Raw genomic sequence first — 129,034 nt, 5'->3', positions numbered from 1 at the left:
TACACCATTAGTACCTCATTGTGCAACCAGGTCACTTTTTATCAATAGTTCTTCTCCAACATTCACTCTTATATCACTTGAGGATTTGTAATCACTCCATTGAAAACTCCTTTAGTTTTGCCCTATGACCTCTCTCTCCCTGAACCCTATGTGGGAGGTCACAGTGGAAAACCCCAGTATTCCCCATGGAACCTTTTCCATGTCCATAAATAGCTACACAGTGGAAACTTTGGTCCATCTCTAGCTTGGAACAACTGGGGGATGACAATGTGTTCAACACATCTGGTCTGAGAAGAGGTATGGGCTCCGATTTCTCCAAGGACTTATAGGAATGTTTAGTTCTCTTAATGTGCAATAATTTGCAATAATAAAAATAATAATAATGTCCAATACCTCTTCGCTACTTTATAATGGAGAGCATATTACCAAATGACAGATTACAAAAGCATAACCAAAGTTACCTTGCTGTTTTCATGACTTCTCCATGTTGTACTATGGTGTTGGATGGATCAATCACCTCAAAGATCTCAGTAGTAGTTCAGTAGCAAATCGTTAGCAAGAAAAAATTGAAATCCATCCTTTTTGTTGTCAAAGAATAACAAATAAAAACAAAAGTGACAAATATTACCGGCCCAGAAGATGCTGAACAGATTGATAGTTGTGAATGGATGTTGATATTGGTTGATGTTCATTGGATGACTGAAAGTTAAACCTGTTAAATCTGTTACTTTTTGACCAAAAGAGGAAAAGGCTTACGCATCTGTAGCCCATCCAGAAACTACCAGAACTTAAACAATTTTAGATATACTGTACATTAGGTTGGAGCAGCTTAACAAAGTGTATAGAATTGTCATGTTTCATGCTTCGGTAATGAAAGGAGGAATATTAGGGTGTTTGAGTTGAACTCCTCATGCACATAATTTGTTTTTTCCTCCTGGGTTTAATACAATAACGCTGATTAAACTCTCTCTGGAGCACCAAAAATATCTACAATTCCCACCCTGATAGCACATTACAGCTTACATTCACCTTTATTTAGCTCGGATCATTCAATTAGTAAATATCTCCATATCCATAGTCAAGTATTTACTTAAATCTGATAGGAATATGGCAATACCACAACAATAACAACAACAACAACAACAACAAAAAAAACAATATACTACCACTAAATAGCTTATTATGTGTGGACAAAATTAAGAGAGACACCGTTCATGGTCATAAATGTATTTTCAGCATCATAGCCAAAAGAACCCCAGCACAAAAACAGCTTCATTCTACAATTTTATAAGTGGTTTCACCAACTTGGGGGAAAAACACACAAAATGACGCATTAGGAGTAGAATGCCGATGCACGATCTGAGGCTGACATTGGCGAGACGTATGCGTGCTATCTGGGTACTGTACATCCAGAGTGACAAACATATACATTGAATCCTTATTTTCTGTTTTCAAGCTTTGCACAGTGAGATTCTCCCAAAAAAGACATGGGAAGTCTTCATACACATGTGTGTATGTCAAAGAGAAGTGAGGAAAAAAGGGTAAAGATGCTGGATTTAAAGGTGATGGATGGATCCTCAAACATCAGAGTAATGGCAGAACAGCAAAAAGGGAGATGGATGGAGAAAAGTGTCAAAGGTTGACAGGAAAGAGTGACCGTTGTGTCACTTGTGCCCTTTCATCCAGCTGTAGACAAATACATTTTAGCCCTGTTTCAGAATGGGCTGTGACAGTCTATTCTGAAGTGAAACAGATGACACGCTCTGAGCTAGTGCTCAGCTGGTGGGCTCTGCTGTAGGGCTTTGAGTCTTGTTTATGTGTGGTCCATTCCTTTTGGTCAGAGTTCACACCAACAGCCCAAACAAATAAGTTACAGACATGTTAGTCAGCGTTTTTCTGTCTTGGATTCAGTGATTTTCAATATGCTTTGTATTTTATTGTGTTATTTTTATAGTTGGAGAGATCTATTCTGCTTTTTTTTTTTTTTATTATTGTTGAAGGGTGACAGTAATTAACATCTGGAAACCCTAAGGGGTGAACATTACATATAAAACAAAGCATTCAGATGCTTGGACAATATGATCAGATTTCAGGCAAGTTACTATTATAGATGACTTCTGCAGAATCAATCAAATATTTGTCTTTGCTACATCATAAAAAGGGATTTTTGCTTCACTTACGCAGAGCTCACTGTACCGACATCACCTCAAAATACATCATCTCTGTTAAATATCCCAAAACATTAATAAAGGCTTTGCAGCCGATTTCAACTCAACATAAAAATAAAAAAATTAAAAATTAAAAAGTTATTAATTAATAATGATAATCTTTACAGTGCTCTCTGTTTATTATTATTATTTTTTAAGAAATCCTTCATTTACATCACAGTCATGCTGTCAGAGATAAACTACATCTGTGCTTTGCTCCATCCGACAGGAGAATGAGAGACTGTCTGTTTACGCCTCAACCAAATTGATTCATGCATGTAGATATACACAGTGAAATGTGGGTCAAGTGTGTTCCCCCAGATCTGTGTCTGCAACAGATGGTTTTAAAAAAAAAATTAGAAATAAAAATACTTAGTTTCACAGCTTTACCTTTCTTTCTTTATCAAAAATATATGCGATTATATAACGTTTCAAAGAATTTCTCTGCCTGCTTCTTTAAAGTTTAAGCTAAGATTGAGTTCTCTGCTGAATTATCATTGATAGACATACGTAGGTGCAGGCTGTTGCTGGTAATAAATCTGTTAGGAGTCTTGCATGCACAATATGAAAGAAGTTTGTAATGGTTACGTTTGATGGAATTCAGGGAGAGACAACCCTTAAAACTTTTAGGCATTTTTTTTTTAAATTTTTACAACTGACTGCTTCTTATCAACAGTAAATTAAAAAACATTTTGTATACTTTATACATCACCGTAGTGAAATTATTTTTCTGCATTTTACCCATTTCCCCCAAAGGGTAGCAGTGGGCAGCCATTACAGGCACTCTGCAGAGCAGCTGGATTGGGGTTAAGGGACTTGCTCAACATCCCACAGAATATTTTATTCACAGTATCAGTTTAACTTTTTTAGATATACAGTGCTGTCAATAATAGAAAGTAACTCTGACTAAGTACAGTATCAATAATATTAATGTTTACTTTTGGAATTGAGACCACAGCACTGCATTACACATAGAAGCTAAGACTTATTGAATGATCGATATAAAGATTTTATAAATCGATATCGGGCCGTAAAAAAAAAAAAATCAATTAAAATCAATCATCATCATTTTTTTTTTTAACCCAGCCCTATTAATATCATGTCATTTAGTAAGTAATTGTGTGTTAGCACAGTAGTGAGCATTGAAAAGTGTAGGGTAGGATTACATGATGGGATTTTTAAACGTTTAAACGTTAACTACTGGACAAGCTAAGCAATTTAATTCTACTACTAATATGTATTCATACAATCCTTGTATTTTGCATCAACAATGATGTGAGCTGAGGTACAAATCAGGCTATATTAAACAATGTAAGGTAGGGACTTAATGTGGCCTGCAGGCCACAGTTTTGCAACCCTCAATCTGATTCCTACACCCGTGAGAGACCAGGATTGACTCTTGAGCATGAAGTTTGTTATGACATGAATAAAACACTTTACCACCGGAGTCGAGGATGTTTTCATGCGGCTCTTCCAAAAAATCTGAAACACAGCTACACGCTCTGACATTTTCAGTCCAAATATTGTCGTTCTCTGGACTTTAAATATCCACTTTGTTGGTGTCTCAGTGCCAATAACACTGGAAACCACTAATATGGAAAGTGTGGCAAAAGGATATGTTTTGATTTTGTGTTAGTAGTAGCTGAGGAGCAGGTTAAAGCACCACAGATACAGGTTTGGATTTTATGAAGAGTTCATCCTGTGCTCTGGCCGAGGTCAGAAAGTTATCGTACATAATGTCAGAGGTGAAAGTAACAGATTACAAGTACATATGTTACTGTAATTGAGTTGCTTTTATGAGTACGTGTACTTTTTTGAGTATATTTCAAAATTAGTAATTTTACTTGTACTTAAAGGCACACTGTAACTTTTGGCCACTAGGGGCGCTAGACCAGTAACTTTCACGTCAAGCGCCCCTAGTGGCCACAAGTGCCTCAACACTGTCGCAAAAATCATCAATCAGTCAGTCGGGCCAGCCTCCCTTGTCTTTTGATTGTGTATGCAGACAGTAGTTGACCTGTAACTTAGGGATAAGGATTGGCTCTAAGGGCGGGGCTCGAGCCGCAGCTACAGTCTATGGGCTAGAGGAGCAGCCGCCACCGCCCACTCTTCTCCCTGCCGCCGCAGACCCAGTGCTCGGCCCGCGTCGGTGGCGCTCCCCCCTACTCCCTAGCCTCGCCGCAGTCGTCGGCTCCCTTCGCCCTTAGCGCCCCCGTGGCACATGCAGAGTAATGGGCCCCATTCATATATTGGTATGGGTCAATGATTCGGGCCCCTAATCGATATACGTAATCTACGTTGAATTACCTTTGAAACGATTTATCACACGACTATGTTCCCATAAATTTGGAAATGACCGGAAATTTAAAAAAAGGGCTCCGAGCATCTCATCATATTTATTCACACTAAATTGCATTCCGATCTAAGGAGAACTAACGGAGGAGAAATAATTTAAAACATGGCACGTACGGGGTAATGGGCCCCATTTATACAGTATATTGGTATGTGCCAATGATTCGGTACCACCAACCGTCGTAATATTTGACTTGCAAATAATTGAGAAATCAACTTTGTTTTCTTTACCTTCTTTTGGTGGCCCCTTGGGCACCCCCTGTGCCTCAAATCAAAAATCAGGCTCCAAGCTTTGGTGCGTACACATCCATAGATTATACCTACCAAGTTTTAGCCCTATCTGTTCAAGAATAACAGAAGACTAGTTTTAACTATTATATTCATATTTTTTTTTATTTTCTCAACACTATATTCACTATTTTGATTGTACATTATACAACTACGCTCTATGTTTTTGGTGGTAGTATACAGAGTTTGTTTTTGTCTTTTGTCGTCATTGTCTCATTTATGAAAAGAAGAGGACTGACTAAGTTTACGGGGGTGGGGTGGGAGAAAATTTTCTATATCTTTCCCTTTTTTTCATTGCAACTTTGTAATGCATCTTTTTTTTTCTGGAAATAAAAAGTTGAAACATACATTTAAAGCAGAGGCTATCCGTACGGTTGCCGTATCAATATACCGATATTCTGTCCATACACAGCTCCCCTCATTGGCCAGGTCACGTGATAGGTCCGTCATTGGCGAGTTTAGGTCACGTGACCTAGACTAAACCTAACCCAACCCTAACCCTAAAAATTGTTGAGATTTAGGGTTATAGCCTAAACCTGAACATAACCCTAACCCCTAACCCTAACCCTAACCCTAACCCTAAACCTATACCTAACCCTAACCCCTAACCCCTAACCCTAACCTTAAACCTAGCCTTAATCCCAAGACACTACGTATGTGTAAATGTACCAATAGCACCGTGGGTTGTCCGTACGGCAACCGTACAAATAGACACTTTCGTGGAGGGCGTGAAAGCAACTAGTAACTTTTCCTTTGAGAACTATCTAATGAAGCTACTTTTTGCTCGTACTTGAGTAATTTATGTATGACTTACTTGTACTTGTACTTGAGTACAATTTCAATCTAGTAACAGTACTTCTACTTGAGTAGGATATATCAGTACTCTTTACACCTCTGCGTAACGTAGCCTACAGTGACAAAAAAGATGGACGCAAGAAGAGAGTGAATAACATTCTTTGCTGTTCACGCTGAGGCTCTTTTTTCCTTGTACATCTGACATGCACATAAAACAGGATCTTAACCCGTTCATGCATTACCTTTATCATAATTCATATTTGGTTGCCAGGTTGCTGGCAAGTAGCAGGACTACCAGCTTGGGGGGTCACCGCAAATCTCTCGTTCAGGGTTTATTTGCTGAACGCCATCGTAGATGGGCTGAGTCGGAAGACCAGAGGCATCCGTCTCATACTGTGGGTGGTAGTGGGTGTGAAGAACCAGGAGCCTCCACTAATAAAACATGCAGCATGGAAAAAAACCTCAGGATGGATTTGATTTCAAAAGAGTTGGTGTTGTGTCGGCGTGCACAGAGACCTCATAACATCCTGTGTGGAAGGAGAGACATTACCAGGGAAGGTGTTAGAGCTGTGCTTGTCCAGCTGTGAAGTCTGTGGTACCATCAATAAATAATGGTGAACCTGTCATTAACCCTCATATCAGGGTGAGTCAAAGTTTAAGAAAAAACAACAAAACTATTTCATCATCAGAGATGAACAATCAGTTTGAGTTGTACCTGATTTGAAATTAGTTTAAATGTAAACAACAAAGGGCGCACGGTGGCTTAGTGGTTAGCACGTCCGCCTCACAGCAAGAAGGTCCTGGGTTCAAGCCCTGGGGTGGACACTTGGGTCCTTTCTGTGTGGAGTTTGCATGTTCTCCCCGTGCTGCGTGGGTTTCCTCCGGGTACTCCGGCTTCCTCCCACAATCCAAAAAACATGACTGTAAGGTTGATTGGAGTCTCTAAATTGCCCATAGGAGTGAATGAGAGAGTGAATGGTTGTCTGTGTCTCTGTTGCCCTGTGATGGACTGGCGCCCTGTCCAGGGTGTACCCCCGCCAAGCGCCCTATGAGAGCCGGAAATTGGCACCGGCAGACCCCCGCGACCCTGTTAAACGGGAATAAGCGGGTAAGAAAATGGATGGATGGATGGATGTAAACAACAAACAAGGACATATTCTTAGATTATCATAATAATAATATGACAAAGTAAACATGAGGAGGATTTTTTTTTTTTAAGCAATGTCCGTAAAAATGTCATTTAATTTCAACATTCAAGAAGTGTAATATACAACTGAGAGATTATGTCTAAAAACACAATCATATTCATATTATGACAATGTTTACCCTCATTAGGCTACGGCGTTTTCTTGAAGTTTCTCACAACTTGTAAATGTATATTTTCCCAACATTCCGGGGTGCACAGCAAATGGTAAAACTCAAAGTGATTGAAATAAAAATAAAATGAAGCAAAAGACCAGAAACACATTCACATTATTTACACAGATGTTCAATAAAGTGTGGCATTCAATGTATAAAACTGCCTTTGTGCAGGAAAATATGAGTTGGTAAACCTGTACATTTTTGGTTTTGACTTAATTACGCCTAAAAAACTTTATTTTACTCTTATATTGTACATTTATTTAATAGCCTGATGTCTTATGCTTAGTCTGCATTAAATTCATTTTTTACTTTTCAAACGTTTACAAAGCCTCATCATTGTAATAATAATAATAATAATAATAAAACCATTGCATTGAAAGATACTATAACACAGCAGTAAGTAACACTTAATATCTACCTTCATACTCACAATAATTACAGTTGTGTATGCATCTAATACTCTACGGTACCCTGGTTGACTGCGTTCGCTCCATGGCCATGTTCTTTTGAACTTTTTCTTGGATGAAAAGTGAACACATGGCTTCCACTTGCAGAGCTCTTACATAAAACAGACAGAAAGTGGTGAAATATAGCCCCGTTGACACAGCTAGAGTTCACAGCAGCACCCAGAGGACACCCAATGCAATATAGACCTGTCACCTGTGGCTGGACATCATTACTAAAGGATTTATGTTTTATAATGTGAACATTTACTTTATATGGATGTATAAGTAAAGTAAAATTTTAGAATGATATTAATCTGATCAAAATATGTCTCAACACTGGACACAAACAGGACAACGTGTATTATTATTATTATTATTATTATTATTATTATTATTATTATTATTATTATTATTATTATTATTATTATTATTATTATTATCATTATCTCCCTTTCTTCTTAAAGGGAGAAAAGCCACTAAAAGTGATAAACCTCTGGCCCCATGTAGATAAATGTTTGAATGAATCAATCAATGAATGAATGAGTGGCTGCATTTGTTGACCAGGAAACCTAAGATAGATTTTTTTTAGAACTATACATTTGCATATCTATGTTTAATAATGTGTATATATTTATATCCATCCATCGATGCAATTTCAGACCTGCTTGTTACTGTTTTTCAGAGTCACGGGGGGTCTGCTGGTGCCTATCTTTGACTCACACTGGGTGCTAGGCGGAGGTAATATGAATATATATATACAGTATGTATGGGACAGTGCAATTAAAGAACTTAAATTAAAGTCATCTTTTCTTTAAGTTTAATTCTTGTTTGAGTGCAGATTGTGTGTTTCATCATGTAGTGTTCTTGTTGCCCTGGACTTGTGTATGTTAGTGTTTTTTGTTGTTTGAAAATTGTATATATATTTATAATTATTATTTTGCATTGCTGCATTTGTTGGCCAGGAGATATAAGTAAGCTGTTTTACATTTGCATATTTATCAAATAAATACAAATTGAAAAATGAATGAATGAATATATAAATGAATGAAAGAATGAATAATTGAATGATCTAGAAAATCCCTTTTCCACCACCTTAATGTATTTTTTAAATTCTGAGTTTGATCATTTTAACATTGGTGTTATCTTCAGTTCTGTCTCAGCCTGACTATGTATGAGTCGCTCAAACCGGAGACAAAAACATCCGCTGCTGAAGACTGTTGGAAATGAGGAAAAAATGTTGGGTAAGTGCAATGCTTTAGTGAGATACAGTAGATGGAGTCATGATGTGTTACTGCTGCTTACTTTGCTAAAAGCAGTGGATGATGTGTTGGTTGTGTCAGGCCTACAATAGGCCTAATGTTGCAAAGTCAATGACACAAGTCAAGAGACGTATTAGAAAGCACCGTGACCACAAACTTTATATTATTTACACTGTTTCACTTCAGACCACAGACCCTGTGACATGTTGGAAAGCAATGTAAACATTCGAAGCATGCTTCATTATCTTGTTAAGTTCATGATCTGTGTGTCTGGAAGCAGAACTTTTTAATCTGTCTAAGAGTTTACATCAAAGCCTGGTTATTTTCTACTTGTCTTGAGGGATGATGACTGACATTGACAAACTTCAAAGTCCTTTTGCGACATGACGTATCGTTGACCTTTAGAGGAAAAGTCATCAAGGCATCCGACTTCTTCCATGGCAACCTGTGACCTGGAAGATCCATACAATGTGAACCGTGTCCAAAACTACGCCTATAGGTTTCCTCAGCCGCATTCAGCTCTGGCATTTTGGGAAAGGGAATGTTATGTTTCACCTAGGAGAGGGACAGACACGCAACACTAAAGACGTGCAGAGGGAGACTTTTAAGGGTTACAATTTACTGCACTTCTCCTATTTGTTGTTTACTCTGGAGGTAGAGAGGGAAAGACAAACAGGAGGAACAAGAGAGGAAATAAGAATTGAGGTCACATGTCTGTCCCTGTGAGCAGGACTGGTGCCAGAGGATTTAGCAGTTCAACAACCATTGTGCGCCGAGAAGCTGTAAAGCTAAATCAAACATGATTCATTATGCAGCAAGCACATCTTTAATAAAAATGGGATCGCTCAGATCACGTGAGTGATTTTTAAACGTTTTCTGTCTAAAGAATGGAACATTTAAAAAAGAAACATAATTTTAACAAACTGGGTTAATGTAACTTTCATTACAAAAAAGTAAAAAAATGATTTTTTTTTCTCTTCAAAAACTCATTTAAAAATGTGCAGTTACATATTTTAGGAAACAAATAGCAAAGTATTAATGAATAATACGAGTTAAAAAAAAAAAAAAAAGGTTGTTCTTGAGGCAGCCAATTGTGACGTCACGTCACGTGCCACACTGGATTATTAGGTAATGTTCACAGCCAGTCAACAAAACAGGAAATATCAATGATAGATTGCAAAATCATATTATCATTTATTCATTCATAAATTCATCCTTACCAGCAAGCATTTTTGTTTGGAGAATGTACGAATAATTTGACAGTTAGAGTGGAGTTATTATTTCATATAGCAAAACAGCGCCCTCATCTGGTTATAAATACACATTGTTGCTTTGTGTCTTTCCTCATGGAAATACTGTTAGAAAAATATTTTTCACTTATGTAATTAACAGAGGTTTGGGTAGAAATGGTGAATAACATGGGTTTAGATTTATTTATACTATTATTGGGTACATTTAGATGAAAAATATGTTTGAATAGATGCTTTGAGAGATGATGACAATACAATATATGGATATTTTTTCTAAAAAAGAAAAAAAAAACAAAACAACCTCAGACTGGGTTAAATCAGTCTGCAACCTTTATTCTCATTTTGCCTAATCTCACCTGGATTAAAATCCTTCCAGAGCCTTAAAAAAAAAAACCTTCTCAATGAAGACAATACAGTGTATTACATTCTATACAGTTGAAATAGTATTGAATAATTTTATGAGTTAATGGATTTGAACACATGGTCATGTGATGTCACATGCTAATTGCTAATTTCTTGCAACATATCAAGCATGCATATTAAGCCACATGTTGGCAATTAAATAATAATTTCCCCAATAATTTCTTCCAGAATAGTATTTTTGTTAGTTAAGTTATGTTACCAGGGATTTAAGACTTGATGGTCTGTAGACGTTGCAGGAGGTGAAGTTTTTGCACAATGTGATTTATTTTTAGGTTAATCGATTGTTTTATCATAATTTTATTTGAAGTTAATGTCATTAATCAAGAGCCACATGAGGCTCCAGAGCCGCAGGTTGCAAACCTCTGGAGTAGATGAAGATACTCTCATGTTCAAACCTGAGATTGCATTCAGAGAGACATAGAGGTTTGGCTTTGCTGCATCAATCAATCAATCAATCCATTTACTAATAGATCAACAGAGAATGAATCAACAACTCATATCAAATCAATAGGAAAACAGGCACTCGTCTATTACACAGCTGTGGGCCCCAGGGTCGACCCACTCCAGGCCCCGGACCTAGTTTTTCTCAGCTTTTTATTCAGTTATATTTGTCAGGGTTAAACATGAGCTCATCAAGAGATAAAAACATAAACATGCAGTTTCCATTTAACAGCATTCTTTTAATTAGAATATATTTACATTTTAGAAATCAAACAATCAGTTATTGTAAAGATGGCATTTACTGTTAATTTAAAGTAATATAAATTATGTACAACATTATTAATGTATTTATTATCTATCATTTAGGGGTCATTTTGCTCTAATCTGATTGTCCTGAGGTTGTTTAGATCTGATTTGTCTCATCGCTTACGTAAATGCTTTTGTTGTTTGATTCCGATTGAGTTGAAATGAGTTGTTCTTGTCCCTGAAAATAAGCCTCTAACAAGTTGGCCTGAATATATTTTATGAATAGGATTATCGAATATAAGGACATTTAATTATATGTTTTTAAAAAAAACAAAAAAAAAAAAACATGAATAATAATTCACATCAACTTAAGGTGTCTCAAATAAAGCACCAAGTTCTTTAAATGAACTGTTTTGTTACTGTTATTAGGTTTATGCTGTATCATATGTCAGAAAGAGAAAATACATAAACAATATAGCGGTGTGTGCACAAACACTGATTTTAAGGCGGAAGGGGTAAATTTTACAATGGAAATCGTAAAATTTTCATTTTACTATATTAAAACTGTATTTTTTCATTCTGACCGCTAGGTGGTAGTATCACACAATGTGAACACACGTTTTACGTTAAATAAAAATGTTTTCAACAGATGAGTTAAAGAAGTAAATTTGTAACAATTTTAGTAAATCATAAAGGCACAAAAGTTTGTCTCTAAGCACAGATTTACCATCACAAAACACAATTTGTGAAAGGTTCTAGTAAGGTTCCCTCTAGTTTCTATTTGAATGGTCATTTTCGCCTTTAGCTGTAAAGAGTGAACCATGACAGTGCATATTGTATACTTTATATTTGATAGGATTGCTAATGAGATTCACTTTGTGATTTAAAGGCAGAATTTGGTGTATTTACAATACACTGTTTGGCTGAAGCCAATTCACCGACTGTATCTCTATCTGCAGCTTGTTTAGTTTGTCTATCTCTAACAACTTTGACCAAACACAGTCATGCAGACTGGAACCAACAAACAGGTGTGAGAACCGACCAGTGAATTACCAGACAGAAGACAAGTATTAGCCTGCAAGTGTATTAATGTAGATGCTTTCTTTCACTTATCAGACGTGGTGAATGTTGTGAAGCTGTATTAATAATTATCACTTAAACAAGAACACCCAATCAACTCTAAGAAACAAAAAAAAACTATTTGTTTTTGTTCTAATATATATATGCACACCTTTCGGTTTCTGTATAGTTTCGGTATATACGTATAAAGTAAATTGTGCAAAATCTTACTTGTTTGGGTCCCACCACAGAAACTTGTTGCAACTGTGTTTGTTATATTCTAAGATCCAATTGCTACAAACTAATCGGTTCCCACAGTACACTTATGAAAATCAATGGGTTGTATTGATAAATTAAGGATAGACTGATATAGACAGTGGCTAAATTATTTCCTTTTTTTTGCTAAATTTTAAGAGATGAAAAGATAAGACCGAGAAGCAACAACAGTTTAGAAATAAAGGTCAGCATTAGGTGGAGGATGGAGAGAGCTCCATTTAACAGCTTTGGATTTCCATCTGTGGCTTTCTCTACCCTTTGGCTTTACCGCTAATAAATAACAAAACCTGTCAGGTTGTTATATTTTTTAGGGGGTGAACCATACGTTAGAAATGGTCATAAAACTCTTGACCTTTTGTTTATACGATTAAAACAGAAAACCATCCTTTAAAACTGGTGAAGCCGAACAAACAGGTTTGAACAAATAACAGGCCAAACATTAATACAGGATGAAAAGATACAGTATGTGCAAAAGACCACGTCAGTGACAGCAAATGCAAAAAATAAATAAATAAAAAACCTTTTTTTTTTTTTAAACCTTTAATCTCGATACCTGCACATATTTGACAACATTTAGTTTTCCATCTTTAAACTATGCACACAATAATTGACAACATGGACTTATCAGTATTTACTTGTATTTCCGTCATATTTGGCATTCAATAACCCTTATTATAGATTGACATTAAGTGACACACCATCAGCACATGTGGTAAACTACACATGACAACCACACATCTTAGCAAACCTCACTAAGCTTCAGGGCTTGATTCCGAGACACAGAGCGAGCTCGTTTCTTTGGATCTTTCCGTCCTTGTTGACGTCACAATGACGCAGCATGATGACTCGAAGCTTGTCCAGTTCAGGAGCGGTCATATCAGGCTAGAGATGTGAAATCGAAAAAGGATAGAAGTCAGAAAATGTAGTTTTTAAATCGTTAATGAACTCTTCCATGATGTAACTAATGCAGGTGAGGAGCCTGTATCAGTGTAAAGACAATTTACAGCAGTGTTTTAAGTAAACTAGCACCAATGGCTGTACCAACCTCCTTTTACATACTGTATATATATAGCCGTCAGTGCGCTGTACACTATAATGCTGTGCATAAAGATACTCACCCTTACCAACCCCATCATATCTTTGACAAAACCATCCACCTCAACACCCTCCAACGTTCCATTCTTACTCTAGAAGTAAAAGAAATAAAAAAAAAAAAATAGGGTGAAAAAAGTCATCTCAAAATTGCTTATTTTCTAATTGCTTATAGTTTGGTTGAATTCCAAAAACTGTGCATACGCCTTACAGTATATTCAATGTAGCAGCTAGTATTTTGTTTATTCTTTGCAAATGTAGGTCTTGTCTCAAAATTGACCAACATGTTCAATACCCCTGTTAACTTGTGTGAGGAAAAGATCAACTCTGAGCCACACAGGAGAACAAGTATTATTTAATTCATCCCCAACTTGAGTAAAAAGTGTATAAAGACATTATGACATGCTACAAACTAAACAGGAAGCTTTTTGTGGTCGTGTTCGGAGTCATTCAATGTGATCTATTTTTCTATATTCTTACATTTCCTCTGTGAAGACAGAAAATTGTTATGCAATCGAATGGCTTTAAAAGTGAGCGAAATGCATCTAAGATAGTGAGGATATACTGTTCAGCACAAGTACAAACGGTGATCATAAAACTCCCTGACAACAGTCATAGATTATTTAAAAACATGAGAATCAGAGCAGATAAATGATGCTATTAAGAGTGATATCACCAAACATCACTTAGTTCAATTAAGGAAAAACAGGCTAAATAGATTCACTGATGCACCGTGGCTTCTTAGGCAGGGCAAGGCAAATTGACTTGTATAGCACATTTCATACAGGCAATGTAATGTTCTTTACATGATTAAAAAGTGCAACAGAAAACATTCAGTTTAAAAATCAATAACAATAAAACATTTTATGGGGTTTAAAACGAGCAGTAAAAACATGAAACAGAACAAAAATCTCTCTCTCAGTCATACGCAGTAGAGAAAAAGAGAAGTTTTTAAGTTTTCATTCATTAAAAATGTTCACATGTGATGCTGACTTCAGCTCTGCTACAGTTTGTTCCACTTCTTTGCAGCATAACAACTAAAAGCAGCAACACCATGCTTACTGTGAGCTCTGGGCTCCACTATCTGACCTGTGTCCATAGATCTGAGAGACCTGCTGGGTTCAGACCTGACTAACATCTCACTGATGTATTCTGGACCAAACCCATTCACACATTTATACACCAGCAGCAGAACTTTAAAGTCTATTTTGAGGCTGACTGGGAGCCAGTGTAAAGATTTCAAAACTGGAGTAATGTGTTCTGACCTCTTTGTTCTGGTTAAGACCTGAGCTACCACGTTCTGAACCAGCTGTAGCTGTTTGATGAAGACCATTACAATAGTCTAGCTTCTCCTGATCTTGATGAGTCATTAAACCTTTCACTCTGGAGATGTTATTTATGTGGCAGAAGCTGTTTTTCTAGTTGATTTAATCTGACGGCTGAATGTCAAATCTGAGTCAATCAGAACATCAAGGTTTTTGACTTGGTCTTTAGCTTTTAAAGATTGAGACTCAAAGTACTCACAGACAACAGTCTTATTTTTCCTATTACAAAGACAATCACCTCCATCTTATCAGGATTTAGTTGAAGGATGTTTTACTTCATCCAGCACTTTACCTTTTCTAAGCAGTCACACAACACCTCTATGAGACCATAGTCATCTGGGTTCAGTGATAGAAATACAACCCCTTGCAAAAATTGATGCAAGAATGGTTGGAGAATGTTCAGTTTCATTTTGTAGAACAAAGTAGATCACAGAAATGCCACACAACTGAAGTCATTTAAAATGGCAACTTTCTGGCTTTAAGAAAATCTGAAATAAATCAATTAAAAATAATTGTTGTAGTCAATAATTGCTTTCTTAGATCAAGCAGAGTGAAAAAATTATAGAATCACTCAGTTCTTGATTTCTTTTAGTGTTTCTAAAAGCCAGAATGTTACAATTTTAAATTACTTTAGTTTTGTGGCATGTCTGTGATCTACTTATTTTCTACAAAATGAAACAACTGAATGAACATCCTCCAAGACTGATGATTCCATATTTTTTGCCAGGGGTTGTAGTTGTGCGTCATCTGATTGGCTCCGACAATTAACCTTACAGTTCTAGAGAATTTTTCCAAAATGAAGCATATAAAGGCTAAACAGAAGAGGTCCAAGAACAGAGCCCTGAGGAACCCCACAGGACATTGGTAATCTGTCAGATTCAAAGTTTCCGATGCTAACAAAATAACTTAAAGTATGACTTAAACCATTGCAGTACTTTTCTGTTTAGTCCAAACCACGTTTTCAATCTGTGCAACAAAATGTTTTGGTCCACAGTGTCAAACGCAGCACTTAGACCCAATAGAATGAGAACAGATACTTTTCCTGAATCAGTGTTCAACCTCATGTCATTGATCACTTTGAAAAGAGCAGCTTCTGTGCTGTGATGAGAATGAAAGCATGACTGAAATTTATCAAACATTTTGTTGAATGTTAATTGATTCAAATTCCCCACCTAGTGTTCTCTTACTTACAACATCATAGTGATTAAAGATCTTCTCAAAGTCTCTCTTTCGCTCCTCTTTGCTGGAGGCCTTGAATGAAAGTAAATGACAGTAGAATATGAGTAGAATGCAGACTTATTCATGAAATGTGTTGATTTACACTTACATCCATCTGGAACTGGATCAGGAAATTCTCTTCTAGGGCTAAAATCCTTAGGAGACAAAACAAAAATGTTTAACTTAAAAAAAAAAACAAAAAAAAAACAATGGAAGCAAAATCATGCTTTAAAAAAATGGGTAAAACAGGACGAAATTACTTTTAGTGCAGCAAATATTTTGTAAAAATGCTTTTAGAAAATACCTTGCCATATCATTGAGGTCCAGTCTACCATCCTTGTTTTTGTCGAAGATCTTCATCTGTAAAATAATAATGCATTGGATTTTATATGGAGCTTTTGTTTTGGCTTATTTTCCATCTGTATGTCTGGAATTCTAGTATCTGCTCATTCTATACTTCATACACAGCAATTTTATCTAAAATCCAATATTTTCAAATAGAATTGAAATACAAGAAATTATTCAACTTTTTCTAAAATGTTGTTGTGCAAAACACTGCATTCCAAAAGTTAAGGTCTACTTGTAAGTGAGGTGTCACCACGTTTAAAAAATATCAAATTATTATTAGAGAAATATCTTTATATGAAGGAGCTTCTGTAAGACATACAATAAGGTTTTAAAAAAAGAATCCTTGGAAACAATTAAATCCTAAATACACACAGCACTGAGCTTCACAAGTGAGAACACTTCAGCATCCGATAAACACGTTTTCAAAGGTTAAAAAAAAAAAAAGCCGTCAAAACTGACATGCTGCTTCTCTATTGGTGAGATTTACTGGACTGTGTGTGTGTGTGTGTGTGTGTGTGTGTAGTGTTTGCACTACCATGGTGTCGGTGTACTCCTCCAGCTTGGTAGGGGACACTTGCTTGTGGTGCATCTTGAACAAGTCTTCCAGAAAGGCCTGAGAGGGACACAGTTTATCACAATCACACAACGGCTAGCAGCTAGCAGTCACAAAAAAAATAATAATAATCTAGCAATGTGCAAGTACGCTCAGAGTTAGTATTAAAACGCATTCTTTTTTTCCCCATTACAAAAAAAAAAAAATAAAATAGTCCCATATTGTCCCGTTTAGATATCATCCCACATCTATTAAGAATATATTGTTTGTGTGAAAAATGTTGTTGTCAGAACAGGAACAGATAAAGATCAGTGTGTGTAGCAGACAAGGAAATGGCTAAGTTTGTGTAACGATGCTGTATTTTCTCTACGTGTGATTGCCTCACCTTCAGCTCCTGAGCCGATATGTAACCACTGCAGTCCACGTCGTACTTTCTCCATATCTACAGCGTTTAAAAGAGTAGATTAGCAAAAAAAAAAAAAATGCTTTTTTAAGAACTAGAGTTGGAAAACTAAATTATCATGCTCCTGAATTTAGTTTTTAATGATAAGAGTTTACAGGTGAAATAAAACAGTCGGCATAGGTCAATGCAGAAGGAATTACAGTAAATGGCCAAAAAAGAAGAATGCAATGTGTTTGAATACATCTGCTGGAGGCTCGACATGTTGCTGGTCATTCTGAATCTGTGTATCATTCGGTCAATCGTTTTTCATTATGTAACAAAAACACTCATTATTTGATATTTGTTTCCAAAACCAAATTGGAAAACCCCTTGTTTTTCAAATTCAAGTTCTTTTGCTTCAGTACAGAAAACAAAAAACGGAAAACTAACACCTTTATTTGTTTTCTCCATTACCGATTTGCCAAAGTACGTGACCCGGAAGTGAAGCGTTACACATTCTGAGATATCTTTAGCTCTGCCACACTTAGGAGTCTCTAAATCCTCTGAAATGTCCGTGAGGAGATTCTGTGCCCAACAACAGCTAAAGCGAAACGGACACGTTTCTGATGCACAGTTTGTTTTTCATGCCGCACTGCCGTTAGTAGGGATGTAACGATTAATCGTAAGGCAGTTAAAAATCGATTCATAGGTATCACGGTTGATATCAATTTTCTGAAAATTGAATCGCAGTACTTTTTTTAACCAGCAGCCTCCACAAGTGTAGGCGGCGGGCGGAGTCTGCTAATACTTTCTTTCTGGCCGCCTTCTACTCTTAAATATGTTAATAAATGATTCATTACCCCTTTAACACCGAAAGAATATCTGTAATATTACTTGAATATCTGTAAAAGTCACGTTTTTTTATTAGCTCTGTCTGCTAGCATAGCTTCTCTTCTTCACTGCAAGATATCTGCATGCCAGCCGACCACTGTGTTACCAGCGCCCTCTGCTGGTCCAAACAAATATGACGTAATTTTTTTTTTTAAAGTCCAATTGTTAAGGCACAAAATACATTTTCAGTTGCACTTTTAAAAAGAAAAAGAACTATTATGCAGTTTTGCATTGTTTATTATAGAACCAGAATTTAAATTAATAGGCTTCATTTTCATTTGTATTATTCCTTTGTTTATTTCATTCAAGGTTTATTTTTAGTTAAATTGCATTGTTTTGAATAACAATGAAAAATAAAAGGAAAATACAGTATTTTCTAGTTTTTTCTCCAAAAAAAAAAATTTGTCTACAGTCCCATTTTGCAAAATAAATCGTTAGAGAATCGTATCGTGAATCCAGTATCGTGAATCAAATCGTATCGGGAGTTGAGTGAATCGTTACATTCCTAGCCGTTAGCATAGCCGTTAGTGTCGGATGAGAGTACACTTCCGGGTCACGTACTTTGGCAAATCGGTAATGGAGAAAACGAATAAAGGTGTTCGTTTTCCGTTTTTCGTTTTCTGTACCGAAGCAAAAGAGCTTGAATTAGAAAAACAAGGCGTTTTCCGTTTTGGTTTTGGAAACAAATATCATATAATGAGTGTTTTTTTCCGTTTTTCATGTTTTTGTTACATAATAAAAAATGAACAAACAAATGATGCAAGGATTATTCTGGCTCTACACTGCAGCTTTTTCTCTGATGTGCAAACAGTTAGAAAATCCATCTGGGGGCTTGTGGTCAAACCTTAGACACATTCATTAATGTTCCTCAGCTCAACAGGCCTAATGTCTTGTAGAGTCAAATTCACCTCAGTCCATGATGATCTGTTGGCTTGAAACGGAGCCACATTGTTGCACATTAGCTCACATCCTGTATGAGTGTGGTCACTGTGGCGTCTTACCTTCATAAAGTCAACGCTGTTGTCTAGTGGAGCTTCTCTGCGAAACACCAACAAGAAATTCTCATCCTCAGGAAGGATCATGTTGGCCAACTGGAACACAAATCAGATTCTTTTTTTTTTTTTTCAAACTCAATACAATTGTTTGAATTCATTCAAATGTTTTTACCATGTGCAAACCTAAAAAAAAAAAAAAAATCACAATCTGAAAGCTCCTCCCACAACCAAACACCTGATTCAAAAGAGCCAATCAGCTCCGCAGATCACTGCTCGTTAATGAGTATCAGGTGTGTGAATCCTTTGATCCATTGATTTTCACAGTAAATGCTTTTGTTTGAATCAAGAGTCGTGTTGGAACAATTCCAGTATATTTCTATGGAATATTAAAAAATGTAAACTTTTCATTGGAAATATATATTAGAATTAAATTGGAAGTTATTTTAAATAACCGATACTAATTATTTTGGATTACACTAAAATACATTTTCCCATCTATATTTTAAATCTCTGTTAAGGGCCAACTTTTTAGATTTTTTTTAAAAATTCCTGGTATTTCCCACAGAATGTTTTTGACTTTGAAAATTCCTGGAATTTTGCAACCCTAGTCGAAATGTTATGTTTTTCTTATTTTAGATTGGATGCTAATATTCATGTTTGGATATGATGCAGTTAATTTCAAAAAGTCCATGTCCAAAAAATAATTCTAATGAAAAGTGTATATATTTATGAATATTCCCCAAATCCCTTTGCAACCCTAATCAAAAGGTCTTAAACCCAATCAAATAATACAATAAAAAAAAAAAAAAAAAAGAACTTGCATTATGCTGAAAGAGAAACAGTTTGTAAGATTTGTAATTACTTTGGAGTGTTTTTTAGATAGAACTCAAACAGCATGGTTGGTGAAATAAATCCTGCTGCATGCTGATCTATTTATATTGTAACAGTGTGTCTTTTCATGATTTAGATGATCCGGCTCTGCATTAAGGCTGTTCTTGGCTCCTTCCTCCTCCGTGAGCCTGTGTTGGCCCCTCCTTTAGCAGAAAAGGCCTTCCATTAGCAGATTAAAGCAGACTTCACCATCATTCTGATTAAAATACGAGACAATACTGCAGTCGGACTGATCATAAAACCAAGTGAGGTTCAGCTCAGCCGCATTGCACCAACTTACATAGTTCGAACAATTTATTACATACAGCTATTACACTATTAAAAACCAATAGCAGAAATTAAGTTTAATCCAACCTGGATAAAAGATCACCTGTCTACGGTCAAACTGTGCAGCAGTATTAAGACAATGCTTGTTCCAGACAGGGTGATCTGAGTGGATTTTCACACACAGTCATCACTTTGGTTTCCCCCCGAAAAATATGCAGTAATCTGCAAATTTCTGCATTGGAATCATAAGTCAAAACTCAACAAGCTCTATTTTAAACCTTGAAGTGGAAGTGCTAATGCAGCTTAGCACCACACCTACACTTCTTAGCCAAAAAAAACCAAAAACTAGGGCCACAGGTTACACCGGCTCATCAAACTTAGACGACTGATGGCTGACACAGCCTGACCTGGTTAGTCCTGATTTCTCTGATCCACTCAGATGGTATAGCACCTGAATCAAATCAAATAAATAAATCATTCTGCTTTGTTTTCATGGTTCATGGAGTTAAACAAAAGGAGGAAACATGACGATGCAGAGGCTGAAAGACAATGTTGTGAGAAAACATGCATTGATTTCTTCTCCAGCTTTAAGTATAAAAGCCAAAGCTAAAGAGGTCTGTGTCTTTATTCTATTAGGACTATTAGGGAAATGGCCTGAGAAATGCATAAAAAGTGATTTTCTTTGAAGGAAATAAATTCACTTAAATGGCCAGTGGCTGGAAATCAATGGCAGTCAAAAAAAAAAAAATAGTTTCTTTTGGGGGTATGTATTATTATTGTTTATTTTGAGGTGTTTCAGTTTAACACTGCAGTGCTGTTCACTATAAGATGTTGGGATCCAAGGCACTAGATATTAGTGCTTTACACAGGATGAATGTTACTCTGTTTGCAGACTACCTCTGTCTTTATCTTTGCTAGCAGAAATGAACTTTAACACTTGTTAAATGAGATACAGGCTGAATCATTGTTACGGATATACTGTAACAGATGGAAATATAAAAAATGTAGACCTCAGAAAAGAGGAGAGGCATGACAGGAAGTAAAAAGGTTTCAGAAGAAGATATTCCATGCATGAGAAGCCAAATAAAGTCTACAGAAAGAAGAAGTCTTCTATGGCTTTAACTGCAGTCAGCCATTAGAGTGCAAGAGGTGCAGTTACTGCAGATGATTCTAGATGTATAGAGTGTATGTACAGTAGCTCTACCTCCTGAATCTGTAGCTTCCCATCAGCTGTGACATCATAAGCAGACATGAACCTCTGCTTCAGTCTCTTCACCTTCTCCTCAGTGATCTTCTCCTGCACAGAGACAGAACGCTGCCATCATACATGGTGACAATGTTTAATGGCATATAATGCATGTGGAGCAACGAGTGTAACATATTACATTAATGAAACACACACACTGAGTTATGAACATCTTACAAAACGAGTTGAATAGGTGACAAATCTCTTCAAAGTGAGTCACATTTATTTGCAGCATTGTCACCATGGAGACACATTTGATCCAGCATTATTAAGACCTGCTGCCGAGGGCTGTGTTGTTCTTAAGCTTTCACACGATATACTTCTTTGTTATGTTTAAAACTCTCCACTTTGTATCCAGGACATGGATTTGACAGATAAAATAATAAATGAAGTATATGTCCTGTGGTTTTGAGTGTGAGTCATCTTTCTTAGAACAAAACTCAGAGAGAATAAAATAATAAAATAAAATTAAAACTGGAAAAAAAAGAATAATATATTTTCTTCCTTTTTAGGTTCAAATCAGGACGTTAACTCAATATTAAAGATACTTATAAAACTTTCATCATATAGGATACAAGTTAGGCACCATGTCTTCATTTATACAATGTCAAACAAACACAAAAATCTGTAAACATTTATTCCAATTACTGTTTTTTGTGCTTCTCCATAATTCTATGCCACAATTGTTCACTGTAACTGTAGAAACATGAGGTGATAATAATCCACCCTTATGTCAGACATTTAGCTTTGGAATAAAACCCATTTCATTAAAGTCAATGTGCTTTATTACTGGGCCATTACAAAGAATGGTAGTATGTCTTGTAAAAGATCAATAGAAAGTCTCACAATGATCCACTCTGTGGTTTGGGTCCCTTTAGGTTTCCACCAGAACAAAAGAGATGAGTGAAGAGCTCAGTAGCTCAGTTTAAATGTATCCACTTCTGGTTCTTTTCAGGCTAATATTGATGGAGAGTAAACAGTAGAGACACTAAGGTGACATGTGGTCAGTGGTCTGTTTGTTTCAGTAGAACCCAATTTGTATCCCAGTGAGTCGGCAAACACACAAAAGCACGCTGCGAGAGATGTTTCCTCATTTACAGTATGTGTCCATTGTGTTTGTGTCTGCTCACGGGAGGAGGAAAGCTCCATCTTTACAGGATAAGAGCATTTTACTGTGCTGGGTAAACACAATAGGCCATTAGCAAACAGACACACACACACACACACACACACACACACACACACACACACACACTCTCTAAATGCTCTTTTTTCTAGTCCATCTGTAGACTAAATAGATTTCTCCATTACAGTGTCCAGAGCTCTGTGATGCAGTTAATTGTAACATCCTTACTCATACCCCACCCATCCCCAGAGCACTGAAGAACACATCCAAACCTTCATTTTCTTTAAAATTGCATTAAAAATACATTACAACACTTCAACAAACTTCAATTCATACAGTTTTATCCATGGGGCCTGTATGCCTGTATACTGCATTGACCTTAATGCAAAAAAAGGTTTAAAACATGAAACATCCTGAATACAGCAAATGACATGTATTATTGCATATGCTTCATCAGTGGTCATCAGATGGAAAGGATCTAGATCTGCTGTTTTGTTGATGCTCAGCTGCCTCCAGTGATCCCTACAATGAAGCTCTGTCATCACAAGTTAATCATGGATGAATCCAAACCAAGCACACTTACCTTTGGGCTCAATTTTTTCATCATGTGACGGAAAAACTCATCAAGTTCTTTGCCCTCAATGTACCCATTATCTGCCCAGAAAAAAAATGAAACATATATGGAATTTGTTAGATAAAATATACATTAAAAAGTTATAAATATAAAGACAAAAACACACTTTATTTACTTTGTGAAGTTTGTCAAACTAAATATTAGCTATATGTATATATATATATATATATATATATATATATATATATATATATATATACGTAATTTAATCTGCTATTACACATTTCAGGTGTATTCATGAAAATAATAATGTGCACTTCATTTAATGGTCTTACCATCAGCATCAAAGTGCTGCCAGATTTGCAGGAAACCAGCAGCATCCAGGCGATCAAAGCCAGTGTCCATGGTTCCAGTCCACTAAGGTGTTCACTGCTACTAAAAGCCTGCAGAGGCACAATGGACTGGACCTTCTGTCTGTCTGACATATGTTGCTGTGAGTTGGTGAAACCACGCCCCTTCTGCATGAGTGATTAAAATGGTTCACACTCAACATTTGCCCTCTAGTGGTTACAGTGAGTTACAGTGTATTTATTTTTAGAGCTTTGCAAAAATATTGACATGATTTAAATGTATTTCATGTTATTTAATTACCAAATAAACAGACGCATAAAGAGTGCTGATATATCCTACTCAAGCAGAAGTACTGTTACTTGACTGAAATTATACTTAAGTACAAGTAAGTTATACATAAAATACTCAAGTACAAGTAAAAAGTAGCTCAATTAAATAGTACTCAAAGTAAAGGTTACTAGTTACTAGGAGTGTGTATTGCCGGCATCTGGCGATACGATTCGTATCCCGAAACATAGGTCACGATACGATTAAAGTACAAGGTGATTATTGTGATTATGTTTTTAATATATGACTTAAGAAACACCTAATCTGTAAATGTGTACACCTTCATTATATATGAAATATATTTTATTGGCATTTTCACACTCAAAACTTTGGCTTTAACATGTCATGTGCCAACAACTTAACATAAAAAAAGTTAACATACAATCTGCCTGTGGCTTTTTAATCAACTTTGACTTTAGTGCAACTTAACTGAGGTATATGCCTAGAACAACAATTAAACACAGAAAGTTAGTATTTTCTTTTTAGATTTTATTGAAAAAACACAAGCTGGTCAACATGTCCAGGTTTCAGTGAATTTATTTGTGCAGTTACAATGTCTCCTGCAGTGGAAAATACTTTCCTGGATAAATAATAATAAATAAAAAAAAAAAAAATCGATATGGATGCATTTTGAATCGATCCAAGAATTGCGTGAAAATATATAATATATTATATATATAAACTATATATTTGTTTTTTTCAACACCCCTACTTTCGTTTATTTTTAGTAATGAACCTTGCCACGGTTCCCTTGTATACAGTAAACATCACATAATGTATAAACTAAAAAGGAAAAGACCAAATCTTGCACAATTAATTTATTTTCCACAAAGGCATCTGTACAAAATAAAGGTGTGTCAAAATGTACAATTATTTTTCAAAATAAAATAACACAAATGAAAGCAATTCAAAATGAAATAAATGTTCAGGCTCTAAGTATAGATACATTTATGAACTCAAACTTAGAAAATAACGTCAATTTAATGCTGTTTTGGTGCCGTACATTACGTTTAATCTGGTCGCTCGACATGTGATGTGACGCATTTGATTGTGATCTAGTCATTCAATTTTTTGTAGTTTCACAATTTCCGTTGATCATTTTAAAACAAAAATAATAATTTGCTCAGTAATGGTTGGGTGTAGAAATTGAATAAATTACTTCTTTTGAAAAGTACTCGTAAAAGCAAGTCAATTACAGTAACGTGAGTACTTGTCTGTAATCTGTAACCGGTACTTTTATCTCTGCAAATAAAAAAAACAATGCAAGCAAAAAAAAAAAAACAAGCCATGAACACACTTCTCATTTTTATTTTTAATGCAATTTATCCAGCACACAAACCATTGCATATCTCATGTTATGAATTATATAACTTAAAAGCAAGTAACTGATTACAATTAAAAACGGATTACAACAAAAAATATTTTCTACATTTATGAACACAATGTACAAGTGAAAAACAAACAAACAAAAAGACATCATTAGCCTGGGTTGCCTTTTTAAATAGATTACAAACAAAGTGTGAGAGTGTACAAAAACAACAAGATTCCCCGTGCTCACGTGTGTTAAAACACCAATGTGTGTATGACATGCATTTTCAACACATCCATACACCTACATGTATGAAAACACACACACACACACACACACACACACACATGTATATATACATTAGCTACAGTACAGCGACTGCTGCTGTTTCACATGTTCCAGTGGAATCAGCTGAAGAACGCTGACTTTAATTCACAGTTTGGAGTTATCGATTCTCCTCAGTGAAATTAAACCACAGGCTCCTCCTGCCTGTGGTTTAGTTTCACTGAATAAAAGAAAAAGGGGCAGGCTACTGTGCATTGGCCAAGTGTCTGAAGAAGGAAGCACCGGAAAGTATTTAATAGTACCACACTTTTTTTTTTTTTTAAGTCTGAGTTCTAAGTTTTAAAGAATGCAATGAAAAATAATTAATAAATGGAGTTTGTATAAAAAAAGAGAGGAAAAACACAATGATTACTTTAGGAGATGTCTGTATTATTATTTATTAGGAGCACCAGTGAAATGTTTGATCAGAGCAGAGTTGAACTCATAAGTTAATAATATATAATAGAAAGCTGTGCCCTTTTTTCACACTTCATCACTTACACTTTTCTCAAGATGTTTCTTTTCTTTCCCTCACATCGCAAATACGCTCCATTTGATGACTGTTGTACAGCTGAATGATATATAACAATATGGCTTCATACTTTCATCTTCTTTACTCAGATTTTGACCTAACCATCTAAGTGTTTCCCAACCTTTGCTTGTCCAGTATTGTTTTGCCTGTTTGATATGAAGCCTCAGTTTAGTTTAATATAGCATCCTCATGAAAGGTTGTGTATTTAACGACATCAAGTGTAATAGGATGGTATAGCATAGTTAACTACACGCACCAGGCTTTATGGAGGATATTGCCTCCTTTATGCGTTTATTGGTGTTTGCAGACCTTTTAATGGTGACATTAAAGGTTCTGCGAACACTGGTTGGTTGAGATACTTGAATTTGGCTCAAACTGAATATATATGATCAGTCTAAAATGGATCTCTAGCGAATCTCTACAATAAATGGAAAAAAAACCTTTAACGCCTGTTTTGTATATATAAAAAACACATTTAATTATTGTTGAAAGCCAATACAGTTTTATGCAATTGTATTTTAATTTATTGGTCTTATTTTGACAAATAAGAAAGTGAACAGGGGCGCTTTAAGAGTAAACATTGTTTTATCTCCTCCTTAAAAAGTTGGCTTTTTATGCTAATTTTTTTTTTGCTAATGCTATGAAGCACAATACTTCTTTACGACTTGATAAAAAGCTTTAATAGGGTGAAAATGCTTTCATTTGAGCTGACCGCTTCCTGAACACTGCCCATTAGCAGAGAATGGATCCATCCAGCTGTGCTAATGCTATCTATGATCTATTGGATAATGACAATTTCTTCTTTCTTCATTTTTGCAGATTTCACAGGAAACGCATTGACTTTGTGATTCCTGCACTGAGCACTTCTGCAGCATGACATCAGGTTACATGTACGTGTCTTTGCCTTTGAATATCTACGTCAGGATTATTACGTACTTCACACGTCCGGTAACAACAATAGTCACGCTCGGTATTGCACTTTCAGGACACGCACACGCACACGCACACGCGCACACACACACACACACACACACCGTGTGCAGAATCATAGACAGTTTTTTTTTTTTTATCCACAGTGTCCTCAGAAAACAGTGTTAACAGTGCTAAAGCCGTATCAATGAACGATGAGGATAAAGTGTGTCACATTATGTGTTCACTACACTTATCTCTGGCTGTTTATTTGTTAGTCCTTTAGTGATGAGGTGAATCAGTCCTTTGTAGGAAAGTTCAGAGTTGCAGTGTTAGTACGCTACGGTACATAGAGTGATTTGTTGGTGCTGAAACCTGTATATTTCTGTAAAAAAATAATTGCATAATTGTTTTTTTTCTGTTCTAAAATCTGCAAAGTAAAGAGTTGAGAGACAAATGCACTGAAACACAGAAGAACCATGTTATTGAGTTTTAGTCTGATTATGTTTGACTTCAAGTATAAGATCATGAAGGTGGAGGTTTGTTCCCTGGGAGGTGAGGTTAGGAAACAAACCTCGACATGTGACACTAACAAAGGTCTTACATTTTTCACTGCAAACTCAGGTCTTACATTTACAGAAAGTTTTTGCTAAAACAAGTTAGTTTAAGCCACGACCTGAGGTTAGTTTTTAGTGACACAATATTTCCACCTCACAGCAAAGAGGAACGACAGGGTCACAAACAGGTTTAGAGAGAAGGAAGAAGGAAGTGCTTTTTCTCCCAGTTTTGGTTTAGATCAGATCTCCTGCAGTGTAACCAAAGTCTTCATCCCATTAAAAAACATCCTGATACCAGCTGATCTGAAAGGCATTTTAAATGCTCCAGCAGATCCAATCTGATTTGTACTGTGTATGTACAGTTACAAAAACTAATATAAATGACCTAACTAAAATATTCTCCTTTAGTTTATTATTTCCATATTAGAAAATGTAAGGCTTTATTTAACAAGCAAGGCGTTAGTCCTGCTCATATCAAAATAAAGTCTTTGTCTGCTTCCTCCCCAGAGTCTGATGACTTCTTGCCTGCTGCTTTGTCCTTGTTTAGGGTTGGACTTTGGTCCTTGGTCCTGGAGGAGCCGTGGTCCTCAGAGGGGTTGATAGAGCGGTGGAGGGAGTCTGACTGACGCACTGAAAGGAGAGAAAATACAGTGTTTGAGAGGGATGGGAAGTGTTGTGCTCAAGACCACATTATTTGAGACCAAAACTTTCCAGACCAAGACTTCTGGGAGTCCAGACCAAGTCAAGACCGAGGACATAAAATCAATTTAAGGTTGAACAGTTAAAGAACATTCTCTCTTTAGTTTTAGTTTCTGTTAAATACATTTGACAGACAAAAAAAGGTAATGCATGAATTGAAGATATTTATCATTTTACCAAGTTCTTCTCCTCATTATCACATTAATAAAGAAGAATAGCAGAAATCAGTGCTGGTCTGAAACTGAGACAAGTCAGAGTAAAATTGCTTTTGAGTCTGAGGCAGGACCAACACCTTTAGAATGCAAGACTGATCTCAAGTACAACATGGGTAGGGATGGGTACCACATTTTTAAAAACTTTTTAAAATGAGCTTCAGACCGAGCAGCAGCTGAACCCCCACTCCACGCAGAAACATGGCAGCTGTAAATGTAGCTTCACTCCTGAACAGCTGCTGTACGACGACAAGAGAGTTGGAGAACAAGCTGCTAAGGTCTTCAGGACTACGTCTAGAGCGGAGGGCAGATACATTTCCCGGTTATGTCGCGCACACACACACGCATGCACGCTCTTCGGTGTCCAACAACCCGTTGAAACAGACAAATGTTCAATATTAAAGGCTCCGCCCTTTAACAAGACTCTCCCATCACCTTGTGGCTGCATGTGTTGAATAAACAAAGCAGGCTCCTCGGCACACACTGTTATTAGGAGAAACAGGATTAGAACCAACTAATCTCTGGCACTAGCAATAGCACCGAACCAAACCGTTGTCCTTTTGGAAGAAAAAGGGTAACAGAGAGATGCTGGCTCCGCTTTCAGAGCCGTAGACTCAGATATCAAACCAGACATGGCTGCTCTGCTTCAGCCAAGCTATGAAAAAGTTCAGTTCTGCTCAAATGCAAGTGAAATGCTTGCAATATAGAGCCCTGTCACATAGAGCTGCTGAATTTGTGCATTATAGGCAGGTAGATGTAGGAAAGGGTTTTAGTGATGAAGAGATTTGTGAAACAAATGTTGCTACAATACAGTTAGATGTTGGTTTGATACATTTTGTCAAATTTGTCATTATCATCATTTTTTATTTATATGAGAAATAAATATGGCAAATGAGAACATTTTGAGATTTAGTTATTTATCATTTATTACCACACAAAAGTACTGAAAACTGGTACCGATATTGAGTCACGAGCATCATTTCAAATGTGAAAGGTTCCCATCCCTAGTGTTAGTTATTCTTATTCCAGTCTACATCATCAAACAGCTTTTGCAGGATGTGTAATATATTTTATAAATCACTTGTTGATTTGATGGACTCACGTTCCTGGGTGGTTTTGCTGGCAGAGTCTCCTGCTGGCACACCAGGCTGACCGTCCTTGTCTTTGTCAGAGAGCGCCCTCTTCAGGGTTTGAGGAAAGACTGCGACTTTAGGAGAAACACTGTCACTGCTGGATGTGTCTGAGCTCTCATCTGTAGAAAGAAGATATCAAAATGTTGCTCATAGGAGCTTCAGGAACAAACAAATGACCACAGAAGCCAATGAGTGCTAAGCTGGTCACTGTAACCCTGTTCATAGTCATTATGTTAGCTGCACACTCCGTACCGATGCTCCTACTAGTGTGCCTCGGCTTCTGTGGGATTGTGGGTCGAGCAGCCAGGGACGGCTTTGCTCCGTGCGGTACCGCCGGCTTTGGGCTCACTCGCCCACCATGGGAACCGGAAGATGATGTAGATCTGAGACGAGGTGCGGGTTCAGGCTTGGTTTCTCCACGCGGTGATGCTTTTTCTGGAGATGCAGGCTCTGGTTTGCTCATGGAACCAGAAGGAGCCCTGCTTTCTGGAGGACAGGGTAGCTGTTTGGCTACTGAAACACAGAAAAGGAATACACTTTAACGAATAGGAAGGCACAACATGTTCAAACACAAGCAGCTAATATCATGGCATTTACTGACTGAAGCAGTATCTGCTCAGTTTATTTTTGAACCTTAACAGGTTTACCTGCTGTACTGCACTCAGGCCTGTCGGGGCTGGAAGACTGTAGGAGACAATGAATAAATAGATCAGTATCAGAATCACAAAACACTTTATTAAACCCTGAGGGGTAATTAGAATGGCAAAGAGCAGCATATTAAAAAAACTCTAACACTAATATTAATAATTATACACACACAGGACTACAGAAAGAAAATGTGCAAATGAAAGATATGGTGCAAAAATATGAAAAATGAATACAAATAAATAAAAAAACTGATTTTTTTAGGTCCATGGCAGGCCAGCTATGGTGAAAAAAAGTGTGATTACAGTATAGTATAGTATAGTATAGTATAGTATAGTATAGTATAGTATAGTATAGTATAGTATAGTATAGCAGCCATACCATTGTTCTTACCGACAGATTAATTTATATTTTTATTGTATTTTGTATGCAATAATTGTTCAATAAATAATTGCTCACTAACACCAGAGGGCATTATCATCCTATTTATGTGCTGACAATATATGCCTTTAATTCTACAGATTCCTTGGCAGGAACATCTCTTGTGATGTTGATGGTGACGCTACCTACAGCACATGTTTAAAAAGTGAGCAGTGATCCCCTAAAGAACCATCTAGTTATATTACATGATATAGCTAACGCTAACAAAATGTGAACATGTCAGACAGTCATGCAATGAAAAGATACATACAGTAGATAATCTGCTGTAGCAACATTCTGATTGGATTGGTAGAAATTTAAAAGCTGGTGGATGGATGTGCAAAAATACAAAAATAACATATTTCAAAAACAATAATGTAATTTGTTATGATTGCAGATATAAAGATCTAAATTTTCATGCATCACTTCACCTTATGTGCTCTCCTCTCATGCTTGGCCTTCATCTCTGCCAGCAGGCCACTGCCCATCATCTGCACCCCAGGGTACCGTCTTCCACCCTGAGGACTTCCTCTTCCATCAGAACTCTCCCACGGTTCATCCATGGAGTCGGGTGTCCTCAGCTCCTCTGAACGGTCTGAACTGCTGCTGCAGTCTGTGGGCTGTGAGCGGCTCGACGCGTCTCTGAAACACAAAGAAAAGGATGTGAACTTGGAATCAAAGGTTGTCAATGAAGATGTTTAGAAGAGAAGGGGCTACCTTGACTTTGGCTCCATAATAGGGCTCTTTATGGTCAGTTTAGGTGAGGACGGTTCCTCTGGAATGATGGAACCTGGTGAAGATACTACAGACGCGACTGGTGCATTGGAAGATGTTGAGATCGCATTTTTCTCAGATTTATCCGACTTATCTGCTTTATCAGATTTAGAAGATCGTTTAATGAGGTTTAAAAACCCTCCTTTACTCTTCTTCTTCTCTCCATCCTGAGAATCTGAACTCTTTGAAGAACGCCTGGAAAAAGCAAACAAAGAGGGACACTAGAAATGTGTGTTCAAAAGTATAAAATAATAATAATAATATATGTATGTATGTGTATATAAAACCCTATGTATGTGTATATAAAAACCTAGTAAAAAATAAGACAAGATTCCTTACTTGGAGTTCAGTTTGGTGACTTTCTTTGAGAAGAACTCATCCACACCCTCATCCACTCGCCCCATTAAGCCGTTCTGTTCTCCATCCTGGGATGGAGTGCTATTGATTTGCTAGAAAAACGGTTATGAACACAAAGTTTTTTAGTCCTGAGCTCCACACCACTGTACACATGTACAGTTCACCTGCACTCTACTTTATCTATATCTATATTAGAGATGGACAACTTTTATCACAGTGGGGGCCACAACAATGTAATCATCTGATCTCAAGGCCACAATTTCAACATTCATGTCAACATTTAGAACAATGACTGATTTGAACATAAATTAAGAAAGTACAAAGGGTTGTGTATTGCCATTTTGTGTTTTTGTTATTTTCTGATATGGTTTTGTGCATTTTTGTTGTCGTTTTTGTTATGTGTGTTTTTGGAGAATTTTTTTGTAATGTTGTATAATTCTTTCATTTTGTGTTTTTGTTTTTAAAGTCATTCTTATTGTTGTGTATATTTTTCTGTTATTTTCGTGTATAATTATAGTCACCTTTGGGGTTTTTAGAGTAGTTTTCTGTATTTTGTTTTCCTTTTGTGTATTTTTCTGTCATTTTGTGTGTTTTCGGAAATATCTTGTGCTTTTACTTACAAACAAGAGCTGCATGTTGCTCATGGCTGATACACATACATATTTTATAATTATCAAGCAATACACTTAAATACTAGTGTAGTGAGTGTTTGACTTTTTTTAGATCAAATTTCTTTGAGAAAAAAAGTCTCATTATTTAGGATTAACGTCCTTTTCATTCACCCACATGCATTTCACTGATGTTTTCTGAATTACTGTTCTATAATCAATCAATGAAAAGGTGTAATTGGATAAAAAAACAAAGCCTGGCTCACAGGTATTTTGTTGGAATTGGTCTTTTTGTTCCTCCGTGGTCTCAGTTTGGTGAAGTGCTGCAGCTTTTTCTCCTCCTCAGAGGGCAGCTCCGATATCCCCCTTTGATCCAGTGTTGGTGTGACTAACGACGGTGTGGGCGGCGTTCGTAATGAAGTGTCCTCTATGTGCACAGGGACGTTCTCCAGAGCTTTGTCCAGGTCAAACTCCATCTCTACAGTGGGGCAATTTCAAACAGGACTACCAAATGAATGACTGATGCATTATGACTATTGTGTTGCTGCTGATTTAAGAAAATGCTGATTAATCAAGACTTTCCTCTTAAATCTTGTACCTAAAATGTAAAAAGTAATTCTTACCAAAGGCACGAGAAACAGGCCGCAGCATTCTGCTGTGAATGCTCTTCCTTTTAGATTTAGGCGTCATCTGGAAAGAGAAGCATTGTTATAAAAAAAAAAAAAAAAAAGAGGATAATCTTAACATTACATTTCATACAGAAGACTTAGATGACCATTGAAGTTGAAAACTGCACAGAAAAAAAATCTTAATATCTGTAATTTTCCTTAATTTGAAAAATCTGATATTCAGTGTTTATTAATTTTGCACAATGCCTGTAAAGATGTGGTTAGAGATACACCTGTTACATCCCAAAGTTCATATATACAACATGTAGATATCGATATTCAACAGAAACCTGTGCAACAAACTTCCTGTAGTTGCTGACATTGCTGTGGTTCAATGTATTGTAATGCATAATGACAAAATATAAAGTTGACTCATTTGTTAAAAGAAAAGTTTTCCTTTTTCCAGTCTTTCAATGTGGCCAAATACACAAACGTCACATGAAAAAGGTTAAGGAGTATGAATAACTCCCAATTTCCACTGCGTTACGTCTCCGCCGCACCACCAGAGCTGATAGGTTTCCACTTTAGTCTGTGTTCATTTCCACCGGGTCCGATGCGGCACGCGTCTGCTCCTTCCCAGCTGTGGCAGTCTGGTGGCCTCCGCCAGATATACGCAGGGCTTCTATTTCTGGAGCATGACGCATCAATCAGCACAGAGAAAATGAAGCTAAACAGGAAATTAGGCACGTAATCCGCAATAAAATATTGGGTTACTTTTCTAAATATAACACTTCAGATTATATTTCAAGTAACTACATCACCAAAATGTCAGTGTAAAAACAAAATCCCATTCACTATATTGTTTCCTCTCATACTGTAACTACACTGTAAACTGCAGCAACTTTGATTTAGTTCGTGTTTTACTGGTGCAGTTTTATCTCTTCTCTGTTGGCTGTTGCTAAAATAATGTGCCTATGACAAAACCAGCGTCCAACCTTCTTGTTCTTCTTCATTAGGAACAATGACCTGTTTATCTGTTTATTGTTGCATTTATAACACAAACTTTGAACTGCGTTCTCGTGCGATTATATAAATATCGTGAGAACTGCTCTGTCTCGTGACGTCACAGTCGTCCAACCGGAGAGCACCGCGGCGCACTCAAAATGCAATCGGTGGGGATTACTGGACAGTGGACAGCGGGGAAAAACCGGATCGGCGCCGTGGCACAGCGGAGACGTATCCAGTGGAAACCCCCGGTCAGATGGTGATCAGACAGATTATGACTACATTTTTGCAAAGTGGCGATGACAATGGCCGTGTTTGAAATGGCATACAAACGTACTACTCAATTCCTACTAAGATTGACGTAAAAATGAGTATGTAGTGGGTTCGCATTAGACAGTATAAAAAGACTGAGTACGTGAGAAATACCCGGATGTATACTATATAGGGACATTTTTTAAGTATGCACGGTGGGCACATTAGTCATACTCAACCACCCCATGATGCTTTGCGAATGGAACGTAAAATCGTCATGGGACCGGCCTTACGCTAGAAGTCAAACATCCCCTTTTCAAAACAAAAGTATCTCTTCTTATCTGCCATTAGTTTAACGTGTTTGTCAATAGGGCTCTTGTTTTGAAGTTAACCGCAAGTTTTGTCAGCAGTAAATGGCAAAAAATATGGAATCTCCAAATTGTCAGAATGAATGGGTTTACGCAAGTTTTATGGATCAAATGAGAACATGTTGATATTCTACTTGGTAGATTTCTCGCTTAAAATGCCTTCAGAATTTCAAAGGTGGAGAATTAACAGAGATATTTAACCTTGGTGTGCTTCTTGTTTTTGTGGTTTGAAATGCATCTTGGAAAACTTAGAAGTATACTTCAATGGGAACGGTCATCATCGGTCATCATCCTAATCATACTCATAGTATGTAGTAGACAGTATATATTTATTGAGTTTGTAGTGTACATAGTGTGCCATTTCAAACACAGCCAATGAGTGTATTTAATGAGCAGCAGCAGCGCAATGAGGTCATCAACACTCATTACCGTACAAACAACTAAAAACACAGATTAAATACCAATGCACATAAACTTAACTTATACTATTTAATACATTGTTTTATTAGTTGCTTTAAATGTAATCCTGTGGAGACATTAATGAGATAAATAGCAAGTAAGCTTGAAGCAAGGCATCAATGAGGGTTTCCAGAAAGAGAAAGAAGAGGTGAACAGAGACGAACACAGGCAAGTGAGTGTCCATAATTACTTACACTGGTGCAGCACAAAGTCTCCATTAGGCAAAGGAAGGTGAAGAGAGTAAAGCACAGAGGAAACAGTTGAAGAGGAAGAAAAATAGGAAATGAAAGGGACATCTTAGAAGGGAAAAAAGGATAGTGTGGAAGTACAAGGAGACCAGGGATACAAAAACATGCTTGGGAGCAATCCTTCGTAGAGTTTTTATTTATGGGAATAAATCTGATTTTCACTAAAATGCTGCAAGTTAGTAGTGATAATATAATATTTTCATTCTTATTTACCAACGTTAGCGTTATTTAGTGACTGATTTAGGTTGAATATTTTATTCAATCCTACCATGCATGTTTCCAGATCATCAAGTCTCTCAGCCTCCAGTATCTCAGTCGACGCTCGCTTTGGGATCTTCTCCTCTGGAATGTCCAGGTCTACGGACCCCTGCTGCACCAAGGGGCGACCTCGGCGTACCAGGTGATCTGCCTGTAAGGGTAGAGGAGGAGGAAAAATAAGTTAAACAAGGTAGAATCATGATAGAAGTTTAAATACACAAATATGGAATACGTATGATGGATGAAAAGGGAGAAGTGAGGTAAAATAAGAATATAAATAGTGACAAAACATGAAGCAGACATTGTTTGTAGGTTAGTTATTACACAGCTCTGATGAAAATCTTACCAGAGTGTGTTGTGATGTAGAAAGAGCCTCCAAAATCTCATCAACGATACGGTCGGACAGATAGGATGCTAGACTCAGTTTCACCTCACTGAAACAAACGGTGTGTGTTTACATAACTACAACACAACACAAAAGTACAAAAACACACAAAATGGTTTGCAAAGCAAACTTTAACAAACCTGATCTTGTTGATTATATCCACCCCCGACTGCTCCAGGAGAGTTTTAGAAACAAAACTTTTAGGTACAACCATCCTGCCTGAGGTTGCCTTCATCAGCTCTGGGCGAAACTCACTCCTCTTCATCACATGAGGACACAAAGACTCAGCTGCATCCATCATGGTCTCCAACAGAGTCTGGTTGAGAACACGTGATATGATATTTGAGACTAGGCTACATGTTAATCAACATCTATTTCTAATTCATTTTAATTTAACAGCTGCCCGTTTTAAAATCGATTCATTTTACTTTGCTTCTAAAAAGGTAATTAATCAATAACTGCAAAAACAAACAACAAAAAACAAAAGCAAAAATGATTTTTAGTTATTTTACTAATTTACATTTTTTTCTTCAAATTTAACACAAGTTTTTAACAATGTCAAACATTTTTAAAAAGTGCAAACACAATAACTAAATTTGGACTTCAAAGGTGTGAAAGCTACCTGCAGTTGTTGGTCCATGACAGTCGTCACTTCTCCTGCCATAGATTCCAGTTTCTCCTGAATGGGACCCACAGAAGAAGTGTTCACCCCCTGCCTGGATGCTGATCCAAGGTGATACAGATTAGGAAGCAACTGCAAGCATAGAGGAATGAGAAAACATTGAATCATTAGTCATTATTTTAATGCGTTTATAACAAGACGTGATGCATTACTCACGGTTTTAGAGTTTCTGGCATCTTTGATGAGGTTCTCTGCTGCCCTCACGTCCTCCAAAACAGCCTCTGTCCCAGAGTTTTTCAGTGAGTTGAGATGGTCCTGTACCTTTACGCAAATCCTGTCAATCATCTAGTATGCAAAAAAAATGTACATTAATTTACCTGTGTCTTGGTCACCAACAGCAACTTTCTAGTGAGTTTTATTCATTTCTATATGCTAAATATTAAATAGACATTTAATTTTTTTTTAATTCAAATTGCTAAATAAATAAATAAATAAATAAAAGCAACCAGTCTGTGAGAGTAAACTTTCATGAATTTACTGAAAAGCAAATACATGCATTATATGAAAAACAACAACTGGAGGATCTCCTTCATCACTTTTGAAAAACTGAAAAAACATGCAAACGTAGTGTGCTTTAAGAGCATACACACCTGCTGTGTTGTAGTAGTAACGATGCCTTGCTGGAGACGATAGGCCTGTTCCTGAAGGTATTTTCTAGTTTCGTGATTTCTGTACAAATAATTTTCAATCTGTGGAACGAACACAGAGATAACATAGTAGCAAAAAAAAGAAAGATTAGCATGCAGGAGGTTAAAACTTTTGTCAAATAAATGGTGGTGGTATGAAAATAAAGTATAACGCTTATTATACCTTGAGTAAAGCATCCTCCGTTTTCTCTGGGCTTGCCTTTAGTGCCTGGGAGGCATCAATGATTGGGATGGGCATGAAACGAATACTAAAGTTCCTACAGGACACAGAGGAGATTATTTGAGTCAATTTACTGACAATCTATCGAAAAAGAAAAAGTGAAATTGCTTCAACATGAACATCTTTGCAATATAGAAACCCTGGGATGCAACAGACCAATAAAGTACGGTAATGGAAACAAAAAAGTACAAAGTGTTAAAAACATATATAAAAAATAGAATATAAACAGAATGGGAAACAAGACAGTCAATTGCATTTACTGATGTACCCAAAAATGCTACTTAGTTACAAACACATGATACTTCACACGTGGAATATGCTATGGTAAGAAGATACAGACTTATACATTTGTCATTACTTTTATCTGTGACGCTGGCTGGAGTTTTCACCTTGTCAGCACGTTTGCCCCTTTTTTGCTGTATTCCTAGTGTTTGTTTCTCTCTCCATTCCTATCTATACCTAAAGGTTTCCACCAAACATTAATATTTCATACAACTCACTGTATACAGTTCCTTACAGTAGGTAGTAAAGTGCACAATAAAACAGGAAGCAGATGAACTCACACTCGATTTCACCATCACTTACTTTTCCAGAGCAGCTGCAACATCCTGTAGACCCTGAGGGCTTGTGTTGTTTTTATCCCAGATAATAGCCCTGCACAAAATGACAATGATCCCAGACAGATTCATTACATCAATTTCTGGAAATACAGAATTCCACATGAATGCAAACATCTGAGCATTATGACATAAAATCCTCAAGCATATGTTGTGATTTTTCTGGTTTACATTGTAGTACTTGAGGGTCGCATTAAATACAGTTTTACTACACCAAGGTCTCAGCTTCATTTGCTTAAATGTAATAATAATAATAATAATAATAATAATAATAATAAAGCTTCTCAAACTGTGGTTTCACAAACAATATTTTAAAAACAATGCTTAAAAGCATAATGAAGAGTGCAGGGAAAAAAATTCCCGTAGGACTTATTGGGTCCACCAGCTAAAGTTCACTTAAAAAATAGAATAAAATAAATAATAAATCCAGCCAAACATGTTTGACCTTTTGTGCGTGCGCTCACTTTAATTTGGAGTTGATCTGCAGAGCCTTGGCCAGCATCTTTGCACCCATGTCTCCCATGGCGTTTCCGCTTATGTCGAGCCTGGTGAGCGAAGAGTTGCTGCCGAGAGCGTTGAGAACGATTGTTAAATCACTTTTAAGTCTTGAGTCAGCTAAAGAGAGGGAGGTGAGGGGCTGGGGAGAAGGAAGGAAGGAAGGACAAAAATGATTTATTGAATTAATCAGTGCAATTCTTATTATTGCGAGCAAAAAAACAAATAATTAACGCATGAAATAATACAGATTCATCCTTGAAGGGTAATTACTCTGTAAATAGCCTCAAATCTAAAAACAATATTAGCCACATGGCAAAAGATTCAGATTGTGACAAAAAAAATTAAAGTTTTAATGTATTGCATTTCATCTTTTACCTGTTACATCTTAGATAATAATAATACATTTTATTTGTAATACACTTAACATTTGAGACCAAATCTCAAAGTTCTACATTGGAAGACAGAATTAAAACAATACAACACAACATATATTAAAAAAGGGAGGACTAAAAACAAGCATTAGCTGTTAAAATAAGCTTGTGTAAAAAGGTGGGTTTTAAGCCCTTTCCTAAATGCGTCCACAGTCTGCGGGGCCCTGAGGATACATGAAGATTCAGCTACAGCCCTCAAGAATGCATGAGCAAGTAAAACAAACCAGATTATCTTCACAACAACAACAAAAATATTTGACGTTTGTTTGTATTCTTAACAAAATCACATTCAAGTCTAAGCTGTAAGTAATATGACCTTGAATTTTTTATATTTACAAGTTGCTAATCATTAAAAACAGCAAAAATAAATGTATTTACAAGACTAGGAGACCAAAAAATAGGCATTCAACTTAGCATAAAAAATTATATTCCAATATCACTCAACAAATGAGACATCAGGTAGCCTTCTTTGTGATTGGAAAATTATTATTGCATCATTAGAAATGTTCAAATTTCCAGTAGCATAGGAAAGTGTCAGCCATGAATGTGTAACAAGTCTGAGAATATAGTTACAGGTCTGGCTAGTGAGTTCTATGGCTTTGCTAAACAACTGTGGTTTTCCTTGATAATCAGTTAGAATTCAAACACAGAGAGGTCAAAGGTCGTCTTTCAAGCAGCTGGAGGGGTTTCGGTGATTCTCATTCATTGGAAGCAGTTTTGCTAAATCTGGATTGGACACCCTGCCATCTGTTTGAAAGATGTCCTCTGTTACTGTGTGACCTCTGTCCCACACCGACGCCACAATGACAGAGAGTGAACTCACCGACTCCTCCTCCTGTATCATGTGAACCAGGCTGTCCAAGACTGGAGCAAGGTTTCTGAGCAAAGCAAAAGGAGAAACAATTAAGGAAATGAAAATAATATTGTTTCCTTTTTGCTTTGGGAAATGATTATCATACTTGGATTTGATGTTGTTGAAGTTTTTGCCCAGAGACAAGTGTCTGATGGATCGGTTCTTGGCTAACCAAACCAGCAGAGTGGACAGATCCGAATCCAGGCCTGAAAAAAAGCCAAGTACAACTAATATGTCCCTTTTTTCCTCCTTGATTTGGTAAATCCTGAGTAAAATAAGTCATGTCAGCTCACCATTGTCAGAGATATCCAGGCTGCAGATGTTTGGGATCTCTGCGATGCAACCTTCAAGGATCTGAGAGCCGCCCGACCGCAGCTAGGATGACAGAAAACCACAATTCAAACCAGCAGCTTCACTGAATTATAGGACATGGTAATTAGCCACAAAAAAAAAACTACTGTAGATGATTCAGCATTGCAGCAGAGAAAAAAAAACATAAAACGCAACAGATCTTCCATAATGGCCAAATCATTTGAAAAATTAGAGAATGTAAGAGATAAACATAAGGAGTGAGCGCAGTGTATTGTGTACTTACACAGTGTCCGAGCTTAGTGTAGCAATTCAGGAGGAAAGCAGTATGTCAAAGCCAAGCCAACAATTAGCAACAAAGCACACAGATGTGAAACATGCAGATTAATACATGCAACACACTCAACAGGGGATCAGGGCTTCATTGTGCACAGTGACAGAGAAACACCCGAGAAAACGCATAGATTTGCTTTGGAGGAAGTCTGCAGGAATTTGAATTGGATTTCCTGTGAAATTAGTATTCATGAGTTATCTTTAGCGATCACGTTGAAACCACAGCGAGCCCATTGGTCTGTATTCAGCTATAGTGAGGAAAGCTGGGGGTGGAGTGTGCATTTGTGCACATCTTCATCCAACAACTCTTCCCGCCCATCAGCCCTGCTTAGCATCTGCCAACTTTTCCATTAGGCAGTCCTCCAACACTTCATTGGCCTGTCAAACGCTTTAGGAGTGAATCCTAAAAAGCTGACTGCAGGGGATGAGCACGACTTCCAATCTAATAAAACACACTCTCATACCTCAGCTGACAAACGACTGGGAACAGCATTAGCTTTAAAAGCTACGATTAGCGCTGCGAGTTGTTTCAATGCATGGTTTTTGAACCTTTGTGTGCCTGAAATGTTTTGTAATTGACCAAAAATAATTAGTGATTAAAATTATATTACATTTTTTGGTAATTATTATTCTTTTTCAAATTAAAACAACACAATCTTAAATGACTGTATTGTATACTTTCACTCTCTAAAATGTAAATCTAGTTTAAATAAAATGCAGCATAAAGAGAAGAGAGAAAACATTTAAAATTAATAAATAAAATAATGTATAACTTTGTATTAATCCTAGCTTCTCTATATTTGTTACACAATATAAAAAAACATGATCAACAAGTAATTCTAGAAAAAGAAAGTATTTGGGGTTGCCACGATCAAAAAAGGTTGGGAACCACTGTTTTAATGAACTGTGTATTAATAATTCCTCTTACCTCACAACAGCTGAGGTCCAAAGATACATCTCGGAGACCGGGGTTGCTGGCCAAACCAAGAAGAAGAGCTCTATGCCAACAACATCATCATCATCATGAGTTATAACACAGACATTTAAAATAAGAATAAAGAAGTTTATTTTAGTTGTGCAGAGTGTATGTAGGGGGGGGCAGCAGTTGGGGGACACATTCACACAGGATGAGACTCACTTGAGGGCCTCTGGTGGTAGTTTGGTTCCTGACACGTTGATGGAGCTGAGAGACGTGGCACTGCTGAAGAAATGCTTAAATGAAGGAGGGACTTCTTTTCCTTTCCTATAGAAACACAGAACAAGAATGTATGCACAGCAGCAGTAAACAACTTTACATCCACTTTTGATCTTTAACCACCAAAAGCCCCACATCTAATTCCCTCTGCCCATCTGCTACCGACTCCTCGTCTTTTCCTGCTTATCTCTCCTCTGCCCCCCACCACCCCCTGCCCTCCCCCCTGCCCCCCCCCCTGCCCCGCCCTCCCAGCATCAAACAACCCTTGATGAGGTCCTCGACTCCCTCGAGATTCACCGGAAAGTGAGGTAACGAGAAGAGCATTTCCCCACCCCTTACCCATCTGTTGGACAAGGCTTTTTAAATATACTCAAAGCTCCTTAATGACCAGCAGGTGTCACAGCAACACACAGAAAGAAACTGACAGTATATGTCCTTCCAAATTATGATTCAGTATTACACTTTAGCAACTACCTTCTAACAAAAAACATATTTAGACCCTGTCTTAATTCAGTCATCTCAGTATCATAGTGTTTTAAGTTCACAAATGTTTTAGTCAAGTCTAAATCTTTTTTTTTTAATTTTTTTACATGTATTCACCTATTTTCCTGTCACCAGATGCATGAAGTCTTATGGCTTAACTTAACACACACTCTAAGTGGCTCATTTAACAATAAGCAATTTATTTCACTGTGAATGCAAAAAAAAAAACAAAAAAAAAACATAATCTTTATTTTAAAGCTGAACATTTTTTTTTTTAAATCAGATAAATCCATGGTGTAGGCCCCATAGATCAATAAATCAAAGATTGTTTGATCAATAAAAAAAGATGTAAAAGCTAGAAATTGATGCTCAAAAGTTTGTTTTGATCTCTACTGTAAACATTTGGCCTATTGGTAAGAATAAGGTAAAAACGCTTGTTTGCTACCATCTCTGGTACTTCATATCCCACAATTCAATACGCAAAACTTTCTCGACCATGTCAATAAACCGACAGTTTACAGTGTAGATCAAAACAAACTTATGATCTGCAATTTCTAAGTTCTACATTTTCTTTTTTTCCCCAGCAAATGATCTTTGATTTATTGATCTATGAGGCCTACACTTTCTTTATCTGACAAAGCAGCTTTAACATTTTATGGAAACCAAAAAATCAATATAAACAAATAGTCAGAAGACACCTTATCTTTTTACCTGTGAGGAAAGACACTCTTTGAAACATTGAGAACAGAAAGGTGTTGAGCTGAGCCTCGCAGAAGAGCTGAGCAAACCTGCAGATCAAATATAAACAGGAGTTACAGTGGCACAGCAACATTGTAAACCTTGACTAAAATCTAAAGCAGCCCTAACCTAATTTCCTTTTGCCTTTACAACCCTGCTGTGTATCTAGAAATGCGTGAATGTAGATAAATCAGTCAGGATGTAAGAAGTGGAAATGATTGAAAGCCAATTGATATGTGCAGTGCAGGCTGACAGCTGGCTGTATCTCACACTGATCAATAAGCTGTGTTTGGCACCAAGAGCAACATCAATACATCACACACAGCATTTGCATTATTTCACATGAACAAGACTGCTACATGGATTGAATTGGTGTTCACAATTACTTTACATTTAACTGCATCTGTCATTTTACAATGTGCTGCAAAGTGGTTGTGTAGTTTACTTCAAAAGCGTTTTCTATTCCTATACATGCATGAGTCACGTATTTAGGTCCTCAATCATTTGTTTAATTTAGGACACTTGATTTTATAATGTAGCACGTGTCATAGTGCACTCACCTGGTCCAATGAGCAGTCAGTGTTGGAGAGATCAAGGGTTACTAAGCAGTTTGGCTGACCAAGGAAGTGGTAGAAATGCTGAAAATACATTGTAAAATCACAGTTTAGGCTGTCAAATGAATAAATACATCATTGTACAAATGCAGACAAGTACATTATAACCAAACTACAGGAATATGGTTCTTCTGTATTTCCAGAAAACCTTAACTTAACTTTTATTAAAAACTTATTTCCATTTTAGATAGTAAAATCATAAGAAACAAGAGTACTCAGAGAGTGCAAACAAATATTTGCAGCTATCTGGATCAGTGATCTTGACCATAGTAACATGATCATTCACACTTTAAAGGCTTGGAAGAAATTTCTATCCCCATTAATACCAATACAAATGTATTTTTTTTTTTTTTTTAAATAGAAAAATCCCAATTTAATGCACAATCCAGATCCGATCTGAATGAAACTCAGTGGGATTATTGATGAACTAATTTGACATAAATTTCATCGAGTCAATTATGAACCGAGATATAATTTTTTTATATTTCGCCAATGAGATAGGAATTTTTGGATTTTTTTTTTTTTATCTGATCCAGAATCAGTATACAGATCTCCTCCAAATCTTCTATAGTTTAGTCTATCTTTGATTAAAATGTATTATAATAAAGTTGTTTTTGTCTGTAAAGATTAGAACTATATTGGGTTTTTTAGATTGAGAGCTGGTTCCAGTACACACAATTTAAATCTAGATCTTAATGTTTACAAAGACTATTTTCTACATGTTGCTTGTGGGTTTTTTAATTAATGCCTACATTTTTAAAACTTTAAGCAACAAAAATGCAAAATATCCCAAAATCATCCCTACTGGAGTAACAACATGTTTGCATTTATAATAAACTGCTGTTAAAATAAATAAATAATCCAACAAAATCCTCAGAAATTGGCCCAAAACATGAAAAAGCTTCACTAATGTAATCCTTGATGCATGAATTTATCAAAAGCTCATTTTCCTGCCCAGTGAATGGGTACAGATGAGATTATTTATGGCTTCACTCGGATGTGAAAAGTAAGGGTGAAGTTCAAAATAAAACACTCATAGTCCCACAAGACAGACTGATTGTTATTTTTTTATATTTACAATATCAAAAACTAAATATCTCCTATAATCATGATAGAAATGCACCTGCATGTCGTCTCCTCGGAGCATGTTCCCTGAGAGGTCCAGATGGACGAGGCTGCTGGCGATGGACGAGTTGGCACTCAGTGATTGGCAGAGGCTATTCACCCCTAAAACACACACAGAGAATCAGTCAACTTCATAACAAATCTTCACTTAATGCTTTACATGTAGAAGAACAGAGGAGGACATAAGAAGTGGAAATGAGAGCTCAATACTTAATACTTGTGGTGTGTGTTTTGGGCTGACACAGTGAACGGACACTTTTCTACTGTGAAGCCCTGACTAGCTTTGTCTGCCTGTAAATCAGGGCATGACTGTCAAGTGACTGATGTGATCGAGTGAGACGGAGGAGAAAACAGTGGGAAAAAAACGAGAAAATGAGCCACTAACAAAACTGGAGTTAAACACACACACACACACACACACATATATGATTGTCCTCAATCCTCTGCATCATATTGGTGGCAGAGATTATAGATTAGGCATTAGATGAAGGCTCAGTTTAAGCAGCAAAGGCATTCAATAACCCTATACTGTGCAATACGATAGTGCCTTATTGATTCTCTGTGTGCAGAGATATTTACAGTGAGTCCTTGCAGGCAATTCTTGCTGCTGGAGAGATGACTTTAGATAAAATAAAATGCTGGCAGACGTACATTATGAAAAACATGCTTACATTAATTGCATCTTCACATGATTGTTCTAATCAAACAATGACAACATAAATCTGTTTACATATGTACATATACTTTTATTTATTTGTATTCATTATTTTTATTTTTATAATTTTGTACATTTTTGCACCTTATCTTTCATTTGCACATTTTCTTTGTGTAATCTTGCTCCTTTTCTCTGCATGTGTGTATAAATATTATTATTAGTGTTTGGGGGTTTTTATATGCCACTTTTACTGTTTATGCCACTCTTTCCCATATATCCCACTGGTTTTTTCTAATTCTGATTGTATTAACATGAATGCAGAAAAGTGCATTCCATCTCCTGGGTGGTGCAGATGGAGCATCATTACAACAGAAGTTTGCATTGGATATATCAGAAGGAGCTTTAGCAGACACTTACCTTTGGTTGACAGTGAAGTTTTAGAAAAATTCAAATGCTTGAGCCCTATATGAAGTTTGGCAAACTGACCCCCCAGTGAGGAGACTCCTGCAGTTAGAGAAAAGGAAATTCAGCAAAGATAGTTTACCCTGTTTTAGTTAGTGACATCAATAAGTATTTTTCATTATTAGAATTATCTTTCTGTGTGAAGTTTTTATGTTGACAAGAAATCCCCCATAAGTCACAATGACGCACTATAAACACTAACAACAAACCTCATCCAACTGGGATAAATGCATCTTTGCAACATGGCAGCAAAGATAGGCCTTTTAAGTTTAGCTAACTTATCAATAATAGGTGTCTATACATTTGGTAGGTCAGTGTGTAAACAAAGGACTTCATACCTCTGTCCTCCAGTGGGTTGTTGGCAAGGTTAATAGTGGTGAGACCTGAGTTGGGGTTGTGGGCCAGGGCAGCAGCCAGCTTCTGGGCAAAATCACTGTGCAATGATACAGTACATTAATATCAGACTGTAGGTCTATGACCAAACAAATGCAATGTAAACCATTAAAACATCTATCCCAATTACTTTTTGCAATATAATAAGAGCAGGCATTAAAGAAAACCGTTTAGAAAAAAGAAACTGCAGGGGCTTGTGCTCATTGCAAGTGTTGGATTTGTTCCTCTCACAACCTGATGGTCGAAACTTGTGAGCGTAAAATCACACATCACATGATTTTACCCAATTAGATACACATCGGATTAACGTTTTCACAGATGTGGCAGGTAAAATGAAAACTACGCCCCTTTTCCTTATTAAACGCATTCAATGTCAGCTTTATTTATATAGCACACAAAACAGAGATAAACCATAAAATGTACAAAACTAAACTCTGCCAAAGGCCAGAGTAAAGAACTGAGTATTAAGTTGAGCTTCAAAAGTAGAAAGGCCATTTTTATGTAGCTACATTCGGGACTTCCTTATACATCACCAACTCCTTTGCTAATCTATTGATTGTTTATAGATTGTTTTATTGGTGGAGTTTGACATATGAAACAGTTTGGCATCATCTTACGTTTTGAGTCCTGCGTTGTCCAGGACTAACTCCTCTAAATGACTGGATCGAGACACCACGCGAAGGATCTGCTCACACACATCCGCAGACTGAAAACACGCAAGAATGAAAAATCACTGCAATATCAATGTAAGCAAGTTAGAAAAGAAAACATATGCAAACTGAAAGAAGTCACGCAAAGAAGGCTGACATTTCTTCGAAATGCTCCCTTTGATTTGCAAACATCTCAGGAGGGATTCTGGCCCAGTCTTCACAGATCCTCTATGAAACTTTCCCAGCTGTCACTTGGCAAATCCATGCTTCATCTATCCATTCATCCATTCCCGGAAGCTAAAGCCTCTCCAAGCTTTTTCACAGCAAGAGGCAGGGAACACCCTGGACACTCCCCAGACCATTGCAGAGAGGTCACACAAAGACAGCGTAACACACACTCACCCTCACAGTTCATGAGCTTCAATACATTTTAAGCAACTCAATTGGTGCCTTGGCCATGTGTTTTGTTAAGCTTTTTCAATAAGATCTGAAAGCACCTGATGAATCCGTTTCCCTCCAGTCACTCATCTGTGAAAGAATGCAATAATTCCTCCTGAATACTTGAATGTGATTTTAAGTTTGTTTTTACCATTTATATCCCATAATCCAACACAAGTGATACCAGCACTTTAAATTGGCCTTTAAATCATTGAGCAGAGGGAATTTCAGTTGCAGCTAAGAAATGAAAATCTGCAGATCACTAAAAAAGTTTTAACAAACTTTTACCATACACACATTAAATGGATACAAGAAGAGAAACGTGAACTTATTATAACCATCAATGTGTGTTTCCTTTTGTTTTCCTACCACATGGTCTGACTGATTATAGTAGAAAAAAGAAAAGTAAAAAATAAACAAGGGAAAAGCTACAATGGAAGCTTACGACTAGATAGGTTTTATTAACTTCATCATGTACCCTAATCAAAGGTATGATAATGTATGTTGTTACAGAGTTGTATTGTTATTTTTACCTGAGCACTTTGTACATTTTATTTATTAGTTTTTTCTCTAAACTTGTTCAAAAAAACAACCGGTAATCTGGAAATTGATTTAAAAAATAATTGTAAATGCACCTTAAATAACACAGGGCATGTAATAAAAACAATAACAAAAAGTGAAAGTTCGCTTTGTAGCTTAAGTTGATGATAATCTATGTCACCATATGCTAACAGGGGGGCCATTGAGGTGCTCTTGTGTTTTTTTATTAATTTTAAACCCCAAATGATAATAAAAATGAACTTTAGTTCAAATTATTATTTAATTACTTAATTTATATTTATTTCAATTTTCTTTTTAAGACAATTAAGCCACTGCTTTGCTATTTTAACTTTTCAAATTAAATCAAAATCCCTTCCTGAACTGATTTCTTTTATTATTTCTCTGCTAACTTAAAGATGCACATTCAAATTAATAGTTTGATTCGACATGTGAGGCTGTACAGAAAGTGGTTTCCCTTCTGAAGAAAACAGAGCCAAATGGAATAAAAGCAGTTTAGTTGGATAAAATTAAAAATTCAACTTTGGCGTGTCTGTGCCCCATCTAGACTTTCACTGACCTAGTTCATTGACACACACACGCACATTATTCTACTATTCTCTTATCTACTTTAACATCTCATACCAACAACAATAATGCAACCCTGCTGAATGGCAGTGTTGGTGTTCTTCATGGCACTACTTCATGTGAGGACCTGCTCCTGTTGTGCCTACAAACTCAGCACGGCCCAAACAGAGGCTACATTGTTCCACGGTGTTATCGACAGAAGGGGGAAGAGGAAAAGAAAAGAGGAGAAGAGAGGGGGATGGATAGTAAAGTTGGGAAAAAGGACAACAGAAATTAGAACAGAGAGACAGTTGTTCACATGTCTATTATTATAGCAATGGGACGAGAAGGATGCAGCACAGCAATGGTGACATATAATACAGATAAAGACATGAGTGACGGGAGGGAAACAGAAAAAAAGAGAAAACACTGGAGCCTAAAGTAAACACAAGAGCCTGAAGCTTTTACACTAACCCTGTCACTGACGGCACAATGACACCATCCACATGTTTTATACAACTCAATATAAAACAGCTCTGTCATGCTGTGTAGCTTTCACTCAAACATCCTCCTAATACACATCACATGGTGCAACACACACGAGTACAGCATGCACAGATTAGGATCATGAGGTGTTCAGAATTCCAGTTATCTCATCAGTGCCGTGGTGCCCTCCCCTCCTCTTCGTTTTTCTTATTTTTTTGGCTCAGCATCTTGATTAAACTAGAGACAGGCTGAACACGCTGAGGATGAGCTGCATAATCCTGATATCCTCTGATAGCCTGCAGTGCGAGCGTCTGTGTGTATTTTTATTATCCTGTCTGCAACTCTGTGAAGTTTTTCTCAGCCTGTTTGAGAAAAAGCTGGAGAGTTTGTCAGTGCTTCAGGCTGCTGATTCGCATTTTTCTTATCTTCTCACCACTTTTACTTTCTTTCTTTAAATTGTTCCCCTTAAAATTCTTTGTGCTTTATTATGAGTTCAAAAACATAATTGATATTTTAATGCGAATAGGCGGCTTTATTTTTAGCCCTGATGCTTCAAAAATCGGTCTTTTTCTCTTTTGGTCACTTTTTGCTAAATATTTGCAGCCCTCGATTATTTTCTAAACGTATTATGTTGAAGTGAAGATGTTGAATCAATGCACGGGGATGCAGCTGTGGTCCATAGTGCGTAAATTTACTGACATCCTATTATTGATGGGACTCCTGTAATGGTAGGCCCCATCGTACGTTGCATTTGTTCACTTTTTTTTTTTTATAAATAATGCAACAATGGGTGCTCGGCTGCTTGGGGCTTCCTCGGATGTGTGTGTGGGGGGCGGTGGCTACCTCTCAGCCTGGGATCTTGGGGGCAACTGGGGGGTTGCTCGGCCGTGGGGGGGTGGCCTGGGGCTCCCTGGCCCCCACTCTTTCCGCTGGCCTGGCTGCTTCTGCGGGCCCGGAGCAGTTCCTGGGTTTGCGGTAGCGGTTTTTTGCACATATACTGGTATACTATGCACTGGCACGCCTTGGGATGTGGGATAAAACTCATACTGGGCTTAACTTTAGACACGTTAATCCCAAATACCTGCTTTAGATATTACCACTTGCTCATTCCCCCTGTCCACAGCCACCACCATTATAGCTAACCTTCACACTTGTCACTATACTGGCTTGATTACACAACATAATAAGCACAATATATTCTACAACTTCACATCTCACCCTCACTGGAAAACAATATTTTCTTCCCCACCCTTTCTATTTCCTACCTTGAGTCTCTCCTCCCTGCTCCCTTTCCCCTCTCCCTCCCCCCTCCACTTAGGTGTAACACTGCTCTCCCTTTTATATCCTCCCTATAATAAAAGATTTCTTACCCTTCCTTAGGGAGGGCTGGTGATGGTCACAATTAAGCAATAAAATAAATCAATTTATTTTAAAGAAAAAATAAATAAATAAATAAATAAATAATGCAACAAATAAAAGCTAAGTAGGCTAAATTGTTTTGTGCAATGTTTTTTTCTTTTTTTTATTATGAAAAACATCCCACTTTGAAATTGTATTTGTTCAAGTTAACTCAATTACATTGTTTTCATGCGTCATGACCCTTGAGTTGCATTTTGAATAAAAATAGTTGTTTAGATTAGTTGACTAATTGAAAAAACATGTCTAAAGAAAAAGAATGAAAAGAATAACAAAAACACAATCAGGAAGACAAAAAAAAGAGACTTTAACTTTAAGACTGTCAAACAAAACTATTTTCAAAATAAGGAAGGAAACGAGATAACAATATCCATGCCAAACTAAGAGAACTATCCAAAATATCAAACCTCTAGCACCTAAATGTGACTGCCAGAGTAAACTTGTATTACAGTTGCATTAAGTAGGAAACACTTATCTGTGCTTATCTTTTATCCACTGTTTTTGTCCTCTGATTTAACTCTGTGGGCAGGTCCTTCCTTTGGACATCAGCATGTCAACATTTATCTAATGAAGACAAAATACCAAACAATACCACAAACAATAATAAAGGGAAGATAAAAACAATTCCACAATGCATCAAAATTCAATTTTATCAACTTATTGACCCGTCTCGTCCCTCCATCACTAAACTGACCTTGTATCATCAACATTAATGTATTGTCCTATTTATCATTATCTCTGAAATGAGATCACAGTCTTATCACAGTTTATGAGATGGTTTCACCAGCATTCCCATAAAGCAAATACCACAGATGCACACCTACATTAGTTTATTTACAGTCATCTAAAAGGTGTTGGATTCCGATCGATGCTGGCCCAAAATTTTCACACATCACAAATACAACCCAGTAGATACAATATAATAAATCACACAATTATAATTATAATACCATGTTTTGTGCCTGAGAGGATCTTTGAGCCTAAAATTAGAGACAGGAGCTTAGAATTTAGTACAGAACCAATAGTCTGTGAAAGAAGCGTGTGATAATTTTTTTCGACTGCAGGAGCAGCGTGGGGTAATTGATGAAACTGAGCAAAAACATGGAGACTACAGTTGGTAATAGAGTGCTGCAGGGGGCAAACAGCATGAGAGACTGAGGCCTTTTGTCTTCTTTGGATTAACAGTCTTATCACACAGGAACATTGGGCTGATCCTAAGTCAACAGGAGGGAGGAAAGAGAGACGGAACAAAGGAGGAATGCTCTGCACCGGCAGATACTGCACAGACAACCGTAAGCCAAGTTAATCAGAGGGAAGGAGGCTTGTACTGCCTGTACCACATCGCTTCACAAAAAAAGGAAACACGCAGCATAAACATCCATCAGAGCAAGATACACAATTAGGGAACCTAATAAGCATTTATGGAAATAATACAGGCACAGCAATCATAAAACTCCAACAGCATTTTCACAACTTTGAAATTATGATAATTAATTTTAAAAAGTCTCTTTTTCATGCAGCACTACTACTGCTACGAGGTTCATTGGAGCTGAAAACTTGCTTAATGAAGAAAGATAGTTCAGTCTAAGTGCTGTGAAAATCAATGCATTACAATTGTTTTTTTGTTGTAGCAAATGTTGCATGGCGCTCACCAGTTTGTAATCCTTGTTGGAGAGCTTTGTAAACCACTGGTTGAACTCCAGGACTGCTATTATAGCCACCATATCCCTTAAGAGGAGAGGGAAATTGAGGACACAATGATGTCATTACATCAATCTCAGACTAGAAGCTGGTTAAAGGTGCAGTTTGCAACTCTTATAAAAGTGACTTTTTGTCATATTTTCTAAAGCTGTCATTATGTAAAGACAGCTTTACATCAAACTAGTAGTTTGTGTGAATAAAACAGACTCATTGAGTCCCTCCTGCTGCTCCTGCAGCCTTTGGCAGATTGCCAGAATTCACCGTGACCGAGCAAAAACAACCAATCAGAGCCAGGATTGTGTTTGATAGGCTGTCTGACAGCTGTTGCTCACAGTCCCCGCCCTTTTCCTGTCTTTTTTTGCAGTGTATAGTCTGGAGGAGTACAAGATGGAATTAGCAACTTTTCTGCTTGAAAGGTAATTACTGCTGGTTGATTTACATTATGTTTGATTTGTAATTGTTACACTAGAACTCTGTGGTGCATGTGTTGTTCATGTGCGCGTAGCAGCCTCCGTGTGGTTGCTGTAAGTGACACTGTGTTGCTGCTGCTGAGGTGTGTGCACATTGAGAGAGAAGCGCTGTAGGAATATGCTTTTAACAGAGCATGTTAGTGTATATTACTGTGATGTTGCTGTCAAACTGACGTTAGCTTGTTAGCTCCTCTGAGGGAGGGACTTTAGAAAGTTTGGAGGCAGGGCAAGAGAGCGGCGGGGAGGGAGGGGGAGAGAGGGATCTGAGAGTTGCAAACTGCACCTTTAAGCATGTAAAAAATGATTTCTCTTTAAAAGTACCCATGCTTGGTTTTGTTAGAATAGTGTGCATAGTGCACCTTTTCCATTGCTCACCTGTTTTCCAGATGACTGAAGTCCTGCAGATTCAGTTCTCTGGTATCTTGTGTTAAATAGATGGTGTCCACATCCTGTTAAAAAAAATTCTGATTAGAACAAACAAAATTAGACTAATTCTTAAAGTGTATGACATCTTTATAGGAACAGAATTTTGAGTGTAGTTTGAACTTATTTTGCAAAATATGAACAAAACGTGTAGCACTCGTTGAGCACAAACGTAAGTGCCAAACGTCCTCTTTATCTGGTTATCTGGATCCGTTTGGGCACCCCCATTTTTTTGAAAATCACAATGACGTGCATGATCTGGTTCTGATGCAAATTAAACTCGGTGGGGTAATTAACTAATTGACTGCTAAAGACGTCAAAAGACATCAGTTGTGTTTTTCGGCTGGGGTTGCTAGGATAGAGTATGACGATGTTCTCCTGTGAATATTGAGCTTGTACGATCATGTAGTGACCAACTGGTGACATGTAGGTGGCAGCAGCGCACCTTCGGATGAGAGATCACCCTGATGGGCAGAGCTCAGAGGGAGAGGAAAAGAGTTTGCAAGACAGAAAATGGCGCTACGAGAGTTGATGCTGAAGTTGCCAGCAGCTCACACTCGACCTGAGCATGTGTGGTACTAAGTGGACTATTGAGAGTCGTGATGGTGAGGGAAAATTATCAAAAAACGGGGCAAGCAGTGACACTCGGCATGTCCAGGAGGAGGAGGAAGTTGCGTGTGTGGAAACCATTGAACTCCGACCTAGATAGCAAAATAATAATAATTTTGCCATCAAAAGCCTGGTCTCAGTGTTGTTTATGTAGTTTTATAGTAGGAAACTAATGTTGAGGTGTCACTAAAACAAAAAAAAAATTGATTCAAAGTCACTAATAGGTTTTTGTCAGAAACTGGCGATTCAACTGGCGATTCAACTGCGGATTACAGAAGAACGAAACAAGCTCAAAACAAAATTATTCTTTCTGATGAAACTAGAGTCTAATCTTTCAGAAATTGGTTTCAGTACAAAATATTGTGTGAGTCTTAAAAGATCATTGAAAATCATCTAAAATGCCTGTCAATATGGGGTTTGCTGCTCTGAAAAGGGCTGGCAGTGTATGACTTAAGGAACAAACCCGACATAACTAAGTCAAATTTCTTAAAGATTGGTCAATTACGAACCCAGATATAGATTTGTAAAGTCCACCAATAATGAAATCCAGAATTAGTATATTGAGCTGGATCCCCGTCAAAATTTAATGAAGGTCCATCTTTAGTTAAAAATTTGTCCCAATCTGTTAAATACTTGCAGCGTAATCCAGCTAATAGACAAACAAGCCAATGAAAATTATATTACCATTTTTCCAGAGGTAACAAAGATAATCATACAAAAATATACAATGTGAGATAAAATGTTAAGTTTAAGTGAAGGCCGCAACAATAAAAATGATTCATCTAAAATTAATACTTACCCACTGCACCTCCTCTCTATAAGGTAGCCCCAACCAGTCACAAACGCATCTGTACATCTGAGAAAAGCCTCCTATTTGCACAAAAGATAAAACAGTTAAACAAAGCTAGAGTAACACAAATAGAGAGCAATGACAGACAGATTGTAGAGATTGACATTAGAATGTTTAAATGCCATAAGTATGCTTAACAGCTCTGATTCAATACTGAACAGAAGAAGGTGGATGAGCCACAGAATCACAATGTCGTTCACTTATGGGATCTTACCACATGGTCCTGGTTCAGTTGGCTTGTTGTTTTCCCAAAGCGTCTGCAGAACCAGCAGCCGTTCTGGTGGTTCCATTGACAGCTTCTTCATCACTTTACTGATAAAACAAAGTTTTCCTGTTATTTTTAATCATTTGAAAACTATTTAATACATCGTCTTTAGACTTTTTGCAGACATTTAAAATGGTCTGCAAAATTTAAATTGACAGAGCATATGCTAAAACTGCAGGTAACCATCTAATATCAACAATGTGAGGAATCAGAAACAGGTTAATGCAGGTCTACCCTCTGTGCTCCTGATTTGCCCAACGAGGACAATAGTGTGTGCTTCACAAGACTAACACTTTAATTCTACACTCTATGCCTGGACGATTAATTGATTTTTTTAGATTATTTCAAGTTTTTTGTGGCGGACGATTTAAAAAAAAAAAATGAAAATTGTGACTTTTTTTCTCTTGCTATGGCGCACCTTTTTTCCTCATCTGTAGCTTTAGTTTTTTCTTCAGGTTAAGTATTGAGAGAATTCTTTATTGATGTGTTTCAAAATTGTGCAGCAATTAATGTGAATGTTAACAATTTAGTCTCCATTCAAACTATATATTACTATTTTTTAAACAAAAAAAAAAAAAAACAGCTGACACTTTAATTCCAGGAGGTAAATAGGGGGAAATGGGGAAAAATCCTAAATCACTTTTTTTTAATGAGAAAATCTGAGTTTTTATTTTTAGGCCATATCGCCCAGTCCTACTACACTCATATCTATTTGTTTCCAGCCTTTAAAATTTCAATCTAAATGTCGTTTAATAATATAGATCAAAACCTATAATAAGCATCACCAGGCGCAAGCATTTAATAAAAAACGAATAAAAATAAATACAGTGCATGATGAAAATTTACAACATTGACCTTTTTTCTTTTAAATACTGAGAATTCATCAGCAGTTACAGAATATCCTCTAATTTACAGGAAATAATTAATAATTCTGTCAGAACAATGAAGTGCATGTTCAGTTACAAAAGTAGTTTCAAATTAAAAAAAAAAAACTTAGAAAAAAATGTTTATTTCTGCTGCAAAGTGCCAAACTTTGTAATGACAGGCAACTAAAGTGCAAGTGTATCTGTTATTATCGTATGACATAGGCAGATATGAAGAGAAATTGTCTTAGAAACATGTTTAATACATGAATACCGGTACATGGATGTGCTACACAAGAGTCCATGAGGAGTACAGGCTCACCTCGGTGGTACACCAGGACATATCCTCTGTAGACAGGTTCCTATTTGAGTCACCACGTCATTCACTTCCTCTGTGGAGAGCAGCTTTAGGGAGAACGAGCCGCGCTCGTACTCGACCAATAGCTAAAGAAAACCCATAGATAGAGATAATTATTCTGCCTAAATGACTGATACACACATACTCAGTCAAAGGACATACATGCTTCGCTTCTCATCCAACAGAAATGATTTATTTCAAGTATATTTCATGTCCATTCTCCCTCCAGCCATTCACTCAACCCCATTTATTCCCACAAGTAAATATGGACTTCACGTAACTAACAAAGCCTGACAAACTTTTTCAGTGTTTCTGCTATTATGCAAATACTGATGCGAGAAAATACATTATTCTTTCCTAAATCAAAATTATTATAATCCTAATTAACACACAGGATACTATCAGTTAACAGGGTTCATACAGCTTCAATCAAATTAAATTCAAGACTTTTTAAAACTTTTTATTGCCATTTGAAATTAAATTTAGGACCAACTTCACAGTAAACACAATTGGGGGAAGAAAAAAAAAGCCATATCAATTACATAGGGTTAGGGTACATTTCTTTTCAGTGTCTAGTGCAGATGTGCAACTGGCAGCCCCCAAAGAGAACACACAAAATGACAAAAAATAAATTAAATAAAATTCAAAATCACTCCAATAACACACAAGATGACTACAAAAAAAGCCAGAAATCCATAAAATAACAAAAATATAAAAAATAAAAACCATTAAGAAAAATCTTTGATGGACAGGCAATTTTCCGTTCCATTTACATTTCCCCATGTTGTTGAAAGTGGCTACCAGTTGCATAGAGCCCAGCTGAAACCACTTCACTGTTTTCTAGTTGGTTCCACTGTTGTGATTGTGTGATGTTACGTTAATGTATCAATTTTTTTTAAAAACTAATGTCAGTTATTATGAAATGTGAGACTGATTGCAATCATAAAATCATACTTATGTGTTAAAATGTAAAACTTTTTAAACAATAATTTCAGACATTTTAATGACAATTGAGACCTTATTTTTAGATTAATTAATTTAATGCATTTTAAGAATTTTTAAGGATCCATGGGAACCCTGGTCAACATATAAAGAGGATTGTCATCCATCCAGGTGAGCAGACAGAGGTGTAGCTGCAGGAACACGGTGGTTAGTGACATTTTGGTGGTAGATCCATCTGACTGACAGCTTAATGACTGGATTCAAATGCCACAAAAGAGCTAAAAAAAAAAACGCATAAAGATGTGTTGTCAGGTAACCGTCAGTGTACCTGTGTTGGCTTGTTGCAGGTGATTCCCTGGATTTCCAGATAATTAAAACAGTGCTCCACCTGGAACACAAACACAGGAAAAGCTTTAAAAAAAAAACTTTAAAAAAAGTGGATTAAACAAGAGGATTTGAATGTACAATAACTGTGGAACAGTTTCAATTTTTCATTAACATTTTCAAATTTCATAATCATGAATTAACCAAAGAAAATAATTTACAGTTGAAAGATTTCAGTGGAATACACCTTTAGTAATGTGGCCTCTGTGATACAATTTAGTAGTGAAATTATAAGTCAGAAATAAAAATACACCAAAAAACATTAAAAAGTGTCCTATGTGTAAATTTGTCCACTTATTTGATCACATTTTTCAGACCGATAGAGACAGAAGTGGCTTTTTCCTAAAGTGGAGGAAGGAGACTTGACTTCTACCTGGATTCTGTAAAAAGCCAATCAGTAACCACCATCCACATTGTAAAATAATATTCAGATATTTTCATTAATTTATTAATTAATCTGCTATGCACTGAATAATATTATTAATCTTTTAAACACAATATGCCAAAGAGCAGCTGCCAGTTTGTACCATTTCTTTTCCTGAGTGCATTTGAGGACAAAGTGAACAAAGAAGAGCAACACACCGCTTTCCAAATTTTAAAAAGGAAAGCAGGCTTTCCAAACAAAGCAGGGAATCCTGTGTTTACTGATACAGTGAGAGAAGCCTTCCTCTGACGCTCACAAATACAAACATACAGCACAGAGCCTGAGGGCAGGCCAACCAGCGGGGCCAGACTATTCCAGGCAGGCCGTGTGTTCCTGAGGCTCAGAGACGAGCAAAGAAGAGGAGGAGGAGGAGCCGACTGTCTGCTGTCTACCCCTCTGTGTGTGTGTGTGTGTGTGTGTGTGTGTGTGTCTGTGTGTGTCTGTGTGTAAGCATCTCATTGCCTGTGGCTCACCAGTCTTCACTGATTCACACTTTTACAGACTGTTTTTTTTTAGAATTTCACTATGGGTTTGTGATCAAATATATTGTAACAATATTCATTTATTTTGAAGAAAAAACAAGATTTTAATGCCATATTCCCTGAAAAGCGGAGTATCTGAGCTAAGCAGAGGTGAAAGTACTGGAATACAAGTACTGTACTAAAATTACTGTAATTGAATAGCTTCTTGAACTTTTTTAAGTATCTTTCTCAATCAGTAATTCTACTTGAACTTAAGTACATTTTAAAAGAAGTACATTTTCTACACCCAAGCGTTAGAGTAAATTATTATTTTTTGTTTTAAAATGATCAACGGACATTGGTCATTTCATTTTATGTAGTTTCACAGACAACAATCAAATGCATCATAGCCAACCAATCAGATCTAATGTAATGCACAGCATTGAATACAGTTATTTTCTCAGAGCATCGTCAGAACACACTGTAGGAAAGGCAAATTAATAATAATGCAATGTAAACTTTGCCATCCATTTTAAGTTTATACATGAGATATTTACTGTATGCAAGGGAACCATGGCAAGGTTTATTACCAAAAATAAACCTGGGGAGTGAAAGTAATTAGTAACTTTTACTCTGAGTACTATTTAATTGATCTACTTTTATATTATACTTGAGTATTTTATGTATGACTTACTTGGACTTGTACTTGAGTACAATTTCAATCAAGTACTTTTCCTTGAGTAGGATATATCAGTGTACTCTTTACACCTATGGAACTAAGTTATACTTGTATTTGTTCAAAAACATATTCATTTCAAAGCATTTTGTAGTTGCAAAGAGGTATCATAGCCAGACCTGCTGGAACTGAGCTATTCAATTAATTGAGGCAGTTTATGGTGTGGAACGCCAGTATCATAGTGTGATCTTTTTACACCATAACAAGAGCAGGAGAGTGCAAAGACCAAGATAATAAAGGCATGTGAGCACTAGAATTCAAACAAGTATCAGCTATGGTAGAGACACTGAAGCCCTGTAGCTTCTCATTACCCTCAAAACCTCAACAGATCAATTCAGTCTGGATACCAACATCTCCTGGAGCTAGTTATTTTATCCAACTCTCTTTCCATTTACATAAAAAGTGCTTTTTCAAATTAAATGCATGAATGATACAATTAAATAAACAATCAGCATGGCTTGAGTTTTGAGCAAAGGATCAGATAAATGAAAGAAGGATTTACAGGATCAATTCCTTCCAACAAGGTACTGACTTAAATAGTGAAAGTAAAAGTGTGGTTTTACTATTGTCTATGTTTGTTGGCTAATTTGAGAACATGTAATATGTAAGTACTGGGCATTTTTAATAAGTATGATAATGTCTCATCAAACTCAGACAATATCACAATAGCTGACGATCTCTGGCAGAAATAGGAGGAATAGGAGTGTTGGTAAAATAAGGTGTTGATGACAGAGAGGTCAATATAAGGCAGATGCCTCAGCACTTTGAACTCAGAAGACTTCAAAGGCATTAATCAGAGGCAAAAGCACTTAAACAGATCCTAAAGCTGGGGCTTTCCATACTTTAAACAAATGAGGTCATGTGAATCAGGGTCAGTTCTGAACAATCTTTATGAGCTCTTATTTTTCATAAATGAGTTCCTGAGTAAATTATCAATATAACTCAAATGTCCATGGGATCATTTTAATGACTTGAAAGCTAGCTCTCATTAACTGTTAGGCTGTGCCTTGATAAAATGAGTATGTTGTTGAATAAAGATTGTTAAAAATGGAGGCATTATTATAATTAAATATGATGTGACAAAATATTAAATTGGATGAATAAAAATAAAAAAATCATTCCTTTTCTCAAAAAGTAAAAAAAAAAAAAAAAAAAAAAAAAAAAAGAATGGTCCGTGGATATTGTGAAAAGTATTGTTTGAACATGTGTGTTGTGTTAGTGCACTGCTGTATTCTATGTAGTCATGATGAGGGTGCTGGTAAACACCATGACATGTATTTTATTACTGGTGAGGTTGTTCCAAGTTGTCAGCTGTGCTGCATTTATGACATCACTCAACAACAAAAGGCTGGAGAGCAAGTTGTATCACATCATTGAAAGAGGACATCTTTTGTTTGATAAGCAAATTCATGGGCATGGGAACAAACCCACGGTGGAAACACAAGACTTGGTCGAGGGGGCGAAATATTCTTCAGAAAGAAAAATAAATATTTTTGTAACCCGGTATGCTTTGCTAAAATGTTTTTCTTTTTTTCTTTTTTAAATGTCCTGAAAAAAGCATTGCTTTCAGTTTTAAGTGTCATTTTATGCCATTTAATTTTAGACACTGCATTGTTGTTTTAGGTTATTTTGGACCAGTTGCTTTTTATTTGGGTAAATTTTGTAGACTAATTTGAAAAAATCTGAAGAATTTCAAAAGAAAATTGAGTGCTATTCTTACAACAATTGTCGGTAAGTAATTAATGACGTGGTTTTTTTCCTGCAGGCCGAATTGGAAGCTCTAAAGAGCCGGATTCAGGCCTTGAGTTTGCAACTTGAGCTTTAGATGAAAAACACAGTTTAATAATCAAACACAGAAAATGTCTTTATGGTTTTGTACTGACTGTACCTACATTTTGCCTTAAACTAAACAGAGCATAAGTAATCAAATAATTAAAGTGAGTTTGAATTTTTTTTTTTACCTCCAAGACACGTATTGAACTATAAAACTATGCCACGACACTATGTAACGTGCGGTGCAAAGTTAAAATCAATAGAATCTCTTTACATGTTCTGAAATTAGGTTTTGTACTTTTTTCATTTGATTTTACTTTCATTTATAGTCAAGAATTATATCAGCATATATGATAAAATTTGATAAAATAAACTGTATAGGTTGATAAAATAAACTGTATAGGTTGATAAAATGTACTGTATAGGTAATAATTATTCTGAATATGTCAAAAACTGCAGAAATTAACTTGAATTATTCCTGCATACTTGACTACCTGATTACATAATCTGTTTAATATCAAACCAATCTTTTTTGTTGTGCCATTGTGCATACAGACTTCAAAAAGTTAATCTTACCTTGGTGGGAATGCGCGCTGTCAGGAGATAAGCTCTGTGAGATGCAAGAGCCTGAGAGAGAAAAAAGAGATGAAGTGTGCAGCTGTAAATAAATACTCTGTACCACAAGAACAGGGAAATGACAAAGGGCACTATGAGCTGCCTTGCTGACTCATCAGGATGAAAAGACTTGTGACTCTGAAGCACGTCTGTGCGTGTGAGAGGAGACGGACAAAGCAAGGAATTACAACTTAGGGAAGATTACTCTGAACATGCAACACAAACACATGAGTCTCATTTCACACAGAACACTGAAGCACCATGTATCATCTGGTTTGTAGCTGCCCTGAATGGTCAAGACTCAAGACTACAAAGACGAAATAGAACATTTACTCATTTACTTACATTTACTTTTTTCACAATGATTTTTCACAACTTTTCCAAAATATTTCACGAAATTTCCATGACTTACTTCTGAAGCGCCAAGATATTTGTCTGCGTATGCAATTCCTGGTTTTTAGTGTACACCAGCTGAAATGATCTAACCTACGCACAGTTTTATAATTGAGGCAGAGAGTGAATTTGTGAGATCTTGTGATTTAATTTTAAGATGACGCTAAATATCTTTGGGGCTTAACTTATTTTAAACATTAAAATAAAAAAGCTATATTTCCAAAACATTTGACATATTCCATGACTTTTCAAGACAGGAAAATCATTTTTTCGAATTCCATAACTTTTCCAGTAATTTCATGACTGTTTACTTTTACCCACATGTGCAGCATTGATGATATTTCTTGTTGTTTTTTTGGGGGGGTAATTACAGATACTGTAGACAATTACTTCATACACAGATTTTCACCCACTTTAGGTAAGATAAAACATATTTTGAGGAACAGATCTTTGTTCTTTTCCATTCTGATATCAACATTTTGTGTAAATAAAATTACACAAAAAAAAAAAGAACCATAACAAATGGGAAAATGCCATCAATATTTTATTTTCTCTTTTTCTTCCTTTTCTTTTAAACATGAAATGAAAAACAGGGATGTCAATTTTTAGATCTTTTGAGATAAGCAAAAAACTATATAACAAAACAAGAACTAAAAAAAAAAAACCTCTGCCAAGTTTAGATCAGCTCACCAAATTTTATTTAAATCCGTCTATAACTTTTTGAAATATCCTTGATAGAAAACTTCTTCTAGATACTGTATCTACAGTCCCTTCTGGATCATCTTCCAAATCTAACTTGTTCTTTCTCTTCACATTAATTATCAGCTTACCAAATTTCATTTAAATTATTAGTTTATTGAGAACTTTATGAGCTATCCTGTTACAAACATCCACATTAACAGACAGACTGACGGTGTAAACAGTACCTCCTTGGTGGGGGTAAACATCAGTTTGACAGGTTAATTACGTATTAAATAATATATTTTAAATAAAAAAAAAAAATATCCATTTTAAGATACTCGAAAGAATGCTTTAGTTGTTTATTTTTGACCAAATCTGGTCTTAGGGTGTAAAACATATTACACTCATTTTGAATACGGTATATGAATGTCCTTTATGACGGCATGTTCAATGGTCTTCCACTAATCTTATGGATTACACCAACATTTTAATGCTCTATAAAGATTGTGCTGAACTGTAGTACGTTCTTAAGACAAGAGAGCATCAGAATACAAAGCTTAGCAATGATTTTTCCAGCTAACCTCCCCAGAATTATGAGTCATGAACCTAAAAAAGATTAGCCTTGGATTTAACCCTTCATGAGGTTTCCGAGGCAAAAGCACGTACCATGGCAGCGTTTTCATTCTGTTAGCAAGCATCAAAGCACATTAGGTGCTGACCTCTGAGGCACCGAAACGACATTTTCACCTTTTTCAAAGAATTCGTCCAAATTGGGCAGCAGAGGCACAAACCACATGAAGCTTCTACTATCAGTTTGAGGATAACATGAAAACATGGGCCACCCAAATGGCTGAGGGGGTCACAGTATATCCCACATGGCACTTGACAGCTGAGTCCTCAGGTCAAGTTCTTCTTTGGCCTCTTCGATGCGTAGTATTCCTTTCTAGCATTTCACATTTACCTAAACTTTCCAAAAGTCAAAAGGTTTGACATTTTGCAGAAAAACATCCCATCCCAAAGCATGCATTTTCTTTATACATATAATTCTTTTTGCATCACGGCTAAAACAACAACTTGAAAAAAATAACTTATATATTTATATCTAAATTAAATGGGACATATCATGCTAAATCCACTTGTTTAGAAGTACAGAAAAGCTCAAATTAGTCTCTCCAGGTGCTTCGTTGATATCTTTATATTCTGTTTTGGTCATATTTTTCAATCTGTTTAGATTTTTCTATTCTCTATTACGTTTTTTGAACAATAACGTCACAGTATTTGCAGCGGAACTGCCAAATTACGACATCGACTCCAGGCCCAACACTTTGAGCAATCCGCCATTTTCATTTCTCGCTTTTATTTTGTAGTCCAAGCTCAAGGATGCCGAAGTTACGAGAGGATAAGTCAAAATGTTGGGTTGTTGGATGTAGTAACCCACACGCTTCATTACACCGTCTCCCAGCATCAGAACCTTTTCAAAGTGCCTGGTTGAGTTTTATTTTTCACAGAAATGTACCCACATCTGTGGGTAAGGTTATTTTTGTGTGCGCAAAGCACTTCAAGGATGACTGCTTCACCAGTATAAAGAAGGATTTGCTGAAAGACTTTGTCTGATTGAGGGTTCAATTCCTTCTATCTTTGGAGACGACGAACAGAACACTTCGGTAAGCTGTAAATAACGCTAAAAAGTGTGATGATAAGACGTCCCTGTCATTGTTTTATTAGCATTAGCAGTTGCACCGTCTTCATATGTTAGCGCTGTGTGCTCGTTTTAGATCCTTGATGATATGGCCTACGTGATTTCATTTAAGTCTAAAGTTTTCATTAGTCATTTCATTTTGCCATTTTTGTCTCCGAAAAAACTGTATTAAAATGCATTTCGTGACGTTAGCTTGGCGCTAGCGTTAGCTCGGTGCTTGTGTTATCTCACTTGTTAGGGTTCTGCAGGTTCATCATCTTCATTTTCATCTCGCTCCGCCGGGTCCGACTCTGGCTTAAACATGTAAGGCTGGATGGACAAGTCTTCTGTTGTTGACATTTTGTAAATAACGTGTGAATAAAAAGTTTCTGCACCGCTAGACAATCGTATCTCTTCTATCAAACTACAAAAATGGCCGAACAGGGTGGAGTTCAACCGAGTGTCACCTCTACAACCTGGAGAGGGGGCGGGGTATGAAGTGTCTCATTTGCATTTAAAGAGATCGCACCAAAACAAGTTGCTCTTAGAAGCACATCAGAAAAGGGGTAGAAAAGGGGCCTGTGGAGCTATAATAATGAGGAATTCAGACCCAAGCATTGCAGTTCTGCTCTATATAGACCACAACTGTATGATTTATATGTAAAAAGGAAGGATTTAAAAGCATGATATGTCTCCTTTGAAGAAAAACAAATGGTGACAGTTAAAAAATTAAAGTAGAAAAATGCAGAGATGACAGATAATGATGTTCATGATTGAAAAACTGAAGATTATAAATAAATCATCAAAACTAAAATATTAAAGTTAAGCCAATAAAGTGTCAAGAAGATCCTTTGAAAAGCAAACAGAGGGTTGAGAGACGAGTACAAAAAGGATGACAGCTCCACAGGCAGCGTTGCTCTGCTTTGATGTGATGGAGAATGACAAGTAGGCCTGTGTGTAGCCAGACAGCCTCATCTAAAGAGCACCAGTCACTGCTCAACTCTCCCTGGCTCATTCTCTGCAACTAAATGCAACATGAGCTGAGGTTCTTGTGCACCTCTACAATTTGTTTCTTTTATAAACCTGAGGCATTTGATTAATGTATGCAGAAATAATGTGACATTTTTTCTAAATTAGAACAAAATTTCATCATGTGAAAATTTTACAATAACCTGTAGTAGACCTATGAAATGAATACATAGAAGGTAAATAGTAGGAATTCATTCATATGCCTGTATAATTCTACAATTCCAAATGAATAGCAGCTAAAAGAGGTTTGTAAGACCTCTTCAATGCAATGAAAATATCAATAAATACTAGTTTATCCTATTTTTTCATAACTGCTACAGATTAAATATTACTAGAAAAAACAATTCAAGAAAATATCATATAACTATATAGTATGTATAGTTTTCTTCAAACTTAGTATTTCATAAAATTGCAAATATTTTTTTAAAACTTATGTAGTGTGATAAAAGGTGTTGTGTGGAGGAGTTTTTATTTCTTTTTTCATTTTAGAAAAAGGCTGTGACATAACAAAATGTAGAAAAAGTGAAGTGCTGTGAATACTTTCCAGAGGCATTATAAATAGTTAATCTGTGTCTAAAAGTGTCAGAGCCATAGACAAACTGATACACACTGGATGGTATCACCGAGAAACAAACTACTGAGTCAGAGAGAGAGCGAGAGAGAGAGAGAGCGTATATTTGGGATGTAAATAAATAGCCAAACATTTAAAACAGACAACTTTACTTTTTTTTTACTCCCCACCAAAAGAGAACAGCAAAAATGTCTAATTTCAGTTCCCACAGGACTATCTACATACTGTCCCATCTCTTTTAGTCAATAGTTGACCGTCCCATTGAACTTTCTCAGTGCCACACTCTCCCCATCTGCCCTTTTGAGTGGACAAAGGATAATATCCTCCTTCCTCTGCAACTTCTTCCCTCCATCTTTGAAGCTGGTCTTGAGTGGAACTAAGCCTTGGGCTTCCCCATCAGATGGCAGCTTCACAGCAACCAGCACTGCGCCTTCAGCTTCTCTCAGCAAAGCAGATGGCAGCAGCACTGGAGCGTGTCAGTTAGACCAAGAGAGAGCATCTGCCATTGCTCTCACTCTCCCATGCATGCAGACTTTGACACTTTTTAAACGTGTGGGCCACAAGTTAAAGATTGCCTTTAGCCTTCTTGGCCTGCTACACGAGAAGAGATCCAAATGCAAAAAGTAGTTATTTCTTCAGTGACATCAAGATTTCAATCTAAATCACAACAAAGATACTGAGGCAAAACTTGTGATCCACATGTAGTAGTTTCAACGTCTGTTACATGCACCTTAGGTTAATAAACCATGTTGGAAGGAAAAACACAAACGGATATTAGATAGCTGAGGTATAAGGATATTGCAAACACACCCATTAATGTGTCCCAAGTGAGAGTGTGGTAGATCCACACTAATCCATATATCATTCCCAGATCTTGTTCCACCCATTCCTCCCTCCCACTTGTCCACATGTGCACACTGCCATGTCATTTATGTTGCTATAGTAACGGCTATATGTTTCCACACGTGTATTTGCAGGCCCAGGCACATACAGGAAGAACCTCCCTCACACATGAAAGCAGGGTTGTGATTAATTATAATAAAATAAATAAATATAAACAAAAAAAAAAAAAAAAAAAAATAATCAGGTAATTGATAATTAATTACAATTATCAAAATGAAGCCCGAATGAGACCCGGCCCTTTGGGGTCATGTTCAGGCAAATAGTTCAAGCTCTAACATGGAGCTTTGCCAGGCAAAGTTTGAGTTTGCTACACCTTGGATGAGCATTCACAATTTAAATGATCTCTGCACCATTTCATAGGGAATCCAGCAGCTGTGACAATATTTAACCAAAAAAAACCTACCCTCAATCAAAAAAAAAAAAAAGAAAACCTTTATCCACATTTCAGGTGTATTTCGTGCATTTTTATATCCATTCAAAATGCCTTTCAGTCAGACTAACGATCATATTTGACAGCCTTGCTATTTTTACATCAACATTGACAGTCTTAAAATGTGAAGATCCTGACTGCACAAAAAAGCGCAAAACATTATTTGCATTAAAAATCCAAACAACAGTAGAAAATAGAAACCCTTCATCCCTTGACTCCAGTCCTGACAATGGTTTTTTTGTTCTTTTTTTCTGCATTGCATGACAAATTCTGACATGCCGAGCATGTGCATGTGAATGGACTAATAATGAGTCATGGTACTCTGGCTGCACACTGTCAATGCAGCTCCAGAAAAAACAAGTATTTTTAGAGCTATGCAGAAATAGAGGAGGGGGGAGAGAGAGACCAGTCTGAAGTCAGCCAGTGAGTCAGCCACAGAGTGGACACCAGGGAGATGGTTCGTTAAGGAGAGATGAGCCCGGAGAGTAAGTGAAATCACTTGAGAGATTCCAAGTGTTGCTTTGCTGATAAGGATCCAAGAGTTGCATCTAATTGAAAATAAGAGATCTTTAATGAAACGAAGGGTTTAAAAGCTTTCACGCCTCTGCCAAAAGAGAAGTGCCGCAAATGACCCTTCCCTTCCTTTGAGAAACTAAAATCAGTCTGGAGTCTGGCAGTCTACGCACACACTGGGTTAGTTTGACCTCACTCCCTTTATTTCCTAACACTCTCAGCACCAACAAAAAACTTAACCTTTATAAACAATACACCCTTCATTACACATGGGAATGTATGACATGGATATGCTCTGTCCAAAGAGAAACAGAACAGCAGCAGTAACCAAGATGGCCTCTAATATAAATAGGTAATGGATGATAATTAGGCTTTATTCCAGACTCATAATCCATATTATCAACAAACGATATATACAAACCACAAAAAAGGAATACATTAAAAAGAGAAACCCCTATCCTTTCAGGTCAAGAGGTCATGATACCAGTGCTTCCAAAGGTCAGAGGAGTAACCCATAGCACGGAAGGGCTGCTCAATTAATGAAAATTCGATTACGATTTTGATTATTACACCCAACGATTACAAAAATAACAATAAAAAAACAACAATTATTATTTTTTTTTTTTACATATGTTTTATTCGCTAAATAAAACCAACCCACTATTTCGAACATTTACAAATAATAAAGCTTGGCACACACACGTTATTAATACTAACTGAGTTGTTTATTCCAAGCACATGCAAGCTCCTGCCCTTCGCCCCGCCCCTCTCAAAGCCAAAGCTAGCCTACAAGCCAACATGAGGAAAGTTGTTGCTAGTGGTCTTGAAACATTGCAGGAGAAACACAGGAAAAACACTTGGTAAACAAGTGGCAAGTCAAATTCTCTTCTATGGGAACACTTTGGGTTGATTTTAGTGTTTGAAGGATTTTATTTATGTTTAAAGAATAAATTTTACGTTTTTTTGTGCAAAAAATAAATAACTTTTTGGTTGACAAATAATTGTTTGAATAATCATGATTTCAATTATGACTAAAATAATCGTGATTATAATTTTTTCTATAATTGAGCAGCCCTATAGCACGGTATGCAATGTTGCTCAAAATAAGAATAACTCTGTCGTCTAACGAACACATTCACTCCTCCTACATCACTACATATCCTGTCTTTGTCATTGTCTCCTCTGTCTCCAACCCTCCTCCTTCCCAGCGGTTGGCCGTAGGACGCGCGCCGTAAGGGCAGCGCCACACTGTGGCTGACCTGCGAACTACCCATCCTAAAGACCCATCCCCTGTGCCAACGTGCTGTTGTATTGAATTGTATGTCGTGTTTGTTGGTTTCTGTCGCAATGTTGCTGAAGAGTTTTTTTTCATGATCCCAAACTCTGCCCCTCTCTACAAGGGCCTAGTTCGGTTTTTGCCTTTTTTTTTTTGAATCTCTTCTTGTTAACCATTGTTTTATCCCATTTCTCATCTAAATAAGGGGCGCCGCCCTTGTGGCGAACCGCAGTTCTCCCACTCCTGTGCTCCCATGTTATGTTCTAAATGGTATGTGACTGTCTTTTCATGTTTTCTTGGACGGGATGAAACTGAAATTTAATTACGTTGCTCTGTAACATGTGCAATGACAAATAAACTCTCAACTCAACTCTAATGTAGGCTACATTCACACTTCAGGCAAAAGTAGCTCAATTCAGATTTTTTTTTTGGGGGGGGGGGTCATGTGACCAGGTGAGATTTTTTAGAAGCAGTGTGAACACTGAAATCTGGCCCATATCTGATTTTTTAAAATCAGATTAACTACTTTCATGTGTGGTCCTGAATCAGATACAAATCTGATTTTGTTCAATGCAACCTCAGTGTGAATGGTCAAGGCAGATTTGATGCACATTTGATATGTTGACATCACTTTAATTTCTAGTGACACAAATCATCATTGTGCCCAGCGGGAGCCTTGCAAAAATGGATGATCACAATGATAGAGCAAGTCAATGGAGGAACAGCGAGGTCTTGGACCTAATACATTTATAACGTGACCTGCAAATCTTGAAGTTTTATACTATAACTTGTCTGTCTTTTTCTTTATCCTCATCCTCCTCTGCACCTGCTCATTCATTCTCCGGCTTCCACTGCACAAAAACTTTGAGACAAATGTGAAAATTTGCATGCTGGTCAGTTCAGAGCTGCAAACACTGGAATCTTTTATCATTATATCACATTATAAATGGTAATGTAAACTGCAGAACAAAAACTGGAAATGAGCAAAAAAAATCTGAATTGAGCATTAAGGGTCTGAGTGTAGCCATAGTCGGCAGATAAACCTATACATAATGTCTTAAGATGGCCTTCAATGTTGTTGACCCCAGCAGATACAGAGTTCACTGGCACTGGTCCATCTGGGCTTTTTAAAAACAAGTTCGGATGAACTACGGCCAAATTGCACGTACCATGTTCCCAAGATTTCAGTCAAATGACTCGGTTCCACCAAGTATAAAAAATGGGTCCCCCTGACGCCCCCGTGGCACATACGGAGTAATGGGCCCCATTCATACTGTATATTGGTATGTGTCAATGATTCGGTACCACCAACCGTCGTAATATTTGACTCACAAATAAAGGACAAATTGAAAATCGCGTACACATCCAACCCGATATGTTCACGAATAACAGAGGAGTAGCAATTTTAACTGATGTACACAACAAGAACAAGAAAAACAACAACAAAGTGAGTGGCGTTTTGAGTCCGGTAGCCCAGTCTAAAAAAAAAGTCTGAAAGAAAGAGTGTGAGTACATCAATATAAGCCACTTGCAGTCTCTGAAGGCTAGCTTTTTTGTAGTTCCACCATAAATGTGCAGTGCACAGAGAAGTACAGTGAGATCGAAACAAATTCATTTAAACCTCATCAAATTTGCAAGACAGCACATTAGCTTGTGTGTATAAGATATTGCACAAACATTACACCTCTTCATCATCTGACAGGCGGTCTGTTAGCACATAACCGAGTTATCTTACTTCCTTTGAAGCTTTCAATATGATGCCAGACAACTTAAAGTCAGGAAATGATATACACTTGTCCTATTTGGTACGACAAATCATGATAAAACATTTTATAAGGTTATATGCAACATTTTGTTCACCTTAAGAAGAACATACTGCACATACACATAATTATTACCTTTTATGTTAATCTAAAACTTCACAGCTTTAAAGTAAAACATGCCACAGAAACATCTGCATTTTGAGGCCAAATAGGAACACAACAAATTGAAATAATTAAAGTTAAAGCCTCATCATCATGGAATGGAGAATAGAGTTCTCTCCATTCACAGTTTTGGGATGCGACTGGACATTATAAATAAAATACTTTTGTAACTATAATAAATAATACATAACTTATGTAGAAATAATGAACAAACTGATATTAGTTTGGTAGGACATTTTCTGTATTGATCCAACTTTTTATTTTATTTAAGAAGTTGCATTAAATGCAGCTATACTAAACAATGAGACTTTAATTTTCTTTGCACCCTCATAATTAGGGCTGCTGAAAATATGAATTTCTAAGAAGCATCACCACGCAGCTGTGGTTGATTCTGTGATAAAACAATTGACTAAAAGTGTTGCCTTTTCATTTTCTATCCACAGCAGGACAATAAAGTTGCACCACCAATAAGTCCTGAACCTGGCCCACCCAGCGAGGAGACAGCGGTGTGTCTCAGTCCTTTATTCAGCAGAAGACAAACACTAGGAGCAGCAGCTACACAGCAGAAAAAAAATGTTTAATTTGAGGACAGAATAATTTCACACAAAAAAAGGCATGGTAGACCTATTCACTTTATCTATTTAATTATTTTAGTTTTACAATTCAATTCAGACATTTGTGTTTAGGACTTTTTTTTTGGTAAAAAAAATAAAGAATGAACTTCATACTGATCTAAATGCTGCTATTCACTGGTGAAACAGCAACCATGTGCAGTCATGTATAAAATAATGGATGAAACAGATGGTTATGCATCATTTTTGACATAATGTCGAATCGAATCCTGAGATTTGTGAAAACGCACAGCCCTTCTGTTATTAATGACAGCTTTTACTGCAGGAGAAATAGACATGGAGAGAAACAAAGGAGCCACGTGTAAAGCAGTTCCTGGTGCAAAGCAGATTTTTGAACTGGCTTCTGATAAAACAAAGTATACAGGAGGTTTCCCTTTCATTGGTGTAAAGCATATCCTCCTAGGCTGTGTCCATGTTTATGCAACTAAGATCTAAGAAAAAGTAAATAATCACAAGGCTTTCTTGTGAAAGAGAACACAAAAGGGTTTATTAATCAGTATGCCAGCCAGACACAATGGGGAGGAGCTGTATATGGTTACATGTTGGTGTGTGCATGCGTATGTGTGGGTTTGAGGATATATGATTGTCTGCCAAGGATTTGGGGTAAGTAGGATACTGACAAAAGAAGAAAATCATTAATTTTGGATCATTTTGACATAACCCAGAAATTTGCAGGCAGGAGAACCTCCTCAGTCTACTGTACAACAGTGCTTTGTTTAGAGAAGGGGGGGAAGAGGATGGCAGAGACAAAGGCAGAGCCCAGAGGGGGAATAGGGAGGGGGGGATTGGCATAACCCGAGGCTTCCCACTGAAACAGGTTTGATACCATCAGTCAGCACTAATAACACATGTAAAAGACACAGTAGGTTCTCAGTAATGACAACACACTGTGGCACTAATTTCAATACTCTAGTAAAAATAACAACTATTGCTCTCTACGCTATCAACACCTTTGTCAACATGGTAAGAACACGCCTTGCATGCAGGCACATTGTTGATTAGTCCCTATTATTTATCTAAAATAAATAACTTAACAGAGCTGATGTGGCAAAAACACTCATTAGTCCTCTCTAGAAAGCCACTTTATAACTCCTAAAACATTAAAGGAGGGCTACTCGTCATTACAGCAATGAAATACGGCAGTCACGTCTCCGGTCCCATACTCCCAACGCCTTTAGTCAATGCTAGCTGTGCCATCTCATTTGGGATAGTCTCCATGACATCAGGCCAAAAAACGTGCAATGTTCTGTGTATTTTTTGTGTGATATAAAAAATAAATAAAGAAATGGTTTTGGTTAATTCAACAACAGCCAGCATGTTATAGTTACAAGCAGGTTAAGTGTTTCCCATTCTGAAATAATTTCTATGCGTCTGAAAATGATGAATAATACAGGATGACTAGTTATATTTGCACTAGGGCTGGGCAATATGGACTAAAACTCATATCGAGTATTTTTTTCTCAAAATGGCGATGTAATTTTTCAATAATTTTTTTTTTTACCAGAAATACAATTCTGGGTTAAATTTGCTGATGAAAAATGCCACACAGGCCCATTTATTAACAAGCAGCTGCACAATATGTGCCACTTTTGGCTTTTTCCCCTCTAAGGGACAGCACGTGCGAGTGAGCTCTCTAGTGTGGCTTGTTGAGGGGTTTAGATCTGGGTTAGGACGCACTCAGTAATCCATCTAACCGTGCTTTTCATGCTGTTCTGAAAAGTAACAAAAGCAGCGACTCCTCAAATGAGTATTTTAATACAAAATAGGCACTAAAGTATCTCTGAAATACAGAAAAATTGTAAAGGACACTGTTTGACTGTACTTCAAAAGCCAACTTAAGACCCATTTATTTGTTCAAGATTTTAATTAGCTACTCTTGGGCTGCTATGATTTTAAGTTGTCTTAAACTGCATATATTATGTACTTTTTGATTTTAAACTGTGTTGTGAGGTACTTTGTGGCTTTTGTCTGTGAAAGGCGCTATATAAATAAATGTTACTTATTACTTACTCTATGAATAATAGTAAATACTTATATCTTGATATAGCCGATATTGTCATTTTTATATTGCCAAAACAGTTTTTTAAAGTTATTTTTTTGTTGTTTTTGCTTTAAGTCGCAATTTCTTACATATTATACCGTAAAATTATCACAAAACATCACTTTTCAAATAACAAAAAAGAGAATTAAAACATATGTTGCATACATCACACTCAGATGCATCAACAAAGCATGACAGAACAAAGAAGCATTAAAAGAAGATGCATTATCTGCTGAAAGCCATCATAAAAAAAGCAATGCAACATCAGCTCCAAGGACACCATAAAAACCAACCATGCAGCAAATTCATGACGTATCGTCACTGGCGAAGACGTAGTTCCATGTGTGCATATGTCTGTGACAGGGCCCATCATGCGGGAGATAAAATGTAATATATTATAAATGATTTACTATGTACCATAGATGACCTAAAACTCCCCTGACATTATGCAGCTTGTTTAAAACAAATGGGAAAATATCTAAAGCCTTGGTTTCACACATGGAGTTTTTTTCTGTAGTAGATTAGCTTTTTGTTGCTATTACCACCATTTTTTGCTAGGAAACATCATATCGATTGGTGGGAGGTTTTGTGGTCATTTTCTACAAAATGGTGAATGAATGTCATTATGATCCAATCACTGCCGACTCTGCGACCTACAAACCTTATTCATTATATCTGCTGGGAAACGACTGACGCTACTAACCAGGCCACAACATTGGCCTGGTTCTAAAGAGCAGCTCTTCTCAGTATGGTTAGGCTGGTTTCCTAAGGGACTATTAAAACACATAGTACTGGTAATATCATAAACACAAAATACCAATGCCAATGGAGAGCATTTGGTCAGACTAATTAAATAAATGTGGCTATTTTGGAACGTTAGAGGCTGAAGTTGAAAACCAACATATTGGGACTGAATAGTGTGAAATCATAACAACCAACCCCATCAATCCAAAGACCTGACGCTGTGCCATCATTTTCTGAATGACACTGACCTTGACCCAAGAAACAATGGAGATGAATGAATATCGGTGAAAATAGCATTACTTCAGAGTATGTGAATGGGTAGTAGAGAGAATGTTTGGGGCACTATGACTTAAACAGTTTGGTGCACGTAATGATACATCAGTGAGGCTAATTAATACACTACTAATGTGACTATGGGACAAAATTAGCCCAAACATTTGTGTAATTAATATTAATAATAATAAAAGGCAGCTATTATTTTTTCACTCTAGTACGAGCTGATGCTTATTTTACCCACAATAAATTGAAATAGTACCACCCCAGCTAAGTCAAAACAGGCAACAAAAAAAAGCCACTGGTCAAATACTGGTCAAAATATTCCACCCATGGAAAATTTACATATATATATTTAACTCCAAAATTACTGACAAAATGAAATACCAAAAGCTTATCATGCTTATTCCAAATTGATTATCTTAACCCACTTCAGAAACTGTTTAGAATTTCTGCGATCACAGAAAATGAAAGGAAGTCATGGAATTCACCTCCTGAAACAGAAATAGTTATACGGCACAGAATATTCCACTTCATGCACGGTTTGGGACAAATATACATTTTCACAATATTTTTCCCATTGAATGGGTAGTTGAATGCATAGCAAGCAGACATGTCAACTCTCACCAAAATCTTGTGCTACGAAACTTTGCAATCTTGCAGATTTTGGCCTGACTTGATTGTCTTGGTTGGGTCTACTACCTTTATTTTTAAAGGAGCCATTTTGTCTCATCTCACCTGGATTAAAATCCTTCCAGAGCCAAAAAATACCTTCACAACAAAAACAATACAGTTTATTAGCTTCTATACAGTTCAAATATTATCTAATAATTTCACGAGTTAATGGATTTGAAGGGCTACAAAAAAACAACTTAAGAGTTATTGAACAATGTGATCTATTTTTAGGTTAACAAATTATCTTATTTTATCATAATTGTATTTGAAGTTAATGTCATTAATCATCAATACCATCTGTAGGAAATAACAATTCATAATTTTAATTTCTTTTTTAAAGCTATAGTTAGCAATTGCAAAAGAGGCAAAGAGCCACACTAGGCTCCAGAGCCACAGGTTGCAGACCCCTGGTCTAGGTCTACTAAGCACTTCTAAAGCACAAAAAATGTATTATTAACAAAAGGCAACAGAATTAATGCCTATTAAGCATTTCTGGCACAATTTTGTGAAGTTTAGTTCACCAATAACAACATCAAATTAGGGAAAGCTGATGACACAGGAATTTAAGAAAAGATTGCATCCAACATATCACATTGAACTGTTCCACCAGGCAGTGCAGTTGTACATTTCATCATCCAGTCCATGCTTTTTCCTCTCTAGTATTGCACAATCAAATATCTGTATTTACAACTCAAAGCCAAACTGTAATCAAACTTCAAATAAGTCTTTGTAATTGAGGGGTACTGGATGAATGGCCTTCAGGATTGAATGTTTTGACTTAGTATAAGCAATACATGATGAAGCCTGTTTGGTCCCCTGAGAGAACACTGCAGGTGATCATTTCAGAACAGAGAACGGAGTCAATTTCATTTTCCCACCAACTAATGAGAGACCTCAAGGTTGAAAGAAAAAAAGGAAAGATTGTGGGAAAGTGGAGTCAGAAGGACTTTTTGTCTTTTTCCTATTTTATCAGCATGTGTTCTTTTCGCTCCCCACACTCCCTCATGCTCTCTGCACTGCCGACCAATTCTTTTTACCCATTTTAGTCTCACACTCGCTCCCCCTGGACCCTCTCCTCTTCCTTACAGAGTGTTTGATAGACTCATCTCATTTCCTCCTTCAGCCGCCTGTCTTTAGAGGAGGGACATGGCTGTATCCATCAAGCTATGGTCTGCTACAGCAAAGCCTCAATCTAAGTAAAGAAAGAAAGTCTGCATTTAGCAGACAAACAAACCGATGGTGGAAATAACCATTTAATCTTCATTAGTTGAGGACCTTTCTAAACAGATACATGCTAACAACTAAAAAACAGCAAATTAGTTGGATCATGTGTGTCCATTGCTTTCACAAAAATCATATAAATCAGGGCTGTCTTTTATGGCTCACTGACCATGCACAAATTTGTTTATTTAAAAAACTATATTAATAATAATAATAATAATAATAATAATAATAATAATAATAATTCTAACCCTCTGCCAGCAGTCTGGATGTATTGTTGTTGTACTGCCTCCCCTGACCACAAATTAACTGAGATTTACATTGAGTGAGCGCTGCTGAGCTCCCGTCAGCTCAGATCTGGAAGTATCTGACCAGAGAGTGTGAGGATGTTGGGGTCAGAGATAGTCATAAATAAAGTGTGAGAGGCAGTGGCACACTGATAAGAGAAAGTTTAAAAATAGTTGGGAACATGAGTACCGTACTTCTTTAATGAAAGTGATTTAATGGAAGTGTGCCTAATATGTAAGCACAGAATCTTGTTTTAAAAGATGTGTTGTCTTTGTCACCACTACCAAACGTGACATTCCCCTTAGTTCTCAAAATACACTAGAGATGATGGAAAGGTGAAGGCTGCAGACTTGCTATCAAAATTGACCACCCAACATTGTACAAGCAAATACCACTCGGCCTCAATAACATTCGCTCTCACATCATCAGTTCCAAGCTCTTCTGGATGAGATTAATGCACAGTGCAGAGACGTGCTGTACCACCAGGAGGACTGGTGGCTCAGCAGGGAGATGTTTCACAGTGTTTCATTGAACTAAGCGAGGAGATGAGAGCATTTAAAGCCACAAAGAAAAAAAAACACTCAAGTGCCTTGGGACAAACCCTGGATTTCTGACCTGGATTTTCTCATGAACATTAAAGAGCTGCTGAATATCATGAATCTGCAGCTTCAAGGAAGGACCAGATCATCAGTCAGCTGTATTAGTCACATTAGAGCCTTCAAACAAAAACTTCTTTCTCAACAGTTGAGGTCTGTTTTCAATATTGTAATAATCACAAAACCATTAATTAGGCTTTGTCAGAGGAAAAAAAGGCTGCTATATTGAATGGAGCATCACAAATGTCTTCATCTGAATTTGTTCTTTTTGTTTATGTGCATTTAAATTTGGGAAATTTGGCACATTCTCCGGGCCTCAAAGCAGTTGGTTTGAAGCAGGAAAACACACCAAAATACATGGAAATTCTTAGCAATCTTGTGGTGGAGTTTGATCATCACTTCCAAGATTTTCAAGAAAATGAAACAGCATTTAAGTTGTTTGTGCAGCCCTTTTTCTATACATGTAAATTAAGTCAGTGAGGGGCTTCAAATGGAACTGATGGGACTTCAGTGTGATTCAGACCTCTTACTGCACTTGTACAGATGTGTTCCTGCACACAGGTATTGCAAGATCCGCAAACATGCACAGGTGATGCTGTCCCTCTTTGGAAGTACATGCATCTGTGAGCAGATGTGAAAACTGAGAAATTCACTGTCTGTATCTCACCAGCACAACATTCTCACTTTGTCAATAGGTCAGTTGGAGACTTATACAAACCAAGAACAGACTCCATGACCATGTCTGCTACTAACAGGCCTTCTGCATGTAATATGCAATTAAGCCAAGTATTTTTTTAATGCTAATGTGTGATGAAGAACTCACAACCAAAGAGAATGAGCCCACACACATTTCTACCTATTGCCTTGAAAAGATTGTGTGGTACATTTTGAATTTCTGTTCACAGTATGAAGAGCAATACAGTTACTCTGATGGTGATGTCAAATCCGAGCCCAACCAGTCAGTGAAAACCTCATTTTTTTCTTAAAGAAATGACATATGTACGTCTGTTTTAGTGGCGAAGACCAATTTTATTAACAAACAACTGTAAATGTCAACATCAGATCAGCGCACTGGTAACAAGCGAACGTCAAACACAAACAGGGGAGCAGTGCTCACAAGAGACCCATCGGATCTATTTACATAATCCATATATTAAATATAAAGATAATCCATGTTATTGTGCAGTAAAATGAATGTTTAATGGTGCATTGTCCTCTGCTCCATTCTCCTTACCCCGCAAATCACAACTCTCCCTGTGCATTCTTCAGGGCTACAGCAGCTGTGGCTGTTACTGCACTCATTTCAGACTGCGCGCAAACAACACTATGTGACCAAACCACCAGTTCTAAATATCTGTCCGAACCCGACCCGTCCAGTGCCGTCGGGTCCAGTCAGGGTTCGGTGGGGTTCCCATCCTCTAGTATCAGCTGTGCTCCGGTGATCAACAAACATTAGATGCGCGTTCCCGCGGTGGCTTGACTGATGGCTGCAGTTACACTAACCAACGTCTGATTTCTAAAACCTGCCCCTTTAAGTTTTAACTGAAATTAATGTAATACAGATTTTTTTTTTTCATTTTAAATAATTATGAAGCTGGTGTCAAATGTTATTACTATTCTTGATTTTAAGAAGATTGTTCAAGGTAGTGGAAAATGTAGTAATTTAGTCTCATGGGCATGCTGTGTTCCATTTTGTTAAATTTTTATGGCACCAAATGTCTTTGAAGACAAAAGATAGTATTTTTGCCTTATGGGTGTTCAGTAATTTCATGCTGTGAAACAAAACAAAGAATAGTGTTGTTTGTTTTAAAAAAAAAATACTTTGTACAGGTGTTTATTTTGCACAGTTATGCTATAGGCATATTTAATATAGAATTTGGGCCCTCCTGGCCCTGATATAAATGGTCTGTGGCTTACGGCCTCATTAAACAGCCAGCTAAATTAAAATAAATAGTCAATAAATCACCTTTAAGTAGCGTACTTCACTTAAACCTTCTAGTCAATCCACTGCTGTTAAGGGGAAAAAAAAGTAAGGTCAAAAGGTTGAACCTAAAGCTCAGCCGACATGTTAAATCTGTGTACAACACACACAAAAAAGTCACAATTTCAATAATAAATCTGGATGAATTAACAAGATCGTTTTGGTTTTTTCCACTTTCCTAATTTCTAACTTTCTCACATCTAATCTCCAAACATGTCATTGTAGATACAACTACACTGACATGTTAACTTTCTGAAACACTTCCTCCTTAATCTCTCTCTCCATCCAACCCTCCTTTTCTACAGCAAAACAAACACTGGTTTATTTGTTCAGTCCAGTCGAGCGTAGCACTGACACAAACCCAAGCTTCACGTCTGGAAGAAATTCCAGAGCCATTCCACTGGAATTCCTCACTTCCCAGCACTGACTCCCACTGCTTTGCATTGTTTTCTGTGCAAGCGCGAGTTCACTATACTAGAGCGTCTATGTCCAACTCCTACATGGTGACGTTGTTGTAAAAGTCTTATCAAGATGGCCTCAAACTGAAGTGTAGAATAGGCTTTAATTCATGATAGCAATGAAATGCATTTATCAGATGTTCTGCTTTTTCGACTAATTATCCAAGTTACCTCGCAGCATCAGCACTTCAGCAAACAAACCAAAAAATGTTGTCAAAATTATTTTAACCTGCTTGTATTTTATCTGTTTTTATCTTGTTCTGTACAGTGTCCTTGGGTGACCTGAAAGGTGCTTTTAAATTGAATGTATTATTATGCATTTATTTTATTTCTTTAGACCTCTGAGTCATTTTTTCTATTTAGTGTGCAAAGGAAAAATTCTTTATTAAGAACATATTAAAACATATTTGGGGAAATAACTTCTAAAATATTATAATATAGTATAATACATTAGTTCACCCCTACAGTTCTGTTAGATCCTCAAAACCAGCAGTGAGGATGTCTCTCGTGTCTACAGTTTATTTTATATAATCCAACACAGCATGGTGCGCTCTCTCCAGCTGCTTCCCGCGTGGGAGCCGCCGCCTCATTCATTACGTACAAAAGTCAAACACTTTGTCTCACACTCTTCTCTCACAGCTGGTGTCTCACATGACTTGTGTAGCATCTAAGGGTCTGACACCTCCATTATAATTGTGTATGTTTCTTATTGCCTTCTCAAAATTCACACAGAGTTCTCACAAAAATAAATGATGACAGTTTCTAAAGCTTTCAACCATCACACTTTATGGATTCACCCGAGGCCAAATTTTGCACAGGGAACTTTTCTATTTTAACTACCATCAGCCTCTCATCTTTATCCATCCCCTAAAGAGTAACCATGCATTTTTAATCATCTACAAGATATTAATTATTAAGTAGTCGGATAATTTGCTGCTCTTTGCTCCAGAGATTATGGTCTGAACTGCTCCCTCCTGTTCACTGGAACACACACCACGGCCACGTACATGTGTCAACAGCAGGAGCTGCGGCTCATTGGGTGGTCAATTTTTTTTTTTTTGGGTGGTCAATTTTTAACCAAAGTTTCCAGTTTGAGGTGGTAATTACATTTACAATAAATATTGTCATTCAGCTTGATGATCAACAACCCAGGATTAATTGTTAATAGACATCATGAATTTGAAGCCCAAAAGTAAGTAACTGCAGTCAAAGCACAGTTATTCCTTTAATATATTTATCTATTATATTTATTTAAATAATCTTAAAATATCTTACAGCTGGATTGGAAACATTCTCTGTGGTTTGGAGTAGGGGTGGGAACCTCTGGGTACCTCACGATACGATACAAAGCTCACGATATGACGATACTGCGATTATCGATATATTAGTCAGAAATCAATCTACAATAATCTATGATATGACAAGAAACAAAAAAGATCCAGGGAAAAAATAGAATTTTTATTTTATATCGCTGAAAGACAATAAATTAAAAAAGTGTCCTATGAACAGTGACACTATTTTAGTGCAACATTTCTGTAAATAAGTGTCAACATACCAATGTAAACCAATAAGTATCTCCAATAGTGCTTTATGTAAACAAAAAATTGGGTCTTTCTTACCAGTGACACCATTATAGTGCAATATTCCAGTAAACAATATCTTGGTTCCTTCAACAAACAGTGATAATATTTCTGTGAAGATTTACCTGCACATTTTAGTGAAAAAGCAGAAAAGGTTTTGAATGAAATAAATCTTAAATCATAAATTTTTTTTTTAAAAAAAACAACTTTTTAAAAAAAAAAATCTATACTTAGCGCGAGCTATCTATATATCAAGATATTGTCACACTCCTAGTTTGGAGGATGACAACGCTGCCTCAAATCTAATATTAGATTTCTAGTTTTTCATGAAATGTTAATCATCAAAACAATGCATCATTAGGGCCTCACATACATGTCTTGGGACATTGTCACGCATTTACACTATTTTTCACCAGAAACAGGTGACTGAATGTCTAGAAAGTGTGAGAAATGGACAAATATATCTAATTCTGTCCATAATCCCATTTAAAATCTTGTTACGGTTCGACTAGTGATCATGTTATCCTGTGACTGAAAATATAAGCAGAGATTCATCTGAAGTGTGTTTTTAATTGTGTTGTAATGAATAAGCGGTTCAGATTATTATGTCTGCATATACTGTAAATCTGAAAAGACACTGGTGCAAAGCCGCTGGTGTATTAGTACAACTGGTGATGAGTTTACCTGGTGATACGTTGCGGTAGAAGCAACTGTACTGTAAACATTCATTTTGGTTAAAAAAATAAAAATAAAAAGCCTGGAATAGGGTACCACGATCCTAATAAATTCCATTATCCATTATCCATGGATAATGGATGACTTTTGACTTAAACCAGCTGGACAGAAAGCTATCAGGCTTTTTATAAATGTCGATATTATGATTGCACACAGCCAACAACACTAAACAGACAGGAAACAGATGTGACTAATATTCATAATATCTGCAACTTTACCTCAATGGGACAAGGTTAATTTTCAAATTGTTTTCTTAAGTTTCAGAGGTAACATTGATACAGGAGTGTGAAGGCTCTCATGAGTAAAAGTGAGGATCAAAGCTATGCCTTCAGAAGAGGTAGAAAATGGGACAAACCAATGTGTAAAGCAGGCTTAAATTAATGAAGAGGGTGATTAATAAAGGCAGTTAACTCACCAACACTCTGTTCTCCGTCTTGTCTCCTTTGATCTCCAGTTTCACTCTTTTCCTCAGTGACAACTTCACCTTCCTTCCCACCGCATCCCTTACACTCTCTACACAAAGAGAGGAGGAAAATGTAAGGAGCTATTCAGAGACTCACGTTGAAAACCCAACCCAAGAAGACGTGTTTCTCATTATGAGCTCTATGCCGCAATTTATACCCTCAAAAACTCTTTGGTAGAAGCTAAATTGTTGCTTTTTACATTTCAAATCTGAAGGAAAACATCTTGAATATTTGTTTTTCTCTAGCTGTCTCATTCCCTCAACCACCCTCTCCAAAAACACAGCATATCCGACCTCATTCAAAACATCATCACTGTTTAGATTTATTTAAAACTGAGACTTCATAGAATTTAACTGAAGACATTGTTACCTAAATATGAAATTCATTTTCACGTACTGCTTTTTGCTGTTTTGCAGTTTTTTTTGCAGTTTTGTTTTTACTAAAAACTGTTAACATTTCTCTCTTAGGTAAAAAAAAAAAAAGAAAAGAAAAAAGAATCTAGTTTTTGGACTTATATACTTTTGAGTTCAGGTTCACAAGTTTACTCCCATCACAATCATTTCTAATGTGCAATACGGATAAAGTTTCAATACATACATTTAGATTTTTCTCTGACATTCATTCATTGATTCATCTTCCAACCTGCTTGTTCCTGAACACCCTGGATAGGATACCAGTTCATTGGAGAGCAAACAAACAGACGGACAACCACTCACACTCCCATTCACTAATACGGTCAATCTAAAGACTTCTATTAACCAAATGTTGGATGACGGGTAGAAACTGGAGCATCAGGAGGAAACCCATGCAAGCGTGAGGAGAACATGCAAACTCCAACTCCACACAGAATGGGTTGAACCCACAATTTTTATTGCTCAACCAAAGAATGCATAACTTTTACAGATAGGGATGTAACGATTCACTCAACTCCCGATACGATTCGATTCACGATATTGGGTTCACGATACGATTCTCTCATGATTTATTTTACAAAATGAGACTGTAGACAAATGATGATTGAAAAATATTCCTTCATTTTTTTGGGGGGAAAAAATACTGTACTATTTTCCTTTTATTTTTCATTGTCAAAAGAATACCTTGCTAAACTGTTCAAAATAATGCAATTTAACTAAAAATATATCTTGAATTAAATAAATAAAGGAATAATACAAATGAAGAAGAAGCTTATTAATTTAAATTCTGGTTCTATAATAAACAATGTAAAACTGCATAATAGTTATTTTTCTTTTTAAAAGTGCAACTGAAAATGTATTTTGTGCCTTAACAACTGGACTTAAAAAAAAAAAAAAAAAAAAATGTCATTGCCCCGTATTTATGTCAGATATTTGTTTGGACCAGCAGAGGGCGCTGGTAACCCCGTGGTCGGTTGGCATGCAGCTAATCTAGCAGTGAAGAAGAGATGCTATGCTAGCAGACAGAGCTAATAGAATAGCATGACTTTTACAGATATTCATGTAATATTACAGATATTCTTTCGGTGCTAAAGGGGTAATGAATCATTTATTAACATATTTAAGAGTAGAAGGCGGCCAGAAATAAAGTATTAGCAGACTCCGCCCGCCGCCTACACTTCTGGTTAAAAAAAGTACTGCGATTCAATTTTCAGAAGATCGATATCAATCGTGATACCTATGAATCGATTTTTAACTGCCTTACGATTAATCGTTACATCCCTATTTACAGATATCACAAACTTTAATGATATAAAGGTATGGTCATCATTTCTACATGCAAAAAAAGCGATCTGGTAGGTCACTTCAAAGCACAAGTTAAACTCAATTGTTTCTACAACTGAAACACATCTGGATTTTGGGATGCAGAAGTTTAATGGTATTCTATACAATATAAATCAAACTGGGGACATGTAAGGAGTTGTAATGATGGCAAGAAAGACTTTTTGAAGTCATTTTCTAGGGATGTAACGATTAATCGTAAGGCAGTTAAAAATCGATTCATAGGTATCACGTTCGATATCGATTTTCTGAAAATTGAATCGCAGTACTTTTTTTAAACTTTTTTTTCACCAGCAGAGGGCGCTATCCACAAGTGTAGGCGGCGGGCGGAGTCTGCTAATAGATTCTTTCTGGCCGCCTTCTACTCTTAAATATGTTAGTAAATGATTCATTACCCCTTAAGCACCGAAAGAATCTCTGTAATATTACTTGAATATCTGTAAAAGTCACGTTTTTCTATTAGCTCTGTCTGCTAGCATAGCTTCTCTTCTTCACTGCAAGATATCTGCATGCCAACCGACCACTGGGTTACCAGCGCCCTCTGCTGGTCCAAACAAATATGACATAAATCAGTGCAATGACGGTTTTTGTGTTTTTTAAACAAAAATTACATTTTCAGTTGCACTTTTAAAAGAAAAAGAACTATTATGCAGTTTTGCATTGTTTATTATAGAACCAGAATTTAAATTAATAGGCTTCATTTTCATTTGTATTATTCCTTTATTTATTTCATTCAAGATTTATTTTTAGTTAAATTGCATTGTTTTGAATTGTTTATCAAGGAATTCTTTTGACAATGAAAAATAAAAGAAAAATAGTACAGTATATTCTAGTTTTTTTCCCAAAAAAACTACAGTCCCATTTTGTAAAATAAATCGAGAGAGAATCGTATCGTGAACCCAGTATCGTGAATCGAATCGTATTGGGAGTTGAGTGAATCGTTACATCCCTATCATTTTCACATCATAGTGGAACTAATAGCTGTAGTGTTTGAAACGATGCATCTGCCAGCTATGAAATAAATATTAAATATAGTTTGTTCATTATTTCTGCTATACAACAGCAGTACAGAGACCTAGGACTCCCTGGAGTATCTCATGTGGGTTTCTGCATCAAAATTAACCCTCGTAGGTTTTAATGAGTCTAGGCAGACGCAGGGCCTTATGGAACAAACCTCCTGACAGCCTTGCATGTGATTCTTCGGCTAATTTGTTTTAACCTTGTGCAAAAGGATCGCATTATAGCCTGAGCAGCAGGCTTTGCAATGCTTTTAGCAGTTTTCTTCATTTGGTTAGGCAGCAGCTTTAATTTCAGTGGGGACTTCTGGAAAGTGCAGGGAGATAGAGGACCTGTGGTGTTGTAAAAAAAAACCATGAACAAACAGTTCACCACCTCATTAAGGTCTATCTAGGATTTAGTGACCCATCACACACACAGACTTATCTTTCTGCTCCAGTGATGTTAGCTTTTTGCTAATGTTCAACTCGTTATAAATACAGATGGAAAGAAAGCTCCGCTATACGACCAGAAGATGCATCTGTTTCATTTTTTTGACATAAAATATGTATGATGAGTGCCTTTAAAGTTATCTGTGATCAACGACAGGCAAACAATCAGTTTAAGTTCTGCTTGTTATGTTGCGTTAGCAAAAGAAATCCATTCACCCATTACTATCCTAGAACAGCTAAAGTACAGTAGGTAAAGCAGGTAGATAGATAAGATAGATAGATAACTAAAGCTGTTGAGTCTCGAAACTTACTATTTTGCCTGAAAACAATCTAGTCAAGATCTAGACATTAGAAATACAATCATATATAATGTTTATGCTTTTTAAAACTGTTTTGAATGCATCTACTACATGAAGGCTCTAGAGTTACACAAAGTTTATAACTTTTATTTGTGAATCCTAGATTAATGGAAGGAGCCGATAGTACCATAAATGTCAGTCGTCCTGGTTTGCTAATTTCTTATACATCCACACAGGAAAAAAACAAGGTCAAGGTTTGTATAACTGAGCACAAATAAGGAAAGATCTGTCTTCAACTAATTACTTTGCAAGAACAGATGAACTAAAGGTCAAGACTCACACTCCATATGGCTGATTCACAGGCAACTGCCAATGTTTGAAACAATGACTGGCTTTTATTCTTAACCTAGAAACTCGTGGCCAGAATGTGTACTTGGGAAAAAAAATCAAACAAAAGAGGAAAATAAGACAGAAAAAACTGGTTGAGGAAGATGGATAGGACATAAGACAAAAATCTACTTGATCTAGATCTAGGTGACAGTCAGAAAGTCACTGAAAACAGACTAATTGTCTTTTAAATGATGTATATAAAATTGTCATGTCCTGCTTTTCAGAAAACAATTAACTGCACACTTTTCAAAGTTACACCAATATATTGTTCTTAACTAGTAAACCAGCTAGCATATTCCCATTACTGAAGAGTTGAAATTTGCACGCGATTACCTTTATTTTCTGCAGTGCTTTATGTATTTAGCAATGCTTGCATACAATTTTCAAATGCAGTCCCAAAAGTCATCCTATGTGAATATTTAAGGAAAACTTGACTTAACATCTGTTGTTCAGCAATTGTATGAAAGCAGTCAGCATTTTTTGAAAAGTAAAAAAAAATAAAATAAATTAAATAATTAAAATAAATTAAATAAATTAAATAAATTAAATAAATTAAATTTAAAAAAAAAACATTGTTGTGACAGTTCTCACAAACATATATCTATGGGAGTGGTTCAATGTTTCAGCCTTTCTTAGTTTGCAGATGTCAGGGTGGGGCAGGCATGCAGTTTCAATGACCAAAGAGCATTACAGAGAAAAAGCATTACTATTGACTCCTTTACTTGACACTAAGGCCCCATTCACACAGAGACAAAATTAAAAAGTTTTCCCCTAAAGCAGGTAATTGTGTGTGCGTCCACACGAAAAGGCTGTAGTAAACATTAGGGGCCTCTATGCGGCACTGTAACGCTGCCACAGAAATACACCGAAACAGGGAAGCAGTTCCTACATGACACTGGAACGTACGGGAGGATTTAGTGTCATTCTTAGACTTTCTCACTCTGGCACCCGTTTTCAGAAGTTATCGTATTCAGCTTCCAAATCCTCGTTGCCGTGTGGACACAAGACGTAAACGATAAAAAACTTAATCGTTTACACTACAACCCGTCTCAGTGTGGATGGGGTCCAAAGCAGGGCAGTTATCTTTTTCTCAAATTACAAAAATCTGTAATTCTGATCATCCAAATCTTCAGACAAAGTATGTTAAAGAATGTACTGAAAATCTTAGCTTGGATTTGAAGGTAATTGATCCTTCAGCATTTTTTTTTTTTATAAATTAAACACTATATTTAAAAAAAAAAAAGCCTTCTGAGATGAAGTCTGTTGCTAAGATCTAATGTAAGTATCAAAGAAAATTAAATAAGTGTTGATTCCAATGCATGGAACACTCTTTAACTCTCATCTCACCTGGCTAATGATTAAACAACTTATATTGCTGTGCAAAAAGGGATCTGAAAGGAACCAGACTTAAATAGAAGTGGCTGCCTGGGTAGACTGACTCAGTCAATAATGCATGCCAAGTGACATGACCTCACAATATTTTCCTACAATCCGCACGCACTTCCACATTTTGTGCGTTTTGGTTTGAAAGAAGGTTAAAAAAAAAAAAAAAAGGACAGTGCTTCTCTAACATTGCAATAGGGCACTAAAAAGAACTAAGCTTCTTTCCCGCAAACAAAGAGATCTGTAAACTCTGTACACAAGCTTTAGAAATAGTGCACAGAGAGCCCTTTAGAAGTGTTCCAGCTCGTAAGTAGAAATGTTAGGACTGGATCATGATGACTGGGTGGAAAATACCTCCGCAGAGAGCAGACAGAGTGACCACTTACATCCAAACTATGAGGCTTTTCTTCCTAATATAGGCTGGAGTCCTTGTGGCAGATTCCTGTGTAACAGCTTCAGAAAAGATTAAAGCCACATACTCCTCAAATGAGTTCAGATAATAAATTATTTTATGATTTCTGTCTCACTCTCTCTAATATGTAATCTTAGCAGGAAACTACTTGATATAGGCCTCAGTCTTCATTATAAATGGTGTTGCGTTGTTTTAGGACAATGTTTTGGTTTGGGGTTTTTTAACCTATTGGGCTTTAGGGCCAAGCTGTGAGTTTAGTTTAAGTTAAGGGAAACTTGTTTCGACTCTTGTAATTGGTTTAATTAAAACTATTGGGGCATTATGCATTAAAACTATACATTTCATCACTGAAGTAGCCTAGTTAAGTTACACTGACAAAAATAATAAAAATAAAAATATTTAATCTTTAAATTCTTGACATCTAGAGGTGCACAAGAAAAAAAAAAAATTCTGTGTAAAAATTCTGTACAAAATCTCAAACTGAAAAGTACCAAACTAATGTCACATAATGATATAATATAAGGAAGAATGAAAAGCACTGGATAACTAAACAGAAACATAGACAATTGTTATTTTCTGTAACAATTTTGTGACGCAGATGGCAAGGGCCCTCATATCAGGTTCCCGACCCACTGAGGGCCCCATCCCACTAGTTCAGAACCACTGCCCTTTAAGACAATAACGCGTCTGTTGTGCACTCATTCAATAAGTTTTGCTGCATTGTAAATGAATGTATTTCTATAGTGTGATAATGTTAGTTACATCAGAATCCTGCACAGAGTGACAGAAGGCTATCACTGATTGTTCCAGTATTTACACATGGCAATAAATCAGCGTCTGCTCTTACCCACGAGCTCTTTGGAGACCTCGGACACTTCCTCGCCCATGTTTGTAAATTTAAAAAAAATAAATAGAAATCCCAAAAAATTTGACTTGAAATCCTCTCAACACAACGAGATGCCTGGAGACGGTGGGAAAACGCTGAGCCAGACAGAGAGAGAGAGAGAGAAGTGTCAGGTGGAGTCACGGTGCGTTACATGCTCTGCTCCACGCGCGGTCAGCGGACAATGTACCCGCCTCTCCCTCCGTGCATGGCGGACTAACGCTGCTGCGGGCCCGGGCAGTTTCCCGGAGGAAACGCTGGAATAAAGAGCAGCTAATGGCTAGGTTGAAAACATGGTGAGAGCCCAGTGGACCGTGCGTGACAACGAGATGAAAACACACAGCCTCCCTCCGTGGGCCGTGACTCTACCGTAAAGCTGTGGGTACTACTGTACCAGGCAGCAGCCAATCACAGCACAGCAGAGCCTCCTCGCGCCGTGATGCGACAGACGCTGCCAGACGGTGTTAATGAGCAGGCTGTGGAGCTGAAGGCTGAGAAACAGCGCCCTCTAGCGGATAAAGAGGGCTACACACGGTAAAACCAAATAATATATATATATATAAATACATTTAAAAAGAATATACAATATTAAACAAAATATATAATAAAAAATATGAACAATATATTAATATTATAATATGAATATGAACAATATAAAAAAGATCACGAGTCAATAAACGATTCTGGGCTCAAGACGAAATTTTTGGAAAGGTAAAAAGACAAAAAAATATATCTTTGGTTTAACTTACGGGCATACTTACATATACCCTGAGCATAATGTATTGTTATTATTATTATTATTATTATTATGAATAATAATAATAATAATAATAATAATAATAATAATAATAATAATAATAATAAATAAGATAGATTTTTCCTATTTGAAGTGCAAAAAGCGCCACTCTGCAAATACAACAGAGACTGGCAGTTCATGCCAGTCTAAAATTAAAACCAAAATATATCATTTGACATTTTAATATAGCAACATTTTGTCGCACGATATTGTCCAACTAGATCTTAATTAATAATATAGATATTTGTCAAAAATGTGGTCCGTGGGCCTAAGTCGAACTGCCAAATTTGGTATGTGAAATAACGCACAAGTTGGAAAATAATCAAAACCTTATCATACTCTCATATGTGTGTCATCATTTATGTTTTTTTGGACTTTTGTGACCTATACTATCTTTCAAACAGAATCACTTGTAGTTCACAAAATATTTTATTTTGACAATAATTAAAATGTATTCATATAGTGCCAAATGCAACACTTATCAAAACAATGATACATTTAAAAAAAAAAAAAAACAAGAAACAATGTTTCTACTTCAGCAAGCATGTGTATGCTGTGTGTTAAGATTATCTTTCTTCCACGCCAGGGCCGGCCTTCCTGACAGGCAACATAGGCGGCAACCTAGGGCGTCATCTGCTGGAGGAGCGCCAAATTGCACTCCCCAAATTTTTTATTTATTTATTTTATTTATTTTTTAAATAATAATTAAAAAAAATGTACAATAAACGTGAAACACACCCTTTACAATCACTGTACATGTTTTTTTTCTTAATTTAATATTAATATTAAAAATATATATATATATTAATTTATTTATTTTTTTATTCTTGTTCTACACTATATAATTCTATTGTGTTGTTTGCACATTGTGTTCTTTGGTTTTAAGATTTGTTTTACTGACTAGTAAAACCAAACAGGAAAGTAGAATTGTCCTTGCACTGAAAATTTTTATATCTTATTGTAACTTTGATTGCACTGTTTTGCATTGCTTTTGTCCACTCTTGCCTTGGGCACTGAATGACCTAAAGGCGGCCCTGATCCAAACTATCTATATATAATATTATCTTTATATAACATTATATCTAAGTTTTTGTACAGTGTTTTCTTTGTGATAGGCCAACTTTACACATTTAACTGAGAATTATTTATTTATTCATTTTCTGACCAACTTGCTCCTTTTTTGAGGGTCACGGGAACTGAGTTATATATATATAGTTATATATTTATATATATATACATTTGTTATTGTTATTGTTATTTGGGATATATGTTATTGAGCCTTTTCCAGCTCTCTCACAGCGTATGTATAGGTAAGGTAAATTTAGTCTCAATAGAAAACCAGTGCATGACAAAGTTAAAGGATAAAGTTAAGGGCTGTCTGGAGAACTACAGAACCTACACCCAATGCTCTGATAAAAAGTGATGCTTATTGCTCCACTGAGTAAAGCCTTGTTCTTATAAGATAAGGAGTGATTTTTAAATGGCAGCAAAACAGAGGAACTGTTTGGAGCTCTGAGACCACGTCTAATATGATATCACACACCAATAATTAAAATTATTATAAAAATACAGGTTTGATTTTGTTCTGTGCGATTGTTATGCAAAGTTCTTAAAAAATCGCCAAGTAAAATGTTGTATTTATAGATAGAAATAAATATAATAATAAGTCACTTTTCCCCCCCAGATAATCTCTAAATAAAATCTCAAGGATTATTTGATGTTGAATCACTCATCGAGTGTGAACAATATGAGAATATATCATATTTTTACTTGCGCAAAAGAGAAAATCCTAACATTTTGAACTGCCTTCATTTGCTGTACTTTTCAATTGTGATGCCTTATATGACATATTGTGTTGAAATTTGGGGAAATGCATATAAAACGAATTTAGATCCAATATTTAAACTGCAGAAAAGAGCTATTCGGATAATAAATTAAGTTGGATACCATGATTCTACAAATCAACTTTTTATAAGATCACACACATTAAAATATCAGGATACTATATATCAAAAAACATTATTATTATGTTTTGAGTGGTAAATAAGAAAATTCTTGTTTGTATTCAAAAGATTTTACGGCAGGGGATTTATAACTTAAGGGGATTGCTGATGTTTGAAACTTACAACGTCAGAACAAACCTCAGGTACAGATGTGTGTCTTTTTGGGTGTAAAGTTTTGGAAAAGACTAAACAATGAAATAAAGATGTGCATTTCTATGTTAGTTTTTAAGAAGACCTTAAAATTTAAAATGATCAAAGGCTACAATGAAATTTGATTGTTTTTGATTCAGTTTAACCTATCATGTGTTTTGTAACGATGTACTAGTACTGATGTTTTATTAAGTATTTAGTTAATCCTATGAGGGTACATGATAGGCATAAACAAGCCTTGGGGCTTCAGCCTATTCCTTTTCAGTTGCTTTTTGATCTGTTGTAAAAACATGTTTTTAATTTAGTTTTTTAAAACCGAGATATAAGCATTCATTCATTTTATTAGTATCAAGGCTTATTTCTACTATGCTGTGATGGTTTTGCTCACCTGACTAAATGTACCTGTTGTGAGCTCTGGTTTTAAATGATGTAGATTTGATGATTAAAAGTATTTAAAGTAACAATGATGTGTTAGAGAAAATAATTTAGACTCATTTGTTCTGTCCAATGTGCTCAAATCTTTTTCTTCATCACTTACACTGTATTTTTAGGTCAAATACTTGTTTGTTTTAATTCATGTGAAACTTATTACTTTTTTAGTGTAATGTAGGTGTAATGAGGGGGTTGTAGCGACATTGTGTGGTAATGTGTAGCAACTACAAGACACCCCAGTGTGTTTTACTGTTTTAGCCAGAGACTTCAATGTAAATAAAGCCGTTTTTGTTTGTTTATTTGTTTTTGTGAAAATGACTTAATTAAAGGTTGTATTTTTTTACTATTCTCTATGCAACATGTGTTTAGCCTGTAAATTATGCTAATATTTTAATATGACCCCATGTGCACGTAAACATTTTATCGTATAATTTGTGCACTTTATTGATTAAATCTCAAATTGAATGTAAAAGCCAAATATTGACAGCATCAAAACATTGCACACTAAAATTCTATCAAACCACAGCACTTCATCATGTCTACCATACTGAAATACTTCACATGTTCCAGACTGCAGAGCTTATTTTCACCAAATGCTAAATGCACTATATTTTAATGCTGCAGTCTGGGTTGTTCTCTTTAATCTCTCTCAATCTACTATCAAGGTTCTTTGCCAGCGAGCTCATCCGGGAATGTCTCAGCATCTGTGGAATCATCGTCAGCTGCTCCACTGGAGCCTTAAAGATCCATTGTCTGACTTCATTTAGGAGATGAGCCCTCTGTGAAGGAACACACTGGTCTCTGGTGCACCTTTGATCATTAGAGCTATTAATATGCCTGTTCCCAAAAAATGAAAAATGGTTTAATTAACTTTGCAGTCAATCCAGAGAAGCATGAGGCGCGGATTGTAAAGTTGCCCATGTTAAAATATACAGCAACTTTTTTTTTAGCAACAACTAACTTATGTGTATTGCTTTTATGTTACTTTTGACCAGATTTACAGCAAAAATATATTTTAGCTAACATGCAAATTCACCAGAGTGAGCTTTTATGTTGGTACTTCCGGTGAATTTGCATATTAGATATATATTTAGTTTCACCCATGACATTTAGATTTAACATTTAACATTTAGATTTAGATTTTTTTTTTCTGTTTTTTTCTTTTTTTTCTTTCTTTTTTTTTTTCTTCTTTTTTTTTTCTTTTTTTGATGTTAGATTTAGATTTAACATTTAATATTTAGATTTTACATTTGGATTGAAATTTTAGATGCAGATTTAATATTTAACATTTAGATTTAGATTTCACATTGACATTATTATTTTTTTACTAGAAAAAAATATTGCAAATTTCACAAATATTGCTGTAAATCTGGTCAAAAGTAACAAAAGTGTTTTGTTGCTAAATGATGCAAAAAGTTGCTGTTTATTTTTAGCATGAACAACTCTACAATCAGCATCCCATAGAGAAGAATCAATCAGTCGATAAGAATGAAGAAACCCACCGAGTGACAAATCTTTTCAATTTTCCAAGACGCATCTTGTGCATCTTGAAGAATCCATCGAGAAACGTCCTCAGCATGTCACCTGAGGAGAAAATCATTGAAGGACAAACATGTAAATGTTTGAAATGAACTGGAAGCTTCTCTATTTACATCAAAATATCTAAAAACCAATGTCTTTCCAAGGTAATAATCGTTCACACAGTAGAATCAGAATCATTTTATAGTAATAAAGTGGTAGTATTAGTAGTATTAGTACAGTAGTATACGTACTTTCATTTCCAAGGTTCTCACAGGAGCCGCACACCGTGTCCTGATCCACTGTACCTTGGAGCACCAACTGTTCGCTTCCACATTCCTTGTGTTTTACACACGTGTCCAGAGCAGAAAAAGTGTTGGAAAAATGACCCTCAGGACACTTTTCACAAACCGTGTCCATTTTTGTTGTACCTATAGGACAAATAATACAGTTAGCTTTACAATGATTAATTTCAGAATATTTGTATTATTTGGTTGGTCGTTGGCAATGGGAAGCTTTTATCTTAAATTGAGACAAAACAATGATCTAAAACTTAAAGCTGCAGTATGTGCGTTTTTTTTTTTTGCCATAATTTAGTAAAAAAAATTCATAATCATCTTTGAGCATATTGTAATCCAAAGTGTTTTAAGTGGACAGTAAATCTCTTCTCCCTCTCCTGGCTCTGTAAATGAAGTATAGAAATGCAGGAGGGTGACGCTGGACGTCAGCCAATCAGAGATTTTTCAACAAATATGTGTGCTCCATGGGCTGGTTTGGGCGTTACTATTGGCTGCTCGACTGAACTCAGGCACATTCAGGTACCATCGGGAGTAAACGTGTAATGACAAACATTCCAGCAGAAGACTCAACATTTACACAGCAAAGCAAGAGAAAAAGGCAGACCGAGGTAGAGAAGCAACAGTTTAAAGACACAAACATACTCGGTAGGAACGAACCGCTTTGTGTCACAAACTGGTTTAAGAGGGAGAGTGAGAAAAGATGGGATAAATGGCGTGTAAACCTAAGAGAAGCTGATTTAATGTGCATTCATTTTACAGTCTGGATGTGGAGTGATGGTTGTCTGTCTGCCCTGAACGGTTGCTGGGATCAGTGCAGCCGCCTCTGTGCGCCTATGGCGGGGACAAGCTGACGGTGGCAGCCGCTGTTCAGGGCATTAACTAGAGAGTGATACGTGCATTCATGTCAGAGTATCTAAAACACTAGAAAAATCTCCAATAACACATGATAAAGTCCATACATTTGTCACTATATCTCTATTGAAAATAAAGTTGCTAAGAGCGTTTACAAAAGACACCGGTAAGGGAGGCTAATTTTTGGTTTCAGATTCTACAAACTGCAGCTTTAAGTTGCTTTTTGATTGGTGTTGATTGCAGAGTTTGCAACGTGTGTTGACCAGAACATAAACGATTTTTAATGTGATGCAATAGTGAGTGTAACTCAACTACAACTTTATTATTTCTTGTGTTAATGATGCAAGTTTATGTCCAGACAAGTGACTCCAAGCTCTTGGCTTTTCTGTACCAGGAAACCATCAAATATGGCTTGTATGATCAATATAGTTCATCTTTAATATTATGTGCAGTCAGCGACCAATGTGCACATCATCTGTGATTAGAGAAGATTAACGAACACTTAATATAGGTCTACAAAGAGTTATTTAGTCTCTCATTGCCACCTGCTCATTAAGAAAGGCCCAAGATGGCTTTACCTTTAGTGAGAACTCCGTAGCCCGGCTCACACTCAGAGTGTGGAACACAGAAATCGTCGACCCAGAAGAAGCCCTCCTTGCATCGACAGACCCTGTTGCTGACTGGGGTGCATTCTCTTTCCACCTCCATATTCCCAGTGCAGAAGTTGTAGCAGTAGAGACAGCGAGGCAGATAGTTCCACAGCTCTGTGAAGTATCCCTCTGTGCACGGCGTGCACTGTGTGGGCACGTCAGTGGTACAGTGAGCAGCCATGTGTGAACCAGGCGGACACTTGGTGCAGTTGAGGGTCTGGCCTGTTAACGGATCTTGGTAATAAAAGGTCAGATTGGGAGCGACTGCAGAGGCCTCCCAATGGTGGACAGAGAGGATAAGCAGCAGGAGTGATGAGAGCTGTGGAAAAACACACATTTATTAACCAAAGATAAACTGACAAAGCAACTTTTCTTGTTGGCAGCAAGACTTTTATTTGGCTTATTGCAACATCAACCCCAAAATGGTGTACAAGTAGCCCCAGGGTTGCGCAAATTGTAACAGGTGGTAGTGTTGTGGTAGTCGAGACCGGTCTTGGTCTCGAGACCAAATTTTAAAGGTCTTGGTCTCGTCTCGGACTCGGAAGCATTTTGACTCGGTCTTGTCTTGGACTCGGGATTTTCCCTCAAGACCGTTAGAGACCAGCACTAATTCCTGCTATTTTTAAACTTTTTTATAATGTGATAATAACACAGAGAAGAACGGGATGAAACAATCCTTTATTCATTCTTTAATCCACCCCGTGTAATGACCGCAACCTTCCTTAATGTGACTGAGTGATGTGTATGACACACTCGTGTGTGTGTGTGTGTGTGTAGCTACGGTTTCAGTTTGGACCGCGGAGCGGAAGGGAGATAGGAACTAATCACCGGTAAAAATCCCAGTAAAACTCCAGAAAACAATCACCAGGAATAAATATTTGCTCCCTGGTAAAGACAGTAGCTCTAACAACTGGTAAAATGATAAACTGGTGATATTACAGCCTGTGAATGCAGGACGCATTTACTCCTCCTCTGGATTAAATATTTGTATGTAATATGTTCCCTACAATATAAATAGGTTCACAATATAACTATTTTTTATAGTTTCTGTTTCCACTGTATCCAGAATAATAATAATATTTCTCTGATGAACTGTTGATTGATTTGTCACATGACTGTTCCAGAGTTTGAGTTTGTTTTATTTAGTTTCACATCTACCTGTAGCTCTTTGTTTTTTACACTGCTGACAACTTGCTTGTAGTTTTATTTCAGCAAGTTTCACTTTTACAGTTACAGTTGGAAACCTTTGTTAATTGAATATCCTAGTTACATTACAGCAACCAAATTAAACTATATCAACTAAGTGAATTAATAAAAATGGCCCGTGTACAGGCTTTTTCAAACTAAAACATTATCCTGTAAAATCTGTGACCTCTTGACCTGCACAACTCAAAGAATCGGAATCGAGAATCGTTATTTCTTGGCAGAAATGCTTTTAAACACTTGCTGTACATTCAGCTGACATAAAAATCTTGTTTTCAAATATGTAGAATAATTGTGAATTTATCAGTAGCAGTAGTAGTTTTAATATTTTAGTACATTTTTTACAGGCACCTTTCTTGTCCTTCAAATGTATTTAAAAGAAACAAAAATTAAAGAGAGAATGTTATTTAACTGTTCAACCTTGTCATAATTTTATTTATTTATATATTTTTTTAAATTAAAAAAAAAATGTTTATGGTCTTGGTCTCGGTCTCGGCTTGTCTCGGTCTTGGTTTTGACTCGGTCTTGGTTTTGACTCGGTCTTGGCTCCCGGAAGTCTTGGTCTTGTCTTGGTCTCGGGCAAGTCTTGGTCTCGGATAGTGTGGTCTTGAACACAACACTACTGTAACAGGGGGTACTTGAATAGAAATTAAAAATAACGTAACAGCATTGGAAACTAGAATACAAATAGAAGAGTTGTCAGGAGCCTCCACGCATTTGCCACAAATGAAACATTAGCCTCTGTCAGACTGCCCTCTCATGGTGACAGATCTCATTCAAAAAGTGCAAATATGACAAGAGCCACGTTGCTTTGTGCTAGCCAAATGTGCTTGATTCCCTTTGCTACCATGTACTTGTGTGAAAGTAGATTTTCAGCTTTGACAATCACGAAAACAAAAGACAGAACAAAACTTTGCCCGGAGAACAATTAAAGACGCAGACTTAAATGTCAAATGAGGTACTGTGAGAAGTTTGGGAACCTAGGGTCTAGAACAGGGGTCTCCAACCATTACTCCCAAAAAAAAAAAAAAAAAACCTTCTTAATGAAGACAATTCAGTGTATAAAATAATATACAGTTAAGATAATGTCGAATAATTTTATGAATTATTGGATTTAGAGGGCTACAAAATATAACTTGAATTTGAGAACACGAGATCATGTCGGTCAACACAAACTAATTTCTTGCAACATATCAAGCATATTAAGCTGGCATGTTGACAGTTACTTTAAAGAAATCTTTACCCTACTTGTATAAAATCTCAATTTTCTTCCAGAATAGTCTTTTTGTTAGTTTAGTTATGTTAGCAGGGATTTAAAACTCCAGATTAGCCACAGGTGCAAGGAAAGTTGATGTTGCAGGAGGTGAAGTAGGAAGGTGGCAGACTTATTGGGCAAATTGATTTATTTTTAGGTTATCGAATTATTAGTTAATCGTCAATACCAACTGTAAGAAATAACAATTCATTATCATAATCATAATTAAAGCTATAGGGAGCCATTGCAAAATAGTCAAAGAGCCACATGAGGCCCCAGAGCCACAGGGTGCAGACCCCTGGTCTAGAACATTAGTAGATCAGATAGGAGGCAAGGCAAGGCAGATTTATTTGTATAGCACATTTCTTACACTATGCTAATCAATGTACATCGCCTTGAGAGGCAAGCAATGATCACATTAACTGTAGTTTTATTCTTTTGCACTAATTTTTGAAATTGCTTTTATATTAGTTTTTTTAAAATCAATCCGTGACAGAAAATGATTGATACACAGACATTCGTTCCAACAGACGATTCAAAAACTCCAAATAACCAACATTATTGTTGCTTGACTATAGTTTAAAAAAGCCTGTATGATACTTAATTCTTATTTTTCACCAATACTAGAAACATTGTACTAAATACCCATAAACTTTATTTATTTTAGGCTGAATATTGTCATGAAATTACTCACCATGCCCATGATGAAGATCCCTTTGGTCAAATGAAGTTAGACAAAAATCACAGGTTCATTTTATAAACCCACATTTCATAGGAACTGCTCCGTGTGCAACTTAACCAGCAGTAAAACCTCATTTTAAAAGGTCAAACTACTTCCACATTTACAATAAAAAAGAAGAAATGTTAAGCCTATGAATTGTGCAATTTAAGAAGGCACATTAGGACATGTTTACAACTGAGTTACAAGAAATCAGAGAGCGCTCTGAATCAAGCAGCTGGAGTTTTAGTTCCTTTTTGGTTTGTAGGCAGAAGAACAATTTCCTCATCATTTTCCTCAATCCAGTTTAATTGTTAACTAAAATGAACATTAGCTCTAACTGTAATTTATTTTCATGTATTTTATAAATCCTAAAACTGAACCTTGTGGAACTCACTGTTTAACTTTGGCGTGCACAAAGTGGGTGATTTAAACCAGCCTAGTGCGGTTCCTTTAATCCCAAAAACACTTTCTACTCTGTGCAGCAATAGATTATAATCAGATGTATGATAGACTGCACTGAGATCTAAAAGAACCAAAGCTGAGTTCAAATCTTTGTCTGAGGCTAGAAGGAAATCATTGGTTACTTGTACTAAACCAAACTGAAAGCACTCATTTAAACTGTTCCGTTCCACTGTCACATGGTCACCTTGCAATGATTCTTTCAACTATTTTGAAAGCAACTGTGAAATTGTTGGTTTGTATTCATACAAATAAAATTTATTCACAAATAGGTTTATGATTACCGGTGCTTTTTAAGTTTTTGTTTATGCACATATATATATATATATATGCAAATATGTTAGATAATTTTTTTTCTGGGAATACTGTGATATTCTGTATTATATAAAAATTCAAACTCTCATTGTAGGTCACAACATTTGAATAAGGTGCTATGGCAGAGCCAGACCAGTTGAGAATTACTACCTAGACAAAACACAGACTTAGACTAGATTTTGTCATTGTTTGGTGGGTTTTTCTGTTTCTGTTTCTGTTTAAACAATGCTTTCAGTTGCCATGTGACATCATCAGTTTAGTTTTGATCTTGTATGTTGTGGGTCATAGGCTCAAGCCCTAGTGTGGTTCTTTTTCAGTTGTTTAATTGTATGCTTTTCAGTGTGTGCATGTTTGAGTTATTTCCTGCCAGTGGGTTCCTGTTTATGTGAACTCATTCTGTCCTGTCAGTGCTAATGAGTAAGTAGTTGGGTTCAATGGAAAGAATTAAAAAAAAAAAAAACACTCAAATATTGATAAAAAGTTTTGACGCTTTGATGAGGAGGTATTTCAGACGTTTTGATATTGAAATGTGTCGCAAAAGCGCTATGGAAACACTTTTTTCCGCAAATACACGTCACAGAACGTGACGTACCTGGTCACATGACCAGTTCTCTCAGAGAAAACATGACGCGGAACGTATAAACAGAGGAGGAGACCAGGACATTTCTAGCATTATACTTTAAAATTATTACTGCAAAATTAGACGTGAAACAACAAAGGAATACAGTGTTATATATAGGGAGGTTCTGAGCGTCCATCTTCCTGCGGCAAAGTCTCACGGGATGAGATTTAACGGGAGTTACGAGGCTCCTGCCCAAAGCAATGTTCAATGGAAACACGTTCAAAGCGCAACTATATACTTTGTCAACATTTAGAAATATCGCTTATATTTTGCAAAAATGTGTAATGCAAACCCAGCTAGTGAGTAATTGGGCTCCTTTCTGTTTCCACTCAGGTGCTCCTCATCGACTGAATATCTTCCCTCACTATTTAAAGCCACACCACAGACTTTGTGACCTAAAGAGTTGACGCATATGAGATATTTTAAATGATTCCTCAGGCCAATATACAGAGCTTGACAGTATCAATGCTCCGAGCGGGGCTGCCCTTTTGAAATACCGCCCATGTAAGTTTGGAGAAGACGGACCGTCGTTGGCCAGGCCATGTGACCTGGAGAATGCCTGGAGAACGTTTCACTTTGCGGCAGTCACGTGACCACAGGCTCTGATATACTCATGGAGCTAAGGCTTTTGATACTATTTTTCACTAAAGTGGTGCTTTTTGGTCACTTCATCCCTTTATCGCTCCACTGAATGAACAGTGTGTGTGTGTGTGTGTGTGTGTGTGTGTGTGTGTGTGTGTGTGTGTGTGCGTGTGTGTAGAAGCGGTGACAGAGGAGAGCGAGAGAGGGGTCTGATCACTTATTTTCCTTTTTCTCTGGCTGTATGGAGTAACTAAAGGATGAGTTCAATCAGAATGTAGGCTTATTCAAGAAAGTAACCACTTTAATTTTGCCCCGATAAATTGAGGAAGTGTAGTACAGCCCTCTGCTGCAGCCGTCTGCACTGTAGCGGGAGGGAGCAGGAAGGGGCTGCTGCCGCGGCTCTACAGACAGTGAAGGAAGGGAGAGTTGTTGCTCAAAAGTTGTTTAAAAAGTTCAAATTTTAAAACTTTGAGCAATGAGGTCGCGCTTGACCGAGTCGCTCAAATCACGCAAGTCACGTCGCTTAAGGGGCGATAACTTGAGGTTGCGTCATTGACATTGATTTGAATGTAACCTAATCGCATCAATCACTTCAGTCGCATTCGGTGTGAACGCACCTTCAGGCATTTTGCGCCAGCGACAGATTCCTACTTACATAACACTAACTTTACTTTTCTTTAATAGTGAGTCGACGATCTCTCTTCAACTAACAGGTCAACTACTGTCTGCTTACACAATCAAAAGACAAGGGAGGCTGGCCCGACTGACTGTTTGTTGATTTTTGTTGATTCTTTGCCATCGCCTACGTGGTCACATTAGCTTTTGGCTCAGTGTGTACCTACCTACAGATATTGACAATAGGCAGATTTATGGTAGATAATACCTTGCCTCCTTAGATATTGACATTACAAAAGCAAAAATATAGTTGCTGCTCAACAATGGTTGGGGCCAGACAATTTCAGCAAAAATGGGTGATTCTGAGCAAAATCAGAGTATAGGACGATGGGGGGTAAAGGGTGGCATTCTAATGTGAATTTAAAAAAAAGACAAAGCTCTATCTTACAGAGTTGATCTTTTTGCGTGTTTTTTAAGTTATAGGCTTTTCGTAGCGCCACCATCAGGACTATTGTCTGGTGTTTCCAGTAGAGGACATCTAGCATAGTTTTCTTATTTAGAAAAGATGCACAAGCTGAGGTTTAAACTCACCATTTTCATCACTAAGAAACATCCTCTCACTGAGCTATTAAGCGCAGGAAAATGTCACCTGTAACTTCACCAATAGACTAAGCAAGTCACCTGTGTGACAGCAGCTGTTAGCATTTAAAACTGACGTTCAAAATTTGGGAATTAAGCCAAATATTACACAAATTGGAGATGTTGGTAATTTGTTTTTAACTATGATTTATATGTTCCATAAGTGAAACACAGATGTTTAGAACTCCAATATTCAAGGTGCTGTAAAAAACTCTATTTTTAAGACAATGTTCTGATATTTTGTATATATATATATATATATATATATGTAATTCCTCTACAGTTTTGTCATTTTTTTAAATGAACATTGAAAATGTATTTTGAAAGAATGTGTTTACAATACTGTGTACACGACAGTCAAAAATGTTGAACTCTATGTAGATTGTTTGTGCAAGACATTCTGAATATGTGCTGCAGCAAGTTTGGTTTCAATTGAGCAAAAATTGTGGTGTGAGTGACAGACTTCATACTTTGCAATAGGTTTAAAATGTACATTTTGTTGCAAGTTGCAAATCTGTTGCTCATTTGGTCAATTTGTTGTGAGTTTTCAAAATTTGAAGGCCGTTTGGCACGAGACTTTAATACCTAAGTGCAAAATTTAGTGATGGTTTACACATGGGAAGTAGGATTTCCTCAGAAGAAGAAAGAAAGAAAAAGAACGTGCAGGATTGCAATACGTTCCAAGCATTTTGTGGTGCTTGGCCCATAACTAAGAGCTAAGAACATTTTTAACTTTAGTTTTGAAAAACAGCCTTGAAAAAAAAATCCAGTAAACTTCTTGCCTGATCTTTACTTGTTTATGAAGAAATGTTGCATTTCAACAAACAAATCAGTCAGATCTGTAGACACAAGTTACACAAGCTTAAAGAGAAAAAAAAGGCCTATTTACAATGTCATAAAAAAGTGTCAAAACAAAATATAAAACAAACATCACTTTATGAACTCGCAGCATTTTAAATCCAGTATTCTGATAATAAACAAAAGCCTTTACATATTCAGAGAGAGAAATTACTTTTTAAATAGAAAACAATTGCACTCCTTTGTACATTCATAAAATTAGGAAAAAAAAAAAAAAAAACTGATGAGCTTTTATTATCAGCAGTCCAGAACAAACAAACGATAAATGAAAACACACATATTTCATTATGAAAACAAATCCTTCCTCTCAAACAGTGAGAAAGCAACAATAAAAACTCATCTGCCAGCCATAAAAAGTGTGCTATTTACATCTTAAATAGTTTTCCATTTTTCACAGATTCCTGTCAGATAATTCCCAAAAATGATTTCCATTTGGACCTTGTATGTGTAAACAGATCTACTGTACATACACAGACTGATGCTGTTGGAGCACTTTCCCAAAGCAGACTGATGCTGTACACATACAGTGATACTATAAAGAACTTATTTTGCTGTAGAAATTGAAATTGCACCACCAATTTGTACTCAGAGCTTGATACTTTTTTGTGCTATTTTACTATTGTTACGATGAGACTTGCAGCTGATTTTTCACATCAATGTATTGCTCTTTGTCTCTGTTGTGGTCATCCAACCATGTGTTAGTGTTCTGATATTTCTAGACTCTAAACTTTAAAATTTAGCATCCATATATATATATATATATATACATAGATATTCCCTATTCATTTAATGGCTTGTATGCTTTAAAACAGGACTTGTCCTGAAGCATTCCCACAAACATCTTATCGTACATTTTGTGCGCCGATGTGGTCCCAATGATGCGGTTTATCTTCTTCAGGCCCTTAAGCAGATACCGTGGCGCCCCCTGATTTCGTAACACCCTCAGACTGTGGGAAAGACCTTTAGCCAGATCCAGGTTGTAGTTTTCTGTTTTCCAAAGGTAAAGTAGTTGTAGGACGTACTGCCGGGGCAAACAAGTGGACATCACAGCTCGGATATCATCGTCATGAACCTTCACCCCTGGCAGGCTGTGGGTGACCTTCATCAGGTCGTCCAGGGTCAAGTTCTTGAGATTGTTGCAGCGGGAGACCTTCCGCTCACAGTGGTTTACACCTGAAGACAGAGCATGCTCACATCAACATTTAAATATTTACTCAGCGAAAGGAGTATTGATTAAATACATCTTCATACACACCTTTTATGATGCCATAGAGCTTGTCCTGATCCTTGTTCTGTTCTCTCCACAGTCTCAGAAGGTGGAGCACCTGCTGCTGGGGGGAGCAGGATTTCTTCAACCGGTCTAGAATCTTTGGATCCACCCTCCGCCCAGGGAGACTCTCCAGCAGTCGCTCGAGTGGCACCGAGGACAGTCGCAGAGAGGCCAAGGACTGGAAGACTGCCTCCTCACACAGAGTCACATCTGGATTAAACAAACACAATCTCTTCTTAGGCAACTGTTGTTCTATTTAGCCTCATGTTAGTATAACTCTCATTCAAACAGACCAGTGTTTCTCAAATAGGGGTACGTGATGCCACTACAGGGGGTCGAGAGAGAGAGAGAGAGAGAAATTAACAAATCAAGTTTCAGTCTTGGTCCCACTCCAGGTGGGAGATTTCCAGAAATGATAGAAACTATAGAAATAAATCTATTCAGGAGTTACTAAGTAAGCGTTTTTCATCCTGGGGGTTGGGACCCCATGTGGGTTCGCTTGAAATTTCTGAAAAATTTAAATACATTTTTAAAATTTGAAAATTATTAACCTTTTTTTTAAAGAAAATTAAAACACTTTGTTAAATATAAATCTAGTTCAACTAGAATGCGGTTAAAAAATATCTCAGCTCAAACGTGATTAAAAACTAATTCTAGGAGAAAAAAAATGTCTTTGGGGTCGCCAGAGATTCTTGATATCAAAATGGGGTCACGACCCAAAAAAGGGGAAACACTGCACTAAATACTGTTTCTTACCACTTTAAAATCATTATGCTGTATAATAGATTTTTTTCTAAGCGAAATGTTGCAGTCGGACAAAGGGGGTACTAAGATTCAGAAATAAGAGAAAAGGGGGGTACTTGAGCCAAAACAGTTTGAAAACCACTGATATAGACCGTTAATGTCCAAAACTGGTACAATACTTTTTCCATTGATTGATAAAATGTAAATGTAATAACCCCAAAAATATAGATAGATAGATAGATAGATAGATAGATAGATAGATAGATAGATAGATAGATAGATAGATAGATAGATAGATAGATAGATAGATAGATAGGCTTTATTTCAAACTTGTAGTCCATATTATAAACAGACAATATATACAAAACACAGGAAAAAAAGAATACATTAAAAAAGTACAAGAAAAAGAGAGACCCCTATCCTTTCAGGAGGTCATACCAGTGCTTTCAAAATTTGGAGGAGTAACAAATAGCACTGTATACAATGTTAAAAGACTGGTTCTTATATTAAATGGTCAGTTTCTGTAACAAAGACCATCAACTCCACTTTCCCCTCCTGTCAGGAAAGCAGGCCACACCCACATAACCTCACATTTTTGTTTCTTCCTTTGATCCTTTTCTTGCATACCTGCTTGTACACAGGATCTTAGTTATTTCACTTTGAAGCTGCAGCATTAACCATTACGCCAAGTATTAAAATAAAACCAAGATTTGGAATTTAAATCCAGTTTACTGAACATATGCCTACGTGCCTATAATTAAAGAGTAATCAACCAATCAGAAGAACTCACAAGCAAAATAAAGCATCTTCCAGTGTTAAAAATGGACAAAAACTATTTCTAAAAACTAGATATTTCCAGTATTTGGTGCTGACTATGTTACAGTAACCTTGCATTGATTTCTTTGATGTTAAGTCACCACCCTCCCCCACCCCCACCGTGTTTGTTAACCTCACATACAACTTTCCAGCATTTGTAATCACAATGCTCCTTGAACCATGACGCTGACAGTAAACCCAACACCAGATTGCATTAATCTTCTCCGTGTTTCCAGTGAATGAGTGTATTTGATGATGAATTCCCAGCAGGGTGCACAGTGAACCCCGCTTGTTTGGGATTGTTTATGCATGTTTGTGCATGTTTAAAAAGTGTTGCCTCGTAATCTGACCACAACAGAGAAACAATGAGTTTTTCTCTCAGTTCCTCATTCACAACACAGAAACGGACATCAGTGCAAAAAATGTCACACTCATTTCCGGTACTCTGCACTAGATTACCCAGACATATAGTTTCCTTAAAAGGTCAGACAGCTTTGGCAAAGTCACTCAATCCTAAAGTGAAGTGCGAAAACGTTCTGTTCAGAACGCGCCAAAGTGTTTTCTGACTGTATGTCACGACTCGTTCACCCTCAGTGAAACAAAAGTTACTGTAAAATAGAAATGATTGAGTTCACGATGAAGGTGACGTTTGGCTTGTTTCCAAAATGGCTGAATAATAAATCTGTGGCATGTGCTTCAACTGACATTGACATACTTGCGGTTTTTTTCCCAATCACATTGCAACTTTGGGAATCCCAGCTGCTTCCAATTTCATGTTTTTGTTAAAGACGGCAAAAGCAGTTCCAGGAGTTGCTTCCCAGGCTGTGGTCGTGTAGTCCACAAGAAAACAGTTTGTGAATGAATGTTTGAGCATAGCATCACCCTCCCTGGGGCACCACACAGTTGTATGTGTGTGTGTGTGTGTGTTCTTTAAAGTATGAGTATCAGTATGCATGAGCGTGCCCAAGTGTGTTTTTTTTTTGTGACTGCGGTTTGCAAAGTTTTTTGGAGTTAAGTGTAATATTTGAAAATTTTTTAGCATCAGCGTTAGCATGTGTCATACCTGAAGTATGAGTAACATAACAGCTAGCCATGATGTGCTTGACTCAGCTTCCTCTGGTAATGCTTATGAGGATGTGATAGTTGATGGAGTAATTGATCGGCCGCAGGTTATTCTAACACAACGCTGTAAACATCCGCTGCAGAGCTTTAGTTTTTCATCTCTCATGTTGGCTCGCAGACATGCAGGAATTTGGAGAAGAAAGAAATACGAAGAAGGAACCTGACCGAGGAAATCCCCTGCCTTCAACAATGAAAATAACCACATATCTCAAACACTTTGAGTCAGAATTATTTCAACTTCTTCAACAATTGAGGTCCACGGAAATACTTGGACTCCTGCGAGCATGCATGAATGGAACATATTGAAAATAAAGATATAAACCTATTAGAATTTTATCAGGGTAGATTATTCTATGGGACACATTTGGATAAATGTTTTAACTAAATATTTACCAGTATTTACCATGAAGATGTTGGACTGATACTTGAATAGGGTGAGAACCAAGAGTGCCTGTAAATGTATTAGAGTTTTTTGTTGTTTTTGTCATCAATGAAGTAATGATTGTCTTAGAAAAGGGCTGTGACTCTTGCTTTATCCTGAATACAACATCAATACTTCCTCTGAGGAAGGAGATAATATTGTCAACAGTGTTTGTTTGTTTGTTTGTCTGTTAGCAGATTCCATTATATTTTGAAGGGGATTCAGATCAACATAATGATTCTAGATTAGTTTGGAAATTTGAAAAATCTCTCATCATTGATGTATATTCAAAAATTCACATCTCGGTTTGTAAATGACAGATTTTTATTAAATTTGACTCAGCTATGTTTCATCTGGATGGAATCCTGATTGCATTTAATCAATTATTATTATTTTTTTAATGGGTTGTCCTATTTGGACCTACTGTATCGTTATTAATGGAGATATACATTTCTTCCAAGCCTTTAAAGCAGAGTCACCAACCTTTCTGAAACGGCGAGATACTTTGAAGCTAGTGAATAGTCCGAAGGGCTACCAGTTAAAAAAAAAAAAACAATTATTAAATACACAATTTTAACGTTTGTATTTTAAGTTTTAAAATGCAACACTTTATTTTATGCAATTCTTTCATTTTCATTATGTTTCACAGGAAATCATCATGTTCCCACTTTACTAGCCACCAACAAACATATCTTATTGGTACCCATATACCAAATCTGTAAATAAAAAATAAAAAATTAATAAAATTAATAAAATAGATAGCAGCAGTATATGGGTCAATGACATGACACCTAAATGTTCTGTCCAATCGCATTTCTTTTAGTAAAAGACAGGTTTAAACGCACAAAAAGTTACCAAAGTTGTAGTAACTTACTATATATGCGCTCACTTTGATATTTTGAATTTCTTTTTAATCTTGCCAAATTACTTTAATACTTCGTCATTTTTTTTTGTCATTCAAAGTGTCAAAATATGTGATAAGACTGTCTGGCCATGACTGCTTTTTTGAAAAAACCTCTAAAATGACACTAAATCTATTCAAATGTATTTTTGCCCTATTTTAGTTCTATTATAGTCCTGTGTAAGATTTCAAATAATGAAAAAAAATTTCCATCATAATATTCATGCAAACCTTACCTGAAGATGCCCATTTTATGAAATAAATATGCAGTGAAATCCTTATACTTCATTGACCCATGTAACTACATCTGTCATCTGTATTTATAGGTATAGAAGTAAATCAGATTTTACATGGATCTCATTGGTAACGAGAGCTCCAGAACAGGCCCGAAGGCACCTTACATGGACTACCTGGTGCCCCATGTTGGTGATGTGTGTGGGTTCTCACCAGTGTGACACAGAGTATGACGGTGCAGGCAGTCCAGGGTGGCCTTCTTGTCCTGTCTGGAACAGAGACTGTCCGAGGTGGACGTGCCCCATCTCAGTGTCTTCAATCCCAACTCTGAGCAGTTTCTGTGAGGGTGACACGGCTTTGTGGAGGAGCTGCCAGGAGAGAAATATCCATCTGGGCAGCGCTCACACACTGTGTCACTGATCGGTGTACCTGAGAGAAACACAGAGGTTGTTTTCATTACTTCAACCTGACGGGAAGAGACAGCATCTGACTTCAATCTTCAAATGTTTTTCCCCCCACATGTTCACAGGCTGCACGGCAGCTTCCCACCGCTCCTCAGGGCGGCTTTGGTTGTGACAAAAACAATGGACGATTCTTCTTACGAGCAGCATGTTTTCAGATGAGAGAAATGATCTTTCATGCACATGTGTTTAGTTCAGGTAGAACTGAAGGAGCACAGCTGTTTCACTAGGTTTTACACATGTTGGATCATCAAAGGAGCTGATGTGAATCAAAGTATGCATGTCATAACTCACTAGTGTTGTGTTCAAGACCACACTGTCCGAGACCAAGACTTGCCCGAGACCAGAATGCACCGAGACCAAGACAAGACCAAGACTTCCGGGAGCCGAGACCGAGTCAAGACCAAGACCATAAACATTTTTGTTTTAAAATTTAAAAAAATATATAAATAATCAAAATTATGACAATGTTCGACAGTTAAATAACATTCTCTCTTTAATTTTAGTTACTTTTAAATACATTTGATGGAGAAAAAAAAGTGCCGGCAAAAAATTAACTAAAATATTAAAACTACTACTGCTACTGATGAATTCACAAATATTGTACATATTTGAAAACAATATTTTTATGTCAGCTGAATGTACAGCAAGTGTTTAAAAGTATTTCTGCCACGAAATAACATGGTGAAACTAAATAAAACAAACTCAAACCCTGGAACAGTCATGTGACAAATCAATCAATAGTTCTTGTTGAGAATTATTATTATTATTCTGGATACAGTGGAAACAGAAACTATAGAAAATAGTTATATTGTGAACCTATTTATATTGGAGGGAAGATATTATATACAAATATGTAATTGGAGTCTAAAGCCACAAAAAAACACCACTTTAAAAAGAAAATAGACTAATATAAGACCTCTTTACAGTTATTTGAGTCATTGTGCGACTTCCGGCGATGACGCACTGGTGATGACATAATCCAAGATGGCGGCGGCCCGGACTACAGCCGACACTATTTAATAAAAGCCTTAAAAGACATGGATATAATGAAAAGAGTGGATGGACAGAGGCATGCAGACTTTCACACGGACACACACGAACTAATCAAACACCTCGGTAAATGGAACAGGTTTCATCGGAAGGCAGGCACTAGGACCCAGAGGCGGAGTAATATCACGTTTTTTCATTTTACCAGTTGCTAGAGCTACTGTCTTTACCAGGGAGCAAATATCTATTCATGGTGTTTGTTTTCTGGAGTTTTACTGGGATTTTTACCGGTGATTAGTTCCTATCTCCGTTCCGCTCCGCGGTTCAAACTGAAACCGTAGCCACACACACACACACACACACACACACACGAGTGTGTCATACATTTCATTCAGTTTTTTTTCCTCAATATTGTGATTTAATATGCAATTATTTTGCATATTTTATTTTAAAGTGCCTCTTCTCATGTATTTTTCAAAGAACACAAGCAATAAATCAATCTGTTTCATAATAAACAACTTCAGATTTATTTAAACTTTAAACAATAATAAAGTAAACAAATCTGTGGCTTTACCTCTTCAACATATCTAACTAAATAAATAAAGATATAAAAAAAAATATATATATATATATATATATATATATATATATAAAATATAAGAATAAAAAATAAAGCTTACTAATATCCAGTCAGTAACATCACACATGCTAAAATGCAGGAAAACTAATATCTGCTTTAACCAAGTGGACATTTTTTAGGTAAATCAAACTCCCAACAACCTGAAAAAAAAAAAGAAAATAAATCGCAGCCTTTGCGATTACAAAATCGTGTTTTATGATATTGCAATAATATCGCAAATGCAATGAATCGTTCAGCCTTAGACTGGTGTATCATATTTTATATAATCCCCTTTTAATCAAAGCAACTGTTATGTTGTGGGTGGGTTACAGTGTTAATTTTGAATTTTGATTTAGTTTTAGTCAAAGTTTTTTGACTAAAATTGGACATAGTTTTAATCAAAATTTAGTCATCAAGACTATTTCAGTTATAGTCTTAAATGACATTTGGGTTTTAGCTGACTAAATCTGTTACAGATATACTGTGGTCGACTAAAATATAAAACATAAGAGTTTATGCTTTTCTTAAAGACTAAATTACCATTTATCAACCTGTTATGTAATGAAATTATACAGATTTGATCAATATCACACCACATGATCACATGAGTTCTGATTGGATTACAGCAAGTCCCATGTAACGAAGTTATACTTGAGTTTTTATTAGTTTATTTAGTTTTTGTCCACTTGCGATTTTAAAAAATTAGTCATAGTCTAGTTATTGTCACTTAAAAAATTAAGTCGAAAAAAACTTTTACTCAACAAAATGAACACTGGGAGATTTTGTTCTCCACTCTTTTTAATTCCTGTAAGTCCCGTTAGCTAATGGTTAGTTTATGGCCTGTGGCATACAATGGAATCCACGTCATGGAAAACTGGAACGATCACTTCTTCATTTTGTTTTCATATTTAGAGATGATTTAAAGTTTTTTGTGTGTTGGGGGGATGTTTGAAATATGCATCGCTCATATCATAAATGTGGTTTTATTTTTTATGCTGTCATGGCAAAATATGACTTCCCATCATGATACTTTTCCAGTCAGTAATAAAACATTGAAAACGCCAACTCATTTATATATATGATGACAAGGATTTTCAATGAATTTTCTCTGAGCAGACAGTGTAATTATAGCCATGTCATCATGCCTTCTATCATTTGCTCGTTTGTCATCAGAGTTTCCTACTTTTACACACAAGTCCATGTGAGTGGTAACCAAAAAAGAGATTTGCTGATCAGCTGTCACATTGAATCACTCTGAGTAATAAGAGATTGAGCAACTGAGGATAAATACAGTATACATAGGACAGGATGCTAGGAGAGGGGCATTATTGGAGGTGTTTTGACTATATTGTTGAAACGCTTGTGGCACAAGGCCATCATTCTGATTCTGACACAAGAAGAAGACATATTGTATTTTAGCTGAAATTATGTCCGAATTAAATTTCTTAGACTTTCATGTTTATTTTTAATCCACGTTGCGACGATTTCCAGGAAACTTTTGTCTCATCTTAGAACGGTCTCACCAATATAGGGCATTTTCCATTGCTTGTGGGATAGCACAAGCATGGCCATAAGCAGCGGAACATTTGGTGTCATCCTTCTGGAAGATGAATACTGTTTTAGGTCAAAAATTGTGTCAGTGTCTGATTTTTTCAGAGTTTCTCTCCTTCAGTTAAAAGTTGAAATAATGTTAAAATCCAGCAGTGGTTAGCCAACAAGATAGAATAGTGCAGTGATTACTCAAGTATGCCTTTACAGAAGTGGATGGATGGATGGATGGATGGATGGATGGATGGATGGATGGATGGATGGATGAAAGGATGGATGGATGATTGATGGATTGATGGATTGATGGATGGAAGGATGGATGATGGATGGATGGATAAATGGATGGATGAATGGATGAATGGATGAATGGATGGATGATGATGGATTGATAAATGGATGGCTGGATGAATGGATGGATGGATGGATGAATGGGAGGATTGATAAATGGATGGCTGGATGGTTGATGGATGGATGGATAAATGGATGGCTGGATGGATGAATGGATAGATGGATGGATGGATGGATGGATGGATGGATAAATGGATAATTGGATAGATGGATGGATGGCTGGCTGGATGGATGGATGGATAAATGGATGTATGGATGGATGGATGGATGAAAGAATATAACAGTTCACCTTAACCTGTCACTGAAGACCAGGGTTGGGGTGAATTACAAATTAAATTACAATTACGTCTTCAATTACCCTGATTTGAACAGGTAAAGTTGATATGAAACATTTGTTAATATTGTTAACGTTGTCCTATGTGTAAGCCATAAATATAATACAACTACAACACGGTTCCCCAGGTTTGCATTTAATTACCTTGTACATTTTTACAATTTCCACGTCAATTATAATTACAAGAGCAACATATTTTTCAATTACGATTACAATTAAAATTACATCACAATTGTAATGAACTACCAATTATGCAATTACACTTATATTTGACCCCAACCCTGCTGAATACAAACACCTGTTCGTTACTGAAAATGTTCCCCTTTTTGCTGTGCTGTAAAGAATGCATAGTCATGTATATAAGGAACAAACGACAAGGTTCTTCACCATCAAAATATCAGCTTAAATGTCAGGTTCCTACCTACTGTTCATTTTAACATCCATAAATCCATTGAGTATCAGTTGCTATGGAATCACTGCTTTGTAGCACTGGAACGATGTGCTTTTGTCCTGATTGGATTTTAATCACCAAACTTAGATGCTGATTTAATTTATATACTGCAATTCTAAATTGATCAAGTATTGCCGTTCAATAGTAACGATCATCGCCATTTTAATTTCCTTATTCGTCTCCCCCAAAAACAAAAGTTGAATCATAAACTTCTAGAAACAATATATGGTTAATAGTCCGCCCCCCCCCCCCCAAATACGATGCACGTCGCAGGTCATCAGTCAATCTAACATTTATTTTAACTGCACGTGAAAGTGCACTACGTGTTAACCTATGACCATATATGCATACATGGTAAAAAAAAATACAAACATTTGGAGGAAAAGACACGCACATTGACGGTTCTAAATCAACGTAAAATGTAATAGAGCCGCACAGCTGTAATGCTCAACATAAAAATAACGTAACGTAAAAAAATATATATATAAATAAATGAATAGATTCAAGGAAGAAATGTTGATTTTCAATATTGTTACAAAAAAATTGCGAAAATGTCGTAAATCAATTTTCCCACCCCAACTACTTTCATACAAATAACATTCCCATCCCTACTGTATTATCACTTATTCTTTGGTAAGGTAATGTTAGGAAATGCAACTGATTTCTCATCAATTCAATAAAACAAGTAGTCACACATTTGGATGTTGTAAGTTTGACCGCAAACATGCAAACGCAACATTCATCATCTTTTGCACAGTTGAATTAGGGGCCCCCATATCTACATTTAGGACCAAAAGATAAGGAACATTATTTCGAGGAGGAATACAGAAACAAAAAAGTAAGTAATGTAAGTTTCTTCTAAAATAAATAAGTACATCATTATACGCTGATGAAAAAAGCTAAATGAATATTAACTTTTAAACATTTATAATACGCTGCAGGGCAGACACAGGCCCAACTGGATGCTAGCATTAATACACATGTATTTAAGCTAGAAGGGGAAAATAAAGTCTTATTTTAAAATATTTAAATATTGCAAAAGTATGACACGGTAAAAAAAAAAATATCAAATTAGCAGATGAGTGGTCATTTTAAGCTGACATTACTTTTTTACCTGTCTAATACAAAACTAATCAACAAAAAACTAACAATAAACAAACGCTAATTTAAATGCTAATAAAAACTATACTATTATTCAGAAACGTTTATATTTGAAGTACAGGGGCAAGTTTGTGTAAGTGAGAATCAATCGCTGTGTGGGATGAAACCAGTTTTAACTTTCTGGTTTTTGTTTTGGTGACTGAATGTTGACTAAATCTTTAGAAGACTAAAATAAGCCAAAAAAAACAAAAAAAAAACAGTATGCAGTTTTTGTCATTAGACGAACAACATTACGATGAGGAAATCCACATTTTGAATGTGAATTATTGTGTATTGTGAATTGTCTATGATGAAACTAAAATAGTTTAGTATAGAAAAAAAAAACAAAAAAAAAGATTTTGTAATATGATTAGTTAGTTTGGATATTTGGGAGCAACATATTTCCTATTTATATGGCTGTACGTATAGTGGATAGTGGTCTGTGAGCTACTTGATAGGTACTGTATAGTCCGAAGGGCTACCAGTTAGAAAAGCACTTCTTAAATACTAAAAATTCACAATTTCGCTTTAATTAGAGTGTAAGACAATACGGACGTCTCGCAGTAACTTAACTATGATAGGAAATGTTGAGATTTCAACATGAAACACTTAATTTCTCCTAATTTATGCAATTGTTTCATTTTCATTACATTTCATAGATGTTCATATTTTATTAGCCACTAACAAACAACTTTTAACTCATCGGGAAACATGTAAGATTTAACATTTGTCATATTTTACAAAAATCCACCTTGCGTTTTTGAAAATATATCATATTATATATAACATACATACCACTGACCATACACCAAATCTCTACAACACTTAAAAACTTTTGCCCCAATATTTTAGTGAAAATACACATTAAAAGATGGTTAATTTAAAACAAAAGTATGAAGAGTTTGAATCCTGGAAAGTAAACCAGATTTTAGATGGAGCTCATTGTTGACTAGAGCTCCTGGGGGCCCCTCACATGGTCCATGTGGGCTAATTGGTGCCCGTGGGCACCGTGTTGGTGACCCCTGGGATAAACTATTTCACAGAAGACGCAGACGTAAGATCATTATTATTCTCTCACTGAATGAAAAGAAAACACCTCCGTCAACATGTTTTTTTCTGCCACAAACAATGCAGCTTGTCTTACCTACGGCTGAGACACCTGAGCCAGGCGGACAGGTGCTGTGTGTGATACAGAACTCCACCACTAGGTGGAAACCTGGAGCACACTCACACAGCTGGTCATGAGTGCTGTTGCAGTGCTGCTTCACCAACTGCCTCTCTTTACAAACCTGAGCACAAAAACACAGAACAGTGTGAGAACATCTTTTTTTTTAAGCAATAAAAGGTCATTGTTAAGCTTCCAGGGGTGTCATACACACAGATAATAAAACCTATAAACAGTGTGTTCTTTAACTTTGGAGCAAACAAGTTTTAGATCGCAAACAGTCTCACAGTCTCTGTCCGGCAAAGTATTCAACTATTTAAATATTTATATATATGAGAACATTTGAATTTCTTTGAACTTCAAAATTTGTCATCAACAAATAAAATATACAGTTGTTAATTATGGAAAGCTAAACAAAAATGATTTGAAGGTTTGTACAGATGTTTGTCAATTTAAAAAAATGTATAGCACAAAAACAAATCCGTAAATATGCTTTAGAAAATCGACTCAGGGTGTGATTTTTAAATTTTGATTGGTCATTTTTAGGTTATTAGCAAATAGTAAAAATTGCGTGGACTGATGGGGGAAGGATGGTGAGGTCATTAATTATGTACTTATTAAGTTAAAGGAAAGACATATAAGGATTTTATTATTCTTACTGCTCCTTTTCATTTATGAAAATGTTTCATATGGACTGTCATATTATTTGATGTAATAATCTATGTTGGTTCAATTATTAAGTAATTAATATGCAACTTGTGGGTTTACATCTACTTTTCAACAGTTATATGCAGAGTTTGGGTCAATGATAATTGTAATTGCGTAACTCATAATCACTTACAATTATGGTGTCATTTTATTTGTGCTCGCAATTAAATTGTCATTGAGTTCGAGTCAGTTCAATTTAATTCAACTTTATTTATATAGCGCAAAATACAACAAAGCGCATCTCAAAGCGCTGAACAAAATATAAAGTCCATAGTGAGAAAGAAAGAACCCAATAAGAAGAGTTCAGATAATTGACTTTGGAATTGTAATTGACATGACAATTTCATAAAAATTGTCAAATGAAATTTAACGCAAAACTCTGAAACCATGATACAGTTCTATGTACACGTGTAGTTTTATTAAATTATTAAAATATGTGTCATATCAAGCTTTCCCATATTTTACCATTTAAAAAAATAAAATAAATTGAAGGGTATAGTGACACAAAACATTAAAACCTATATTTTCACTGAGTAGGAAGCCTACAAGGTAACCAATAGGAAACAAATTAGATGATAGATATTTGTTTTTAGTGTATTTTACAGCTGAGTTAGGAGCCATTATCATAAGAGATGCTTTAGTATTTGAGAATGTAATTGAAATTGACTTGCTGAGGATAAAAGATAATTATAATTGGATTAAAATGTTGGTCACTGTAATCGTAATTAAACATGGATAATTGAAAATGAGATTGTAACTGAAAAATGGAATTGACCCCAGCCCTGGTTATATGTTTAGACGTCTATCAATTCATAATTTGATCTTGTGTATCATGTTTAAGGTTGTGAGGTTTTTCTTTCTGGGGGCAGGGACTGGTAAAGTCTAGATATATTGTGAGGGCACAGAGAAATAACCAGTAAAACTTCTATAGAAACATCAATGGATACAACAGATGTGTTAGGACTGCACACATAATGTTATCTTTTTAGCTGTAAGGAAGCAACACACATCACAATAGATATAAAAAGTCACATAACATAAGTTAAAGGCATCTCATATTGATTTTTTTTATGAGAAGTATTTTCTAAACCCAGGTATTGATATAAGAAAATGGAGAAACAACAACAAGAAAAAGGTTGAATCATCCAAGTTGTTTATGAAAAGTGAGTGCGGAAGAGGGGATTGCATAATTTATCCAGATTTGGAAAGGAGGAAAACATCTCTGAACTCTGGGAATATTGTTTTACCAGAATGAGCGCACTGAGGCCATCATTTTTAGCAACAACTGAAGTGGAAACACTGGGCTTAAAACGACAAATCCTGTGCCAGAATGTAAACGTAACGATACGGTCACACATTTAAAAACCAGCCACCAGGAAAACCACTGAAAAGAGTAGCATTAAGGACACGCCGGGTAAAGGGTAGGAGGCTTCCTGACCATAATATGAGTAAAGTGCTTGGTCATTAACTTATGGATTGTAGGACGCAAGCTTTGATGAAAATAACTTTAAAAAAAAGTCCATGAAACAGATGATTGTCAATATGTTTTTTTTACAATATTAATCTAGAGAATTTAAAAACTCAAATCTATGAAATGTGTGTAAGCTTACAGATGTGCAGTACTGGCATGTGTCCCCCCAGTGCCAGTTCTCTGCAAAATGGCTCTCGGGACAGGGCTGGCAGTCTGTGGGTGTGTCAGCAGTGCAGTGTTTTTTCACAGCTGTGCCAGGAGGGCACTGGTCACACAACCGCATGTCAGAGGTCACGGGGTCTTTGTACTTGTATTTCGGTGGCACAGCTTGTTGCTGAAAGGCCCAGGAAAGAGAAGCCGTGAAGAGCTGCAGGAAGAATAAACACAAGAGAGGGTTAAGCCCTGAGTAAACACAAGTGACAAAATCCTTTAATGAAAGCCATCCTTAGTACGACTCCTCACTGAATAAAACTTCAGATGTTTTAGTATTTTGGATCACTTGTTGACCAGAAACTTCCAGTAAGTACAAGTTGAGAGAAAGTTCAAGGCAGTAAAGATGAATCTTCTGGTGGATGTGCAATTTGAAAGTGATTTCCTCTGCTGTTCAGGGAGTTGTTGAACAACTTAGCAGAAGCTTCATGGACACCGATTAGTGCACGGGGACAACATTTTTACCAATATCAACAGAACATCAATTGTACATCATTTAGATTGGATGCGGACGGTAACGTTTGTGGCTGTCATTGGGACCCTTTCACCTTCTGTTAAAATCCCATGGTCTGTTGAATTGATTGTTCTTCTGGCGCATTTTTTTATTTCCTAAACTTTTAAACCCATTCACACGTTAATCTTTCCCACATGTTGCATTAAAAGTTAATACATGGCATTAACTGTGTCCTTGTGACCACACCAGCAGTCTGCAGGACGGACTGCTTCTCAGCTAATTGTCTCATGTGATTAAAGAGACGTCTAGAGCGCTTTACTCTTGTCTTTGAGCAAGTAACAAACCACACCCACGCACTCTTGCCAACACATAAGCAACCAAGCATGAGGTTTACAGTGTGTTCTACGTGGCTGTAAGTGATTGACTGATACAGGCCTGATGTTTTATGAAGAAGGTCATCATCGGTACAGGACCCAAAATATTTAACAGTGCATCAGTTGGTGGACATGAAGTTATAGTCCAGGTCACATGCAGACCAAAAGTGGCACAATAAAAGAGCTAAACCATCGGTTTTATCGACTTTTCTGTCCGACTGTGCAATTAATCTCCAAAAAAGACATTTCCATCTGCAACTATATGCAGATATGCACATTTTGTGCTCATGTTAGCTTCACGTCCGTCACGTTCTCCCCCAGTGTTGTATTGCGGTGTCTCGATGTCCTGACGAAGGGTACTGGGCATTCCCCATTCACCACCAGAATATAAAAGAGTCATCTACTCTGTTCTAAAGCTGCACACCATTGATCCTTCCAACTTTCATGCAACTTTGCCGACTATATTTATGTGGCAGCCACTAAACCCAATCCATTCTCCATGGAGAGTCGAAGAAACCCGGCCCCACAAACCAGAAGCCAATATTAGTTTACTGTTAAAGCAAAAAGTGATGATATCCTAAACGTGTGTGTGTGTGTGTGTGTGTGTGTGTGTGTGTGTGTGTGTGTGTGTGTGTGTGTGTGTGTGTGTGTGTGTGTGTGCGCGTGTGTGTGTGTGTGTGTGTGTGTGTGTGTGTGTGTGTGTGTGTGTGTGCGTATAAGAGTGCTTTGCTTCTTTTCTGTTTTGTAAAAGTTACTGAACATTTGTATCACCAGTGTTGTTCACACATGTTGGCAGATTTAGCTGTGCGGATGTTTTTTGATTGGACTATAACTCTCTAAGTAACTAAAACAACATTGTAAAAATAGATGAATGAGTTTAACACACCATATTAATAAGCCGCAGCTTGAAACGACCTCGCAGGTCCTGCGGTTATCTGTCAAAACCTTTCGTTCTCATGCAACATTTGGTGGAAGATTTCATCCACGAGAACTTGCTGAAAGAACCACAAATGCATTAGTCTTTAGTTTTGTAGCATGGGTGGCCCCAGTAGGAATCTAGCCCATAATCATAGACTTGCTTTTCAAATTAGGAAGTGTATATACACTCTATTAAGCTATGAGACCACATCCAATCGATTCAAAGCCACGGGGCGGGTGGAGCGTTCTGAGGGAATCACAGCGGGCCATCTCGGTCTTATGATTACACTTCCTGCTTTGACTTCGGTCTTTGGTAAAGTTGGAATGATATTGCTGGCACATCTGCACAACCTTCCGTTACAACCAACAAAATGAAGTCGTTTTTTTTTTTTTTTTTTTTTCCTTTTCTTGCATTCTTCATACAACACAGTACAGCGAAGTAACACAGTCTGAAACAGTAATGATGGCGCCTTTAAACAACAAGTGACACACCCAGAGATAGTTAGCATAAGTAATGATGCCAATATTAGACCTGAGCAAAGCCTTCAAAACCAATACTGTTCAAGGGCTCAGGTGTATATCCATTCAGTGCACAAATGTGAGTTAAAAAAAAATGTCAATTATATTTAACTGACATTGTAGAAGTAATTTCTTGTGTTGTTGAAGAGAGCACTGAATTCTGTGTTAGCCTGGTGGCTATTAGCTAGCAGACTCAGACATGCTAGCATTTACTGAGAAAGAAACCTCAACAGGGACGATGTCAAATGTTGTGACTTTAATTACCTGTCTTAGGTTCTAGCTGAAAGGTGTGTAAAGGATAGAAGGAGAAGTTTGAAAGGTTTTGAATGTAGCTGTGCTATTTTCTAAGCTAGTCTTTCCACAGTAGGCAGAACCGTAACTTCCGGTTACAGCAGGTCAACTTTTAGAGAAAAAAAACTACTTGTGAAAATGTCCTGTTGTGTAGGTGAGGCACTAAGAAGAGAGAAATGTATCAATAGCTCCAAGACTATGAGTCTAAGGCGCCGCACTCAAGGACTCTTCCTTCCGCTAACGTGGGTTTGAATCCCACTTTTGTCATATATATTTTATAATTTTAACATATTTAACACGGCAAATTCCACCTTTAAAAATACATGTACGAACATTTTAGCATATTTCCTGGGTTAGGGTTAGGGAGAAAAATACAAATACAAAAAAAATAATGTATTTACAGTATTTCCTGGGTTAGGATTAGGTTTAGTGTTAGCGGGATAGCTAAAAATAAATATGAGCTAAAACAAAACTGACAGAACTTTAAGTCACGTGGTGCACCTATCACGTCACCTAAACTGGCCAATGAGGGGCGCTAGTCTATTCATACGTTTCCGTATGACTAGCCACGGCCTAAATTGCCCGCTGAGTCGTGAACATCCAAATTACGCATCATTTAGGGACCACTGGCAGCCATAATTACCCTGTCAGTGTCATCTTAGGACAGTTAGAAACATAAACAGTACTACATGGATCAGTGCCAGCTTTTGAAGGGATTGATTTAGTATAAAATAAATAACTGTCTATCCTGGTGTGGATACCGTTGAGCAAATGATGAGAGAACATGTGCTTGTAGGGGATTAGCTACTAGGTTATCAGCTTGCACCTGCAAAGATAAACATTCAAAAAGCTGTACTCCAAAAAGCATTCTTGAGTTTATCGGTTGAATAAAATGAAAAAATCCATTTGTTCTGGACCAAAGGAAGAAAAATGTTTGAAGTGCAAAATGGATCTCAAACACCTGTGTAAGATCTATCTTAGAGTAGTGAGTTCTAGGGTGAGGTTTGATCAATGAATTCCACTTCACTGGGTAAATCAATCTAATAATTGTGTGATGTTAATACATCTGTTTATCTTTTTTATAAACTCTGCATTTATGTAACATGAGTGGCAATGAAATCATATAAAAACATGAAAATAATTTGCAGCAAAGTTTTTTGTTGTTGTTTTACATGAAAAATGTTCAAAGGGGGTATTGCCCCTGAGCTGCGATGGTGCACGGCATAACAATTAATTCTACTTTCTATGTTCTGTGGTGCGGGAAAACACACGAAAACGCACATGAGCATTGGGAGACTACAGTATATCAAGTCCAAACAGGTATGCATTTCAACTCTGGGATTCAAACCCAGGAACTTTTTTCACTGTGAGGCCTAACGGCTACGAATAACGTAAGCATGAGCATTTTCTATATTTGAAGTAGAAAAGACAGAATATTATCTGCGAACCAAATTAATAATGGAATAATTTACTTGTGGATAAAAGTGGATAACTTATTATTATGGTCAATAAATTTAGAACTGAATCCTTTTTCCAGGCTTAGACCGGAAAATACATTCTAATATTACTAAATATTGGCGTCATACAGTGGCCAAGAAAATTTATGTTGATGTGGCGTAAGATAAAGCTGTGGTGTAAAAGGATACAAAAACAGAGCGTATGAAAAATTCCGAGTGATTGAGCATATCCCAATTCCATTATGAAATTGCAAACATTCCCTATTTGCGCTGCAGTTTTAAATATCAAAATCTGTGCAGATGAGTTCGACCACAGTACTGAAATGATTTCCTGCAGATATAGAGCTGAGGGTTTGAGTAACGTTCGATTTGGAGCGTGCTGACATGCCGAACAAGAACAGAGTTTATGTCTGGGTTCCCTCAGGTCAATTTTAAATTCATGGCAAGAGCAGAAGAGCCCGAGAAAAGGATTTATCCATCAGGCACATGGATTCAGTTAACTGTAGAGCGCAGGTGGTCCAAGGGGGGATTCCAGCTCGTGTGTGTGTGTGTGTGTGTCTGAATGAGTCTTTCTTTTTTTCACACACACACACACACACACACACACACACACACACACACACACACACACACACACACACACACACACGCACACACACACACACATACACACACACACACACACACACACACACAGAGAGTGACCCAGGAGCCGCACTGCCATGCTGAGAATAATACACTAAAGTTCTGTTCATTCGTTCACTCTCACATCAGCACATCTGTCCAGAGGTGATCCCAGAGTGCACATGATTACATGCAGGTTGAACTGGTTTGCAGTCTCTCTCAATAAGCACATTGTTTTGGTATGCAAGGTGTTTGATAAAGCGTGTGAGTGCGTGACTTAGGGTAAACTATATTCTGAACTGATAGGATATCATATCACTGACTGTATGGTATATTTGTCTTTCGCTGTTCTTTGTGTGCAGTTCATCTCGTGTATATTGTTTCAACATGTAAAAAAACAAGCTTACCAGCCATCATTCATTTTTCTAATATACTCTAGCAGATGCTTCGCTTTAAATGCTAAAACGGGGGAAATTTAATTTTTGGTTAAGTGAGACTTTAATGATTTGATTTAATGCAAACAAGATGACAACCCAAGTAATGAAGTTCTCCTATTTTAAGGGTTCTTAACAGAGCAGAGAACAGCAACTCTGACTGAACAGTCCCCTGCACTCACTGATGAAAAATAATTAGATTTACCTAAAGATGGCTGAAAGAATGTCAAATAGCAATTTAAAAACAATACCTTTAAGATATTTCTAAAGGCATATCTATAACAGACTCTTAGCATGAAATTAGAAGATCATTTGGCAAACAAAATTAAACACAAGTTATTACTCATACTGCATTTTGGACTAAATGAAAAGTTTTTTTTTAATTTACTGTTAGTCATTATTAGATGATTGTGTGATTGATCTACTGTTTTTGACAAAATTCCATATGCATTCCTTTTACTGTTATCACTGAAATATTGACTGTTAACACCCAAAACATTAGCATATCTCAAAGATAGGAATTGCAAATTTAATGACTTAAATTTTCAGTCTCTTGTTCAGGTGGTGAAACGGTTAAGAAAGCGGACTTGTAATCGGAGGGTCGCCGGAAAAGGAAATTATAATTGTAAAATAAAAACAGTAAATAAAGGGCCTTTTGTGACATTTATGCAAACTTCCATTTCTATCTTTCCTCTATCCATCTTTTTTCACTTGCCCACACACAAACATGCACGCAAACACACGCACGTGTGTGTGCACACACTGCTATCTGTGCTGCTGCTGATAAAAAAAGGGGAAGTTTTGTGCATGGAAGAAACCTCCACAGGTAGATGCTGCTCACTCTCACGACAAACATTTGCACTTTGTTTGTTTAAAACACTGTTCATTCTCTACCTTTACACACGCCCTCTATGTCATCCTCTAGGATTCATCGAGCAAGAAGCAAAGATATCCTCGTGAGCCTGTTTTGACAAATGGTCTTATTTCTGCACATGAGCTGCATGGTCGCTCAGTTTAAGGAAGTTGTAGAGACTGGTTAACGGCTGCAGCTCAGCGTGAAGGTTAGGAGGTGTGAATATAACGCCAGTGCAGATAATGGAGCATAGATCACAGATAAAGCTAAAGAGGGGGTTCGAGTATTGATTTGCATAGGGCTCAGATGTAGGATTAGGTGCTGAATGAATAGATGGATGACTTCAATTTACAAGCAACACATCTCAGTGAGCTGCAAAGTTTTCTTCTTTAGCAATCGCTACTTTTCCACCAAAGGTTCTTAGGAAAAACAGACACCAGGAACACTTCTGGTGACATCATCCAATTAGATGACAGAACCACATGTGTTGGGAACATGTGGAGGACCAGGGAACAAAAAACACAGGTGCAGGAGTGCTGTCTGGATCTTTGAATTCAAATGTCTTTTCCAGCTAAAGTTTCACAGGGCTCTCTTTTTGTTTCAGACACTGAGCGAGGCTTACTTATTTGTTGACAAGCTGATTAAATCACTAGCTAAATGGTGATGACATAAGGAATTACTGACGGTTAGACAACTGACTCATAAAGTGATTAAAAGGGCGTTTTTAAGGAAAGCTGACAGACTGAGTGATGAAGTCCTGTCAGAGGTGTGAAAACATAATATTTGACAAACTGCATTGAGCTGGAGCTATTCATCCCACATAAATGATATATGGAGTCATACCTTCGTAGTCATACCACAATTGCATGCTTCCCTGATTTGTACTACATGAAAACACGAAGGCCACAATTTTAGATAGCAGAACCTGCCATTTGTAGCCACAATATATGGTTAGATACTGCCTCAATATGCATCTGTGTAAAAGCATAAATAATAATAATAAGCGAAACAACAAAAATGACTGACCTTCACCTCAGGGCTTGAATTATTATTATTATTTTACTATTACTATTTTAATTTTAAGCATTATTAGTGTGGTGATGTAAACCATTTATCTGATTCCATGTCAGCAGAGTTTTGACCAAGGCAGGGAAATTAAAGCTAAAGCAAACGTTCTATAATTATTATAAATTGTGCAGTATGTTTGTAGGTGGACAGGGAGTGTACACAGCTGCAAGTAACAAAAAAGTGGGCAAACATCAGCTTTATTCATTCCCAAAAGCAAATAAGCTTCAAGGTAGGATTTCATTTGCCAAGCTGGTTTAATCTTGTTGAATTGTTCTCAGTGGTCAACTGTCAATATTAAAGCACATGCTATTACTGTGATCTCGTGCTATCTATATTAGCTCAGTACCATAAATAAGAGGTGCCAGCTGTGGAACTATACGGAGAGGATCCACTCACTCAGCACATGATGCAGACTGCTGCGTATTAATAATTATGGAGCTTTAATAACTACAGATAAAGCATCATTTTACCTGCACATGACAAGCAGAAGTCTGAGTGAAAACCAGGAAAATAAATAAAATAAAATAAAATAAAGAACAACATGTGATTTCAAAGTCACTCGGACCTGTCTCTTGTTTGGAGACACACGTGGATAACGGCAGGTCTGTATACAGACGCGCAAAAAGCGCCCTCCTCCAGAAAAGTCACTCCTAGAAACCACTAAGAAGTTCAAAACTATCGCATATGAATCCAGATGTAGTGGTTACTTACCAAGATGAGTTTCATGGCCGGGTTGGACTGTGCTATCCGTGCTTTCATCTCCTGTGCGTAAAAGTGATCTCTGATGATGGAGTCTCCATCAGACCACGTCTGTACTTATACCAGACAAGGAGAGAGAGAGAGAGAGAGAGAGAGAGAGAGAGAGAGAGAGAGAGAGAGAGAGAGAGAGAGAGAGAGAGAGAGAGAGAGAGACCACCCACCGCGCTGCTATGTCTCTCTCTCTCTCGCTCTCTCTCTCTCTCTCTCTCTCTCTCTCTCTCTCTCTCTCATTGGTCCCTAAACTGCAGTTCCTCTCCACATTACGCAAAGGCTCCGTGTTGAGGGCAACATCAAAGAATTATGGACTGGTGTCTACACGTTTACCAACACGATCTGTTCATGTCTGCTGTTGAAAACACACAGTGCCAGTGCCAGAGAGAACATGGTGATGATAAAATAAAATAATAATGATAATAAAAAAAAATAAAAAATAAAAAAACAGAAAAGATGAAACAAACGTAAAAAAAAAAATAAAATAAAACCAAAGAGACTTTGTAACTTCAAAGGCTGTTTTCATTCCTCAGGTTGTGTGAGGATAATGTCACATGACTGCAATGCATTTTATTCAACTCCATCATCCACTACAGCAGAGCAGATCTTCACTGCACTGCAGAAGATGATTAAACCTATAACATACATACATACATCCATTTTCTGAACCACTTGTTCCTGTTTTCAGGGTCGTGGGGGTCTACTGTATCTCCAGCTCTCAATGGACGTTAGGCCCTATATTCTCTACATGTGCCATTATTTAAAAAAAAAAAAAAAAAAAAATGTAAATGGGGTGTCCATACATTTGGACCTACAGTATCGTTATTAATTAGGGTTAGACATTTCTTGTCTTCAAAGGATAGTTGACCATGGAACCATGATCAGGATCACTGATCCAGATAACTGTTAATATCTGGTAAAAAAAAAAAAAAAAAAAAAAAGGATATTTGGTTCTGGTGGGCCTGGAATACATCCTAATCTCCTTGTATTATTCAATGTTTAATACAGGTGATTAGTCTTGTTGCTCACAAGACGTAACCAATCAAACAAAGAGCGGATGTGACGACAGTAGCACGACATGCGTAGTAGACCTTATTCCCTAATTGGAGCCGGCCGTGTAAAATGACGTGTAGTACAGTACGGACTTGGTTTTTAAAGCATCTTCTTGTTGTGGTTTCAACGATTTATTCAGGTCTATTAAAGCAGAGCAGAGCACGGCTCCGAACGTCTTCTCTGTTTTGGTTTTTTATTTTCAACAAGTGGCCTGTAATACAAAACCATGGCAACAACACAAGTGCACACAGATTGACTACTATTAGAGGTGACTCTTATTACAAACCCTATAGTGTTCCAGAGTGTCAGCTCTTGGAGGCTTTCAGGAGCAGATTACCTTACTTCTTGGCCTGTCGTGTGTTCAAAAATGTAAAAAAAAAAAAAGAATGTTTAACATTCATCAAACCCTCATAAATATGGCTTGTTATGTGTATGAGCTTATTTTAAGACAGGTTCTTTTTACCAGACTGATGATGTGTCATATTAGTAATCAGAAAAAAATGGGGCATGATTCTGTCTCCTCATTTCCATGGTTGGAAAAAATAAAAGCATTTAGCTTATTTTGTATTCTTCTAAGCTGAGGTGTCAAACTCAATTTAGGGGACAAATAGCATCCACTTTGGAATCCAAAAGGCCAGACTGGAAAAATACCATAAATAAACACTTTCTCACATTTCTTTTTTTGTTTTAGTCCAAGAAAATCAAAGAATATTCAATCTTTTAGCGGTAGACACCTTGCCAATTTTTTTAAATTTTATTTCAATTACAATACAACTTACAGACATACATAATGAACTTCCAAAGGCCTGATACATTTGTTCACGAACTGAGAAATACAGTGTTATACTGAGACAATTAAGTGTTTTCTGCCATTTTTGTCTTAAAATGTATCTAACAGACAAAATCAGATCCTGAGAAGAACCAGTTTTGGTCTCTGACTGAAATGTTTAACACCTATACTGTGTATCTGTTTTACTTCTGAAAACCAGTAACTCAATGGCTTGACATTTTGTTAGAAACGAAAAGCAATCTTTCTAAATGTGCAATAAATAGTACCGTATCCATTGCTTTATGTTCATTTATACTCAGATAAATATTTTTGTAATATTTTAGAAGTTGTCTGAACCTCGTACATTTTCTCTAATCTGTATTTAAAAAATGTTTATAAGACGAGGTTGCTTTAATCAAAAAAGAGTGAGCGAGAATCTCTACAGCCCCTGTTAGACAGATTACATAAACAGAGACGGGCAAATGTTTCTTTGTTCCTGTCAAAGCCCATTAGTTTAGAGATCAATGCTTATTTGAACTACAGCAGAGATATCTGAGAAATGTTGTCTCAGTGATGGACAACAGTGTAAATGTGCAGCAAGAAAAACTGTTTTAGTCATCAGATCCCTCAAAAAGGAAAATATTGTCTCCCACTCTCCGCTCTATCACAGTGAGTGTTTAGATAACAACTGAAAAGCTCAAAGGAACACCACAAGTCCGGTAGCTTTTAGATGTTTTTGCCTTTTAGTGAGTAGTCAAACATCTCTTTTTTTTTTTTTTTTTCCACTTGTCTGCACATGCTGTCAAAGGTCAACACGACAAGAAGTGCAATCATCATGAGACAGCAATGCATGTTTTGCTATTGCAATGAAATAAATTAATTTATTTTATTGCTTAATTGTGACCATCACCAGCCCTCCCTAAGGAAGGGTAAGAAACATTTTATTATAGGGAGGATGTAAAAAGGGAGAGCAGTGTTACACCTAGGTAGAAGGGGAGGGGGAGGGGGGAGAGTCAAACATCTCTTTTGACACATAAGAATATTCATACATGAAATCAAGCTCAAATGATGTACTTACTGTAATAGTTTCTCTTTGGTTTGAACCCAAATGTCAGGGAAGTCAGTAAATGTATCTACTGTTTTCGCCAAAAAAAAAAAAAACAACAGCCAAAACTGTTGGTGCCGTACTGTGGTTGAGCTGTGATGGATAACCTGTTGTTGGGAGCCCCAAACCAATATACACATTCTATTGTCGAGTCATCCTTTTAAGTTTGCTTGAACTTCAAAAATTAAAAGCTCATCCATCCTCCATCCATCACCTTAGTGGTTGTCAGTTCCATTAGAGCTCACAGCGAGGAAAACCAGAGGTGAAAGTAATAGATTACAAGTACTCACGTTACTGTAATTAAGTTGCTTTTATGGGTACTTGTACTTTTTTTTTAGTATTATTCTAAATCAGTAATTTTACTTGTACTTAAGTACGTTTTAAAATAAGTAAATAATTCATTGCATTTCTACACCCAACCATTAATGAGTAAATTATATTTATTTTGTCGATTTCTTTTAAGTTTATACATGAGATGTTGACTGTATGCTTGGGAACGTGGGCAAGATTTA

The 129,034-nt window shown here is 36.6% G+C and overlaps 4 protein-coding genes across 6 annotated transcripts; all 4 read right to left on the bottom strand.

Annotated features, from left to right (window-relative positions):
• Window positions 1–12,938: 12,938 nt before the first annotated feature.
• scgn (secretagogin, EF-hand calcium binding protein) lies at window positions 12,939–23,800 on the bottom strand. The gene is made up of 11 exons (XM_028470590.1): window positions 23,648–23,800; window positions 23,322–23,392; window positions 21,571–21,663; window positions 19,215–19,304; window positions 17,326–17,382; window positions 16,923–17,000; window positions 16,344–16,399; window positions 16,149–16,194; window positions 16,013–16,072; window positions 13,523–13,591; window positions 12,939–13,286 (listed from the first exon to the last, which is right to left on the bottom strand). The coding sequence occupies exons 1-11, from the start codon at window positions 23,715–23,717 to the stop codon at window positions 13,164–13,166; spliced, it is 813 nt and encodes a 270-aa protein (XP_028326391.1). The 5' UTR covers window positions 23,718–23,800; the 3' UTR covers window positions 12,939–13,163.
• Window positions 23,801–25,287: 1,487 nt separating this feature from the next.
• LOC114477722 (F-actin-uncapping protein LRRC16A-like) lies at window positions 25,288–89,306 on the bottom strand. 3 transcript variants are annotated; one of them, XM_028470226.1, is made up of 39 exons: window positions 88,896–89,306; window positions 82,314–82,411; window positions 61,237–61,287; window positions 57,211–57,270; window positions 55,905–56,026; window positions 54,669–54,766; window positions 54,404–54,474; window positions 52,948–53,021; window positions 52,054–52,129; window positions 46,925–47,013; window positions 46,253–46,347; window positions 45,870–45,956; window positions 44,796–44,899; window positions 43,619–43,696; window positions 43,032–43,108; window positions 41,781–41,885; window positions 41,571–41,640; window positions 40,294–40,375; window positions 40,107–40,206; window positions 39,971–40,025; window positions 38,683–38,855; window positions 38,187–38,255; window positions 37,545–37,638; window positions 37,325–37,423; window positions 36,891–37,019; window positions 36,675–36,806; window positions 36,193–36,368; window positions 36,014–36,101; window positions 35,678–35,818; window positions 35,356–35,373; window positions 33,093–33,159; window positions 32,736–32,947; window positions 31,844–31,953; window positions 31,448–31,699; window positions 31,162–31,372; window positions 30,313–30,349; window positions 29,918–30,178; window positions 29,635–29,784; window positions 25,288–28,251 (listed from the first exon to the last, which is right to left on the bottom strand). In XM_028470226.1, the coding sequence occupies exons 1-39, from the start codon at window positions 88,933–88,935 to the stop codon at window positions 28,091–28,093; spliced, it is 4,212 nt and encodes a 1,403-aa protein (XP_028326027.1). In that variant the 5' UTR covers window positions 88,936–89,306; the 3' UTR covers window positions 25,288–28,090. The 3 variants fall into 3 exon arrangements, with proteins under 3 accessions (XP_028326027.1, XP_028326028.1, XP_028326029.1); XM_028470228.1 differs by having other exon boundaries at window positions 28,091–28,251; window positions 45,939–45,956; XM_028470227.1 differs by lacking the exon at window positions 35,356–35,373.
• Window positions 89,307–91,791: 2,485 nt separating this feature from the next.
• LOC114478252 (tumor necrosis factor receptor superfamily member 6B-like) lies at window positions 91,792–98,999 on the bottom strand. The gene is made up of 5 exons (XM_028471207.1): window positions 98,784–98,999; window positions 95,560–95,950; window positions 94,085–94,261; window positions 93,815–93,896; window positions 91,792–93,149 (listed from the first exon to the last, which is right to left on the bottom strand). The coding sequence occupies exons 1-5, from the start codon at window positions 98,790–98,792 to the stop codon at window positions 92,918–92,920; spliced, it is 891 nt and encodes a 296-aa protein (XP_028327008.1). The 5' UTR covers window positions 98,793–98,999; the 3' UTR covers window positions 91,792–92,917.
• Window positions 99,000–103,149: 4,150 nt separating this feature from the next.
• On the bottom strand, window positions 103,150–125,672 carry LOC114478134 (tumor necrosis factor receptor superfamily member 11B-like). The gene is made up of 6 exons (XM_028470979.1): window positions 125,557–125,672; window positions 117,783–118,010; window positions 115,444–115,588; window positions 108,622–108,837; window positions 104,156–104,380; window positions 103,150–104,073 (listed from the first exon to the last, which is right to left on the bottom strand). The coding sequence occupies exons 1-6, from the start codon at window positions 125,602–125,604 to the stop codon at window positions 103,679–103,681; spliced, it is 1,257 nt and encodes a 418-aa protein (XP_028326780.1). The 5' UTR covers window positions 125,605–125,672; the 3' UTR covers window positions 103,150–103,678.
• Window positions 125,673–129,034: the final 3,362 nt, after the last annotated feature.

The sequence above is a fragment of the Gouania willdenowi genome, chromosome 16, assembly GCF_900634775.1.
Source record: "Gouania willdenowi chromosome 16, fGouWil2.1, whole genome shotgun sequence".
In the NCBI taxonomy this organism is placed as follows: domain Eukaryota; kingdom Metazoa; phylum Chordata; class Actinopteri; order Blenniiformes; family Gobiesocidae; genus Gouania; species Gouania willdenowi.
This window is presented reverse-complemented; position numbering and strand designations above follow the sequence as displayed.

What these genes read in the sequence shown, in the direction of transcription:
- LOC114478252 (XM_028471207.1), bottom strand. An exon ending in CTACGGAGTTCTCACTAAAG is followed by an intron (nt 94,262 to 95,559) that starts GTAAAGCCATCT and finishes TTTGTCCTATAG; the next exon opens with GTACAACAAAAATGGACACG. An exon ending in TTGAAAAGATTTGTCACTCG is followed by an intron (nt 93,150 to 93,814) that starts GTGGGTTTCTTC and finishes TTTTGGGAACAG; the next exon opens with GCATATTAATAGCTCTAATG.
- scgn (XM_028470590.1), bottom strand. Translation starts at nt 23,717, where the DNA reads ATGGACACTGGCTTTGATCGCCTGGATGCTGCTGGTTTCCTGCAAATC. An exon ending in GGAAGCTACAGATTCAGGAG is followed by an intron (nt 19,305 to 21,570) that starts GTAGAGCTACTG and finishes TTTGTGTTCCAG; the next exon opens with TTGGCCAACATGATCCTTCC. An exon ending in GACCTCAATGATATGGCAAG is followed by an intron (nt 16,195 to 16,343) that starts GTATTTTCTAAA and finishes TTGTCTCCTAAG; the next exon opens with GATTTTAGCCCTAGAAGAGA.
- LOC114477722 (XM_028470226.1), bottom strand. Translation starts at nt 88,935, where the DNA reads ATGGGCGAGGAAGTGTCCGAGGTCTCCAAAGAGCTCGTGG. An exon ending in AGACGGAGAACAGAGTGTTG is followed by an intron (nt 61,288 to 82,313) that starts GTGAGTTAACTG and finishes TTTCTCTCTCAG; the next exon opens with GCTCTTGCATCTCACAGAGC. An exon ending in GTTGCAGCTGCTCTGGAAAA is followed by an intron (nt 37,639 to 38,186) that starts GTAAGTGATGGT and finishes TGTGTCCTGTAG; the next exon opens with GAACTTTAGTATTCGTTTCA.
- LOC114478134 (XM_028470979.1), bottom strand. Translation starts at nt 125,604, where the DNA reads ATGAAAGCACGGATAGCACAGTCCAACCCGGCCATGAAACTCATCTTG. An exon ending in CATGCCAGTACTGCACATCT is followed by an intron (nt 115,589 to 117,782) that starts GTAAGCTTACAC and finishes TTTTGTGCTCAG; the next exon opens with GTTTGTAAAGAGAGGCAGTT. An exon ending in GCTCTATGGCATCATAAAAG is followed by an intron (nt 104,074 to 104,155) that starts GTGTGTATGAAG and finishes CTCTGTCTTCAG; the next exon opens with GTGTAAACCACTGTGAGCGG.